General features: G+C 47.0%; 4 protein-coding genes across 18 annotated transcripts; all 4 read right to left on the reverse strand.

Annotated features, from left to right (window-relative positions):
- Nucleotides 1-2,444: 2,444 nt before the first annotated feature.
- HSF5 (heat shock transcription factor 5) lies at nucleotides 2,445-53,394 on the reverse strand. The gene is made up of 6 exons (XM_004590984.3): nucleotides 52,693-53,394; nucleotides 44,493-44,867; nucleotides 27,061-27,158; nucleotides 23,328-23,849; nucleotides 20,706-20,883; nucleotides 2,445-4,051 (listed from the first exon to the last, which is right to left on the reverse strand). The coding sequence occupies exons 1-6, from the start codon at nucleotides 53,273-53,275 to the stop codon at nucleotides 3,981-3,983; spliced, it is 1,827 nt and encodes a 608-aa protein (XP_004591041.2). The 5' UTR covers nucleotides 53,276-53,394; the 3' UTR covers nucleotides 2,445-3,980.
- A 2,363-nt stretch (nucleotides 53,395-55,757) lies between these two features.
- MTMR4 (myotubularin related protein 4) lies at nucleotides 55,758-78,374 on the reverse strand. Of its 5 annotated transcripts, none has more exons than XM_058675277.1 (19): nucleotides 78,344-78,374; nucleotides 76,938-76,975; nucleotides 73,175-73,264; nucleotides 72,783-72,899; nucleotides 72,164-72,246; nucleotides 70,280-70,440; nucleotides 70,068-70,164; nucleotides 69,799-69,912; nucleotides 68,253-68,449; nucleotides 67,869-67,997; nucleotides 66,638-66,749; nucleotides 65,952-66,147; nucleotides 65,529-65,714; nucleotides 65,280-65,450; nucleotides 64,981-65,135; nucleotides 58,842-60,207; nucleotides 57,156-57,266; nucleotides 56,843-56,931; nucleotides 55,758-56,668 (listed from the first exon to the last, which is right to left on the reverse strand). In XM_058675277.1, exons 1-19 carry the CDS (start codon nucleotides 78,357-78,359, stop codon nucleotides 56,491-56,493), a joined length of 3,606 nt encoding a protein of 1,201 aa, XP_058531260.1. In that variant the 5' UTR covers nucleotides 78,360-78,374; the 3' UTR covers nucleotides 55,758-56,490. The 5 variants fall into 5 exon arrangements, with proteins under 5 accessions (XP_058531260.1, XP_058531261.1, XP_058531262.1 ...); XM_058675278.1 differs by lacking the exon at nucleotides 78,344-78,374 and adding an exon at nucleotides 78,144-78,298; XM_058675279.1 differs by lacking the exon at nucleotides 78,344-78,374 and adding an exon at nucleotides 77,864-78,134.
- Nucleotides 78,375-82,929: 4,555 nt separating this feature from the next.
- Nucleotides 82,930-103,870, reverse strand: SEPTIN4 (septin-4). Of its 9 annotated transcripts, none has more exons than XM_058676080.1 (12): nucleotides 102,073-102,227; nucleotides 88,872-89,168; nucleotides 88,430-88,523; nucleotides 87,944-88,030; nucleotides 87,402-87,525; nucleotides 84,635-84,769; nucleotides 84,404-84,521; nucleotides 84,210-84,311; nucleotides 83,919-84,015; nucleotides 83,664-83,826; nucleotides 83,423-83,519; nucleotides 82,930-83,147 (listed from the first exon to the last, which is right to left on the reverse strand). In XM_058676080.1, exons 1-12 carry the CDS (start codon nucleotides 102,085-102,087, stop codon nucleotides 83,088-83,090), a joined length of 1,389 nt encoding a protein of 462 aa, XP_058532063.1. In that variant the 5' UTR covers nucleotides 102,088-102,227; the 3' UTR covers nucleotides 82,930-83,087. The 9 variants fall into 9 exon arrangements, with proteins under 9 accessions (XP_058532063.1, XP_004591039.2, XP_004591037.2 ...); XM_004590982.3 differs by lacking the exon at nucleotides 102,073-102,227 and adding an exon at nucleotides 93,895-94,023; XM_004590980.4 differs by lacking the exon at nucleotides 102,073-102,227 and adding an exon at nucleotides 91,148-91,222.
- Nucleotides 103,871-103,918: 48 nt separating this feature from the next.
- Nucleotides 103,919-106,509, reverse strand: LOC131482385 (serine/arginine repetitive matrix protein 1-like). Of its 3 annotated transcripts, none has more exons than XM_058676076.1 (3): nucleotides 104,952-106,509; nucleotides 104,589-104,698; nucleotides 103,919-103,968 (listed from the first exon to the last, which is right to left on the reverse strand). In XM_058676076.1, exons 1-2 carry the CDS (start codon nucleotides 106,115-106,117, stop codon nucleotides 104,638-104,640), a joined length of 1,227 nt encoding a protein of 408 aa, XP_058532059.1. In that variant the 5' UTR covers nucleotides 106,118-106,509; the 3' UTR covers nucleotides 103,919-103,968; nucleotides 104,589-104,637. The 3 variants fall into 3 exon arrangements, with proteins under 3 accessions (XP_058532059.1, XP_058532060.1, XP_058532058.1); XM_058676077.1 differs by having other exon boundaries at nucleotides 104,589-104,760; XM_058676075.1 differs by having other exon boundaries at nucleotides 104,589-106,504.
- Nucleotides 106,510-108,383: the final 1,874 nt, after the last annotated feature.

Genomic DNA, 108,383 nt, shown 5'->3' on the forward strand with positions numbered 1-108,383 from the left:
CCACAAGCAGGGAGTTGGATGGGAAGTGGAGCTGCTGGGATTAGAACCAGTGACCATATGGGATCCGGGCGTGTGCAAGGCGAGAACTTTAGCCATTAGGCTACTGTGCCAGGCCCAACAGTTTCAGAATTTTAATAGCTGCCATAAATACACTCTTAAATTTTCAGTTAGCACTTTAACTCTCATTTGGATTTGAAGAAAATAATGTAATAATTTATAGATTTTTATGGTTCCTTCTCTAAAGGGTAGCGAGAGTTCTAATTCTACTAGACAGAATTCTTTTATTGTTATTATTAACTTTTTTGTTATTATTAATTTTTATTGGAAAGACATATTTACAGAGAGGAGAGACAGAAAGATCTTCAAAAACCTGCTGGTTTACTGCCCAAATGGTCACAATGACCAGAGCTGATCCGAAACAAGGAGTTTCTTCGGAGTCTCATACATGGGTGCAGGGTGCCAAGGCCATCTTCCACTGCCTTTCCAGGCCACAAGCAGGAAGCTGGATGGGAAGTGGAGGAGCTGGACATGAACTGGCAGCCATATGGGATGCTAATGCTTGCGGTCTAAGAATTAGCCAGTTGAGAGATTGTGTCAGCACCCTAGAGAGAATTCTTAAAAATCTAATATGGTTTATGTTTTCATTTTATGTCTGTTATATGATTGTGCCAAATAATGGGGAAAAATATATATATATATAAGATTTATTTATTTTTATTGGAAGGGCAGATTTACTGAGAGAGGGAGAGACAGAGAGAAAGATCTTCCATCCGCTGGTTCACTCCCCAATGGCCTCAATGACTGACACTGAGCTGATCCAAAGCCAAGAGCCAGGAGCTTCATCAAGGTCTCCCATGTAGGTGCAGGGTCCCAAGGCTTTGGGTCATCCTGTACCGCTTTTCTAGGCCACAAGCAGCGAGCTGAAAGGGAAATGGAGCAGCTGGAATATGAACTGGAACCCATATCCTGGCATTTGTAAGGGGATGATTAGCTAATAGAGCCATCATACCAGGCCTGAAAATATATACATATACATATACTTTATGTAGCAGTAATAGATGTCCAGATTATTTTAACATTAAACTAATTATCTACAAACAGCTATCTCATTCATTCCTTATCAGAGCTTGCAGAAGAATTACGAGACCTAAACCTAATAGTTAAGACACTTAGTTGAAAGCAAAAAAAAAAAAAAAAAAAGTTAGAAATGTGGTTGCCTTTTCTGTGATTTGGGAGTAAGGATGTATATCATAAGCTTGAGACAGAACCAAGGTTAAGCAGTTCAGTGTAGCTGTAGCTTAGCTCCCTGTCAGGCTGTGTTTATTTAGCTTACTAGAATTGACAAGCAAAAGAAATTAGTCTCCAGCTTTAAAGTATTAAAATTATCCTTCAAATTTGCTATATCATCACAGTTCCCCCAGAGATTCAGAAAAATAGCATCTCACTACCATCCACGACCTAATGTTGCACATAAGTCATCCTTCAAGATCTACTTTCACACCTGGATTGACCAAATTTGCTGAAGACAACTCATCTTTTCCCAAAATCCTAAGTCTGTGTGAAACAAGTCTAAGAACTGTCCTTATCTTTAATGGCATTTTAGAAATTCAATCTTTATTAGGTGCACATGAAAAGAACAATCAGGGTAAGTTTTTTAAAAATCTGAATATTTGAAAAGCAAAGTACATTCTTCTGAATTTTGTAATGATTACAGTTCATAATGATTATTTTCTCTCTTGTAGACCAAACAGTAAAAACAAGCAAGACAACAAGTCTAGTTGGAACATTTACTTTATTGTTGACTGACTGAAATCTATTGATGCTTAAGGTGCTGGAGTACTGAGGTGCTAGTCAGGAAACTTGTTAGTATGGATCAGAGCCCCTGCTGAGGATTTTATTTTACCTTTTGCCATTTTTGCCTAAGTCTCCGATGACAGCTGTAGTTGATAGGTATCAGGCATGTGAGTACAGCAGGAGATTCACATATTAAAGAAAAAAAAAGAAGGAAAGAAAGAAAAAGAAAAAAAAGCTTGGAAAGTTTAGTAAGGCATTTCATTAGGTAAGCCTTAAAACTATCAAAACTAAATCAATGCCAAGGTTCCTGCTTGATACATGTTCCTCAAAAAGATATCATCACTTTCAACAAATACAAAACTAAGAAGGGTAGGTTGAAGGGTAAGATTATTACCTACACAGTTTACCAGCTCTTGAAAATGACAGTCAAAAAGTAAAGTTCCTTCATTAGGAAATTGGGTCTCCTCTTCACATATTTTGCCAAATTATAAAGCCCAGCTGAAAGAGAAATCGTGATAATCTGTTTATCCTTTAAGCTATTAAAGATGAATAAATGTCCATCCCATGAACATCAACTAGTCTAATCAGATTAGACGGGTCAATTTTCAGAACCGATTTTCCTATTTAAACTGAGTTGCTGCAGACCAACGCAGAGTTCACCTTTTTATTTAAAAAGAAAAAAATGAGAAAAAGAACCCTAGATCTCAACATTTTTAGGATTTAACATCATTGGGAAGGCACAATGCAATTTTGAAAAATGACCTGTAATACCACAATAGCTAACGAAGTATTTAAGTCATGTCACAAGTGCCTTTTCTTTCTCATTGCTTTCATATTCCTAGGCTTTCCTTTTGTTTCTGCAGTGCTTGTTTGGAAAACTGAGGCACAACCCAGTAACTCCATAACTCAGAACTCAATAAACTCTAGCCAATTTAAAAGATTTCAGATCAAAAAGTTTCTTGAGGCTACTGCATGTGCAACCACAGAAACTGGGCATCCAAGATGTGCACCTCTCCTAAGGAACAGTCCCACAAGCCTACCGCTCAGATTCAGAACCCTATAGCGAGAGGAAAGAAAAAAATGACAGTCTAGCACGCTACCCAAAAATCTCCCAGACGCTTAAACCAAATACAGATTACTAGAAAATATCCAAGGCACAGCTTCTGTCAAATGACTGCTAATCAGTTTTCCCCCAAACTGGCACACAAAACCTTATGTAGGTGAGGATTTTATACCTACTGAGTGCAAAAATACAAAATAAGAAAACACTATTAAATCTCTTAATGGTTTTGTTCACATATTGTATATTTCCCCTTCAAAATAAATTACATATGTATCCTTTATCCTTCAATTCTGAAATATTAATAAAAATATAAAGTTTTAGAACCATTAACACTATCAGCATTTATAAATACTGCTATATTAAACAAGTTAAATATTTTCTTTACAAGACATTTAAATAAGTGACATATCAACAAAACTTTATCATTATGGTAATGTTTCAATAAAATTAAAGCTAGGAAAATACAAGAATGCTCCCCGTAATATAAAAGAATCAGGAGCTGTTGAGTGTAATGCATAGTCCAAAAACTGGGCACCTTGCTCTTGAAACAGGATGCTGGGTTGGGAAGTAAGAGAATTTCCTGGTTAATCAGTCAGAAAATTAGCTCTCTCCCCAAGTTTCTTCCCTAGAATTTCTGACCCATTTAAACGTGTGATCTTGGTGACTTCATGTGTCTGTCTCTGAAAGGATCACACCATCGCTTGAACAGACAGACTGAGCTCCCTGACCCGGAAGCTGTGCTGACTGCTAGTTGAGAGTGGCAACACGACAGGTAGGCACACACACACAAACACGTTGCTCTCCAGTGCCACTGATGCCGCGGTTCTCAGATGCTTCTAGACTGTAACAGAAGGCCAGGACTTTTCATGTGGAAGGGATCTGAGCAGCAAAAAAGCACGGCTGCTAGATGTTTAGTATTTTGTCAAGGTAAATTATCTGAACTGAACAGCTGTAATAAATACCAAATTCCCAATTCTCAATGAAGAAAATTTCCAATGAACAAAACAAAAAATACTTTTTTTTTCCTTAACAGAACTGAAAAAATCCCAACAGTGTGTCATGTGCTAGGCTAGTCTGCCTCCAGCTACAGCTAGTGCACGACGTCACATTTGGCATCCACTCCTCACTCTTTTAATTCTTCTTCCTTTGGAAAGTGCTCCTGCTTGCAAGCCACGTCCACCAGCAGATGAAGATCTAGGAAGAAAGGATCGTTTACTCACTCAGCCTCTCAGACTATAGTGTTCTAAGACACGTTCTTAGGTGAGAAGAGTAAGTTGTCTGTCACAACTGTAGAATTTACTCAGATTTTATAGCCCTACAGATTCTCAATTTCAGGGCATTTGTATTTCCATTTAAAAAAAAAATATTTCATTTATTTAAAAGGTAAAGTTAGAAAGAGAGAGAATAATTTTCCACTAGCTAGTTCACTCCCCTAATTGCTGTAACAGCTAGGGCTAAACCAAGTTGAAGCCAGGATCCAGAAGCTTCATCTGGGTCCCCCACGTAGGTGTGGGGGGCTCGTCACTTGGGGCCATTCTCTCCTGCTTTCTCAAGTGCTTTAGCAAAGAGCTAGACTGAAAGTGGAGCAGTGCCTAAATGGAACGCAGGTTTGTAGGCAGAAGTTTAACCCATTAACACCATAATGTCAGCCCGCTGTATGATGTTTCTAAAGCACAAAGCAGCCCTGTTGTTAACCTGAAGACACCAACAAAATTTAAAAAATTTTCTCCTTTTCAATAGTGTGGCCAAGCCTTTTTCCATTTCAATTCTTTTATTCTACATGATAAGGGAAAAATGTCAAAGAGATCAAAGTGAAACACACTAAAATACACACACACACAAAGTCCTTTCTCCACGCTGTAAGGATACACAAGTGGGTTGTGAGAATATGAAAAGGTTAATGCTTTAAGAAAAGCAATGTTAGTAAGTAACCACTACTTTACCTAAAGTTGTCTGCCTCCATAAAATTCCCGCATATTTACCAATACAATGGGTTTTTAAAAGAAGGTATTTACTCAAGATTGAGACAATACTTTATTAACAGTGGAACTCAGGCAGCAGGTTCTATAATACAAAAGAGGTAAGATCATGGACAGAGCATAGCTAACAGGCTTGTATGAGGAAAGGATCTAAATGGCTTAGATGCCATCTAATTCATTTATAACTTCCAGAACAACATGACCAGAGAGCCTCTTTAGGTTGACTTTGAAGCTTGCTTCTGCCCTGTCATTTTGAAGTTAAACCTAAAGTATCCTTCCTTTCCTCTCTGAGTACATGTTTTCCCTCCTTCTTTCCTTCTTTTCTTTTTAAAAGATGTATTTATTTGAAAGAAAGAGTCTCAGGGAAAAAGATAGAGAGGGAGAGAATGAAAGAGAGATCTTTCACCCTCTGGTTCATTCCCCAAATGCCCACACTGGTCCCGTCTGGGCCAGGTTGCAGCCAGGAGCCAGAGCCCCACTCCCACCCCTTGGCCTTCCCAGATGCCTCAGCAGGAAGCTGTACCAGAAGCAGAGAAACTGGGATAAAAGCGGTGCTATAATATTGGATGCAGGTGTCACCAGCTACAGCTTCACTTGCTGTCCCACAATACTGGCCCTCCCCACTTTAAGGATTATCCCTTTTATTATAGAAATACAGGGGCCGTTGTGGCTATGTTTCTGGAACACAGCCCTCTGCAAGACCAAACCACAGCCTTGGCAGGATAGCTGTTTCAAATAAAATAGGATTCTGTTATTACCTTTGAGAAATCTAGAAAGCATCATAAAACTCCCTAATTTTTGTCATATTTTGTAAAAGCAGAACGGTCACTAGAGGCAAGTATTCACTCGTCTGGCAAAGCACAACCTTTACAATCCCTAGGGAACATTAATTATTTTATTGTGACACATGCTGCAATATAAATGAACCTCGAGAACATCATAAATCTTGAATACATATCACAAAAGGATAATCATTCCATGATTCCACTTATCTGGGGGATACCCAAGGGGTCCAGTTCACAAAGACAAAAAAGTGAAGCAGTGGCTTCTAGAGTGAATGGGGAGGTGGGTGGGACAGGGTGTTATTCAAGAGGTGTGGGGTTTCAGTTTGGGAAGATGAAAAAGTTTTGGTTTTGGGTAGCAGTAATAGTTATTAAAATATGAATATGCTTTAAAATCCTGAAGTGTACACTTAGAAATGGCCAAAATGGTAACATTTTATGTTATATAGTTTACCAGAAAAAACTGCTCAGTGTAACAAACAGCAATAATAGTAACAGCACTATACTTGCATAACATTTTTTTTTCAAGTAGTCAAAATCCATTACTACAAGGTCATCTAGTTGAGTCTATGGAATAAGTAGATAACTGAAAGGAAGAACCTTGAAGCCACAGGGCTATCAAATAAAACCGGTGATTTCCAAATTGAATCACCTGGGGAATCTTTCCCAAACTACACTGGCATCTGGGGCCACCTCCAGAGCTTGGGGTCTGATACCAAGGGTAACCTAGGCATATGGGTTTTTCTAAGCTGATTAAAACCAAACAGAAAACCAAACGAATAACATCTTACTATGATCAGTTTTGAAACACCTCAGCTCCATATAAAAAACAAGAAGGCCAGGTCACACTGTAGCAGAAAATAGTACAATAAGGAGTCAGTATTGTGGCTCAGTGGGTTAGACAACTGCATGCAACATGGATAGTCCATATCTGAGTGCCTACTCAAGTCCCAGCTGCTCTGCTTCTGCTCTGGCTTACTAACTTGCTTGGGAAGGCAAGCAAGTGAAAGATCAGATAGTGTTGTGGTTCCAGGCTTTGGCCTGATCCAGCCCTGGCTGTTACAGCCATCCTGTCTTTCTGAAAGGCAATGTCACAGAAAGCGTCCATCCACTATTTTATACTCTCCAAATGGCTACAACAGCTGGGGGTGAGCCAGGCCAAAGCCAGGAGCCCAGAACTCCATCCAGGTCTCCCAGATGGGAGGCAGGGGCCTGAATACATGGACCATCTTGCTTTGGTTTCCCAGAAAGCTGGATTGGAAATGAAGCAGCTGGGACTTGAATTTAAACTTATATGGGATGCCAGCATCACAGATGTCAGCTTAACACACTATACAACAACATAGGTCATGTGTTTTTTTTTTTTTTAAGAAAATATCACAATAATATTTTGGAATATAAATATACCTAACTATAACTTAATTTGTCAGCAGAGCAGAAAGTCTTGATAATGACAAAGACAGAGACTATTAAAGTAACTTCAGATTCAAAAGGGGAGGAAGACCAAAGAAGAGCAGCAACCAATTTCCTTATCTTTAATGACTGGGCTTTAAAAGTAGCATTTGACAATATCGTCTAATAATGAGCATCTAAATGCAATACTTTCATTCAGGTGAGCTTGTTTCATTAACAATGCTGCCAATAAAGGAGTCACAGGGCACAAAACCCAGAGAAGACATAAAACAAAAAAACACAGATGAAGTTGATGTCACAGGAGGTTTTATGTGGCATCATCATCAGAGGGACGAGTACTGGTGAATCAGCAGTAGTTGGCTGGAGAGGTAAAAGACTTCAAGGGACAAGAGCATTGCAAGGTAAATGAGGAGATACTCGCCAACAGATTCAGTCAACGCTGCAAGATGATAGGTTCTGGAGATGCACAGTGGTGGCGGCAGCCCAATAGTGTGAACACACTTAATGTCACTAAATTGTATATCCAAAAGGGTTAAGATAGCACATTTTATGTGTACTTAATACTTTTTCTAAGATTTGCTTTATTCTTTTATTTTTTTTAAAGATTTATTTATTTTCATTGGAAAGGCAGATATACAGAGAGGAGGAGAGACAGAGAGAAAGATCTTCCATCTGATGGTTCACTTCCCAAGCGGCTGCAATGGTTGGAACTGAGCCAATCAGAAGCCAGGAGCCAGGAGCCAGGAGCTCTTCCAGGTCTCCCATATAGGTGCAGGGTACCAAGACTTTGGGCAGTCCTCGACTACTTTCCCAGGCCACAAGCAGGGAGCTGAATAGGAAGCGGGGCTGCCGGGATTAGAACAGGTGCCCATATGGGATCCTGGTTAATGCAAGGTGAGGACTTTAACCACTACGCTATTGAGCCGGGCCCCTAAGATTTATTTTATTTTTAATTGGAATGTCAGATTTATTTTTTTTAAAGATTTATTTATTTTTATTAGAAAGTCAGATATACAGAGAGGAGGAGAGACAGAGAGGAGGAGAGACAGAGAGGAAGATCTTCCGTCCAATGATTCACTCCCCAAGTGAGTGCAACGGTTGGTGCTATGCCGATCCAAAGCCAGAAGCCAGGAACTTCCTCCAGGTCTCCCACACAGGTGCAGTGTCCCAAGGCTTTGGGCCATCCTCAATTGCTTTCCCAGGCCACAAGCAGGGAGCTGGATGGGAAGTGGAGCTGCTGGGATTAGAACCGGCACCCATATGGGATCCCAGCGCGTTCAAGGCGAGGACTTTAGGTGCTAGGCCACGCTGCCAGGCCCGGAACATCAGATTTACAGAGAGGAGAAGACACAGAGAGGAAGATCTTCTGTCTGATTCCCCAAGCAGTCGCAACAGCCAGAGCTGCACTGATCCAGAGCCCGGAGCTTCTTCTGGGTCTCCTGCACAGGCTCAGGGTTCCAAGGCTTTGCGCCATCCTCCACTGCTTTCCCAGGCCACAAGCAGGGAGCTGGATGGGAAACAGGGCTGCCTGGATTAGAACTGGCACACATATGGGATCTTAGCGCATACAAAGTGAGGACTTTAGCCGCTAGGATACTGTACTAGGCCTGCACTTAACACTTTTAAAAATTTATATTTTATTGGAAAGGCAGATCAGATTTACACAGAGAAAAAAAGGTGGAGAGAAAGGTCTTTGATCTGCTGGTTCACTCCCCAAGTGGTTGCAGTGGCCAGAGATTAGCTGATCCAAAGCCAGAAGCTTCTTCTGGGTCTTTCATATGGGTGCAGGGTACCCAGGCTTTGGGTCATCCTCCACTGCTTTCCCAGGCCACAACCAGGGAGCTGGATGGGAAGTGAAGCAGCCGGAACACAAACCAGTGCCCATATGGCATCCCAGCACTTGCAAGGTGAGGATTTAAACATTGAGCCCTCGTGCCATGCTCTTAACACACTTTTTTGTTTAAAGCACGATCTATGAATTTTTTTTAAGACTTATTTTATTTTTATCACAAAGTCAGATATACATAGAGGAGGAGAGATAGGAAGCGGAGCTGCCAGGATTAAAACCGGCGCCCACATGGGATCCCGGTGGGTTCAAGGCAAGGACCCCAGCCACCAGGCCACACCGCCAGGCCCATTAACACACTTTTATTTTAGAAGATTGCTTTCCCTCCAGTTTCATTTGCCAAATGCCTGCAACAGAAGAGCCAGTGATTATCACTTCTCAGCCTTTTGGTTAAGATCAAGTGTGGAATAGCCAGTGATGGCCAGACCAAAGCTGGGAGCTGGGAACGGAATCCAAGTCTCCTGTGAGCATAACAGGGTTCCAGCCACTGAAGCCCTTACTTGCTCCTCCCAGGACAGATAAGCAAGTGTGTCAGGAGTGGAGCCAGGATTCAAATGTAGGCACTTTAGTTTGAGATTTGGGCATCTCTGGAGGTATCTTGACCATTAAGCAAAACACCTTCTCTAAGAATAAATTTTTAGGGCTTGGCAGTGTGGCCTAGTGGTTAAGGTCCTCGCCTTGATCCCATATGGCCGCTGGTTCTAATCCCAGCAGCTCCACTTCCTCTCTATCTCTCCTCCTCTCAGTATATCTGACTTTGTAATAAAAAAAAAAAAGAATAAATTTTTAGTGTTTATTTTCACCATCTTGAAAAACAGAGTGAGTGACTGGGTGTGTGTGTATGAGACAGACAGATGGAGACATTGATATCTTTCATTTACCAGTTCATTTTGTAATAAATGCCCATAATAGCCAGGGCTGGGCCAGGTTGGAGCCAGGAGCCCAGTATTCTAGCCAGGTCTCCCACACAGGTGATAAGTAACTAAGTACGTGAGCCATCATACATTTCTTCTCAGGAAGCATCAATAGGAAATGATTGGAAATAGAGGAATCAGAATCCAAACCAGCACTCCAAGTTGGGATGCTGGCATCCCGGGCAGCAGCTTAACCTGTTGCACTCCAAAACACCTATCTCCAACAATATTAAAAGCACATAAATGTAAAATAAATGATGAAATACTGGAAGAAAACAAGCAATCTACACACTTATTCAGCAAACATGTTGTGTCACAGGTTAGGGTTAGGTCAATGTCTTGGGCATACAGCAGCAAACCAAGTAAAATCTTTGCCTTCACAGAACTAACATTTTAGAAGGGGATAAAAATAATAGAAAATACAAAACAGTGACAGACATTGAGGATAATAAAGAAATTGACCAAGACATGGGGTATAGGAGACTCCTTCAGACTCCTTCAGACTGCTTGGTCAGGAAAGTTTCTATGGTGAGCTGGTATTTTGGTAAAGAACTAAATGGGTGAAGGATATGTCATATGCATATCCAGGGGAAAATCATCTCAGATAGAAAAAATAGCAAATATAAAGGCAGAAGCACACTGGTGTACTCAGAGAACAATAATAAAGAGGCTGCTAGGGCTGCAAAAGATGAGGGAGACACAGGGTGACAGAAGATGAAGTCAGAATAGTCGACAAGACACATATTGGGCATCTTTTAAAGATTTTTAGATTTCATTTAAAATGTGATGACAATTTAAAGAGGGAAATTATCATTAAAAAATTATTGGAGGGGGCTCGACAGTGTGGCCTAATGGCTAAGGTCCTTGCCTTGATCCCATATGGCCGCTGGTTCTAATCCCGGCAACTCTACTTCTTCTCTATCTCTCCTCCTCTCAGTATATCTGACTTTGTAATAAAAATAAAAAAATAAATCTTTATAATACAATGTAATTACTGAAGTTAAATAATAAAAAAAAAAATTATTGGAGGGCTTGGCATGATGGCTCAATGGCTAAATCCTCACCTTGCAAGTGCTGGGATGCCATATGGGCACTGGTTTGTGTCCCGGCTGCTCCACTTCCCATCCAGCTCCCTGCTTGTGGCCTGGGAAAGCAGTGGAGGATGACCCAAAGCCTGGGGACCCTGTACCCATATGAAAGACCCAGAAGAAGTTTCTGGCTTTGGATCAGCTCATCTCTAGCCATTGCGACCACTTGGGGAGTGAACCAGCAGATAGCAGATCTGTCTGTCTCTCCTCTCCATAAACCTGATGTTCCTTCCAATAAAAAATAAATGTATCTTGGCCCGGCGCTAGAGCGTAGTTGTTAAAGTCCTCGCCTTGCACGCCTGGGATCCCGTATGGTCGCCGGTTCTAATCCTGGCACCCTGCTTCCCATCCAGCTCCCTGCTTGTGGCCTGGGAAAGCAGTCGAGGATGGCGCAAAGCCTTGGGACTCTGCACCCACGTGGGAGACCCAGAAGAGCTCTTGGCTCCTGGCTTCAGATCAGCTCAGCTCCATCCTCCGTTGAGGCCGTTTGGGGAGTGACTCATCAGACGGATGATCTTCCTCTCTGTCTCTCCTCCTCTCTGTATATCCACCTTTGCAGTAAAAATAAAGAAATCTTTAAATAAATAAATAAATCTTTAAAAAAGAAAAAAGAGCCCAACAATTGAGCTCTAGGGTTCCTGAGTTTTTTTGTTTGTTTTTAAAGATTTATTTATTTAAAAGGCAGTTACAGGGGGAAGGGGAGGGAAAGAGAATCATCTGTTTGAATCTTCTGTTTGCTAGATTACTCCTCAAACAGTGTCCACAGCCAGGACTGGGGCAGGCCAAAGCCAGGAACTCCATCAAAGTCTCCAATATAGGTGGCTGGGGCCCAAGAACTTGGGCCATCTTCTGCTGCTTTGCAGATGCATTAGCAGGGAGCTGGATCAGAAGTGGAGCAGCCAGGAACTTGAACCAGTGCTTACATAGTATGTCATGTCACATACTGTGCCACAATGTTGGCCCCATCATTTAGAAATCAGAGAAGCTCAAAACGATTCAGTACAGAAACTATAGAGTAGCCAGTAATTTTGAAGGAAATGGGGAAAGGGTGATATTTCCGGCAAGTTGAAGTAATCTGTGCGAATGTTGCTGAGGTGGAATAAAATAAGGACTGAGAATTGACTGCTGGATTTGGCCACATGGCAGTTATTGGAACCTTGACAAGCTTCACTTGAGCAGAAGGAGCAAAAATCTGATTGTAGCAGTTGAGGTAGGGATATATTTTAAGGAATGTTGCCGCAAATAAAACAGGAAATCTGAAGCAGTAACTGGATGGAAATATAAATGGATGGAGGATGGAAATATAAATGAAAGGAAGATGAAAATAAATTTTTAAGATCTATTTATTTTTTATTGTATAAGCAGATTTACAGAGAGGAGGAGAGACAGAGAGGAAGATCTTCCATCCACTGATTCCCTCCCCAAATGGCCACAATGCCTACAGCTGATAATCCGAAGTCAGGAGCAGGAGTTTCTTCTGGGTCTCTTACATGGCAGCAGGGGTCCAAGGACTTGAGCCATCCTCTGCTGCTTTTCCAGGCCATAAGTAGGGAGCCAGTTGGGAAATGGAGCAGCCAGGACACGAACTGGCACCCATATGGGATGCCAGTGCTTGCAGGTAGAGAGTTAGCTTGTTGAGCCACCATGCCTGCCCCAAAAGATAAAACATAGGAACAATGATGCCATATTTGCATGCATACTGATGGGAATTATCTAACATAAAAGATAAGATGTAGTTATTCAATAAAGAGGATATAGTAGAGACTAGGTCTATGAATACACAAAAGGAATGGAATTCTGTACGCAAATGGAAGGGCTGGCTTTCTTCCAGCGTAACGAGAGCAGAGAAGAATGTAGGATTACAATTGTAGGCAGACTGATAGGTACATTAGTGAAAGGATATTGAAGGTCTCTTCTTGTTCTGTTTTCTCAGTGAAGTAAGAAACATCATCATAGTTATGAGTGAAGAAAGAGGAAACTGCAGCGGGGAGGAGAAAACACAGCATAGTTTTGAAGACTGGACAATGTGTTGACCAAGCAACATTATAGGAGACTGAGAATTCATATGAATGTAATACGAGACCAATCGTCCGAAAAGGAATTAGCTGTCACAAACTGTAAGACGCTGCATTCCACGCCAGAGTGCCCGGGCTCAGGTTCCAGCTCCCTGTCGCACACCCTGAGCAGCAGCACAGGACGGCTCAAGCACCTGGGTCTTTGCCGCCCATGTGGGAGACCTAGATCACGTTCAGGGCTTCTGGTGTCTGCCCGGCCCAGCCTTGGCTGCTGTAGGCATTTAGGAAATTGAACCAACGAGTGTCAAGATCTTTCTTTCACCTTCCCTCTTTTCTCCTTCCCCCATCCCTCTGCCTTTCAAATACGATTCTATAAGAGAATAAGCATTGAAATATAATGATACTTATTGCTAAAATCCTATTAATACTATTTTCAGACTATTTACTATGTAATCAGGTTCCACACTAAGCCAGTTACATGTTTTATATCATTATTATCTCCATTTCTCAGATGAGAAAACTCAGGTTCAGTAAACATGTCTAGTTCACACAGTAAAGAACTCAGATTTTAATTTAAGGTTTTCTAACATTCAAAGCTTTCCTCCTACCCATTATCTTGTATTGCTTCTAATAGGTAGTACATAAATCTTAAACTGGCCTTGGTTATGGTGTTTTAATATCATAGGGCCTTATACGCACATAGCTTTTTTTGTTTCCCTAGACCAACTATCACTCTAAGTTCTGTCACAGAAAATTTATTTACAACCTTATGAAGTGTATATCTGCTTACATTTTAATTATGATAGTTAACTTTGTTACCACAATTCCTCTGTTATCTGCCTACAAAATGCATGCGTGATTAGGAGTTACAAGGATACCATTATTTCGTAACTCTTCTATTCTACAACAGGAAGCCAAAGTCAATTAGGACCCATCTATCAACACCACTGACCAAGGATACGGTTTTACTCAGAAAAAAACAGGAATACTGAATAAGGAAAATTAATGTGCTAATTAATTTATCATTTGCAATTATAACACACAACAGAAAGAGGAAAATTATTTTTTAAAGATTTATTTATTTTTACTGAAAAGACAGATCTACAGAGAAGAGAGACAGAAAGCTCTTCTAGCTACTGGTTCACTCTCCAATGGCCAGAGCTATGCTGACAGAATCTTCCTCAGATCTCCCACATGGGTTCAGGGTCCCAAGCCTTGGGACCATACTCCACTGCTTTCCCAGGTCATAGCAGGGAACTGAATGGGAAGCAAAGAATCCAGGAATGAACTGGTGCCCATACGGGATGCTGGTGCTTGGAGGCTGAGGATTAAACAGTAGAACAATTCTGCTGACCCTGAGGAAATTATTATTTTAAATATTCATTTATTTTTATTGTAAAGGCAGATTAGATTTACAGAAAGAAGGAGAAACAGAGAGAAAGATCTTCCATCCAGTGGTTCAATCCCCAAGTGGCTACAACAGCAGGAGCTGAGCCCATCTGAAGCCAGGAATCAGGAGCTTCTTCCAGGTTTCCTATATGGGTGCAGGGTCCCAAAGCTTTGGGCCATCCTCCACGGCTTTCCTAGGCCAAAAGCAGGGTGCTGGAAGGAAAGTGGTTCAGCCAGTACACGAACTGGCCCCCATAGGAGATCCAGTAGGTGCAAGGCAAGGATTTAGCTATTGAGCCATCATGCCAAGCCCAAAATCTACTCTTTTGACAAATGATCCCTAATAATCTCCATGTCGTACATTAGTTCTCTAAATTAATTTATTCTATATTACATCATTTGACCTCCATCCCTTCATGTCCTCTTCCCCTACCCATGGTAGCCACTGTTCGATTATCAAACTCTGTGTATATGCACTTTTTGCTGTTGTTCATTTCACATACAACAGAACTTTCAAAAGTTCTTGGAAGGTGGAGTTAAAACTTAAGTTTATTTTGGTGCAAAATATTTTGAAACCCATGCAAATGAGAGGTCTCAAAAAAGTTCATGGAAGTATGCATTATGAACAAATTATACATGGATTTAAAAATGTTTTGTACCAAAAACAGATCATTCTTTTCCCACAGACTTTTCCAAGTACCCTCATATGAATGACAGACACAGTACTTTTCTTTCTTTTTCCAGCATATTTCTCTGTTATGCCTACTCAGTTTGTGGTAAATGGCAAGATCTTACTTCCTAAGACTGAATGATACTCATATTCCAACATGTCTACATGTATTCGGGCGCCATATTTTCTTTTTTCTTTTTTTGAAGATTTAGTTTTTTATTGGAAGGCAGATTTTTTTTTTAAAAGATTTTTTTATTTTCATTACAAAGTCAGATATACAGAGAGGAGAGACAGAGAGGAAGATCCTCCGTCCGATGATTCACTCCCCAAGTGACCTCAACGACTGGTGCTGTGCCAATCCAAAGCCAGGAACCAGGAACCCCTTCCGGGTCTCCCACACGGGCGCAGGGTCCCAAAGCTTTGGGCTGTCCTCGACTGCTTTCCCAGGCCACAGACAGGGAGCTGGATGGGAAGAGGAGCAGCCGGGATTAGAACTGGCGCCCATATAGGATCCTGGCGCGTTCAAGGTGAGGACTTTAGCCGCTAGGCCATGCGGCCGGGCCCTGGAAGGCAGATTTACAGAGAGAAGGAAAGATAGAGAAAGATCTTCTATCTGCTGGTTCATTCCCCAAGTGGCCTCAAAGACCAGAGTTGAGCTGATTTGAAGCCAGGAGCCAGGAGCCTCTTCCAGGTCTCCTACATGGGTGCAAGCTCCCAAGGCTTTGGACCGTCCTCGACTGCTTTCTCAGGCCATAAGCAGGGAGCTGGATGGAAAGTGGAGCAGCTGGACATGAACAGGTGCCCATATGGGATCCTGACGTTTACAAAGCAAGGATTCAGCAACTGAGCCATTGCGCCAGACCCACATTTTCTTTTTAGTTTATTTGAAATAATGGTAAAACAGAGAGACAATAGTGAGGACTGGGTCAGGTGCAAGTCAGGTGTCTGGTCAATCAAGGATCTGATTGCTTCAATCATAATCTACTGCCTCCCAGCAGCACCTTAGCAGAAAGCTAGATCAGAAGCTGAGAGCCAGGATGCAGACAGGATGCAGGCATTCCAAGCCATGTGTTCACTGCTTGCCAACACCTGCCCTGTTTTATACCACATTTCCTTTACTCAACCCTTGATGGATATTAAGGTTATTTCCCTATCTTGACTATTATGAATAAAGCTATAGTGAACACTGAGTGCAGACATCTTTAGGAAAGAATAATTAGGATCTTATTTTTTCATACACTTGGGCAATCATTGCCTTTTAATTAAGAACTTTTAGACTATTTGCATATAATAATTGAATTAGTATCAATTACTTTTCCTTGTCTTATTTCTCATTCCTTTCCTTCTGCTTCATATATATGTGTGTGTATATATGTGTGTGTGTATATATATTTATTTATTTTCATTGAAAGGCAGATTTACAGACAGAAAAAGAGACAGAGAGAAAGATCTTCCATCTGCTGGTTCACTCCCCAGATGGCCACAACAGCTGTAGCTGAGCTGATCCAAAGCCAGGAGACAGGAGCTTTTTCCGGGTCTCCCACACGGGTACAGGGTCCCAAGGCTTGAGCCATCCTCCACTGCTTTCCCAGGCTACAAGCAGGATGCTGAATATGGTATGAGGACTGTGTCTGTGGAAGGTTGGTTGGGCTGGGCCACAGCACCTGTGTGAGATATGGGGCTGGGCAGAACTGAAGAGGTAGCTGTATCCACCATTATGTGCACTGGCTGATGCAGGTGACAGAATGAATCTGACCCTCCACTAGTTGGTGCACACAAGAATCAAATCTGAGGTCACCCTAGGCAAGGTTTCTTGAGTGAATCCCCAACTAGATTGCTAGACTCAAACCCTGACCACAGGGAAAATCATGAGATATCTAGTCCAACCTTAAAATACATGTATCAGATCTAGGCCGCCTCAGTTGCTGATGCCTATGCAGTGGACAGCATGCCCAGATCCACACAGGGGACATAAGAGCCAGCTCATCTGGGTCAGCAGGGAATGTCAACTGCCTTGTTAGAGGATGGAAAGCACAACATGGTAGACAACTCTCCTGGCCAAGCTTTGCAGCGTTTTCCTGGGTCTGTGGATGCACTAAGGTGGACTTGGTCAGCCAATAGACCTTGCAAAGATTTTCTCAACCATGGTGCAGACAAAGTCTCAGAACTATCAAAACCACTCAAGTAACACCCTCGGAACATTCTTCCCTATGTCACAGTCTCTGAGGTGTCATCAAATGACTGCCCCCATATGTAGATGTAGCTTGACAGCAAGGAGTGGTCCCCTCACCCTCTTCCACAGTGGATATAGGAGGGAAAAAAATTTGAAGCATTTCACTCCCTCCAAAAAAAGAACCAGGCATTAAATAGTTACTAGGAGGCAGGGTGGGGGATGGGTATTGGGCCTAGTGGTTAAGACGCCATTGTCCTGGGGGCCCAGTGCAGTTGCCTAGCAGCTAAAGTCCTCTCCTTGAACACGTCAGGATCCCATATGGGTGCCGGTTCTAATCCCAGCAGCTCCACTTCCCATCCAGCTCCCTGCTTGTGGCCTGGGAAAGCAGTCAAAGACAGCCCAAAGCCTTGGGTCTCTGTACCTGCGTGGGAGACCTGGAAGTTCCTGGCTCCCGGCTTCGGATCGGCGCAGCACCAGCCATTGCGCTCACTTGGGGAATGACTCATCGGACAGAAGAGCTTCCTTTCTGTCTCTCCTCTCTGTATACCTGCCTTTCCAATAAAAATAAAATCTTAAAAAAAAAAAAAAAAAAGACACCATTGTCCTGATCAGATGCCTAGATTCCCTGGTTTCAACTCCCACTTTCAGCTTCCTTCCATACGGCCTTGAGAAGCAGCAGCAGAGGACTCAAGTGACTGATTCCCTGCCACCCACTTGGAAGGTCTGAATCCAGTTCCCAACTATGGCTCAGTCCCCTTCTGGCTACTCCAAGCATCTGGGGAGTAAATCAATGGATGAGACTTGTCAGTCCCCCTCCCTCTCTGTATCTCTGTTTCTGGGGGTGGGGGAGCTTAATGTAAGCTCTATTGATAAGACTTGTCAACTGGTGGGCTAAATTTAACAGTGATCAAATGCTAACACACAAAGGGCCCCTTAGTTTTCTGAAGGAAAAATCTCTAATTTTCCTGAGCCACTGCTCTACACAAAGGGTGGACGAAAAGAGCTGAACTTTTAGATAGTCTGTCCATTTTTGGCTCCCCAACCTGCCCACTGGTGAAATAGGTACTTCTAAGTCAGATACCTCTGCTTTTCTGTTTCTTTAAACAAACCTCCATTTCTAGCTTTCAGCATTCCTGGGGAGGAAGGCAAGGAATCATCGATGTGTCATGTGCTCTCTATCTGTTTCTCAACTTTTTGCTTTCAAGCCCTCTGCCTCACCATGACATGGACACTATCCTCATCCCCCAGTCTCAGTTCTCTTTTCCTTTACATACAGTCATGGAATCCTCTTAATTTGTCTTTGTATACTTGAATATACTGTAGTTAAATCACAATCAGAAGTTTCTTCTTTTGTTTCTTTTTCAGCTTCTTTTGTTATATTACTTCAATTGTCTACTATGTATAGGTTTAGCCATCAAGTATTGACAATTTTTTTTATTATTTGTTTTGATTTTTATCTGAAAGCCAGAGAGATGAAGACAGAGAGAGAGGTCTTCCATCTGCTGTTAAATGTTCCAAAATATCTTCAGAAGCCAGGAGCTGGAATTCAACCCAGGTCTCTCATGCTGGGCAGAGACCCTAGTTTTTGAGCCATCATCTGCTCCCTCCCAGTGTACACATCAACAGGAAGTTGGGTTGAAAATGGAATGGCCATGACTCAAATTTGAAAGCAAGCAACAAAAAAGAAGTTGAGTAACAAGTCATCTACAGAACAGCTAACACGTCCAATAAGAGAAGTGGGTGTCTTGAGCGGGAACTTAACTACTGCACCACACACCCGTCCCATAATGACTTTAGAACAATTATATTCAGACTGATATAATAAGAACATTCCCCTTTAAAATACGTAACTCTGTCCTTGTTAAAATTCTGATACAGAATAAACACACGGCAACTTTTGCGAAGGACACAGGGATGCACTATAAGAAGGTCAAATGGAGTTCTGGCTTTACTAGTTGTTTTTACAAAGAATAAGTACTTGTGAAATTAAAAATTAAAAGAAGGAGGGTTTGGGGAGGGGGGGGAGAACCCAAGTATCTATGTAATTGTGTCACATAATACAATGTAATTACTGAAGTTAAACAATATATAATTAAAAAAAAAAATTAAAAGAAAAGGTTCCATTATAATACATCAAAAAATTAAATGATTGGAAAGAAACCTAATCAAGGAGATGAATATTAAAAAACTAGAAAAATTGATGAAAGAAATAAAAGGGTACACAAATAAATGGAGAGATATCTTAGCTTCACGGACTGAAAGAAACAATTATTAAGTTACCTAAACCACACAAAGCAACCTACAGGTTCAATGTCATCCCTGTTGAAATTCAAATTTAATTTCTTTAAGATTTATTTAATTTTATTTACAAGGGAGATTTAAAGAGAGGAAAGAGAAAGAGAGAGGCAGAGACATAATTCTACCTGCTGGTTCAGCCTCCCAAAACAGCCACAAAGGCCATAGGTGGATTGGTCCGAAGCCAGCAGCCTACAGCTTCTGCTGGGTCTCCCACATGGCTGCAGGGACCCATCTTTCTCAGGCACATTAGCAGGGAGCTGGACCAGAAGTGGAGTAGCCAGGACTCAAATCAGCGTCCATATGGGATGTTAGAACCACAGGCAAAGGCTTAAGCTACTATGCCCTGACACTGGCCCCAAAATTAATTTTTTTATGAAATAGAAAATTTCTGTTCATTCTAAAATTCATTTGGAATCTCAAGAGATCCTAAATGCAAATTGCAGTTTTGATTTGCATTTCCCTGATGACGAGTGGTGTTGAGTATTTTTTCACGTATCTGTTGGATGTCTATTTAGATCTATTGCCTGATCTTTTAAAAAGATTTTATTTATTATAGAGATGAGGAGAGAGAAAGATTTTCTGTCTGCTGGTTCACTCCCCAAGTGGTTGCAATAGCCGGAGCTGAACTGAGCTGATCTGAAGCCAGGAACTTCTTCTGGGTATCCAGAATGGAGGGTCCCAAGGCTTTGGGCCATTCTCTACTACTTTCCCAGGCCACAAGCAGGGAGCTGGATGGAAGGCAGAGCAGCCAGGATACAAATCTGTGCTCATATGGGATCCAAGAGCGTGCAAGCAAGGATCTAGCCACTAGGCTATTGCACTGGGCCCTCTATTGCCCATTTAAAAAAAATTTTTTTTGCTATTTTGTTGATTTCATTGCAAATTCTGATTTAAACAGAGAATCTTTAACATGCACCAAGTTTCCATTAATTTAAACATATATCCTCTTGGTTTTGTCTTCTAATAACAGAACATCTGTCATTACAAAATTTTAAATATTTGGAGATGATTAATGAATCATCATTCTACAAGCTAACCTAACTACCCTTATTTTCATTAATATGGCCAATAGTTTTCAAAGCTTAAATTCTTATATCGTAACATTAGGAAAATATTACATACTCTATAAGATAAGTAAGGAAGAATGTGGCAGTTAATATTATGTTAATAGCAATATGATGGGTACAGTGCAATTATAGATAATGACCCAGAAAAACTGTCATGCACACATGAATTCTGCACCACGGTCCTACTTCTAGCATGGCACAGCATCATCCTTACCAGGGGACTTCCCTTGCTGTGAGTTACTTCTTCGTTCTCTGTGTCTGGCTGGAGTGGATAAACCTGTGTCTTTGCTGGCTTTGCTGGCAGGCCCCATTTCTGAAATGAGGAATCCCATTTGTTCCGAAGGCAGGATACTCTCAGGTGGACTGGTCTGGCATTTTATACTGGCATCCACCTAAAATATTAAATCCACATAGTATTCTTAATATTTTCCTCCAAATTTCTACTAGAACTTCATAAATGTTATCAGATGTCTTATATTATGAAATTATGATCCAATAAACATGTAAAATGTTCCAGCCTTATGATACTGCCTTTGATTTTGTTCTGTAAACATTAGTAAGATGCACACTTCTTCATACTCAAACCACTAAAATAAACCTGGATTTAAAACATTGACATATGATCAGAGGAATATTTATAATGAACTTGATTCATTTTAATTTACAAAAGTATGGTATTTGTTTTTGTTTTATCTGAGGGGTGGTGAAGAGGGAAAGAGGGAGCTGGTTTGCTCCCTAAATGCCTTCAACAGCCCAAAGCCAGGAGCTCAAAACTCAATCAAGATTTCCTATGTGGCTGATGGGGACTGGTCCTTATGCCATCACCCACTCCCTTGCAATGTGCACATTACCAAGGAAGCTGGAATTGGAAGTAGAGCCAAGACCTGAACCTGGGAACTCCCACTTAAGATACAGGCATGCGGGCTCGGCAGCGTGGCCTAGTGGCTAAGGTCCTTGCCTTGATCCCATATGGCCGCTGGTTCTAATCCCGGCAGCTGTACTTCCTCTCTGTCTCTCCTCCTCTCAGTATATCTGACTTTGTAATAAAAATAAAAAAAATAAATCTTAAAAAAAAAAAAAAGATACAGGCATGCAAGGGGGTGGTTGAACCTCTGTGCCAAACACCTTCCCCCAAAATAAGATGTTTTCATCATGCTTGGTTCAGATCACCATATGTTACCCCTCTAACACATACTTCATCAAACATTTTCTGTAGGTGATATTGGAACAGTCATAGGCATTGCTGGAAGGTATCGATTGGACAGACACTTCATTAATTTTGTGCTCTTCATTTTAAAGAGATACTCAGTTACATAAGCTTCAACATTTATAAAAAAAAATTGGGGGCCGGTGATATGGAAGGGCAGGTAAAGCCACCATCCTACATCCTATATGGGCATCAATTCAAGAGACCTAGCTGCTCCACTTTCAACCAAATTCCCTGCTAATGCGTCTGGAAAAGCCGTAGGCAATGTCCCAAGTGCTTGGGCCCCTACACCCATGTGGGAGATGTAGGAAAAGCTACTGATTCCTGTTTGGGGCTTGGCACAGCCACGGTCATTGCAGAAATCTGGGGAGTGAACCGGCAGATAGATCTCTCTCTCTTGCTCTCTCTCATTCTCTCTCTCTAACTCTGTGTTTCTAAAATATTTTAAAAATAAATCTTACACAGAAAAAGACATGAAATCTAATATTCCATCTGTAAACAAACATAAAGTTTGTGGTTCTTCCACAGACATATTTAAATTATAATGGCCCAGGCATGGCAAGGTGGCCTAGCAGCTAAAGTCCTTGCCCTGAACACACTGGGGTCCCATATGGGTGCCAATTCTAATCCCAGCAGCTCCATTTCCCATCCAGTTCCATGCTTGTGGCCTGGGAAAGCAGTCAAGGATGGCCCAAAGCCTTGGGACCCTGCACGTGGGAGACCTGGAAGAGGTTCCTGGCTCCTGGCTTCAGATTGGTTGCAGCATCAGCCATTGCGGTCACTTGGAGAGTGACTCATTGGACAGAAGATCTTCCTAACTGTCTCTCCTCCTCTATGTGTATCTGACTTTCCAATAAAAATGAAATAAATCTTTTAAAAATAAATAAATAAATAAATAAATAAATAAATGAATAAATAAATAAATTATAATGGCCCAAGTAGGCGTTAAGTTGCTACCTGGGATGCCCATATCCCATATTATAACATCTGATTCAAGTCCTGACTTCTCCACACTTCTGCTCCAGCTTCCTGCTAATGTGCATGGGAGGCACCAGATGATCACCCACAGTGAGAGACCCAGAGGAAGTTCCTGGATCCCAACTTTGTCTTGGCCCACTTTAGCTGCTTCCATGTATGGCAGGCATTTAGGGAAATGAGCCTGTGGATGGAAGATCACTTTTTGCCACTCTTTCAAGAGTTATCTATATAAGTTATATAGAGAGAGTGGCCTATACTTTGATATTCTACTGAATTTACAGTGTTGTCTTAATATACTGAGGTCTCAATAGGTTCATCATGTACAAGGAATTAACAGAAACTTTAAGACATTTGGATTTAAAGTTAGAGCTTTAAAAGGCTGTAAAAAAACAAGCAAACAACCAAAAAATTGCCTAGTGAGAGTTTGATTTCAGATAAAAGAAAGTAAGAGGAGGTTCAGAAGTTAAGAGAGTTTCTGATTTGTGTGTGTGTGTGTGTGTGCAGAACCTCTGGGATATGATCCTTCTGGAAAGCATACTGAATTGGTACTAAACCCAAATAAAATCTGGATAAACTCTCAACTAAATTAATCTTTAGCAAGAAGTACAAGGTACTTAGAGTAAATTAGAATTTTGCTATGTGCCCACTTACCTGGTGTGTGCTGAATGGTAGCCCTTCCTGTACAAACACTACAGAAGATGGAGATGGATTCTGACTCAGTTGCTCCTTCAGTTTGACATGGGCTTGTTGAATGGCTGTAGATTCTTGCACTGTGCTATTTTCAACAGGCTGAGCCGTGTGGATGGTATAGATGTACTCAGGTGACTGTGGCAGAGGGCAGGTAATGGCTTGTTCTGTTCCCACCACAAAAGAGGTAATATCTGAGCCGACAGGAGTAAGTGGCTCCAGCTGGCTAGCCTGACTGGCAGAAGACGAGTTGCTGTTGTTTGAATTAGCTAGGATATGCTGGCCTCTGTTGGGCTGAGATGTCGAACACTGGCTTTCAACAGGCTCCACTTTTACCATCTCCAATTTAGGGGAGGAATGCAACTCATCCACTATCTGAAAGACAGCCTCTAGGTTTACTTCTGTCTTTTTGTTTTCATCAGTAGCATTGCAAGACCAATTAGAAGGCAGAAATTCAACTGGATAGGAGGACTGCATTGGAGGATTCTGGGAAAAGAGAAAACAGTTTTGTTTGGATAGAAACATCAAGTATGAGGTTGAACAGAAAAGCAATAACATTTAGGCTGATGAATACCAAACATAAGTCAACTAACAGTTCACCATGGAAACCTAAAAACTAATCTATTTTTCAGCGATATTAGCATCAAATTTACTGCTAACATTTACTCAGCATCTACTATATGTCAATCATTATGCTAGGTTTAATACTGGAATAGACCAATACATTCTCAGGGTTAAAATATACAAAATCAGGGGTTGACATTGTAGCTTAACAAGCTAATTACTCACCCTGTAGGTACCAGTATCCATTTAAGTGAGGTTTGTATCCCAGCTGCTTCACTTCCCATCCAGCTCTCTGCTTATGGCCTGGAAAAGCAATGGAGGATGGCCCAGGTATTTGAGGCCCTACACCCACCTGGGAAACCCAGAAGAAGCTCCTGGCTCCTGGCTCCTGGCTTCAGATCAATTCAGCAATGGCTGTTGCTGCCATTTGGGCAGTAAATCAGCAAATGAAAGTTCTCTATTTCTCTCTCTGTCTCTCTAACTCTGCCTTTAAATAAATAAAAACAAATCTTTAAAAAAAGTAATGGTCTCCAAATACTTCTGATAATATGTCTATATATTAATTCTAAATCGGTTCTATCTACATATACTGTTTTAAGAATACAGTAAAGAAATAACAGACACAGGATGCTCACAAAGCCATCAATCCTGTTATAGATTTGGGGGAAGTAATGATATTCTGTTCCAAATGATCTGGGAAAGCATAGATGTAATAGCTATCACCCTTGGATTTCTGACACTGTTATTTTTAATAATAAAGCCACAGGATAAAACACCTATTGCTTTCAAGTTTGTATCTTTAAGATAAACTTTTTTCCTAAAGGTTTTAAAATTTTATGGAACTGTATCATAAAATAATATGGAATAATAATAAAAAAAAGAAAAAAGATTTAAAAAAAATTTTTGAAAGGCAAATTTGCCGAGAGCAGGATAGAGAGAGACAGAGAAATCGTCCATCTGTTGGTTCACTCCCCAAATGGCTACCATGGCTGGGATTGGGCTACTCTAAAGCCTGCTTCCTGGTCTTTCACTTTGGTGCAGGGTCTCAAGGATTTGGCCATACTCTGCTGCTTCTCAGGAACATTAGCAGAGAATAGGAACAGCAGTGGCACATTCAGGACTCGAAATGGCACCCGTACAGGATGCCAGTACCATAGAGGCCCCACCTAATATACGATGTTCCTGGCCTCTTAGTTGACTTTTTTTCCCCCTTTCATTTCATTTTTTAAAAAAGAAAAGATTTATTTTTACTAAAAAGGTAAGTTTACAGAGAAAAGGGAAGACAGAGAAAGAACTTCCACCTACTGGTTCACTCCCCAAGTGGCCACAGTCTGGAGCTGAGCTGATCTGTAGCCAGGAGCCAGGGGCCTTCTCTGGATCTCCCACATGGGTATAGGCCCAAATCTTGGGCCATCCTCTGCTGCTTTCCCAGGCCATAGCAAGGAACAGGATCAGAAGTGGAGCAGTTGGGACATGAACTGGGACCCATATGGGATGCAAACCTAGATCTGAAACTTCAGTCCCTGGTATTTCATTGTGATTTTAGGTAAATTGTGAAGTTTCTCTGAACCATGCTTTTGTCATCCAGAAATGGAGATTGTCACTTATCAAAGGGCTCTTGTGAGGATTCAATGAAGTCACACATAAGGCATACACAATGCTAGGCACAGAGTAAGAACTCCGTAAATGGTATTCTTGGCTAACTGACACAACACCTGAATTTATATTTCATATTTGGCATTAATATGCTAAGGCACACCCTGGAGGCTTCAAGTAACCACTCAAGTACTTTGATCCCTGTCACCTACCACAGGGAGACTCGGAATAAGCTCAGGCTTGTGGTTTTGGTCCGGCTAGCCTGGCTCTTGTTGGCATTTGGGGTGTGAGACAGTAGATATCTCTCTTTGTCTATCTCTATTTCTCTGCATTTCAGATTTTTAAAAGGAAATAATGCTGAAACTCACTTTTTAAAAATTAAGTAATTTTAAAAATTCATTTCTCAGTCACACTAACCACATCTAAACTGAAGCCAGGGGCTGGAAAACTCAATCCAGGTCTCCCATGTAGGTGGCAGGGACCCAAGTGTTTTGAGTTGTCAACTGCTGCTTCCAAGGGTACATATCAGCAAAAAGTTAGAAAAAAAAATTAAGTTCTGTGCTGTGGAGTGTGGGCAACCAAACAACATCTTTTTTTTTTTAAAGATTTATTCATTTTTTATTACAGCCAGATACACACAGAGGAGGAGAGACAGAGAGGAAGATCTTGCGTCCAATGATTCACTCCCCAAGTGAGCCGCAACGGGCCAATGTGCGCCTATCCGAAGCCGGGAACCTGGAACCTCTTCCGGGTCTCCCAAGCGGGTGCAGTGTCCCAATGCATTGGGCCGTCCTCAACTGCTTTCCCAGGCCACAAGCAGGAAGCTGGATGGGAAGTGGAGCTGCCGGGACCAGAACCAGCGCCCATATGGGATCCTGGGGCTTTCAAGGCAAGGACTTTAGGCGCTAGGCCACGCCGCCGGGCCCAACATCTTTTTTTTAAAGATTTTTTTTATTAGACAGATATACAGAGAGGAGAGACAGAGAGGAAGATCTTCCGTCCGATGAGTCACTCCCCAAATGGCCACAATGGCCAGAGCTCAGCTGATCTGAAGCCAGGAACCCAGAGTCTCTTCCGGGTTTCCCATGTGGGTGCAGGGTCCCAAGGCTTTGGGCCATCCTTGACTGCTTTCCCAGGCCACAAGCAGGGAGCTGGATGGGAAGCTGGGCTGCCGGGATGAGAACTGGCACCCATGTGGGATCCTGGTGCGTGTGAGGCGAGGACTTTAACCACTAGGTTATCATGCCAGGCCCCAAACAACATCTTCACAGCTGTACCACATGTAGGCCACTCACTTAATTTTACATAATTTAAATGGGCACATGTGTCTGTTGGCCACCATTCTAGACAGGGCTGGCCTAGAAGGAGCATAAGACATCTTTATTGGTATCCTCTGTTTTGGAATCAAGAAAACTGAGCCCATACTCCATAATTTACACCAGTCTACTCATTAATAGAATATTACATTTTGAAATTCCGTCAGGTCAGTAATAGGACATATGGAGCACAGATGTATCCATTGTCCCAGGGCTTTTACCTGGAAGTAGTTACAGTGGGCATAGGAAGAGGCAGTGGGCGTGGCACAGCTACTGAGGGCATCCATGTGGGTGGAAGGAGAACAGCACTGGAGCACAGCTGGAACAAACACAAACACAGGGCTGTCAGCCAGAAGAACCCAACAGCATGCAACCTGGAAAGCCCGCCAAAGAAAAATGTCCTTTGAGTATCTAACAAAATTATACTTAGTGCTATTATTTGTTGAAAATAACCTGATAACTCAAACTTTATAACAAAATTTAAAAGGGTCATGTTTACTCTTTTAAGTAGTTTCTTTAGCACCCAAACATATTGCTATTTTTCTGACTCTACATTTATTCTGATAGCAATTTCTTTTTTTATTCGTTTCTTATTTTTGGGGTCTTTCTTTGTGAAAGTAATTTATTTGACTGAAAATATGAGAATGTATTTGAAATTCCTAAATAACTGTTACAATCATTTAAGCAGTAACAATCATTTAGAGGAGGATTGCTTTAAATAAGAATAAAATATTCTGCAAATGTACTTATCATTAAAGAATGGATCTAGTGGAAATATATACAAAGAATGCTTTAATTATTTCAACTAGTTAGGGATGCAAATCTTAGAGTCACACAACCCGACTTTGGGGCCCTGCTGCACATGAACAGATATATAATCTTTGGCATAGTTAATTTCTTTGTGTCTTATCTTCTGTATCCTATTAAAATAGGCGTCACAATAGAACCTGCCTTAATATGATTGTTATGAGTTAACATGCACAAATCATTTAGAACAGTATGAGAAATCAATCACTGTTAGCTGATATTATTTTATCTAAAGAAATGCATTTTATAAAATTTTTATTTATAGGTAAGATATGAAAAGACTGAACTCTGTACCGGGAAAATTATATTTAATACATCAAGTCTCCTCTTTTCCAGATACAGGATTCCTAGTACCAATGAACATCAGTTATAGCATCCTACTTACAGAGGATGATTTAAGAGTGAACTATGGGGCTAAGCACAATGGCCTAGTGGCTAAATCCTCACCTTGCACATGCTGGGGTCCCACATGGGCACCAGTTCATGTCCCAGCAGCTCCACTTCCCATCCAACTCCCTGCTTGTGGTCTGGAAATGCAGTCGAGGACAGCCCAAAGAGTAGGACCCTGTACCCATGTTGGAGACCTGGAAGAAGCTCCTGGCTCCTGGCTTTGTATTGGCTCAGCTCCGGCTGTTGCAGCCACTTGGGGAGTGAACCAAGGGACAGAAGATCTTTCTCTGTCTCGCCTTCTCTCTGTAAATCTGCCTTTCAATAAAAAAAAAAAATCTTAAAAAAAAAAAAGAGTGAACTATGACTATGTTCCTGGCATGTAGTGGTTGCTTCATAGATACTGCCTATAAAAACAGTTAGGGGAGGTACTCAACACTACTTTAACAAGTGAGCTAAAGTTCACAGAAATTCAATAAATTGTCCAGAAGTAACTGATGGTGACAGAGCCAGTAATCAAATTGTCAAGCACCTACTTGCTAATACATCAAATAGTTACACTTCCCTAAGACCTATTTTTCTATTTAAAGATTTATGTGAAAAAAAATTTTTATTTGAAAGAACAGAGTGACAGAGAAAGAAGAGACAGAGATCTTCCACCTGCTAGTTTATTCCTCCAATGTGTGCAACAGCTGGGGCTAGACTAAGCCAAAGACAGGAGCCAGCAACTGTTTTGGTCCTGTGTGCATGGCAGGGGCCCTGGCAGTTGGGCCATCTCCCCTTACTTCCCCAGATTTACTGGAAGGAGGCTGGATCTGGAGAGGAGAGCCACAGCTTGAACCCACACTCCAGCACGGTATGCTGGCATCACAAGCCTCAGTCACTGTGGCCATTCGGAGGTGAACCAGTGAATGAAAATCTCCTTTTCTCTCCCTCTCTGCCACTCTTTCAAAAAACAATTTTTAAATATTGAATAGTTTATAAAGGCAATCTAGACAAACATTTTCTCATTATGTGATATACAATTTAAGATATTAAATTTTGCATGCAGAAAAACTTAAAACAGAATTCTACTTCAAATATAAATGCATTTTCTGAACGATGTTTTTAACACATTATTACAAAACACCATATTTCTAAAATTGTTACATAAAATCCAAGTTGTCATTTCTTTTTTTTTTTTAAAGATTTATTCATTTTATTACAGCCAGATATACACAGAGGAGGAGAGACAGAGAGGAAGATCTTCCATCCGATGTTTCACTCCCCAAGTGAGCCGCAACGGCCAATGCGCGCCGATCAGAAGCCGGGAACCTGGAACCTCTTCCGGGTCTCCCACGCGGGTGCAGGGTCCCAATGCGTTGGGCCGTCCTCAACTGCTTTCCCAAGCCACAAGCAGGGAGCTGGATGGGAAGTGGAGCTGCCGGGATTAGAACCGGTGCCCATATGGGATCCTGGGGCTTTCAAGGCGAGGACTTTAGCCGCTAGGCCACGCCGCCGGGCCCCAAGTTCTCATTTCCAATATCTGGCACACAACTTCTTTGTCTTGATTCTTTGGAGGTTAAATGTTAATTTTGGATGCTAAATTAAAATGTTTTGGATATGACTTTGGCCTAAAGTATCCAAAAGTATAGACATCTGGAGAAATAAATTGAATCCAAATAGCTAAACACTAAACAATGGCAACAAGGTTTATTAAAACCCTGGAGAAAAAAAATAAAAACACGCCAAAACATTGTTTTTTCTAGTTACAACTAAGGAAAACCTGGCCCCCTAGTGGCAGAGAAACACTTAGAGGCTTCAGGTTTTCATTTTAACAGGGAATCAAACAGTCCTGCTTCACTACAAATTAATGAAAAGTGTTGGCTTTATTTTTGTGGCATTTCCATGTTCTCAACCACAGGTTACATCTTTTGAATGTTCAATTTTACTTTAAATTTCTTGGGGGAGGGTACAGGGGAAATCCCTGGGCCCACGGAACCATATCATGGAAAATAAATTTTTTAAAAAATTTATTGGCAAAGTAAATAATCTACAATACAACAGAGGACATGTTAATATGTATTTGATAGCTGACTTGTTATCTAAGGAGACAAAATAGTAAAATGTCCTCTAAAGTGGACAGGAACAAATGGAAAATGGAAAGGAACCTGTATGAAGAAAAGGAGATCTTTAACACTATAATCCACAAAAGATATCTCAGTCATCATTTCCTTACCAGTGTAGTCTTATTTTGTGTAGGTAGCGAAACATGACTAAGCAAAGTGTTAGTAAGTTTACTGAACATGAAAATGTACACAGAAATGCAACTGTGTGTGCAATCTATACCAAGTTAATCTACCATGTATTATGAAAGCACTAACACTTATAAACCTACATTTATCACATATCTTAAAACTCATGTATCTACAGAAATATCTTTAGTGACTTTCAGAAGGCAATAGTTACTTACAGCATTATGTTACATTGCATAATTTTTAAAAGGAAAAACTGTAACAAACAGAATTCCATTTCTGTTATAAATATGAACTTATGACTTTTCGTTTTTGTCTAACTAATCAAACAGCCAGAATTGCTAAAAGTTATCAAAGGTGAGGCACATATGTACATATATTTTATATTATGGAAAGAATTCAAATATATAACTAAAATGTTTTACAGGCCAGTGTAGTGATACAGCAAGCTAATCCTCTGACTGCTGTGTTGGTGTCCAATTTGGGTGCAAGTTCAAGTCCTGACTGCTCCAGTTATGATCTACCTGCCTGAGAGAGTAGCAGAGAATGGCCCAAGTCCTTGGGCACCTGCATCCATGTGGGAGATCCAGAAGAAACTCCTGGCTCCCAGCTTCAGACCAGCCCAGCTCTGGACATTGCAGCCATTTGGGGGAATGAACCAGCGGATAGATGATCTCTGCCTGTCCTTGCTCTGTAACTCAGCCTTTCCAATAAAAATTAAAAACCCCAGCATATTTATGGAGAGGTAGATAAAATGTGTGTATGTATAGATAATCTCCAACTTATACCAGTTCAATTTACAATTTTTTTGACCTTGTAATATGAAAGCCATATGCATTCATTACAAATTACCCTTTAAGGGCTGGTGTTGTAGCATAGAGGGTTAAGTCAGTTCTTGAGATGAGGGTACCCCATATGAGTGTCAGTTCAAGGCCTGTCTGCTCTGCTTCTGACCCAGCTCCTTGCTAGTGTCCTTGGGAAAGCAGAAGATGGTCCACCTATGTGGAAAACCCAGATGTCATTTTGAGCTCCCAGCTTAACCCTGGTCCAGCACTGGCCATTGTAGCAATTTAGTGGTGGGCCAACAGACAGAAGATACTCTTTCTCTGTCATTCTGCCTTTCAAGTGAACATATTTATTTGTAAATTCATAGTAACAGACAATATAGTAAGCATAATAAGTATATCTATTCCTAAGTCTTTTAAGAGATATTTCTCATTTTGGATTTGTGTCTTTCCCTAGGATAATGATATTCAATAAGACACTTCCACAATACTTGGTGGCTGCAGTGACGATGGCATCCAGTCAGCCCTGCGTTCAGGAGAGGAAATAAGCAGTGCTTCACAGCGCACTATGTGGCTCAGTTGGCTTGTTCAATAAGTTAGGTGTATTGAATACATTTTCCACTTGTGACATTTTCAACTTATAATGGGTTTATTGATACAAAATGTCACCATAAAATGAGGAGCATTTATATGCCCAAAAGAAATGAAAACACACACTTGAAAAGATATTTGTGTGTCCACGGCCATGGCAGCTATATTCACAACATCCCAAATGTGGAAACAGTGTCCACCAGCAGGTTAGTGGATTAAAAGAGTGTTATGTACATATGATGAAATATTACTCAGTCTTTAAAAGGAAGGAATTTTTGATGCACAGTACAACATGGGAGAGTCAAAGACATTATGCCAATCCAATCACTAATGGATGAGTATCATATGATTTATCTTTTTTGGGGGTTCCTGAAGTAGCCAAATTCACAGAGATGACACAGAGGTTACCAGGGGTTAAGAGAATAGAAGGATGGGAAGCTATTGGCTAATGAAAAAAATCTCAGTTAGATGACGAAAACTTTGGAAATCGTGATGTTGGTTGCACAGTACTATGAATGCATTTAGCACCAATGAAGAATACATTTAAATGTTGAGTTTACATAGTAACTATTGCATGATTCCATCTATATGAGCTATTCTAGAGTAGTCACATTCACAGAGACAAAGTAGAATGGTAGTTTTCAGGAGCCAGGAGAAGAGAGAGTGCAGGGTTAGTGTTTAATAGATTCAGTATTTCAGTTGAGGAGGACGAAAAGTTCCGGAGACAAGTGGTGATGATTAATGAATCTAATGCCACAGGACAGTCAGAAAGATTTAAATGGTATGCTTCTACCACAAGGAAAAAAGAGGCAGATGTGATTGTGCTTTTGCTTAGTTTCTTCTAACAGGGAGAGTGAGCTTTCTGGTGCCAGGTGCCTCTTTTACCTAAGCACAAAATCAGGTCTTCAGAGAAACTAACAACACAGCTTACTTGAGCACAAGAGTAACAGTACCCTAAAACTCTTAGAAGTCCATTTCCTTCTTGGGGGACTCAAACCCTGACCACAGGGAAAATCATGAGATATCTAGTCCAACCTTAAAATACATGTATCAGATCTAGGCCGCCTCAGTTGCTGATGCCTATGCAGTGGACAGCATGCCCAGATGCACACAGGGGACATAAGAGCCAGCTCATCTGGGTCAGCAGGGAATGTCAACTGCCTTGTTAGAGGATGGAAAGCACAACATGGTAGACAACTCTCCTGGCCAAGCTTTGCAGCGTTTTCCTGGGTCTGTGGATGCACTAAGGTGGACTTGGTCAGCCAATAGACCTTGCAAAGATTTTCTCAACCATGGTGCAAACAAAGTCTCAGAACTATCAAAACCACTCAAGTAACACCCTCGGAACATTCTTCCCTATGTCACAGTCTCTGAGGTGTCATCAAATGACTGCCCCCACACGTAGATGTAGCTTGACAGCAAGGAGTGGTCCCCTCCCATACCCACTTTAAGGACACAGAAGAAGAATAAAAGAACATTTGTCCCATCTACCTTCCTCCATATCTCAACACTCCCCACCCTAATCAGAGGCTCACATGGACATGTAGCTCTCTCAACAATGTAAACAATATTAAAAAGAAAATAAAAAGTGAGAAAAAAAGAAACCCTTTCCTATATTTGCTTACGTATATTATATAGAATTAGAAGCATAAACATCAAACTCTTAGAATCTAGATGTGCTTTAAAATAATAATAGCAAATCTTTTTGTCAAGAGCAAAAAAAAATCTTCAAATGAGATGATACACACTTTTCAACAAATATAAAATATTACATATTCCTGGGGGGGAGTATGTATTGTTATAATTGAGCACTAACCTACTAACATCAAGGCTCATATGAGACATTTTTATTTGTTATTTTATTTGAAAGGCAGAGAGACAGACAGACAGACATAGATCTTCCATGTTCTGGTTCACTCCCTAAATGCCTGCAATGGCTACAGCTAGGTCAGGCTGAAGCCCGGAGCCAGGAAATCAATCCAGGTCTGTCACGTGGGGGGCAGGAACCCAACTACTTGTGCCATCACCAGGTGCCTTCCAGGGTGTGCATTAGAAAAAGCTAGAATTGGGCCCGGTGCCATGGCCTAGCAGCTAAAGTCCTCGCCTTGAAAGCACCAGGATCTCATATGGGTGCCAGTTCTAATCCCGGCAGCTCCACTTCCCATCCAGCTCCCTGCTTGTGGCCTGGAAAAGCAGTCGAGGACGGCCCAACGCCCTGGGATCCTGAACCCATGTGGGAGAACTGGAAGAGGATTATTTGGGCTCCTGGCTCCGGATCAGTGCAGCACCGGCAGTTGCGTTCACTTGGGAAGTGAATCATCAGACGGAAGATCTTCCTCTCTGTCTCTCCTCCTCTCTGTATATCTGACTTTGTAATAAAAAACAAATAAATCTTTTTTAAAAAGAAAAAAAAAGAAAGAAAAAGCTAGAATTGAGAGTGGTACTAAGCCAAAACTCAAACTCTGATCTTGGATGGAGACATAGCAAGCAACACCTTCATGACTAAATGCCTGCCCCATCCTCCCTGGTTCATTTAAATAAAGTTAAATAAATACCTTATCCTTTACAGGTAAATATAAATAGCCTATCTTTATATTTAATAGTATTCACATGTAAATAGCATATATAAATACCTTATCCTTTACATGTAAGTTTGCAAAGTTTAATTAATGCATGAATTCACCTGACACCAGACTATCATGGCCATTTTATGGAACGGTAGTGATGTAAAATCATTTACTGAAGTTCACATCAGATGATTAACTGACAAGCTGGAATTAAAACTAGTTCATTCTTTTCAATAGCTACCTACTAAGGGCCTATAATAGCCAATAATTATGCTGAATATAGGGGGACAGAGAAATGGACTTGAGTCACCCCCCAGCCTAGGGCCCCCACACTGGACTTTGTACTCTAACAGTTGGAATGTATTTCCATCACCTGGATACAGTGAATCAATACGCTAGACAAATCCCAGTGCTCCCAGCAGCACAGATGGGTAGATCCCACCACCATTCACTGTTGTATATGTTTCTAAGAGTAGCCAACTCTGGAGAAAAGATACACCAAAAACTTTTTTCCTTTATAAAAAAAGGCCAAAATTAAAGATCCTCTGTATGAGCAACAAAGAGTAGAGCACCAAATCAAATAACATTGCTTGGATTTGTTTCCCAGGTTGTTTCTTAGCACTATGCCTTAATTTCCTTATAAAACAAGGATAATTCCTATTTTGCAAGGTTATTGTAATGACTAAATAACCAAATATTTGAAAACTTCTCAGAACAATTCCTGATTGTAGTGATTCCTACATAAAATATTTGTTAAATAAAATATGAATTAAAGTTTACTAGTCACTGTTTTGAACTTAAAATTTAATTTTGTTTAGCATAATGTCCCAAGAAATCAATTCCCCAAATCAAGACTTTGTATAAAAATACGAATGTATGAATATTCTTAGGTATGTTCAAATGCATAGCAGAGAGGCAGGTGTTTGGCACAGTGGTTGAGATGTCACTTGAGTGTCTGGATTCATATCTTGACTCTACTTCTGACCCAGTTTTCTACTAATGTGCACTCTGAAAGGCAGCAGGTGATGCTTCAAATACTTGGATCCCTAGCACTCATGTGGGAGTCTGAGTTTGGGTTCCTGGCTTCAGCCTAGCCCAGCCCAACTGCTGCAGACATTGAGGGAATGAACCAGCAGATGGGAGGTCTCCGTGCTTGTCACTCTCATTCTTTGTCTTTCAAGTAAGAAACAATTTTTTAAAATCCTTATAATGGAGAATAAATAAATTTTAAAAAGACTTAAAATGGAGCCTTTTATACAGGGGGGAACTAAAAAAATTATTGTAAAGACCTACCACGTTTTATCTCTGAAGGAGTACTAAGAATGAAAACAATGCATACAATACTTGGAATCCCAGCTCGGCTTCTAATTCCAGCTTCATGCTAATGTGTACCCCAGGAGGCAACAGGTGATAGCATAAGTAGCCAGGTGTCTGCCACTCACACTGGAGACCTGCACTGATTTCTGGGCTCCTGGCTTTGATCTGGCTCAACACCAGCTCATACAGATATTTGGGTAGTCATCTGGTGGATGGAAGACCTCTCTATGTTTCTCTCTCAAACAAAAATGTTTAAAGGTTTTTATTTTTTTTTATTTTTTATTTATTTATTTATTTATTTATTTATTTATTTATTTATTTTAAAGATTTTATTATTATTGGAAAGCCGGATATACAGAGAGGAGGAGAGACAGAGAGGAAGATCTTCCATCCGATGTTTCACTCCCCAAGTGAGCCGCAACGGGCCGGTACGCGCCAATCCGATGCCGGGACCAGGAACCTCTTCCGGGTCTCCCACGCGGGTGCAGGGTCCCAAAGCCTTGGGCCGTCCTCTCCTGCTTCCCCAGGCCACAGGCAGGGAGCTGGATGGGAAGTGGAGCTGCCGGGATCAGAACCGGCGCCCATATGGGATCCCGGGGCTTTCAAGGCGAGGAATTTAGGTGCTAGGCCACGCCGCCGGGCCCTATTTATTTATTTTTTTAAAAGATTTTATTATTATTGGAAAGCCAGATATACAGAGAGGAGGAGAGACAGAGAGGAAGATCTTCCATCCGATGTTTCACTCCCCAAGTGAGCCGCAACGGGCTGGTGCGCCTATCCGATGCCAGGAACCAGGAACCCCTTCCGGGTCTCCCACGCGGGTGCAGGGTCCCAATGCATTGGGCCATCCTTGACTGCCCTCCCAGGCCACAAGCAGGGAGCTGGATGGGAAGTGGAGCTGCCGGGATTAGAACCTGCGCCCATATGGGATCCCGGGGCGTTCAAGGCGAGGACTTTAGCCGCTAGGCCGCCACGCCGCCGGGCCCTAAATGTTTTTATTTACTTGAAAGGCAGAGTTACAGACAGGGAGAAGCAGAAGCAGAGCTACAAAGAGAGGAGGCTGAAGCAGAAGGTGAGAGAGAGGGAGAGAGAGGGAGAGAGGGAGAGAGAGAAGTACCTTCCCTCTCCTGTTTTACTCCTCAAATGGCCACAAATGCCAGGCCAAAGCCAGGATCCTGAAGCTGCATTCGAGTCTACTGCATGGGTACAGAGACCCTAATACCTGGCCATTTATCAGGCACATTAGCAGGGAGCTGGGATCAGAAATGGAATAACCAGAATTGAAACCAGTGTCCACGCGGGACGTTGACAGTGCAGCTGGCAGCTTTATGTGCTAGGCCACAATGCTGGCCCCTCAAATTAATTTTCACAAAATTATTCTGATGATTCAATTTATGAGCCAGTCTGATGGCAAACTTTAAGTCTCAGTGTTTGGATTTACTACAGAAATTATTAATTTATGAAATTTATTATTGACCATCAAGTCTCTTTTTTAACACAACTGATTTCTGAAGGAAAGTTGGATATTGTTTATTAAAATATAATGCACAAAATTTTTGATTCAAGCCTATCATTCATTTTGAAAAATTCAAGAGTGACCATTATTTCAAAATTATTCTCTGTTGTTTTGACTTAACTGAATCTGGAAATGATTATCTTGCCTCTGAGAACAATATTCTGTTTAACTTTGGGAATGAATGTCGTTTGTAGTGCTCTTCATAAATTGGTACTTATTAAATATCAGCCACAATTTGCAAGAATGAAGTACTTGGATAGTATTTTATGGCAGTCATTTGCTCTTTCAACAGGCTTTTTATTTATATAGCTCAGAATGCTCAAAGGAGTTTTACCTACAATAGATCGAAACTTAATCTTTTCAATACAAGTTTCATGACATAATGAGATTTCTTAGTCTCTCTTTTTTTTTTTTAAAGATTTATTCATTTTATTACAGCCAGATATACACAAAGGAGAGACAGAGAGGAAGATCGTCCGTCCAATGATTCACTCCCCAGGTGAGCCGCAACGGGCCAATGTGCGCCTATCCGAAGCCGGGAACCTGGAACCTCTTCCGGGTCTCCCACGCGGGTGCAGTGTCCCAATGCATTGGGCCGTCCTCAACTGCTTTCCCAGGCCACAAGCAGGAAGCTGGATGGGAAGTGGAGCTGCCGGGACCAGAACCGGCGCCCATATGGGATCCCGGGGCTTTCAAGGCGAGGACTTTAGCCGCTAGGCCACACCACAGGGCCCGATTTCTTAGTCTCTTAAGAAAAATTCAGACATGGAACTGGTTGTGGTGGTGTTCAGGCTAATCCTCTGCCTTTAACATCAGCATCCACATGAGCATCAGTTGCAACCTCCAGCTGCCCACTTCCCATCCAGCTTCCTGATAAGGAACTGGGAAAGCAGAAGATGATCCAAGGCCTTGGGCCCCTGCACCCACATGGGAGATCTGGAAGAAGCTGTCTAGTTCTTGCTGATGCAGGCATTGGGGGAGTGAATCAGCAGATGGAAGATATTTCTCTCCCTTTTTCTCCTTTTCTCTGTAAATCTACCTTTCCAATAAAAACAAATTCTTTTTAAAAAGTTGAAGGAAGAAAAAAATTCAAATAATATAAGATTCTATTCCATGTGTTACAAACTATCAAAGCAGAAGCAGTACTTTTTTTCTGAGAAGCAGAGAGGCAGAGGGAGAGTATATGCTCTCATCCACTGGTTCACTTCCCAAATGCCTGCAATGGCTCGCAATGGAGTGCCAGGAACTCAATCTGGAGCTCTTACAAGGGTGGCAGGAATCCAATCACTGGAATCATGCATCATTTGCTGCCTCTGAGGGTCTTTTCAGGAGAAAACTGGTCAGGAGCAGAGCCAGAAATCAAACCCATTTTAATGAGACACAGTTGGCTATCTACCGGCCCCCCATTTGCTCCTTTTGAATGTCTTCATTCTAGTCTTTACTTGAAACGCTTGCAGTCAGTTTCCAATTTCTAAATTTACATCCAAGCAAATAAAATATTTTAAATAACATATCCTAAATAATAATTTAATAGACAAAATTTATATAAATCACATTCTTGGACCTGGCGGTGTGGCCTAGCAGCTAAAGTCCTCGCCTTGAAAGCCCCGGGATCCCATGTGGGCGCCAGTTCTAATCCCAGCAGTTCCTCTTCCCATCCAGCTCCCTGCTTGTGGCCTGGGAAAGCAGTTGAGGACGGCCCAATGCATTGGGACACTGCACCCGTGTGGGAGACCCGGAAGAGGTTCCAGGTTCCCGGCTTCGGATAGGCGCACATTGGCCCATTGCAGCTCACTTGGGGAGTGAATCATCGGACGGAAGATCTTCCTCTCTGTCTCTCTTCCTCTCTGTATATCTGACTTTGTAATAAAAAATAAATAAATCTTTAAAAAAAATCATTCTTTTTTTGCAATGTTTCCTCTTGAATATAAATGGTTCTCATAAAATTCATAAACAGAAGTCTCTATGAGAATTGCTTGGAACTGAGAATACATTTTTGCATAGAAACTACAGCATCATATGGAGTCAGCACTGTGGTGTTAACAGGTTAGTTTGCTGCCTGCAATGCCACAGGCATCCTTTATGGGCTCCAGTTTATGTTCCAGATGCCCAACTTCTCATCCAGTAACCATCTAATGTGCCTGGAAAAGTGCCAGAAGATGGCCCAAGTGTCTGGGCCCCTGCACCTACATGGGAGACCAGGATAAGGCTCCTTGCTCTTGGCTTTGGGGCAGCCATTGAAAGAGTAAACAAGCATATAAAAGATCTCTCTTGTGCTTTTACTCTCTTTCTGTGTATATGTGTATTAAAATTTGACCCAAACCTCAAGTCTATAATTCCTTCTAAAACAATTCAAATTCATATGTTTCCCTCTCTCTGTAACTCTTTCAAATAAATGATAAAAAGTAAATTTTTTTTAAAAAGACACTACATCACCTAGTTTGGTTTAGTTATCTAATCACAAGATTAATAACAATATAGAGGTGGTTACCATATCTAAAATTTTCATAGGGAAGAGCCTTCCACACTCCAGATTGGAAGATCAAAGCAGGTGTCTTTATCTACATCTCCTTGCTACAGGCTCCTTTCAAATATCACCCTGCGGAAGCTCTGAGTCCTTCCTTAATAGTTTGTGGAAAGTAATGGTAAAAGGAAGGAAATCAGAGGAATTATCGAGGGGAGCTTATGGGATGTAAATCAAGAATAAAGGGGGCTCGGCATATGCTTGCAAAGAGGGAATCTCAAATGAACTTGAACTATGATTAAGCAACAAGGTGGAGGAACCCACCATGTGGGGAGGGTGTGGGGAGGGGTGGGGAGAATCCCAGTTCCTACAAAATTACAACACAATGTAATTAATGAATAAACTTAGTAATAATTAAAAAAAAGAGTAAAGGGGGCCCGGCATGGCGGCCTAGCAGCTAAAGTCCTCGCCTTGAATGCGCCAGGATCCCATATGGGCGCCAGTTCTAATCATGGCAGCTCCACTACCCACTCAGCTCCCTGCTTGTGGCCTGGGAAGGCAGTCGAAGACAGCCCAATGCTTTGGGATCCTGTACCCATGTGGGTGACCTGGAAGAAGTTCCTGGCTCCTGGCTCCAGATCAGCATAGCACCAGCCCGTTGCACTCACTTGGGGAGTGAATCATTGGGCAGAAGATCTTCCTCTCTGTCTCTCCTCCTCTCTACATATCTGACTTTGTAATTAAAAAAAAATAAATCTTTAAAAAAAAAGAGTAAGGGGGAGAATTAAAGAAAGAAAAAAAAAAGTAAGGGGGAGAGAGACTGCCTTTAGACAGTATGTGCCAAGTAATTACAGAAAGAAGCCAGAATCAAGAGCTAGCACAATGGCTCAAATGGTTAATACTCAGCCTGCAAATGCTGGCATCCCATATGGGTGCCAGTTTGTGTTCCAGGTGCTCCACTTCTGATCCAGCTCCCTGCCTGCGGCCTGGGAAGGCAGCAGAGAATGACCCAAAGCATGGGGACCCTGTACCAGCATGGGAGACCCAGATGAAGCTCCTGGCTCCTGACTTTGTATCAGTTAAGCTCAGCTCCAGCCACTGTGGTCATTTAAGGAGTGAATCAGCAAATGAAAAAGCTCTCTCTCTCTTTTCTCTCCTGCTCTCTCTATATCTGCCATTCCATAAAAATAAATACAACATTTTTAAAAAGATGTATCTATTTTATTGGAAAGTTAGATTTAAAGAGAAAGATTTAGGAGAGACAAAGAGAAACATCCATCTGCTGGTTACTTCCCAAGTGGTCGCAATGGCTAGAGCTTAGCTGATCAGAAGCCAGAAGCCAGAAGTTTCTTCTGGATCTCCCATGTGGATGCAAGGTCCCAAGGTTTGGGGCCAGTCTTTGCTGCCTTCCCAGACCACAAGCAGGGAACTGGATGGGAAATGGATGGGACATGAATCAGCGCCAATATGGGATCCTGGCTATTGCAGGGCAAGGTTTTAGCCACTAAACTACAGCGCTGGGCCCCAAATAAATGAATCTTAAAGAAAAAAAAAAAAGAAAGAAGCCTAAATCATAATTTAAATAGCAGTGCCCAAATTGTTTATTAAAATATTGCATAAATCTCCCCAGGGAGCAAAAATCTTCTATTTGTTGCTACACATAAGATATGCAAGTTATAAAAATAAAATTAGTCATTTTCTATTTTTAAAGATAACATAGATAATTTTACCCTTACAGTAGCTCAAATTTGGAAAAATATTAGGCCTCAATCATTTTTCTACATAAGATGGCAAGAAAAATTTTGAACTCTCAAACAGGGGAAAGAACTGAAAGTGCCAAGTCATCACTATCCCACTCTAACCTCTTCCTTCCAAACTCCACCCACCACAGAGACAGCAACTCTAAAAATTCACAGAACTCAATCTAATTTAAACTCTGGCTTTAGTCTTTTAATATCATTCAAATGCTGCCTGCTGCCGTGGGCAGAACACCATGAGCTAATCACAGATAGACGCTGGCCGCTAGAAAACAGTGAGGCCTGTTACAGACAGAACTGTCACTGCATTTACAGCTTTGAAGTGACAACAAATTATTTCTTTTCCTAAATGATATCCCTTCCTCTCACTCTGATGACCTAAGGAAACACCTCTAGGACTGCCTCGCCATCCACCTAACAGACAACCGGTGCTCTTGAAGTTGAGTTCACAGGGCCAGGGAATGCCTTCCCTGAGAACGTTGAGCCTTGCTTGTTTTCATGGCCCCGTTTCATCACTCTGTGTAAAGCATGTCAGATGATGAAACGCACACCGCTGCTGTGGTGTTTCTGCAAAACACAAAATACTTTTGGACAAAATGATAGGTCCTTGCAAAAAAGCCATCAAAAAAAGATAATTTTTTTGCATGAAGCAGAACAGATGGTCACTATCGAAAAGATTCCCAGTTGCAGTTAGTGGCTTGGGATACACCAGCATGTCCACAATGTCCTTGCTTGACCCTGCCTGGTCAGGATCTCCTCCCACCTGCTCCCCAGTTTACAGGTAGCTGGGATTCACAGTAAAAAGGACTCCACTGCTTATGCTCGTCTTGTTTGGTTTTTGTTTATATGAGAGATAGGCAGAGAGTTCCCACCCACTGATTCAACCCCAAAATGCCAGACCAGAGCTGGGGGGCAGAGCTGGAAACTCAATCTAGTTCTCTCTCATGTTGGCAGCAGGAACCCAATGACTAGAGCGACCCCTGCTGCCTCCCATGCCTCACTGATAAGAAGCTGGACTCAGCAGTCCAGCCGAGTACCAGACCCAGGCACTCCGCTGCAACAGCTGGAGCTGAGCCCATCCGAAGCCAGGAGCCAGGAGCTTCTTCTGGGTATCCCACGTAGGGGCAGGTCCCAAGGCTTTGGACCATCCTCCACTGCTTTCCCAGGCTACATGCTGGTCACTAAATGGGAAGTAGGGCCGCTGGGACAAGAAATGGTGTCCATATGGGATCCGGGCAGACACAAGGCGAGGACTTTAGCCACTAGACCAACTGCGTCTTCAGCAGTCTTAACCCCTATGACAAATGCTCACCCCACATTCACCATGTTTATATTAAAAAGAAAAAAAAAAGGATGTTTCCTTATTAAACATCATTTCTGAGACAACTTGAATATTTCATTATCAGGTAATCCCATCTGTCAAATTAAAACTATAAGCTATATAGTATATATAAATATTTTCGAAAAAAATGAAACACTGCTCTAAAAAGGCAGAGTCAGAGTGAGGTTCCAGGCCACTAAGTCATGTTTTCAAAACCAGAACACGAGGCCTGGCATGATAGCATAGTGGTTAAAGTCCTTGCCTTGCACGCACCGGGATCCCATATGGGTGCCAGTTCAAATCCAGGCAGCCCCGTTTCCCATCCAACTCCCTGCTTGTGACCTGAGACAGGAATCCAGAACGGCCCAAAGCCTTGGGACCCTGCACCCACGTGGGAGACCTGGAAGAGCTCCTGGCTCCTGATTGGCTCAGCTCCAGCCATTGCGCTCACTTGGGGAGTGAACCATCAGACAGAGGATCCTCCTGTCTCTCCTCCTCTCTGTATACTGTATATCTGGCTTTCCAATAAAAATAAATAAATCTTAAAAGAAAAAAAATAATTTTGAGGATACAGAACTTTGAATAACAATATACACATTCATGCACTGAAATAATTTTCAGAATCCTTAAGCATATACAATATATGGGCTCAGCACAGTAGCCTGGTAACTAATGTCTTTGCCTTGAACGCACTGGGATCCCATTCAGGTGCTCCACTGAATGGAGCACTCTGTACTCCATCAGCTCCACTTCCCTTCCAGCTACCTGCTTGTGGCCTGGGAAAACAATCGAGGATGGTCCAAAGCCTTGGGACCCTGCACCCTCATGGGAGACCTAGAAGAGGCTCCTGACCCTGATCAGCTCAGCTACAGCCATTGTGGTCACTTAGGAATTAAACCAGCAGATGGAAGATCTTTCTCTCTGTCTCTCCTCTCTCTTTGAATTTGACTTTCCAATAAAATAAATAAATGATTAAAAAGAAGGAATATAGGGCCCAGCACGATAGCGTAATGGTTAAGGCCCTCGCCTTGAACGTGCAGGGATCCCTTATGGGCGTTGGTTCTAATCCCAGCAGCTCCACTTCCCATCCAGCCCCCTGCTTGTGGCCTGGGAAAGCAGTGGAGGACGGCCCAAAGCTTTGGAGCCCTGCACCCGCGTGGCAGACCCGGAAAGAAGTTCCTGGCTCCTGGCTTCAGATGGGCACAGCACCGGCTGTTGCAGCCACTTGGGGAGTGACTCGTCGGACGGAAGATCTTCCTCTCTGTCTCCCCTCCTCTCTCTACGTCTGCCTTTCCAATAAAAATAAATCTTTAAAAATATATATATATATATAAAGAAAGAATATATAATGAATATAGAAAAAGAAACAAAAGAAAAAGACAAAAAAAGAAAAAAATATACAATATACAAGGAACCTGCATACTCTTTAAAAACATATCTTTCTAAAAATATTTGATATTTCTTAGGAGCATATTTCCATTGTTTAAAAATATCTAAGATTTTTTGGGCCCGGCGGCGTGGCCTAGCAGCTAAAGTCCTCGCCTTGAAAGCCCCGGGATCCCATATGGGCACCGGTTCTGATCCCGGCAGCTCCACTTCCCATCCAGCTCCCTGCTTGTGGCCTGGGAGGGCAGTTGAGGACGGCCCAATGCATTGGGACCCTGCACCCGCGTGGGAGACCCGGAAGAGGTTCCAGGCTCCTGGCTTTGGATTGGCTCATCTCCAGCCCCTGCGGCCACTTGGGGAGCGAATCAGTGGATGGATCTTGCTCCCTGTATATCTACCTTTCCAATTAAAATAAATCTTTAAAACACAAAGAGAAATTTGATAATCTTTTTTTTTTTTAAGTGTAAGTGCTCATTATAAACTACCTTAACAGAAAGCCAGTGAACTCCAACGTCTCCTACCTGTTGGATAGTAGGCTTGGGAGTACTGCGCTGAGGGCGTGTAGTTACTGTATTTTTGGGAGGAGTTGACCATGGTTTGAGGACCTTGTTGAACATGTACAGATGTGTTGCTGGGGTGCAGTGTGTAGGTAACCTCAGTTGGAAACCTCTGCAGTACAGGAAATGGAACTCCTTTATCTGAAAAAGTGGGAGACGTCTCCACTTGTCCAGGGTGCATTCCAAGGGAGTTCTGCCATGTTCTAGAAGGAATCGGGGTCCGATCTAAACCTTTCAGAGGGAAAGTACTGTGGTTGTGGGATGATGTTGTTACATAGGAGTAAGGAGACAAACTATCTCGCCGGAATGACCGGTGAAATTGTCCAACAGCCACTGGTCCTGCATAAAAGAAGAAAAGCATATTTACTAATTTTATATTACACCACCAGGCATATCAAGCCACAGATTATTTAAAAAACACTTCTTATCAGTCATATTTTTTAAAGTTCACAATCCAGAATATTAAGTCACACATATAATGCTGAAATAAGAAACAAACTATGGTTTGGTTCTCAATATGGATGTCCAAAGAGTTAAAGTAAAGACGGGATGGGGTGGGCAGCACTGTGGCACAGTAATAATAGTAAGCCAATACCTGGGATGCCAGCACCTAATATGGTCACTGGTCCACGTCTTATTGCAACCATGGGAGTGACCTAGTAAATACAAGATTTTTCTTTCTTTCTCTGTCTCTCTGTAACTGTTACTTTTTAAAAAAAAAGATGTATTTATTTTTATTGGAAAGTCAGATATACAGAGAGGAGAGGTGGACAGAAAAGATCACTCCCCAACTGGCCACAATGGCAGGAGCTGAGCTGATATTGAAACCAGGAACCTGGAGCTTCCAACCCATTCTTGCCTCACTGGAATAAACCTCCTAAGATACCTCGTTGTGTCTGGTGTTTTCGCCCACGGTAAAGAACCAGGCTGCGGGAATTAGCTGCGCATAATACCATAATAATGTAAAAACTAGAACTCTGCCCAGCCAGCCCCCAGTCCCAGCCCTCATGTGAACTGGGTTGTGTTGTGACCCAATCCGGCCTTACCACACTCCATTCTGGTGCTCAGATTCACCAGCAGGTGATATGAAATAGCCCAGCCTGGTTCGCCCCTGGCCTGCACCAAATGTATGCCTGTGGATACCATTACCTGGCCTCTTCTGGGCTGCTCCCTATTGCGGTTCTTGCACTCACCGGCAGGGAGTGTGTCCTGACAGAGCAGTTTCTCAAGCTCCTCCATCAGAACCTTTCCCAATACCAGATCTCACACCCACTGGTGGCTCCATGAACTAGCCCTACTTAGTCTACCTCCTGTCCTAGCAGGAACAGTGGCCTTTCCTGTCTGGCCCTCACCCGTTCCAGTTTCTACTGTTGGGTGTTACAGCCCAGCCAAGCCTGGTTCATACCCAGACACAGCTCACACATGGCTCAGTAGGGGCAGTGACCTAACCTAGCCTGTCCTACACATACTCTGGTATTCAAGAGCACCAGTGGGTGCTGGAGTCTAGCCCAGTCTGACGCACCCCAGACCCAGTTCACACTTGTGGCAAGGGACACTGCAACCATACCCAGACCAGATAGCAGCGCCCACTCTCACCTTTATACTCACCAGTGGGAACTACAACCCAGACAAGGTATCCTCTTAACTCCCCAACCAGGTCTGTTCCCAGCCACAGATCTTGCATGTGCCAGTGGTTGCTTTGACCAAGCTTGGCATATTCCCTCACCTGTCTTGGTCTTTGCCTTTGGATGCTGTAGCCTGGCCTTACCTGGCCTGCCCCCAGTGTTAGTTATTTAAGAAGGTTAAGTTCTAGTTCATATGATATTATGATATTATTACGCGCAGCTAATTCCCACAACCTGGTTCTTTACCGTGAGCTGAAAACACCAGACGCAACGAGGTATCTTGGGAAGTTTATTCCAGTGGGGCAGGAATGGGGTGGAGGTGGTGGAGAGAAAAAGGGGAAGGGGAGGGCGGGAAGGGAGGCCAGAAGGAGAAGAGAGAGAAGAGAGACAGAGCAGCACCTGGGGGCCTTTTTGTCTGCAAGGTGTGGGGGGGGCGAGGATTGGGAGGGATTGAGGGCAGGCCCCAGGGGATTGGTGCCTGCAGGTTAATGCCTAAGGATGATTGGTGAGTGGTTGGGGTTGCGGAAGGGGTTGGAAGACTGGGGTGGAATTCTCAGGTGAAATGCTGGGTTACATCTGATTGGTGGATGGCTGGATTGGCGTGAAGTTCTTGAGCTGTGAGGAAGAAGAAATGGTGCTGGGTCCAGGGTGGGATATTCAAATAACTCCTTACACCCAGTCCCACCTCTCGCTGGCGGGGGCTAGAACCTGGCCCTGCTCAATCTGCTCCCATCCCTGGCTCATGCAATTCAGTAGGTGTGCCAGCCTAGCCCAGCAGGAGCTGTACTCCAACCTGGTTTCTGCACTTGCCAGTGAGCTAAGATTTGCTCAGCCCTGTCCAGTCTACCCCTTCCAAAACCAACCCACACATTTGCCAACAGCTGGGGCTACCTTGCCTAACTTGCCTTACCTCCAGGCCTGGACCACATACTCATCAATGGGAGCTATGATCCACTAGGGGAGTTTCCCACATTCTTCTTCCTGGTCTCCCCATGCAGGTGCAGGGTCCCAAGGCTTGTGCAGGCCACAAGCAGGGAGTTGGATGGGAAGCGGTACCCATATAGGATCCTGGTGCATGCCAGGCAAGGACTTTAGCCACTAGGCTACTGTGCCATGTCCTGTAACTCTCACTTTCAACATAAATAAAATAAATTTTGGGGAAAAAAAGTGGCCAAACCTTAATATTAAATCAGATGTAAAATCAAATATTCAGTTTTAACAGCCTTTCTCAGATGATTTACCCATCTTAGCTTTTACCTCAATTTAACTGACCCTGATTTTTCAATGTGTATACTACTTCTTAGTAATTTTCTATTCAGTCTTTTTTTTTTAACCATTTAATTGTTATTGGAAAGGAAGATCAGGTCGACGGGCAGAAGTGAAGACACAGAAAGAGATGTCCTAATTTTTGGTTTACTCCTCAAAAGGCTGTAATAGCTGAAGTTGGGCCAATTTGATACCTAGAGCCAGGAGCATCTCTTGGGTCTCCCAAAGGGGGTGCTTGTCCCAATGACTCAGGCCACCCTTTGATGCTTTCTCTCAGTTGGCCCACTCCAAGACCCAGATCTTATGCATGCCAGTGGGTGCTAGGCCATTGCCCAGTATGGCCTCCCCGTCCATCCCAGTCTTAGTATGAGCTGGTGAAAATTGTGGCCCAGCCCGCCTGACACACTGTTTTGAGATGCACATGTGGGTGCTGCAGCCTGGATCTGCCCAGACTATTCTCAGGCCCTGCACCCATGAGTGATGGCAGGTTCCATGGTGACACCAAGCTCAGCCCATCATCACCCAACTCTTGAGCTAATCAGCAGGATTTGTATTTCACAGGGTTTGGCCCAGACATCCTCCACAGAATCTACTCCTGGACCTGGTTCTCTCATGTGCTGGTTGGTGACACAATCTTGCCTAGTGTGACCCATCTCCTATTCCAACATTCAGTCCGGTACTAGGATATAACCCTGTTAGGTCCCAAGCCCCAGCTTTCGCGTGAATTGGCATTGAGTGGTCAGCAATGTTCCATGCTAACAAGCTCAACTCAGGACTCCTATGTGGGATGGTGTTATCAGTCTGACCCATACACATCTTCTGGATGTGGACCCCTTCAAACCACCAGGTCTCAGTCCCTTCGCTTACCTGCAAGTACAATAACCTTGCCATTGGGAGTCCCTCAGAAATCATTTCTGACGTACGTGTGCTGGGGTCTGAGCCTGCAGTGGGTGTGAATGTTCCATTGCAGGCAGGGCCACAAGGAATTTCCCATTGCATGGCAGGGCACAGTGGATGTCTCTACAAACCACCTGAAGGCAGTCCAACCTTCCTTTGCATGGACACTGGACCACCCTGCTGAAGAATTCTGTAATCTATTCAGGCATTGTTTGCTGCTGAGGAATTGGTTTTTTACTATCAAATCTGAGCTTGGAGGTTAATGTTGCTGATAACTGCAAAAGGGCCTTTTATTATTCATGCTGTCTCTGTCTCTGCTGCCCCCATTTGACCATCCTTGATCTTCAGATTCCCCCTTTTTTTGTCATGCATTTCCTCCCTTAACTGATTCAAGATTAACTTGTAGAATGAGGATTGCAGTAGGAATGTGTTATTGATTGATATGCACCATCTATTGAGAACTTCTATTGAGAGTTTTTAGGTGAAACAAAGGCAGAATTATTCTTGGATACACCCACTTGACCCTGACCTCAAAAGTCTGTGCCAGAGCTCCTGAGGGTTTCTGTATAAATAAAGCGGACAGCTTTCTTGCATTTGTCCATTATGATCCTGAAATTGTAGTGGTCCTTTTCCTTCCTCTTTATGCCTACTCCCTGCACCCTTCTCAAGTTCCTAACTCTGCTGGAGCTGCACTCCAGCAATACATATACAGTGGCCTTAATCATGGATGTCCCTAGGCAGTAATTCCACACCCTCAAGAGCCTAGAGCTCGCTGCCAAGTGGCCATCAGGTAAAGCCCAGCACCAGTTGGTACTGTGGCCTCCCACAAACCGTGAATCCACCCACTGCTTGACAGCAGTGGCTGGTGCTATGGCCCCAAGCACTGAGTCCGATCTGGCTTAGATGCCCCCAGCTGCCGTCACACTGCCCTGAGGTCCATCAGTCCAAGCCCTAGGGACAAACTTATCTGGCCCCTCCCCTGCCAGTATTCTTGAAGTGACAAAAGAACACATTCCACTTGAGCCAGTAACATAATTACCTAGTGAACCACACAACTGACACACCTCTGCATACACAAACACACGGAATAACAGGGGAATATATGTATACCAAAAAGGCATAAATTGATACTTTCATCAACATTGCTTAAAATTCTGACCATCTTAACTGTAAGTGAATTCAGATTCTAGACAGCACCTAAAGAGCCCTATCCTGAGAATACAACTGGGTTGAGGGCCTGGTGTGGTAACCTAGTGATTAAAGTCCTCACCTCACATACACCGGGATCTCATATGGGTGCCAGTTCTAATCCTGGCAGCCCAGCTTCCCATCCAGCTCCCTGCTTGTGACCTGGGAAAACAGTAGAGGACGGCCCAAAGCTTTGGGACCCTACATCTGCATAGGAGAATGAGAAGAAGCTCCAGGTTCTAGCTTCAGATCAGCTCAGCTCCAACTGATGCAACCACTTGAGGAGTGAATCATAGGACAGACGATCTTCCTCTGTCTCTCCTTCTCTCTGTATATCTGACTTTCCAATAAAAATAAATAAATCGTAAAAAAGAAAGAATGCTGGGCCCGGTGGCATGGCCTAGCAGCTAAAGTCCTCGCTTTGAAAGTCCCGGGATCCCACATGGGCACCGGTTCTAATCCCGGCAGCTCCACTTCCCATCCAGCTCCCTGCTTGTGGCCTGGGAAGGCAGTTGAGGACGGCCCAATGCTTTGGGACCCTGCACCCGCGTGGGAGACCCGGAAGAGGTTCCAGGTTCCCAGCTTCGGATCGGCACGCATTGGCCCATTGCGGCTCACTTGGGGAGTGAATCATCAGACGAAGATCTTCCTCTCTGTCTCTCCTCCTCTGTGTATATCTGGCTGTAATAAAATGAATAAATCTTTAAAAAAAAAAAAAGAAAGAAAGAAAGAATGCAATTGAGTTTAAGAGAGGTGAAGGGTGTAAATTGGTTTGGGAGAAAAGCAGGGAGGAGAGGAGTGTGAGTGCCATGGTCTAGTACGCTAAGCCTCTGCCTGTGGTGCCAGGATCCCACATAGGTGCCAGTTTAAATCCTGGCTACTCCATGTTGAGGCAGCTCCCTGCTTGTGGCCTGGGAAAGCAGCAGACTCTTGGGTTCTTGCACTCACAAGGGAAACTGGAAAGAAACTCTTAGCTTCTCGTTCAGATCAGCCCAACTCTAGCAGCCATTTGGAGAGTGAACCGGCAAATGGTGTCTCTCTTCCTCTCTTTCTCTCAGAAGTCTTGTCTTTCAAATAGAAAAAAAAAAAAAAAATCTTTGAAGAAAATTACAAAAATTAGAGCCTGGCACAGTTAGCCTAGTGGCTGAAGTCCTCACCTCACATGTGCTGGGATCTCATATGGATGCTGGTTCTAATCTTGGCTACTCTACTTCCCATCCAGCTCCCTGCCTGTGGCCTAGGAAAGCAGTTGAGGATGCCCAAAGTCTTGGGACCCTGCACCCATGTGGGAGACCGAAAGAGGCTCCTGGCTCCTGGCTTTGAATCGGCTCAGCGCTGGCCATTGCGGCCACTTGAGGAGTGAACAAGCTGACCTAAGATCTTTTTCTCTGTATCTCTTTTTCTCTGTATATCTGCCTTTCCAATAAAAATAAATAATTTTTTAAAAAATCAGTGAAGAGAAAAAAGTGAGCAAGAATTGGTTTGTGTGTGTATGTAGGCAAGTTTCTTTGTTTTCAGTGGTTATTCTGCGGGCTGGCACTGAGGTATAGCCAGTAAAACTGCTGCCTGAGATGCTGGCCTCCTATATAGGCCCTGGCTTGTATTCTAGCTGCTCCACTTCTGATCCAGCTCCTATTAAGGGCCTGGGAAAAGCAATGTGTCTGAAACTCTGCCACACATGTGGGAGACCTGGAGGAAGTTTCTGGCTCCCTCCTTGCCCAGCTTGGACTATTCCAGCCATCTGAGGAGAGAATCAGCAGAGAGAAGTTCTCTCTCTCTCTCTGTCTCAACCTGTGAGACTGATTTTTTTTTTCTCCCAATAACACATTTTCCCATCTTTTCTCCATATATATGTAGATATATATATAAGCTGAATATATAAAAATCAGAAAAAAAAAACGGGGGGTGCCAGATTCTGCCTAATGCCTCCCATCAAACTGCCTCCACTGCATTTCGCCATAAAATTTCCCACCAGACAATGACCATTACATGGAAGCACTTTAATATTCCTTTAGAATCCCTTTAGAACATTACTGCTATGTTTCCAACTTGTTGCTAGAACTCTAACTCCTTATCTTCCAAATGCCACAGACACACAGCCTAGTCCTTATCTTCTAAGTTCCCCAAATAAGCAAAGGACAGTGTCATTCCCAATCCCAGGTCTAGGTTAAGTTGAACACTGTGTTATTTTACTAGTATATTTACATTTTTCCCTGTAACTCAAAACCAACCCAGACTTCTTTATATTAAACCCAAGTTAACACGCTGGAAATGCGTCTGCTACTCTCCTACCTGAAGGTGAAGAGTGAACTGTCCTTATAATGTCCGGTCATTTCCTTCACTGACCACGCCCTACTAGTCACCCTTCAGAGAAAGGGGACATCATCCCCTCACTCCATTGGTACAGGGGAAATGACTCAAGTCCCCAAGATGATTCACACTATCACAGAGTTTCTTAAGTTACTAAGCTTTTTCTCTTTCTTTCTTTCTTTCTTATACTAAAAGGTTGTAGCCAACAATGAAAACTCTAAAGGCTTACTGTAAATGTGAACTTGCAAAAATTCTTATTAAACTAAAATCGGACAGTTGTGAGGAAAACTTTTGTCTTAGCTGCCACTAACACCTTAGGTAAAGCTCCAACTAGTTGCAACAAAGAAATTGTTTTGCTGTGAATGTGATAAACCCGTATTTTTGCGCTTGGAATCTTCAAACTGACCACTGCCATATATCTTCCTCAGGCCACTGAGCTGTGGCAACAGCTGGAGGGAGGCAGGTCTCTTTGAGGGTCCTGGTTGGAATAATGTCGGCATAATGTCCTACGTTCCTCACCGCCTCGTCCCACTGTGTGGTGACTTCCCGAGGGATCAAAGGAGACCCTTGTGGGCTTCTCTCAGAATCAGGGCTCTAACACAAGCAACATATTCCACACATTCCCGGATGGGTAGAAAGCAGACTTTGAGCAGGGGAGAAATGCTTAAAGAGGGAGGTCTTAGTGGCCCTCGCTGGTGACAAAGTGGGAGCTGAGGATGCCCCAATTCTCGGGCACAAGGTGGAAAAGGATTCCCTGGTGCCTTCGAACACCTCAGGAGCGGCGAGGACGTGCGCGGCAAGGCCCCCTGCCGTGGCGGTTGCTCCCGGGCGCCCTTGTGCCCCCACCCCCACCCCCACCCGGGGCGGCCCAGACTCACCGTGAGGCTCGGGCCGGGGCCCCGCGGCCGGTGGCGGCGGCTCCTGCTGCTGCAGCGGGGAGGTGGAGGCAGAGGCCGAGGTGATAAGGAGCCTCTGGAAGCGGTTGGGTGGGCGGCAGGGCACCTCCAGGCCGGCCGCCAGCTTGGCCTTGTTGGCGCTGGTGAGCCTCTTGAGGTGCACCAGCAGCTGCGGCTGGTCGCGGCGGAAGTGCGGGCTGTGGAAATGGTGGAGCGGCCCGTCGCCAGCCGGCCCGCCGCCCCCAGGCCCAGGCCCCGCCGTGCCCGGGCCACCCAGCACCACCTTGCGGAAGCCGTAGAGGTTGAGCTGCCGGATGAAGCTGGTGAAGTTGGTGGTTTTGAAGAGCTCAGGTTCAGTCCCGGCAGCCCCGGCACTGCCACCGGCCCCGGCCCCTGGCCCGGGAGGGCTGAGGAGTTCGGCCTCGAAGAGCGGCTGGTCGATGAGCAGCCCCTCGCCGCGGCCGTCCCAGCGGATCGAGCGGTACCGGGGGCTGTTCACCAACCGCCACAGCTTGGCTGGGAAGTTGTTGGGGTTGATGGGGGTGGAGAGCAGCGCCTCCTCCATTGCCCCCGCCCGGGCCTGGGCCTGGGCCTCACCCCGCCGAGCCTGGCTCTCCCACCCCGTTCTCGATCCCCCCGGCCTTCGCTTCGCCCTGCCCCCTCCTGCCAGACCCCCGGTTGCCGCGACCCGGGACCGTTGGCGCACGAGTCCCTACTGCGCCTTCCAGGGCGGCCAATGGGGCCTCGAGTTCCCGCCGCGCGAGGCCAGCGGGGCGCGAGCCTGCCCGCCCCCTGGGGGACCGCGTGGGACCAGGCCACGCGCCTGCCTGCCTCCTGCCTCGGGGGTCCCCATGGCCGGGCAGCGCTGGCCACCAGCGAGTTCTAAACCATGCAAAGAAAGCAGTCCAGTTATCCACCGTGGAATACGAAGCAGGGGCTTTGGAATGCATAAAGTATGTGCTGGTTGGGACACTGCCCGTCATTCTGGGGAACAAGGGGCCTTAACCCCGTCTTCCTCACCTGCATCGCGTTCCCCCGGCTTTCCCAACTAAACGGTGGTGGTAGAACTGCAGTGTTCCGGGGTCAACAAATTGGTCTCTTAGACAGGCTTTATGTCCTCTTTTTTTCCAATATCTCCTTTGTTCTTGAGGACTGTTTAAACTGAGGTGTCTGTTAGAATGGAATCAAGGTAGTCTGTGGGCTTGCTCCACCCACTAGAACAAACTGGCCTGGCCTAGGGGGAGAACACTACAGAATCCATAGGTATAAATTCCTATCCAATGAATACATAAGAATCTAACAGGGGCCCAGCATGGTAGTCTAGCAGCTGAAGGCCTCACCTCGGACATAGCAGAATCCCATATGGGCGCCAGTTCTAGTCCCAACAGCCCCGCTTCCCATCCAGCTTCTTCCTTGCAGCCTGGGAAAGCAGTCGAGGACAGTTCAAAGCCTTGGGACCCTGCACCCATATGGGAGACCCGGAAGAGGTTGTGGGTTCCTGGCTTCGGACTGACTCAGCTCCCGTCTCTCCTCTGTATAAAGTAAATCTTTGAAAAAAAAAAAAAAAGAATCTAACAGAAGCTATGCTGAAAAAAAAGTTGGGAAAACTGGATAACAGGGCCTGATGTACTAGCGTTTTCTCATGGTCACAAGAACAGTAAGGATCAAGTTTTCCTGGAAATTAAAATGAGTAAGACAACCCAACAAAGCAGCACTAATATAGAGATTTTATTTAAACTGTATTGAGTTTTTACAGCACATTGCATGTTTGTCACAACGCAACTGCACAGTTTGGATTTTTGGCCACATCAAGTCACTTACACCCACAATAGCTCTGAAAGGAGTATTTGATGAACGACTCAGAGCCAAAAGCCTGGAGTCTCGCTCCAAGGCCATGCAGTTCATTCACTGATGCAACAGACCCTCAAAACAGCCACCCAAAGTAGACAGATACAGCTTCCCCACTCGTTACCACACCTACTCCCCTGAAAACAGGCAGAGTGAGGTGCAATGAAAGTCAAGTTAATTAAAAAGCCATTCACAACTGGCAGTACATTTTAATGATTGGAAAAAATTTCTGTTTCAGAGACAAGGAATAGATTACTTTTACAATGATCTCAAGAATTTCCCAGACATAAAATCTCCATTTAAATGAAGGAAAAAAAAAAAACAAACACGTTCTCCCGGGTGACCTAAATACGCCACAACTTTTTCGGTTACATCCATGGCAAGTATGAAAACAGCACAGATGCTTCTCTGTAGGGCTGAGGAAAAGATCAGGACAAGTAATGATTCTTGCTCTAAATGCAGATCCTAGTTATTTTAGAACTAAAAAAAATTTTTTTCCAGAATGCAACATGAAAATAGCGGTGAGAAAGCTTACTACCATAGTTTCAAAACAGGGTTAAGTTTAAATATAATTTATCTTTTATACACGAATGAATTAAGGAAAATGTATAAAGGATGTGCTAGTGGTTTCATTAGAGGCCAAGAAGACTGTATCTGTCCCAACCACGGTGCATGGCTATATCACTGTGTCTTTTGGTTAAGAGCCACTGGTACATAGTAAGATGAAAAAGAAAAAAATATATAATATGTATCAAAACAAAAAAAAAGTTTGGTCCAAATGGACACATTTTCTCTTCCAATTTTGGTATCGAGGCTTCATTCTCTTCTATTTGGGTTCCATTGTTAAGTGCACAGAAATAGCAGCATTTGGACTGAAACCCTCACATGCCAAAGAGCATATTCTAGGAGGTAAAAACCAAACACTAAATTCTACCCTCAAGGTGTCAAGTGTTCAGGATAAGAAGCAGTGTGACCCAGAGGCGGCAGCAGCCAAGGGAAAGACAACATGGGGGATTTGGGCCATGAGACAGGAACAACAAAAACCTTAGTTTTAGTTTCATGCCAGGAGAGGATCATGGTGTAGTTCCTGTGTTAGCACCAGGACAACCAGGAAAAGTCAGGCGTGGTGGGAAGGGCACAATCAGCAGATATTTCACACAAGGATAACTTTTGTTTTTCCCTTCTCATTCTTCAGCTGCGCCTGGGCAACAGAGATGGCTGCCTTCACAGCTCACAGTAATCGTCCTTTGCCGAGGCTGAACACCAGCAGAGTTTTCTCCTTAGATCTCACTCCCCAACACTGTCCCCCTCCACCACAGTCATGGATGCCAGCTGATGGACCAAGTGAAAAATACATCAAATCCTCCACTTGCTGAACCAGTCTTGAAACCAAACTCCATGGAAAGACAGTACAAATGCAGCTAGACGTTGTGCCTCTAAAGACCGAGCCTTCATGCACAGACATGGAGGGATGGGACAGAGTTCATCTCAGAGGATAGCAGTTCCTGTCTGGGACACTAGGATCTGCCTTTCTCAAGGTAAAGGAGCAGTGGGTCTGGTTATCACTTGGAGTTTGGTTATACATTTGCCTTTCTATTGCTGTTTGGGGCACTTTGCACCAGGCAGTATCTATGAGATCATCATCTTATGACTCTTGGGACAGAGAAGCTGAAGTCCCCAACTCAACGTTAAGCTTCCAGACTGCTGGTCTGGGTCAGGACCATTACCCCAAAGTGAGGGTCTCAGCAGTACAGGGCCTCCTATCAAACTGGAATTCTTCTGTCCCGGCTCATGGTACCAAGGAAGATAGCTCAAGACACTATCTCTGAGCTCTGATTTCAAGAGCCACATCAGGGGACCCCTTCCAAACTATGCCTGAGGCAATCCTCCCTTCAAACCTGCTAAAATTGAACAGGTCTTCTTCTCTGGCATTCAACTGGAAGCTGTAGCAATGGGTTTCTTCAGATGTTGGCTCATGAGTTCCCTGGCACGAGATGCTTGAATGTGCTCGTGACATGAGTTACAGACGAGAACTGGGTCATAGAGTTGTTGATCAGGAATGGGCAGCTTCAGGTGGCAACATTCACCACAAAATACATTCCCACAATTTCTGCCAAAGCATAGAGGGGAGGGTTCATTAGAAATGCTAATCTAATTAGCATTCACTGAATAAATGAAGAGTTGGGAGCAAACAAAAATAGTTCATATGAAGAGGTCTCTATTTTCAGATCAACACACTTCATTTAGGTCAATGACTTATATTAAACCATACAAAATATCTCACCTGCAATGGTGTCTTCGTTTGGCCAACCAGAACTCACAGTCACAATTATAGCAATGGGATGCCATGTGGTCCGGAACCCAGCGAGTCACCTAATGGAAGGCATAAGGGAAAATGCCAGGTCTTTGTCAACAAAGGGAAAAATCAACACCACAACTAGTAACACACCTTCGGGGGAAATGACAAGACTGCTTTGGCAAACTGGCCATTGCGTGCCTATAAGAACGACACTCATCTGAGAGACAGCTCAGTCTACAGCCTGTATTTCATCTCTGGAGCTCACCTCAGTTCCCATCACACATCGACCTGTGCATACCTCGGTCTCCTTCTTATCAACAGGCTCCCAGCTTGCTTCAGAAAGGCAGTCTTCACTGTGATCAGAACCAAAATCTTCTGCATCGCTGCTGTCTGACTCCTTCAGACATGTCTGGAGAAAAGCCAAAGATGTGGCTGTGAACTTCACTGCTGCTGACACTGCCTCCTGTGTGTCCTACACTGTTCCAAGGGCAGTACAAGCATGAACACATTTAACTTCTCCCATTTTCCAAATGAAGAAATTAAGCCACAGAAAAAGTTAAGGGCTGGTGAGTGCTAAAACTCGACTATAAAGCAAATACCTGGCTTCAACTCCACGCTGTTAATCAGTATGTTACAATGCAGGGTAGACAGTCTCTCTCTTTCTAAAGTCTCTAAACCAGAGGCTGGCAAACTATTACCCCTAGGCCAAATCTAGCCCATGACCTCTTCCTGTAATTCAAGTTTTGCTGGAACACAGTTGCACCCATTCATCTGTATATCGTTTATGGCTGCTTTTTGTGCTACAACAGCAGCACCAAGTAGCCATGACATATACTGTATGGCCCAGAAACCTAAAATATTTATGATTTGCTCCTTTGCAGTGCATCACCCCAAACATAAGAAGTTGCTAGCACTTTTCATTCCATCAGCACGGAAGTGGAGAAGGTGCAAGCAAGAATATCTTAACAGAAGGCTACCTGGAATTCTTGCTACATAAACAGCTAGACACTATGGGGAGCAGAGGACTCTGAGAAGCTGTCCCAGGACTACAGTGCCAGAACTCAAGGCTGCCCGACACAGCAAAGTCTAGATGACCCTTGTCACTTCTCATTTAGTTTATCACAAAATATCATAAGCAGCCTCCCAATCTGGTTCTCAACTGCCTCATCCAGTTTTCTTAAAATATAAATCTGGAGCCGATTTGCGGCAGAGAGGCGGAAAGCACTCCTTGTGACCCCATATCCCATAGCAGAGCACTGGTTTGCGTACTGATTTTGCTTCAAATCCAGCTCCCTGCTTACCTGGGAAGCAGCAGATAATAACCGCTCAACTATTTAAGCTCCTGCCACTCATGTGAGAAATCCAAATAGAGTTGCCAGGTCTTGGCTTCAGTCTAGCCTAGCCCCAGCCTTTGTGGCCATCTGGTAAGAAAACTAGAGAATGGAGGGTCGCTCTTGCTACGTCTCTGTCACTGCATTACAAATTAATCTTTTTAAAAAGTACAAATCTGATCATGTTAGTTACTGGTATAAAATGTTGTTGCTTTAAGTATAAAACCCAAACAAAAGGGACCGTTGAGCTGACACTTCCAAACCCCATCAACTTCTCTGATGTCACCTCTCCTCACACTACCTAACTCTCCCCACTAGTCCCAGCACAACTGTGTATACCCACAGACACACATATATCCCACAACATCGCAGTACCTATCACCTTCCTGCTTCCTTTCACTATCTCAACTCAAGCATCACCTCAGAAAACTCTTCCTTGACCTTTCACTCTACACCAGCCCTCAAATGTGTGATGCCTCCTTCAGTTAGAACCTTAAGAACTCCATTCCAATGGTTTACTTGTCTTTCACACTGTAGCCAAAGCCACCTAACTCAGTGGCATGCAGAAAAGTTCCTAATGAATGAATGCCGAATGGATGGAAGATGGGATAAAAGAATAGTGAAGGCAGGAATGGTAGCTGGTGACTACTTACAAAATCATCCTCATAATCCACAGGAGGCTCTGCTGGAGGGACACAGCAGTGACGGATATCTAGCCTCATCTGAAGCTCGCGCACCTGTCGTCGTAACTGTTCCACCTCTTGCTTGTACCCTGCTTCGATTTGCCGTAACCTGTGCTGGATTACATCAGTGGGAAATGGGAGTCCGTCATCATCCAAGTAGAGGGGAGGCACTGGAGAAGGGCAGCTCAATGGAACAGGCTTTGTGTTGGGGACTTGCTTTGGGTGACCAGACCACCACATTCGGTTGTGTCTTCCTCCAGGGCCAGTACAGTGTCCATTGGAATGACCAGAACACACTGGTGACTTCACACCTTCTCTCTGGGCCCACTGGCCACCGAAGCAGGGCCCCACTGCCCGCAGCTGCTTACTGCTTGACCTCTTGCTGCAACAGCCATAGGAAAGCAGCCGCCGAGGGGTGGACTCTCCACTTGGAAATGAAGTCACCATCCCTTGGAAACTGTCCCAGTTGGACCCCAGAAAAGAGAACTCGCTGATCTGGCTCTGAGATATTGGCTTTCGGGCCAATTCAAATGGCATTTTCCCAAAGCGAGGATTTTCCAATAACTGTACATTCCTATTACTTCCTCTTTTGCCAGTGTCTTCCTCTGCATGGAGCAGATCCGGCACAGAGATAGGCTGTTTCTGTTGGGAGATACTTGCACCAGAATCAGTGCTTAGGGCTACAGGAGTTTGGCAGGCAGCACTTGCTGGGTTGCAAAGGGTGCCTGGATCACATTTGGGGTTCATGCTTGGCCCAGAATCTGGTGGGATCTGTTTAGGGTCATCTGTGAGGGAGTCCCGTGAAGACTTAGGAGAATCACAAATTCCATCATACTTGTTAGAAATGACCTTTGAGAGTACACTGACAGTTTCTGCCTTCCGGCAAAGTTCAGGTGGCTCTCCAGGGTCATCTAAAGTCCTCCCCAGCCCAGCCCTGGCAGGAGGGTCCTTAGCAGTTGCCTTTGTCTCTTCCAGGGACTTGGTCTCAGGATCAGAGGTGTTGCTCTTCGTTTCCCAGGGCAGGTTGGTAGTAAGCAGTTTATAGTTTAGAGAACAACTTTTTTGACTCTTAAAGGGTTTACTGTTCAAGTAGTCTTTCTGGCTGCTGGCCAGAGGGGGATGAAGGCTCCCATCTCCTCCAGTCTGGCGAGGACCTCCAGCTGCAGACTCTACACAAGTTGTCTCTGTTCCTTCAGGACTGCCATGCCAGGGCTCAAGGCCTGCTCGGCCCTCCTGACAATGGTTATTCAGGTTAGGGTCACTGGATGTGCGGGTCAGGGGGCTGCTTGTATCACATGCAGAAAGAAGATCATCCATGGATCTGGTTTTAGGTAATCTGTAACGACAGACACAACACCTCTAGGTCAGGAAACAGGGCGATTTCTAACACCTAGAAACAGGTCATGAGAGCAAAATCCAGATATAATGGCAAAATCACACTTAAGATTACAAATATCAATGCTGACAGAAAATCTGCAAGAATACACCATAGTATGTCCTCAGCTTTTGCCAGTGTATAGTCTTTATGGCCTCCCCGGCAAGGTCAACTGCTCCTGTGGTTTCAACTGCCCCGTATGCTGATGTGTCTGTCATCAGCCTACACGTGAACCTCACAGGTAACATCCTATCTCTCACAGTGAGACAGATGAAGGCCTTTGGAGCTAGAATACACTGCCTACAGCACTGATGAGCTGAATGGCTGACTGCAAGGAAGTCATATAACCTCTCAGAAATTTGGTTTCTTCCTCTATGCAAACTAAGTCCTACCTTTCACAGGTGCTATGAGGATAAAAAAATGTAGGCAACCAATCACAAACCTATTAACCACAAATGTGTGATGACTACACTCAGGGCTGTGCCTTGCAGCTTTTCAGTCACTCAGCGGCAGTTTATTGTGCCTCTGCAACTCTTCAGAAGTCCTGACCCCAAAGAAACGCTCCCTGGTACAGGACAGATGAAGAGCTGCAGGGGTATTCTCCACACCCAGTGGGTAACAGATTATTTTTGAGAACAGCTGCCCTGATTAGCAACTCAGTTTATATTTTCTAATGCACAGACTATTTCAGAGAAAATCAACAGGAAATAGTTGAGACTTCACTGGCCTCCTATTTTCAGGTGACTTCCCATTCAACCCATATAGAAAACTCCCCTGTTGGGGTGGGCGGGAAACCGGGTGGGCTTCTCCCTCAATATCCCCCTTTACCTCAGATACATGATGGAAACAATATGGACATAATAGTATTACCCACTTCCCTATACCCCCTGAACCTTTTTTTTTTGACCGTAATTAACTATGTAAAGATTGTCAACAACAATACAATAAAAAAAAAAACCCAAACTCCCCCCAAAAAAACTCCCCTGAAAGTCAGTTACAATTATAGATCATTTGGGTTACTCTTTGAAACTTTATTCTAAGAAGTGTATGAAATATATTCTATTTTTGATTTCACCTTTGTGATCACTGTTGACTATAGTGGCAGCATATTAGCTGTGTGACCTTCACTTCTTCAAGCCTTAGTTAAAGAGCTCAAGAACCTACTTCCTAGAGCCATCAGGAAGAATAAAATATCATCTGCACCAACACTCACTGTCCAGTGTTTCCTAGCACACTGGTGTTGTTTCTTTTTCCTACAGCATCCCCTGTAGCACTCAATGTCTTGTTTGAACCCCGAGTGCCTAGCGCCGCCTTAAGCAAAGGTCAGAAAGAATGAGTGAGCTTAATCTCTTAATACCAAGTGTCACTACTAGGTGCCAAGTGAATAAAACAAATCTCTGGGCTGTGATATTTGGTGGGCACTGGGAGCTTCTGTGGATCTTCCAGGGCCCATCATGACCTAGAGAATGGAAACGGCCAGAAGTGAAACCCAGGAATCTTTTTTAAGGACCACCACAATTTGTTTTCTTTTTTTTTTTTCAACTTTACATTATGGAAACTTTCAAACACATAAAAATAGTAAAAAGAGTGTGATGCCTATGCACTCTTCATTCGGATTCAAACAGCAAAAACTACATATGACAAGGGTTGGATCAGCTCATCCTGTGAGTGGGACAGGGAAGGTTACACAGGGCAGGATTCAAGCTGGGTATAGAAGAATGTGCTAGAATTTAACGGAAGCAGAGGAAAGAGAGCAGGGTATTTTTGACCTAGGAAAAGGTACAACCAAAAGTGAGCCAGATGTTATAGAAACTGATTCCTTGAAAATTTGTTTCTCTAAATCCAACTCGCCATCTTGAGCTGAATATAACATACCTCCTCTCTGCTGGTCAGTTAATAATGCTTTGTTGTTGTTGTTGTTTGCTTTGTTTTTTTTTTTTAAAGACATAGTAGTTGATTTTTTTTTTTTTTTTAAACTGGAAAGGCAGGTTTTAGAGAGGCAGACAGACAGAGAGAAAAGATTTCCCATTTATTGGTTCACTCCACAAGTAGTCTCAAGAGTCAGAGTTGAGCTGATCTGAAGCCAGCAGTTTCTTTTGGGTCTCTCATATGGATGCAGGGTCCCAAGGCTTTAAGCCATTGTCCTCTGCTTTCCCAGCCCACAAGCAGGGAGTTGGTTGGGAAGTAGAGTAGCCAGGACATGAACCACTGCCCATATGGGATCCCAGCACCTGAAGGTAGTGGTTTAGCCATTTAAGCCAATGCACCAAGCCTAGTTAATAATTCAATCTTGTATCTCTTCCATTCTCACCCAAAATGCTTATCATAGCTTTTTAGTGTCTACTAGTGCTACCAATACTCTGCTAGTTTCTAAGTCTGAACACTAAGACTTTTAAAAGAAACCTAGTGCCCCTTTGCCCCACAACTTTTAATCAACAGGTGGCCTGTGGAAGCATTTTCTACATTGTGTCTGCATCTCCTCTCCCCTCCAGGCTCTATTCCAAAGAATATTGATTGGGCTCTGAACAGCCAACAACCATGTTCACATGACAGCTCTCCAAAAATCTCCCTGGGGAGTGAACCAATGAATGGAAGACCTTTCTGTCTCTCCTTCTCTCTGGAATTGCCTTGTCAATAAAAAAATAATAAATCTTTAAAATATACATATATATTTTTTCTTAAGATTTGAATCACACATAATCCTAGATTTAAATGCTGACTTAGTATTGTTCTTAGTATTATAGTTTGTTTGTTTGTGTAAGATTTATTTTGTTTATTATTGGAAAGTCAGATATACAGAAAGGAGAGACAGAGGAAGATCTTCCATCTGTGCTAGGGTCCATGCAATGGATGTGGGGGACCAGAAGGTGTGAAGAGTATTGTTCCATTGCAGGCAGGGCCACAAGGAATTTCCCGCTGCAGCAGGGCACAGTGGATGTCTGTATAAAGCACCTGAAGGCAGTTCCTCCTTCCTTTGCATGGACACTGGACCACCCTGCTGAAGAATTCTGTAATCTATTCAGGCATTGTTTGCTACTGAGTAATTGGTTTTTTACTATCAAACCTGAGTTTGGAGGTTAATATCGATAATAAAAGGGCCTTTCATTATTCATGCTGCACCCATTGACCTTATCCTAATCAAAGGATCTATGTTTAGGGTTTTATTCTTTCCTTGATCTTTAGGTTCTTTGTGATACATTTCTTCTCTCAACTGATTTAAAATTAAGTTGTAGAATAAGATTGCAGCAGGAATGTGTTGCTGATTGATATGATAGATTGATATTGAGAACTTCTAGTGCAACAAAGGGCAGAATTATTCTTGGATACACCCACTTGACCCTGACCTCAAAAGTCTGTGCCAGAGCTCCTGAAGGTTTCTGTATAAATAAAGCGGACAGCTTTCTTGCATTTGTCCATTATGATCCTGAAATTGTAGTGGTCCATTTCTTTGCTCTTTATGCCTACTCCCTGCACTCGGCTGGAGCTGGACTCCCGCACATCCGATGATTCACTCCCCAAGTGGCTGCAAAAGCTAGAGCTAAGCAAATCCGAAGCCAGAAGCCAGGAAGTTCATCCGGGTCTCCCATGCGGGTGCAGGATACCAAGGCTTTGGGTCATCCTCAATTGCTTTCCCAGGCCACAATCAGGGAGCTGGATGGGAAGTGGAACTGCCAGGATTAGAACCAGTGCCCATATGAGGTCCCAGTGCATTCAAGGCGAGGACTTTAGCTACTAGGATACTGTGGGGTCCTGTTCTCTAATTTTTTTTTTTTTTTTGTATCAAACACCTTAAAAGTGTCTTGGTAGGGCCTGCACTGTAGCACAGTAAGTAAAGCTGCCACTTGTATATAAGTATATACATGTAGGTATAAATAGGTAATAGTTTGGTTGCCCCACTTCTGATCCAGCTCCTGCTAAAGCACCTGGAAAAGAAGCAAAAGATGGCCCAAGTGTTTTGGCCCCTGCACCCACTTGGGAGACCAGATGAAGCTGCTGGCTTTAGCCCAGCCCATCTGTGAACATTACAGCCATCTGAGAATGAACAAGCAGATGGAAGATATCTCTCTCTCTCTCTCTCTTTCACTTTCTATTTTTTTTTTTTTTAAAGATTTTATTTTTATTGGAAAGCCGGATATACAGAGAGGAGGAGAGACAGAGAGGAAGATCTTCCATCCGATGATTCACTCCCCAAGTGAGCTGCAACTGGCCGGTGCGCGCCGATCCGAAGCCAGGAACAAGGAACCTCTTCCAGGTCTCCCACGCGGGTGCAGGGTCCCAAAGCCTTGGGCCGTCCTCTCCTGCTTTCCCAGACCACAAGCAGGGAGCTGGATGGGAAGTGGAGCTGCCAGGATTAGAACCGGTGCCCATATGGGATCCCGGGGCTTTCAAGGAGAGAACTTTAGCCGCTAGGCCGCGCCGCCGGGCCCTCTAACTTTCACTTTCAAGCAAAATAAAAACTTAATCTTTCAGTGAATAAAGAAACAACACCATTCTCGTAAACTTTCTTGAAACAGTTCTTTCTTCTCTGTTCTACTCTCCCCTGCTTCAGTCTGTAACACAAGGTGAACAATCTTATCTAAAGAGAGGACCTTGCAAACACAGAGTACACCACAGGCTGGCAAAGTCTTGAGTCTAGTTTTTCTTTCAACTGACTCAAGAAGCTGCTTCTAAGTACCTCGTAAAGAAAGCCAGCATTTAGCTGTTACAGCCTCCTAGAAAGCAAGAAAGCCTTACCTGTCCAGAGAGCGGCCAGAGAACTCTTGGCTTTGGGCCACTGGGGAAAGGTAAAGATCCATGTTTTCCTCCCCGAGTGTGCATGGAGATGATGCTGGAAGGTAAACAGCTGTCCAGAGGTGCAGGGCCCGGACGTGACAAACAGGATGCAAGACCTAGGGGAAGCAGCCGTGGCTGAGGGTTCTGCCACACATCCCTGGACCCTTTTCCTTCCCTCAGCCTTTGACTACCATCTCCCCACCAACCGAGCCTCTTCTCCCGCAGGTTTCTGGCAGTACATACAGCAAAAACGCACTCACCACGTCTGAGCCCGGCGTGTAGAGGAAGTTATGGAAGTTCTTGTTCCCGGCTCGCAGAAGAGCCCACACAGAGCAGGTGCGATTGTAGATGTTACGCTTTTCTCGCTCACAAGGGTTGTTGGCCAGGAAGGTGCCATACAGGCAAGAGTATGTGTGCTGCACCAGCTTTACCTAGAGGGCGAACATGGCTGGCACCTGAGGGTGTCTGGCTCCACCTGACAATCACCCTGGCCAGACTTTAGGACTTACCAGGAATGCTTCATTAAACTCAAACAGGCAGGGGAACTGCTTCAGCAACTGGTGAACAGAATCGAGCCACTGTAGGAACACAGGGCATTGTTCATTTTGGTCCTCTGCATTTTCCTGGTGGCCGCAGCGATCTCCAAACTTGTGCCCAAAATCCAGCCAGTCAGACTCCACCAACACCTGAAAGCCCTACAGAAAGGAAAGGATCCAACCTTAGGTCATCCAGAAAGATTGGTGTGCCAGACTTCAGGGGGCTGACAAAGCAGGGAGCCGGTTGCTTCAAAGAACAGGAGGACTGAACCTAAGGATAAGACCCACAGCCACCAACAGCCTCTACTGAGGGAGTTCCACAACATATCCAAAGGGCTCAGCAGCTCTCCCAAGCCCCATTCCCTCTGTTCTCCCGCAAGCAATTCTTCTCCATACCTCCAAAGTCCTATAATACGGGTCCAGGAGTATTTTGGCCAGCGCTACTATCTGGGGCGTGCGGTCCCAGCCATCTGAGCAGTGTACCAGCACGGGTCGACCTTCCCGGTCTACCGTATTCGCCACCAGCACAGCTGCCTTGAGCATCACCGACAAGTGCTGCAGCCATTTGGTACTCTCCAGTGCCGAAAGCCAACTACACAAAAGGAAAAATCACGTCTGTCATTGAGGGTGTTGAGGCACAAGTCTCTCCAGCACCCACAACCATACGCACCCAACAAAGTCTGCAGTGAGGACTGAAACCAGGAGGTTCACTATGGCCTTTCTGTCAAGAACTGTCTAAGCAAGGAGGCAGGGGAGATGGGCCCAAGCCAGATAAGTGCTTCTCAGGTTCAAAAGATGGCTGCGAAGCATCTTGGGCACATTCATCCACTTGCTCTCCCCAGTTCTCTGTGTTCTGAGTAGCACAACAGATCCAAATGAGAGGAATCCAATGTTCTATGACTGTGCCAGAATGTTGGCTGAGAAATGGAAGGAGTGTTCTTGGAACTGGCCCACTGTACCCAGTGCTGCCCAGGCTCTCGGGTCTCCTTGTGCCTCCACGGACCCACAGCTCCCTGTGCAATCTTCCAAGTACAGGAAGTACTACAGAAAGGATGAGACTGGAGGGACAATGGAACACCTACTTGCTGGGATCTGGCATCTGGCTGCACACAGCCCGGAGGTACTGGAAGCTGTTGCGGATAGCATGGATGTTGGCCATTCCCATGAACACAACCTCACAATTGGGGTAGTACTCTGTAGACAGGAGAAGAGGAATGAAGCATAAAAGCCTGTCCAGTGAACAGACATTCAGGACAACAGCTGTCCTAATAGACAGATCTTCCCTGACTGGGCAAAAACCTCTAGGACGAGAACTTAAATGCACTCAGAAATCATAATCTCTGGATATCCAAGTGCTTAACACAGGCAGTAAGAACAACATTCATGACTGATGATGATAATATTGCTGCTAAGAATGATAATATTGCTGCTAAAACAAATTCTCAATACAGTAATCCCATCCTTACTTACGGTTTTGCTTGTCACAGTTTCAATTACCCATGATCAACCCTAGCCCAAAAAAAACTAAATGGAGGGCCCGGTGGCGTGGCCTGGCAGCTAAAGTCCTCGCCTTGGACGCACTGGGATCCCATATGGGCGCCGGTTCTGATCCCGGAAGCTCCACTTCCCATCCAGCTCCCTGCTTGTGGCCTGGGAAAGCAGTCGAAGACGGCCTAATTCTTTGGGACCCTGCGCCAGGTTCCTGGCTTCGGATTGGCGCAGCACCAGCCGTTGCGCTCACTTGGGGAGTGAAACATTGGACGGAAGTTCTTCCTCTCTGTGTCTCTCCTCCTCTCTATATATCTGACTTTGTAATACAAATAAATAAATCTTAAAAAAAAAAAAAAAAACTAAATGGAAAATTCTAGACATGAGCCATGCATAAGTTAAAAAAAATGAGGGTACATTTGCTATAACAGCTGTTAATCTCTTGCTGTATCTGAATAACTTTATTACAGGTTGTAAGCACAGGTAAAAGAAACTAGTGCATATGTATGCTATAGTAAACCCTGCAGTGCTAGGCATCCACTGGGCATCTTGAATAAGCAGGCACTGTGAAAATAGTGGCTTGTCTATGCCAATGATTTTACCTATGCAACCTCTAATCAAGCTAACAATCATGCAAGGTATGCATCACCCCCTTTCCACAGATGGGAAGATAAAGCTGACAGCACAGTCATAGCTAATAGGTGTGGAATCCTAATTCCAAGGCAAGTCTGCCTGACTTTCTGTAACATACACTTCCCCCCCAGACCTGTCACCAAAGCCACCAGAGCTCAGGCCAGCCACAGACACTTGGGCTAAGAGCAATACCTTCACACTCACAACCTCCACCCTTGGCCCGGTTAGCCACTGCCGCTGTGTAGGATCGCGCATCCAGGATCAACAGCTTCTGAGGAGCCGCTGTGCTCTCCACCCCAGAGCACGCAGTCAGGGAGGAATCTACATGCACAGCAGGAAGAAGACCTGGGTCAGCCACCCAGCCTCATCCCAGTCCTGTGGCACTCACTGTCATTTGCAAGTGATCTCCTTGCAGGCAGTGAGAGACCACCACTACCCCACCACCCTGAGTCCCAAATCCACCAGCCTTCTTCTCAAGCTCTCTTGTAGACTCCCTGGGAGCCAATGAGACCAAGGATGGGGAAAGGCTGCTCCCTGGGAATGGGGTGGTAGTTGTGGGAAATCACCCAGACTTACCAAAGTCAGTGTCACACGCCTCACTGGCATCATTATTCCCAGTGCCAGGGGAGCCCCCAGGAGCCCTTGTCCCCGGGTCCAGGGCACAGGCTTTAGCAATGGATGTCACCAGGTATTCATCATCAGCATTACGCCAACCCCACCAGCTGATCTCAGGTTGGCTGCAGCGGGCAATGGCAGCCCCATTGCGCAGGTGTCTGACAAAACAGAAGAAACCACAATGTCCTTGGCATTCAAAGTCTCCAGAGGCCTGTCACGGAGCGCTCAGGAGGCCAGAGTAAGGTCTTCAGGCCCAGCAGTCCCAATCAAAGTCCTAACCTCTCTAAAGGGTTGAGTTTACAAAGCGCCACTGCGCCATCATGCACACTGTCAGATGGCCACTGTATTCCCAAGGTGATCTTGACTCATCAAATCTGCACAGCACCTGTTCGAGGTACAGACAGCCAGCAGGAGAAAAAGGCCTGAGCCAAGATCACCGACAACTCCAAATCTGACGATTATGACCGATTATGACCTTCCTCACCCTGCTTCAGCTACAATGTTCATAAGAAGAGGTCAGTAAACTTTTTTCAGTCAGGAATCAGACCATAAATTGTCAGCTCTGAAGTCACAACCGGTCTCTGTCATGTAATCTTTATGTTTGTCTATTGTTTTTAAAATGACCCTTTAAAAATGCAGAAGCTAGGACTGGCACTGTAACCACTGTAGCACAGGAGGCTACCTGCAATGCCAGCCTCGAAATTGGACTGCTGGCTTGAGTACCAGCTGCTCCTTTTCCACCCAGCTCCCCACTAATGTAGTGGGAAAGCAGTAGATGCTGGTCCAAATACTTGGGTCCCTATCACACATGTGAGAGTGCATACTGGAGTTCCCGGCTCCCAGTTGCAGCCTGGTTCAGACCTAGCTATTGTGGGCATTTGGGGTATGAACCAGCATGTGGAAGACTGATTCTCTCTCCAGTGACTGGAAGTTGTATCGCTTTCTCTTTCTTTGTCTCTCCCTCTATTATTTCTTTCAAAATAAATACATACATAAATCTTTTAAGAACACAAGAAGTATTTATAGCTTACATGCTATATATAAAACAGGCTGTAAAAAAAGGGGGAGTTTAGGTTGGATATAGTCTAGAAACCAGTTTACCAATTCCTTTATTAATGTTCTTAGAAGAAAAAACTGAGACAATGCTCGTTTTAAAATTTCAGGGGTGAAAAAATAAAATTTCAGGGGTAGTCTTTGTGGTGCAGCATGTTAAGCCGCAGTTTGGGATGCCCACATCTCCTATCAAAGTCCCCGGTTCAAGTCCTGGCTCCTTTGTGTCTCTGATCCAGCCTCCTGTTAATGTGCCCACAAAGGTAGCAAATGATAGTCCTGGGTCCTGCCACCCACATTGCAGCCTCAACCACAGCAGGCTCCTGGCTTTAGCTTGGTGTAGCCCTGGCTGCTGCTGGTACTTCATAGTCACTTTCCAATGGGATGTTAACTCATTTTTAACTTTCCTCATTTAATAAAAACAGCCTCCCTATTTCCAGCCCCCACACTCCCTCACCTATACACAACCACAGGGATCCGTTTCCAGGAGCGAAAGGAAGCCACATTCTCCAGCTCTTTATCAGTGATCCACACAGGAACCAGCAGCGTCTGGGGGTAACTAGGGCATAATCTGAGAAGAAACCAGATGGGGGTCACCAAACCCAGCGTCTGGCTTCATGGTAAAGGGGCTGGGATCCCTCCCCGCCTCAAGCCTGAGAGCTGTGCCCACAGAGCTTCAGTTCGGTTCTGCACTGCTATGCGGGGCCCCAGCCTCTGCTCTCTCACTTGTAGTTGCTGTTGATATGCGAGACCCTCCAGACGTTCTGCAGGTCAAAGCCCATCCTGTCCAGCTCCAACTCCTGCCGGCATCGGATGTGCATTCCTGCAACACAGTCCCCAGCCAGTGAGCTTGCCATGGCACCAGGGGGTGGAGGTGTAGGTGGCATAAGAAATAAGCAGTAAGAGCAGACTCAAGAAGCGAAACAGCCTGGCCTCACCTGGCTGACACAGGTGGGTATGTTGGTCCTCCTCCGTCAGCCCCAGGCACCAGGCGTGGTAGGCAAAGGCAAAGAGGTCCTCAGGCTTGGCGGGTCTTGCTGTGGCCCGGCTTAACCTTGAGAGCCACTCTTGGCACTGCTTGAAAGTGGAGAAGTGGCACCTGCCAGGCAAGAAACCACAGGTCTGCATGAGACAAGGGACGAGTATGCCACAGGGTCATAGCATCAACACCACAGCCATGGGGCAGCTGTGAGGCAGGAGGCAAGGCCATGGGGAGCGTGGGAGGACCAGGCACATGGGCCAACACCCAAGACTCCACACTTCTCTTGCTAAGCACCGCTGGGCTTGAGGCATGCTTCTCATGGCACCCAAGGGAGCCTCCTGCTTCCTATGCCAAATCTGAATACCGCCCTTGGCCCCAAGAGTCTCAACTCCTATCTCTGCCCTACCAGGCCAGTGCTGTCACCCGAGACATCCCAACACGAGCCTTCTGCTGCACCAGCAGTGGTCCCGCTCCTGTCGTTCCTTTTTCCTTGTTTCTTCTTCTCTGTGTGATTAATATCTCTCTGCTGCCAAGTCTCAGCTCCAGGCCCACCTCCTCCTTGGAGTCCCCCAGACCTACTCCATTCCTCAGATCCCTTCCTCTTTTGCTTCCTAACAAGCTTGGAAAGTTAAACAAGAGGTTTCTGTAGAGCAGAGTGCCACACAGTAGTAAGTCTTCCTTTAGTAACTGAACTTCAGCCTCCTCCATAGGAAGGGCTGTGTCAGGGTTCCTTCTGAACTCCCGCACCCTCTCACCAAGGATCCCCTTTTAATAATCCTTGCTGTCACCTCAGACTCCTTTTTCTCTTGGGTCCAGTCTGGCAGCAAGTCTTGCCATCTCTACCCCCCGAACCTGATTGTGTTTTCCCAATTGCTGCCTCCTTGGCAGCCCTTCACACCTCTCACTGGGCAGGGCAACATGCTTCTGCCTAGTCTCCCGGCTGCTGCCTGTGCTTTGGGCCCCATTCTCGCTCAACTGGTCTCAATACAGCAGCCAGAGTGATCTGATAAAACATTAATCAGATCATGTCACTCCTTTACTTGAAACCCCCAGTGATTTCTCAATTCCTTCACAGTAACAGTCGGTCACTCTGACAGCCTGACACCTCCTGTTGGCTCTCAGACCTTGGTCCCACTACCCTCTCTACCCTGAGCTCTTCCCTCCAGCTTCTTTCCACTCCCTCTACTGTGCAGGCACAGGTAGTACCACCCCAGGGCCTTTGTACTGGATAGTTGGCCTGACATGCTCTCCCATGCCCAAACACCAACATGGTTACTCTCTTCAGGTTTTAACGCAAACCCCACCTTTCAGTGCAGCCTCCTGATCCCCCTTTGTTTAAATCTGCAACCTTCCCCCCTAGTGCCCCATGTCCTTTTCCCCATCTTTATTTGCTCCCTTGATATTCACTGCCATTCCTAACTTATTGACTTAGTTGCTGCTGGTATTGCCTTGCAAGGTTATAACCTCCAAGGAGGTGCCTGTCTGTTCCCTGCTGCCTCCCTAGGACTCAACAACCACCTGGCTGAAAGCAAAGTGCTCAATAAATGCACGTGAAATGGCTGACTGAAAGATTCCCTGACAGTGCCACATGCATTGCCCTGGGTGCTGTCACTCCCTGTCCCCTGTGGGGGACACAGGAGCTAAGCCTTATCTCTATCCCTTTCATCTCCACACACTGTGGACCTGTGAGCTGATCTCCACACCCAAAACAGTTTTCCCCCTTTTCCTCCAAACTGACAGCCATTAGCTTTCATTTCTTCTGGCAAAGCAGTCCCATGAGGCATGAAGCTCTGAACAAAATGGGGATCAGGGGACAGGCAGGCAGTGCCATGATCCGCACCTCACCACTTTGGAGTCCTTGCAGGCAATGTGCAACTGGAACATATCACGGCTCTCCACACTGTCAATCATCCGGAGGGGGACCTTCAGAGAAAAGGCAAACTCAACTTTCAGCTCCTCCACTCTGGGCACTGCCCCTGTCCCCTTCCGTTGGCTGCTGAAGTCTCAGTGACAAAGTGGTAATGAATGTTCCTGGAGAATCTCTCCCAGTGCCTGATCCCTGGCCTTGTTCTGCGACACTGGGAACTCCTTAGCTTGCAAGGCAGGGGCTTTCATTCCTCATTATTTAGAAGAAAAACCAGGCTTCGGATTAGATGATATGACCAAGCACCCAGAGCTGGTCAGTGACAGTGCATGGCAAGAGCCCAGGGATGCTGGACACCAGAGCCAGCCTCTTCCAACAGCGCCACTGTGCCCCTTAGAAGGCACAGCAATCAAGCAAGGGAATGAAAGGCGGGATGGCAAGGAGGGAGCCACAGACCTGCAGCTGGGAGAAAGAGGCAAGAAAGCAAGAGACCGGGGGAAACAGAAGGAAATGTGTGCATGAGCGGGGGGCATGGGAACCATTCCATTTCACAGGGCTTCCAGCTTCTGTGTGGGAGGGAAAAACAGGAACTCACGTTGATGACAGAGTCCTTGAACTTGATATGCAGCCGGTAGTTGGAGATGGCAATGAGAGCATCAGCAGCACGGCCCAGGAACTCGACTCCCTCACCCTGCAGTACTGTGAAGGGTACCTGCCAGGAGGTAAAGGCGCCCTTATTCCTCTGGGTAAGCAGCCCCTGTTCCACCGGATTCCCTCAGGACCAGCAAGACGGAAGCAGGAAAGGCCCTGGCCCAGGGCCCTACACCGGAAAGCTGCCTTCCGGCCTTGGGGCCAAGCAAGGCCCCACCACACACAGGCAGGTCCCCTCCCTCCTCAACTGGGCCTGGAGGAGAATCTTTCTCAGATGAGGAGGGTGTTTCGAACTGGGAGGGCGCCCACCTACCAGGTTTCTCACATCCTCCTTACCTGCAGGTTCTCTTCCTCCTTCACTAGTTCCTTGGGGGGGAACAGATCCTTGGCTTGGATGTACTCCAGGCTGGGAGGCCCCTCCTCACCCTGCAGGGAGGCCACAGCCCCAGGTCACCATTTGCACCTCCCCTCCCCAAGCTTGGGTGGAGATGGGGAAGTGAAACACAGGGGCTACTCAAGCTGGGGAGGCTGAGAGGAAGAGTGAAGCCCAAGGGGGAACTGGAAATCAGGGCATTTTAAAAGGGACTCTCCTACAGAAGGTCAAAACGGGAGAGGGGCAGAGACCACAGAAAGAACGACTGGTGACCGGCGGGAGTGTGAAGGGATGCCAGCCTGAGGGACCAGCGCCGCGTATAGCCAGCTACAAGCAGAAGAGGGCCATGAGCACCCACGGCCACCAAAGCTACATTCTGGAGGGTGAGGAGACAAAGAGTAGCATGGGGGGAGGGGGACGAAATTCAGTCCCAAGCCTCTAGAGGGCCTTCACAGATGCTTTCAAAAGGATGTGTTTTGGAGTGGAGCGGCTCTTCCGGTTAGGATACTGACAAGTCCCTTGACCACCTGCTAAACAGTCTGCTCTGCTTGCTGATAAGAGGGAAATTCCTAAGGAATACCCATGGCAAGCAGAAGCAACTCCCTTCCCGGCCACCAGGGAGGGAAGGGCCAGGGATCTACGCACCTGGGAGGAAGCAGGAGACCCAAGGACAGCCAGGGCAGAGCCAGTGGAGGCCCAGCAGGCACCCGCGGGTGGGGGAAGAAGGCAGATGGGGGAAGCTGGGGAGGAGCAATGGCTAGAGGGGGAGGAGGAGGAAAGGCTCAGGAATGATGCAGAGCCCTGGAGCCCTGCAGAGGCGGGGAAGGTGGAGCAGAGACGCTGTCTGGCGGACACTCAAGGAGAAAAGACGGGCTCATCAGGTGAGGGACGCAGAGCCAGCAGCTCACACACAGCCCTTTAACACCCTCTACAACCTAGGACCCCCGCTCACATCCCCACGCCAAGATGCAGCGGGTGGGATCAAGATGGAGAGCCAGAGGTAAAGGAATTCACCCCCGCAGGGCGGGGCCTGGAGATCTGCAGTCCGCGGCAGTGGCCGCAGGGCCAAGGCCGGGCACTAGATTTTCATCTCCAGGCTTCGACAAGCCCCAGCACCCACACTATAGAGTCCAAGAAAGACACAGCTAAATTTCCTTCCCGCCCTCCACCTACACCGCCTTCCGGTTCCCAAACCTTTGGCTACCTGGACGTAGGGAAGGGGGGGATGGGTCGAAATTTGGTATCTCCAGGGTGGCTCCTGGGTGGGGCTGCTGGCCACAACAGGGAGTCCCGTCCCCCCAACCCCTGCCCCACCCCCCTGCAAACCGGGCTGGCACTTACAAAGCAGCTAAGCATGGAGCAGGAGACACGGGCGGTCAGGCTCATGGTCGCGGCCGATCTGGGCCAGCGCACATGTCCTGGGAGCCGCTGCGCTGCCCACTGGTCCCTGGCGCCCGCCGCATCCCGGCTGCGGGGCCTGCCAGGTGCAGCCGTGGCGGCCTGGAGGCGAGCGCGCTGGTGGCCCAGCCTCACCAAGACTCCCGCGCGCCTCTCCCCTCCTTTCCCCTCCTCTCCACAATGGAGCGGGTCCAGCTCCGCCCTCCGGCAGGAGCGTGAGGGAGGGCAGTGAAGCGCCGCCAGCGCAGGCAGAGCCCTGGGAGGCGCGGACCAGGCGGAGGCAGGGGTGGGGCGTGGGCCGGCTCCACGGGGCTCCGCCCACAGGCCCGGACTCCTCCTCCCTGCGGTCCCGGGTGGTGTAGGTGGGCAACCCACAGAACCTCCAGGGCCTTTTAGGGCTGTGGACTGCGGGGCTGCAACTGAACAGCATGACAGGGGGAAGCCATCCCACCAACACTTTCTCACTTCCCATGCTCTCAGGTGAGCCACTCTACACTCCTCTTGTCATACAACTGTGTCCAAGTCTCCCCTGTTTCTGAGTCCTGCCCTAAAACCCTCTCTGGATCCCAAGATGGAGTTCTCCCCAAATGACTATGCATGGCCAGGTCTAGTTTCCAGGCCTCCTCCATCCCCATAAAGCCAACATCCACTAGAGAACCTTGTATCTGTGTCCTCCTACCACCAACAGCACTAAACTCCTCTTGCCCCCTTGGAATGGATGCAGGTTGAGTGCCGGAGGAGTCATTTTACAAGCCCTCATCACAGGGAAATCCTCCGAGTTTTTCAATCCAGAGCCCCTTGCCAGCCCTCCTCTTTCGGCTCCGTCTCCCCTTATCTTTCACAGCCTCGATTTCTGGGAGAGAAAATTCTTCTTAGAGAAAATTTTAGTCTGAGAAAGAGGGCCTGTGGAAGCTGCATGTGCATGTGCACACACATACAACCTGTAAAACTTGAAGCCTAAGGGCAGGGGATGAAGGAAGCTGGAGAGACGACCAAGGAATAAGGGCTCAGAAAGTCAGAAGGAGCTGTCTGGAACCCTAAACTTCTGAAACTGGGGCTTCTGCTTGATTTGGGGAGGGGCACGTGGAACAGAGAAAACCTGACATTTTATCAAGCTTATTGCCTATGAGCCAAACACTTCAATCCTTCAAGCCCCTAAGATGCAAGCCTTACCCTATCTTAACAGGAGAGACTTCCAGCTTACAATGTGAGTGGCACTGCTAGATTTGCAATTAGACAAGGCCGACTCTGAAACCCTTCCTTGTTCTGGTGTACCACCAAAGAGCAGGAAAGGAGTTCTCCATCAGTGGGGGGGCCAGGCCAGCAGACTAAGAAAGCAGACGTGTGTGCACACACTACAGGGGAGGGTGACCCTGGCCAACCTGTTTCTAAGCATGATGACAGCTCAAAGATGTAGCCAGGTGAAGGGGCCAGCCTGGGTACGACCTGCAACCCTATTCTTTTCTCCTCTGACCACTTCCTCCTCCCAGGAACAAGGAGTTAAGAAATCCCTGAACTAGAGATGAGAAGGGCATCGAGAAAGTTTACTGGATCATGCCAAACCACCACAGTAGTATTGTGGGAACCGTGAGGACGTTAACCTACTAGGCATTCATTCAGCTGCTGCCGGCACTGATGCTACAGACAGCAAGCCGCAGCTGGAGAGGCAACCTGGCTTTTGTGCAGTCGCTCCTGAACCAGCACCCACAGGGCATCAAGGGGCCTAGCAGAAGTCCACGGATCTTCAGGTAAAGAAGCTGGCTTCTCAGATCACAACATACTGCCACACTGTGGCACAGCACATTAAGCTACCACTTTCAAGGCCAACATACCCCACTGGTATGCCAACTACTCTGCTTCTAACCCAGTTAATGTCCCTGGGAAAGCAGTGTAAAGAGTACTTGGACCCCTACCACCCATGTGGGAAACCTGGTGCCGTTTCTGGTTCTTAGTTTGGCCCTGCTGCAGCCATTTGGGATGAAACAAGCAGAAACACGAGCTCAATCTCTCTTGCCTTTTAAACAAATAAATAAATCTTGATTTTAAAACCAAACAAACAAAAAAAAGCACAGATTTTACCAGAGACCCATGGAAAGCAAAGGGTCGGGGGGTGGGGGGGGAGCTGTTACAAAGGGCTAAGAGTCCAGGCAAGCAGTGAGGGGAAGATGTGGCATAGCACCTGCCAAGGTTTGTGGTCCTGGTGCTATAGGAACCTGTTTAGGGGCTGAACTGAATAATTCAGGGTCCAGGCAGGGTCAGGAAGCTTCACCACAACAGACACAAGGAGCAGGGACGACATGATGGTCGGGGAAAAGCAAGAGTACTCACCATTCTACCGTGGCGAGGGTCCTGACTGCCGGTTCTCACTAGGAGATGGAGGGGCAGGTGATTAAAAGGCATCCCAACACCAGCACCCCATCCACACACGCCACACCTGCGCCCCTCAACGCCTCTACAGCTCTCATCCCCCTCCCTCACGGGAGCATCCAGCTGCCCCGCAGGTCCGGAGGGCCCTGGCAATGGCGCAGGGAGACGGTCTCCCCTGCAATCCTGCAGGGTGTAAGTCAGTCAGAGAGTTGTGCAGCAGAAACACGTTTCGGTCAAGATTGTGCGCTGGGACTCAAGCCCCCAGAGGAGAAGCAGAACACTCCAGAACCTGTTTTCTGTGGGGAAACGGCAAGTCCTGAATGAAAAGTGAGGCTGCCAAGCTAGGATCTGGCGAAGGCAGGGATCCACTGGACTGCCCTGCACGTGTCGGAGTCTGGGCGCAGCATCTACTTAGACCTGTTTACTGGGGGCAGAGTCCGGAGCAGAGGACAAGAGGGAGGGGACCCCAACCTATGATAAGAGAGCAGTAGGGCCGGACGGGACCTGCGGAGCGCACCTGACAAAAAGTGGGGTGGAGTTTATGGAGAGGAGGCCCCACGTCGGTGACAGAAGCTGGCCAGCCCAAGAGGCGTCAGCATGGGGCGTTTGCCAAATAGGCCCCAGGAACAAACCATTTCCAAACCGGCCTCAGGCCCCCACTGGGGAGTCAGACCCATGTTACACTGACACTTTTGGCGTCCTGTCTGCTACGGTCACCCAGGGACAAGCGCTTTAGAGCCCCCTCCCCGCTCCGCTGCGGGAGGCTGCGGAAATAAAAAGCCTCCATCTGTGGTCCTGCCCACCTCCTCGGTCACAGTTCCCTTTTTCCCAGCCCACCCTCCCACACGGGGGAGCCCGCAAGCTGCAAGCCGGGGGTGCTGCCTCACCGCCCACTGGCGCGCAGCCGCGGGGCCAGAGAGGGATGCGCTCCAGGCCTGGGTGGCCAAGGGCTGCCAGCCCCTGCTTTGCTGGGCCCAGGGGGATGGGCCGGGCAGGCCCGGTGGCCCAGGTGCCCAGGTTACAGGGGCGGAGCCTAAGGCCTCGGAGGCGGGGCCCCGAATGACAGAAGGCGGGACTCGAGAGAGCCGGTGGGGGCAGAGGCGGGGCCGAGAGAGGCCGGGGCGCTGCGGTGCCCAGGTTGGCAGAGCACGGGGTACGGTGACTCACCCAGGCGGCGTCCGCCCGACCCTCCGAGGCCGCGCTCACACCACTTCCGTCTCCTGCAGCTGCCGAGACCGCGCAGCTCGGAGCCCCCTCCCCACGGCGCCCCTCGCTCTAGCCAATCGTCTTTCCGGCTTGTACCGGTCCTGGCCAATAGCCACGCCAAGTCCCGCCCCGCCCCCACCACCTCGCAAGGCTGCCCTTACAATCCACGTCGCTCATTGGCCGAGTGGGGCAGACGCCCTCCCAGCTTTCAGCCTATCGGGTGCAGAAAGACAAGACGAAACCCGAAGGGCGCCGGAGAGGGGACGCGACCAATGAGAAATCACAGCGCGTCCCTGCGGCAGCCAATGGGAGAGCAGCAGATAGGGAGGGGCTGCAGGCTGCGGCTCCGGAAGTGGGGGCGGTCTGTCGCCTACTGTCGGTGTAATCGGAGGCGGGGCGTCGTGGGGACGCGGGCCATGCCGTCGTTTCCGGAGACAGCCCCACCCCAGGGCACCCCTTAGGTCTCCCCAGGGGAGCGGCCCCTCAGCCTTGGTTTTGTCTGCCGCGTTGCTCCTCCTGTCTCTCGGAATGAGCTGGGTTTTCTCGGTCTGGCGGCGCTGGGGTTTTTCCATCCCTGTGTCCTGACGGGCTCCTGCAAACCTCCCTTGTTATCAGTTGACGACCCCGGCCTTCATGAGCCGTCGCCCCATTTCTGGTCCTTTTGCCGAGAAGAGACCGCCGCCCACTGAGCCGCAGTCCCTGGTTTATAAAGTGAGGGACAGGGCTTTCCCCGCTCCGCGAGAACCCAGGTCGTCGACCCTCCCCCGGTCTCCTGCTTGGGATTCAGTGCGGGGCTCCGGGGAGCAGCGGGTGGCCGCTGGAGGTCGCCATGGCCTCGCGACGCCACCAACCCTACAGAAACCGAGTGCTTGAGCCCCGGAGTGGGTCCTAGCGCTTTCACTGCAGATCTGGGCAGATCTGGGGCTCCAGTGAACTCACGTGTCTCCGTGTAGAGAGCTCTGGAATCTTCACTGCAGTTAGTTCAGTTCCCGAAAGACTTGAACGGGGCCTGGGTCCAATCCTTTTCACCCCAGGGTCTAGAACAAATGCAGCCTGAGCAATGCGGAATATTCCAATGCACGATGACCCCCAGAACACTGAGTGCTTCTCGACTCATGGCCAGCATCCATGATAGTGTTCAGTGATTGCAAAGTCGTAGGCATTGATTCAGCTGTGTATCACTGGATTCCGAACAGGAGGAATTCAATTCTACACACCCCCTTTTCCCTGATAAGAGGAAATAGGAAGTCAGCGGGTGTCATCTGGCTAGTACCTGCTTTCTCAAGCACAGGTGTCAGCTCCAAAGCGGCAGTATAACTGAAGCTGAAGCTACTGTATGTAGGAGAGGAGAAAACCAGAAGTCTTTTTTTTTTTTCTTTTCAGTTATGCCATGGATTCATAGGTTCAGGTTTGTTTGCATTGGTTCTGACAAGGTGGGCTTTTCTGGGTGGATGGAGCAGGCTGGTGTGGTGCGTCCGTTGAGCTTCTGCTTAATATGCTCCATACATACGTTGGTAAGAATCTTACCCTTGTTTGCAGCAGTGCAGAAAGCCTGCTGGATAGCACTGCAGACTCTGCCCTATTGGCCAGAGTCACACATTGATGGGCAATCCTTGTTGAGCAGGTCCTATTGGTGTCTGTATACTGCAGACCCTGGGTATCTGCAGTATCACGGGTCTTGTAAATGGGTGCACCTGTGTGGCCACAAGATCATATATGGGGTGTCTCCCTTTGTGTTTCATCTTGAGGAATACTGGAAGATGGTGGTTCTGGCAGAAAAGAAAGCTGTTTTAACTGTATTTTCACTTTATTTGAAAATGAGAAATGAGGTTTTGGGGGGAAAGGACAAATTTTCCATCTTGATACTGTCTCCAAAGGCCTGAAATAGCCAGGCCAGAGCCAGGATCCGGGCACTCCATCTCGGTCTCCACGTAGCTGGTAGGAGCCTGCAGTGGGTGTGAATGTTCCATTGCAGGCAGGGCCACAAGGAATTTCCCACTGCATGGCAGGGCACAGTGGATGTCTACAAACCACCTGAAGGCAGTCCAACCTTCCTTTGCATGGACACTGGACCACCCTGCTGAAGAATTCTGTAATCTATTCAGGCATTGTTTGCTGCTGAGGAATTGGTTTTTTACTATCAAATCTGAGCTTGGAGGTTAATGTTGCTGATAACTGCAAAAGGGCCTTTTATTATTCATGCTGTCTCTGTCTCTGCTGCCCCCATTTGACCATCCTTGATCTTCAGATTCCCCCTTTTTTTGTCATGCATTTCCTCCCTTAACTGATTCAAGATTAACTTGTAGAATGAGGATTGCAGTAGGAATGTGTTACTACTGATTGATATGCACCATCTATTGAGAACTTCTATTGAGAGTTTTTAGGTGAAACAAAGGCAGAATTATTCTTGGATACACCCACTTGACCCTGACCTCAAAAGTCTGTGCCAGAGCTCCTGAGGGTTTCTGTATAAATAAAGCGGACAGCTTTCTTGCATTTATCCATTATGATCCTGAAATTGTAGTGGTCCGTTTCCTTCCTCTTTATGCCTACTCCCTGCACCCTTCTCAAGTTCCTAACTCTGCTGGAGCTGGACTCCGGCAGGAGTTCAGACACTCGGGCCAGCGTTATCTACTGCCCCTTGGGCTGCAGTGGTGTTAAGCTATGCGTTCCAGTATGGGATGCAGACATCCTAGTGGCCCCTTAGCCCACTGCCCCATAGTGCCTGTGTTATGGGGTGCAGCCGGTGATAGCCAGCACCCACTGACAGTGGGCAAATGAAATATGGCTGTGTCCCCTACCCTCTGTCCTGAAGGTGGGTTCTAACAGCAATGGAATGTTAATTCCATCCTCAGCCACTCTTCCCCGCCCCCCCACTACCCCGATCTAGATGTTCGCTGCTGCCCACCTGTGACTCACCTATCATCTGAGGGGGGACAGTATTGCATTTTGTGTAACCACTCCCCTCACAAGCCCCTTTAAAAGTCCCGAGAAGCAGGGGCTCACTCTGGTCAGGTGATTCTATTGCTCTGGCACCTTGACTCTTGGCTGACCCAGGACAGGTAATCCCCTGAGCATGGTCCCTGTGTACTGCTTAGATGGGACAATGAATATAGCAGTGTTATTTCTGGGTTGTGTACTATCAGGAGTTCCAGGAGAAATGAAGCCTAGCAGTAGTGTAATGTGGGCGGAGAAGCCGGGGAAAGGTGAGTGTCTGCAGCTTCGTAAGTGTGTCCAGGTTATTCGTTGCATGTCTCTTAGGATAGCTTATACTGCTGGGGAAGCTGGGACATAGGTCTTCAGCTTAACGGATGGACTTGGAGGGTAATGACCATTTGTTCCTCTTGGAATTTTGTTTGGTTGGATTGCCGTATGGACTTGTGACTTGCTATTTCTAGTGTGCTCTATTTTCACCAAGCTTTGTTAATAAAGACTCCTTAATAAACCTTAAACATGTCTGGTGTGATCTCGCATCCCGTAACACCTGCTCCCAGGCAGTTTCTGAGGAAGTTTTGCACCTGATGGTGGTCTGCAAACTTCCTTATCCACTAGAAGCCAGAAACCCATATCTCCATCTACTGAAGAACCTGAATGCATTCTGCTTTTGTGATTCTGCCTTAATTGCTTGGCTTGGGTGTGTGTGAACTCCAAGCCTGACAGACCACTCCTCAGGAAGGAGGTCCCTAGTGTTTGATAAGATTCACTGCCCTATAGCCCATCAATTTTTACCTTTTGAAAGTTGACAGTTAAAACTGGGGCCCGGCAGCCTGGCCTAGCAGCTAAAGTCCTCGCCTTGAACGCGCCAGAATCCCATATGAGTGCCAGTTCTGGTCCCGGTAGCTCCACTTCCCATCCAGCTCCCTGCTTGTGGCCTGGGAAAGCAGTCGATGATGGCCCAAAGCCTTGGGACTCTGCACCCGTGTGGGAGACCTGGAGGAGAAGTTCCTGGTTCCTAGCTTCGGATCAGCCAGTGCATAGCACTGGCCGTTGCGCTAACTTGGGGAGTGAATCATCGGACAGAAGATCTTCCTCTCTGTATATCTGACTTTCCAATAAAAAATAAATAAATCTTTTAAAAAAAAAAGAACAGTTAAAACTGACCAATCATGACTGTATAATTATATGGAATTGTCCTGAAATGGATAAAAACCCTGTGCTGTTCAACCTCGATCCTTCTCTTTTTTCCCACTCTGCTAATCCAGCAGCAACCTCGGCTGCAGCTGTTTCCACCACCCCCCCCCCCAGCCATGCTGGGCTGGGGGAGGTGGCTGGGAGACCTAGGCTAACCCGAATAAACCACCTTTATACATTAGCACCGACTTCAGACTCGATGATTCTTCTGGGGATATCAAAATCAGGCACAACGCTACGTTTCAAAACAGTTCCAGGATGTTGGTACTTGGAGGTAGTAAATACACAGTTGGGGGAGGGGAGGGAGAAGGAGCCTACATTATGACTTAACTGGTTATGCTGCCACTGGCTGCTCCATTTATGACCCAGCTCCCTGATATCGTGCCTAGGAAAGCAGCAGAAAGTGACCCAAGTCCTTGGACCTCTGCACCCAGGCAGCAGGTGGAAGTTCCTGGCTTTGTCCTGGCACTGTTGCAGCCACTGCGGCTGTCATGGGAGTGAGCCAGTGGGTAGAAGATCTTTCTCTCCACCTCTCTGCAACTCTGCCTTTCACATAAATAAAACGAAGTATGGGGGGGAGGGGTGGAGAAAAGATACAGAGACACCAGAAGCCACCTAGAGAGTTACTAACTTTATTTCCTCTGAGTCTCTGGAAAGTCAGCAGGGATGTAAGGCGAAGTGGCAGTAGCTGCGAGGGGCCTGAGCAGAGCTTGTGTTAGGAGGGGCTGGCATGGGCTGGAGGAGGAGATTTAAATATCCAGGGTTGAAAGCCAGTTAATGTGTCTCCTTCATCTGCCTTTGGATTTTGTGTAGCATCTCCTGCATCCGCCGCAGCTGCAACAGGCACAGGCACCAACATGGCATAGGGCCTTTCAGGGAGGCCTTAGTGTTTGGGAATTGCCCCCACATTCGCTCCCAGGAACCAAGGCCTTGGTGGCCCTAGGGAGTGATGAAGACTCCAGGTAGGCTATCAGTTGACCAATGTAGGGCCCAAATATGCACCAGAGCCAGAGATCTCTGTCTGCCCAAACCAGGAGAGATGGAGCTTTATGGTCGCGGAGGCGAGGGCTTCCCAGCTCTCCATCCCTATGGCTCCCTATTGCTCTCACCTCCTCATCTTTCTCTCGGATCAGCTTCTCAGTTTCTGGATCTGTCTGTGGGATAGCAGGGATGGGGAAGTCGGTACCACTCTCTCGAGTCAGCTTGCTGAGGGAGAGGGGAAAAGAGTGTTGGTAAGCACCTGCTTGGATTGAGCCCAGGGCCTGCGGAAGAGCAAGGGTAGGGCTGGGTCTCCCCCAAGGCTGCCCTTGGGATGCCCCCTGCCAGCTCTGTCCTGGCTTTTGGTCATACTTGCGATTCCTTTCCTTCACCACCAGGCGGGTCATGCTCTGGATGCACTGGGCCCGGTAGTTCTCATAGTGGGTTTCCCGCGTCACGTCCTTCAGGTCTTGCATGTGCGTGCGCACCAGCATTGTCCTCAGCTTCACGAAGTCGCAGTGCCCTGGGTTCTCCACTGCACAGCAAGGCTGCAGGTCAACCAGGGGCATGGGGAGGGGACAGCCACTGAGGGCAAGGATACACCCTTGCCCCAAGGCCCAGCTTTACCTTCCACAATGCCCCAGGGGTAGAGCCGCCCTCGAACTCGACGCCCTCTGGCTTCTACCACAGTGTTGCTGCCGATGACTGCAAATGGGATACTTTCCTGGAAGGATTTAGGGGTGCCTGTCAGCAACTTCCCATTCTCCCACTTATTTCTGTTATCTTTATCTTCTCTGCTTCACTGTAGGAAAATAGGGTCCTCTCCTACCCCAATATCCTGCCTGTAGCTAGAATCCTGCTCCCCTCCTCTTCCGGGAAGAAACAAGATAGGAGGGGAATTCCTGGGGGTGGCCCCACCTTTAGGGCTTGGTCCTGTAATTTGAAGTCTTCATCCTCATCAGAGTCACAGTCTGGAAACTGATAAATCTTGATTCCAAAGTGCTCAATCTCCTCCCGGATCTGGCAAATAGATGAGGGCCCACAGTTCTGGGGACCCTATTCATTCTAGAAACCCACCTACTCTCCCCTCCCCCACCACCAGCTTCCCTCACTTTGCGTTTCTTGCGATCCACTTCAGGAGGTGTCAGTGTGTCCGCCTTAGCCAAGATAGGCACGATGTTGACCCGCTGATGCAGGGCCTTCATGAATTCAACATCTAATGGTCGGAGCCTGGGAAACAGGAATCTATGACCATCTGCTAGTGGCCACCCTGCCCCCGGTGCTCATGGCCTGTTCCCTTGGCAGTGCCCGCTGGTACCAGGAGCCTCAGGCTCAGACCATACCCGTGGCCGAAGGGTGAGATGAAATACAGGCAGCAGTGCACCCTGTTGTCTTGGATGTTCTTGCGGTTCAGGCCACTCTCGTCTCGGAAATACTGCTCAAACTGCTGGTCGATGTATTCTGCCACAGGCTTCCAGCTGGGGCAGGGACAGACAAGTAGAGACACCGTGGGAGTAGGGAGAGCTTCCTAGGGAGCGCTGGGACTTGCAGGGCAGCAGCCCTGGCCCCGGGCAGGGTGTTAGGCCCTGGCTGGCTTTCCTGCATCTTCAAGGGGACACCAGGTGGGACGGGGCTGCATCTCACGTGTCCTGAGGAAGCACACAGGCCAAGTTCAGTAAGCACCAGTGTGATGAGATGGGAAGGGATCAGATCACCAAAAGAAGCAGTAAGAATAGCCAGGTGGCTGCAGGTAAACACCACTTGGAAATCACAAAAGCTCTGAGTCAGGTTCACAACCTTGCCTCACGGTCCCACCCTCTACTGCACCACTCCAAACTCACTGGAGTTTTCCAGGCCCTAACCAATAACCACTTCTTCTGGGAAGGTTACAACAATTCTCACTTTGTTTCCCTTCTATTCACCACCCAGTGAAATGAAGACATTATTTCCTCCCCCACCAAGAATTTCAATTTTCAAGTGTCCTGCTCTGTAGTTCTCTAGTGAGTTTTTCTGTTTGTTTTTTGTTTTTTGATTTTTTTTTAGTTCTTTATTTAGTTCTCTAGTTTTAATCCTCACTTTCCTGGCAGGGAGATATGGTGGCATGTTATGAATGTCATCCACTCACTTGGTAGGTGAAGAAATGAAAGCCAGAGATGCCGAGAGACTTGATCCGGATTGGGTGGCTGCTACAATCTTTAGCCACTCGAGTCCTTGGCCTCTGGTTGACCCGATTACTAATTTGTCATCCGATTGACACGCATGTTGGACCACTGCTCCCCTTGCCCCACCTCCACTGGTACTACACTGCAAGTGTCTGAGGACAGGGATCATTCACTCTTATTCCACATCCTTGAACAGATCCCATGCGGGCTGGACACCTCACATGTGCTTAGGAAACGTTATTGTTTGACTAAAGGAGCAGACTCGGCAGTACCCTGGAAAGGGTGAGATTAGATTATTGCCGACATTGAAACTCTTATTACAGAAATCAAGAGGGGGCAGGCAGATTGACTGAAGAAGAGAGCAGTACTTGCTAACACAAGATCAGGTGCCAGCTCAGACTAGAACAGATAGGGGCAGGAAGGAGGCTGAGGATAGAGTGCTCACTTTGCTCCATCAGGGATACTGAAGGAGGCCAAGTACTGTGTGGGGACCAGTTAGCTGAGCTAAAAGTCATCTGTTGTTGTAATCAAGCATGTGATAGGGTCTTAGGAAGTCTCAGAAAGATCTGATGGGTGTGAGGCAGTGGGTTAATCTGCCAATTGGGATGCTGGCATCCCATATCAGAGCACTGGTTCAAGTTCCAGCTACTCCACTTGCTATCCAGCCTCCTGCTAATGTGTCTGGGAGGGCAGTAGAAAATGCGTCGAGCTTGTGGGAGACCCAGGTGCAATTCCAGACTCCTAGCTTCAGCTTGGCCCAGACTTGTCTGTTGTAGCCATTTGGGGAGTGAGCCAGCAGACGGAAGATCTCTTTGAGGATCTCCCTCTCTGTCCGTTGCTCTGCCTTTCAAACATATTTTTAAACTGTAACTCAAATAAATAAAAATAAACCTTTTAAAAAATAAAACCTGTATGAGATAATTATTCAGGGTCAGCTTCTTAGACACACGACCAAGGCAGTCATACAGTGACCTGCACTCACAGACGTCTATGCTTAATTTGACGTTCTGAGAATTTCAGCTTGAAATCTGTAATAATTTTGAACAAGGAGCCCCACCTTTTTATTTTGCACTGGGCTGCACAAATGAGGCTGCAGGTCCTGCCATTATCTTTGTTAAAATCTGTGGATGCAAACAAACATCCCTTTACAGTTTTCCAGTGCTCCAGAACATATCAGTTCTGGGTGATTTTCAAACCAACATGGTGAGATGATAAGGGTATTTTTCAATGGAAGAAACAGAAATGCAGTCAACTATTCAAGATCAGAGTTACTAAATGTGATCAGTTAAGATGTCAGTTCCCACCTAGGGCTCTGAGTACTTCCTGCCCAACCTCATCAAAGCACCACCTCTCTGCCTGTCTTTCTCATCCACTCTCCTCCTCATCCTCTCACTCAGGTCTGACTACCTGACCTGCGCGTGGCCTAGCCATCCTGCCAGCCAGTAATGATGAGGTATGTCGTAATGTCACTTCAGGCAGAGAGCCTGACAGGTGCCTGAAATTGAATGTGTTACCTGTTTTTTTCCTTTGCCTCTTCTTTCTCCTCTGCACCTCTCTCTTCCATGTCTCCCCATTCTTTCTACAAGCCTTGTCTGTCAGAGTCATCCAACGAGGAAGGAAGCTGATGCTTAATGAGTACCTACCGTGTGTCAGGCACTGTGCTACAGATTTTCACATTTGCATTTTTGAAAATTTTGTTACCTAGTATGCCCACCCCCACTGTGGAATTATAGGTCAGCACTGGAGGGGACACTAGATATTGTATTCCAGTCGTGTCCCTCTCGCTTCACTGAGGAGAAGCTGGCTGTCCAGCCAGAGGGGGTGACTTGTACAAGGTCATCAATTTCTCCTGACAAGTGCAGGTGGGTCTGTGCCACTGTGTGCACCTGTGTGTGTGTATGTGTATGTGGTGGGCAGGGGCAGGTGGGGTGGGCTTGTTCAGACCTACCATTCTGTATTGTTGACTGCATCGCCAAAGCCTGGTGTGTCCACAATGGTGAGCCGCAGCCTCACACCCTTTTCCTCTATGTCCACTGCGTGCTTAGTAATCTCCACGGTTTGCATGATCCGCTCTGGAGAAGGGGCAAACTGAGGCCAGGGCAAGGACAGGGACCTACCCAGTCAGAACAAACCGCCTGCCACAGTTAGCTTCATGCTGTCCCCCCAACCCCACTCCCAAGCTGCCTGGGACCTTTTCTCTGGGAACCAGCAAGGAGCACATTTCCCAACACAGGAAATGCCGCTGGCTGTTGGCTCTGGCCCCAGCCTCTCCTCCTTGGATTCCTGGAATCCTCTAGGGGTCAGAGACTCATTTAGAGAGCAGGACTCTGCACCCAAATCATTAGGGAGTTGGCTGGGGGGCTGCCAGGCTAGAAAGCCCTCTAGAGAGAGGTCATCAGTCTCTCCAGCAAGCCAGTCTCCTGCATGCTGCTGTGGGGCTCCCTAGCCCCCCAGGCTCTGCCTCGTCCCTCTTCATGTTCCTCTCCTTACCTTCAGCACTGAGGAGCTTCCGGTCCCGGTATAGGTCTGTGAGGAAGAGGCTGTTGACCAGGGTGGATTTCCCCAGGCCAGACTCTCCTGCCAGGGGAAAGGACAGAGGCACCAGGTCAGAAGGTACAAGCTGTGGTGGGGAGGCAGCTCCACTGGACCAAGGTGTGAAGCGGACTGCTCCTATAGCCAGGGGGACTAGACAAATTAAACCATATAATATTTTAGGGTCAGACTGAGGAACACAGATTGGCTTGCCCAGCCTTCTAATTTGAAGCGAGGCCAAGAGAGGACAATTAATTGCCCAAGGTCACACAAAAAGGAACAAACACTAGAAAACTGTTGATCAAGGGCCCTGTACCCAGCACATACACCCTCTCAGTAATGGGGGGGGGTCCTAGCTCTTCCCTACCCCACATCACACACACACACACACACACACACCCCTCATCCCGCACCCTGCCCAACCCAGCCCTGGCTCTTTCCTACCTGCCACCATGAGGGTGAAGTCAAAGCCTTTTTTCACTGACTTGCGGTGCACCTGATTGGGCAGGGTCGCAAAGCCCACATACTCCTTGTCATCCTAGGGGATGGAAAAAGCACATGCCATCAGGGCAGGAGGCAGGAGCATCACCAGCACCCATCTTCTCTCTCCCCTCTAGGAGTTCACCCCTTCCTTGAAGCAGTAGGGCCAGAGTTCACAACAGAGGCCACCAGCTGAGCCTTCTGCCTGCCCCTCCTGACACTGTCAGTTCCCAGTGTTCCTAAAGGCACAGAGCTGGTGTTGACGTAAGACAGAGAAAGCCTACACACACACACACACACACACACACACACACACACACACACACTGAAGCTCTCCTGCTCCCGCCCTGGGTCTTCCTGCACCAGCCAGCCCACTGGAAAGCAGAGGCAGGGTTGGAGGCTCTACCTCAGAGGAGTCATAGGGATCGAGCTTGCCCCAAGGGCTGCGGGGCCGGGTAGAGGGGCTGAGAGGGGCTGGGGCACAGAAGTACTGCTGGCTGTCAGAGGCCTGGGGCCATGACGGGGGTCTGAACTCCAGGTCATCCTCATAGAGCTCCGGGGTTTGGGGCCTCGGCTCCGGGATCTGGGGCCTGGACCCCCAGGTCTTGGCCTCCGGTGGGTGGCAGCTCTCGCTTCCTGGGAAATCCTTCACGAACTTGTTCAGTTCTGCATCATCGGTGGTGTCCTCCAGGAAACGCTTGATCTGGGGTGGGTGAGGGGGTCATGGGTGGGGTGAAATAGGTGGGAAGTTGGCAGGGAAGGAGCCAGAAGGGAAGAATGAGGAGGGATGTGAAAGAACAGAGAAGGCAAGGAGAGAGGGGAAAGCACTTGTGGTTAGAAGAGAAAGGAAGTGCAGCCAAGCTGGAAGAAGTGCTTGCTGGGCCTCCCTCACCTGCTCCCAAACCTCCCCCGGCCCCGCCCTGATCCAGGGGGTGGGTTCAGGAGGAGCCCCCAAAGCCCTGGCAACTGCTTCTGGAGACCTGAGGAACTCCAGTCCTTATCCTGTTTGCTGAAGCTGCCCTGCCTGGGGGTCAGTGCGAGTCAGGGGCTAGAGAGGGCCTCAAGGTCAAGAAGTCACACTTGAGTAAGCGAGTAAGAGTAAGGGGACAGAAGCATGACCAACCTGAGACTGTGGCTTAGGACTTCAGAGAGAGTGCAGAGTCAGACAGAGCAGGGACAAGGGGCAGGAAGAGTGGGAGAGAAGTCAAGGAGGGGAGAAGGGGGCTGCTGGCCCCACTTAGTCAAGGCCCAGCAAGGGGGAAGGAGCTGTGCCTCCTGTCCCTGGTGGTAAGCGAGCTCAAGACTGAGCTCTGGGTGCTGCCTCTCCCGAGCTCTGTGCTGCTTTCCCTACCCCAGCTCCAGACATGGCCATTCCAGGTACTACCTTTGGCCCCACACAAGAAGCATGAAGCTGCCAGTGAATGCTGAATGGGAGTGAAGAGGAGCTGGGAGGAGAGAGATGAAGGAAGAGACCAGAACTCTGTGAGTGCTTGCGGGGTGGAATACACTGGGACTCCAGAGCAGCAGACAGTCCCCCAGGTGTGAGGGACATCCTGGGAAGCACCCGAGAGCCAGAGGTGCAGGAGGAAGTCTGGCCTTCAGCTGTGAACTGGAGGAAAAGGGGAGAAGCCTGCCACATCCATCTCCAGCTCTGGACCCTAAACCTTTCCCTCTCCTTCGGGGGTCAGCTCCTTTGTGGGGTGCCTGGTAGTGCTGGGCTCAGCTCTGCCTCCCAATACCCACGTGCCACCCCTGGACAATGCACAAGGGCCGGCTGCAGAGGCTGACTCAACTGCTGGGGGTGGGCCAAGCCATGGGGTAGAGTTGGCTATCCCAGACCACTGTAGAGTCCCCATCAGGATGGGGTTTCTGCACATCCTGACTTTGCAAAGAGAAGAACTAAGTGAGACAGATATGCACATTGCTGATTTTACACTAGAGACGAATCAAGACACAGGGAGGCTAGAGGGAAAGTCCCCTATGAGATCCTACTAAGTCCTAACACCTGCTTACAGCCATTGTCTCCTGGGCTCACCTGGACAAAGGGGAGAAAGAAGTTAGGAACCGTCAAGGGGGAGAGGATGCAGTTCAGGACCAGAAGAGGTGGTCCTGAAGCAAGCCTGACTTAACTGTCTTTTCTTGCCCGTGTTTGTGAGGTCCAGTGGGTGTCCTAGCACCATGATGAGTCATGCTCCCTATCACTCTCCGAAGTGCCCCCTTTTGGATGATAACTGCAAACAGCATGCAGCAGGGTGGGGTGAGGGCACAGCAGGTCTCATCATCTAGCCACCCCATCTGGGGGACTCCAACAACTCCTGTACATGTTGACCCAGCACTTGGTCTGGGAGAGAGAGGACTGTGTCCCACCCGGCTGCCCCCAGGGTTTGGAGTGGAGGGGCAAACAGACAAGGGCAAAGGGGAAACACGGAGGGACACCTTGGGGCTCCCAGGGACTTCCAACAGAGCTATAGGAAACCCAGCAGCAGCCTCTTCTCTGCCAACCCAGCTGCTCGGCAGCATGGAAGGGGGCCATGGAGTGCTGGACAAGGAACAGGACACCAGGGCCCTCTCGTCCTGCACATCCAGCCTACTCTCCGGCTCCGTGACATTTCCCAGCGTTGAGGCCCTGTCCTAGCCCAGAAGAAAAGTCAGGTCCACCCGGCTCCCGGAGCAGCACCTTACCCCAGCTTCAGTCCCGGCCTCAGGGACAGAATCCCCTTGCCATCGCGGGGATGGTTCCATGGCCTTCCTTCAGACTCGCTTTCAGTAAGCTTTGGGTCTAATTTTATCTCCAGGCAAAGCTCCTCACACACAGACACTGCCTTGTCTTGATGCTCTTGTTGTCATCTGGCTTCCTGGCTTGCTCCCTTTCCTTTCTCTTTGACTCCCCTCTGTTTCTGGCAGGGGCCAAAAGAGCTTGTGGAATGCTCTCTCTCCTTCCCGTCCCCGGGCTCCCACCCTCCAAGAACAAGCCCGGTGGCCCATTGGCAACAGCTCACTCTGCACTCCCTTCTTCCCCTGATTGGCTGCCCCAATGACACCTGTCTGATGCCTACCCCGTGGTAGACACGGCAGCCCAGGCTCTGGATGCACTTGGCCTTCTCTTTTTAACCCCCGAGGGCACTGAGGCCTGCTGGAGGATTGGGAGCTGTCCCCAAGGTGACCTGGTCCATCATCAGTTCATAGGGGCCACCATCCAGGAGATGCATTCCCAAAGGATTCCAAGACCCCACTCTCCCTTAATTTTGAGCCCCACTAAAACAGAATGGACTGTCTTGGAACCCCACAGCCCGCCCCGCCCCATACTGCCCCACCCAGGGTATAGGTTCTCTTGAAACTTCTCAAGTGTCTTTTAGTATTCTAGTGGAGCAGATGTCTTCAGAAATCTGCTTCTAGACTTTGCTACTGGGAACTCCTGCTGCCGAAAGGGCTTTGCTCCTGGCGGGGGAGAGAGGATGAGGGGGGTGGTTCTTCAAGCCTCAGATGCCTGCCCTCTGACTCATGGGGGGCCTGGATCGGCTAGATCCCTGCTTCTAAAGAGTCAATAACCAGGAGCCGCTAGTGCTTGATCTCCACTCCCCCCCCCCGGGGGGGGGGGCGGTGGACAAGGCTGCAGGCCAGAGAGAAGCCAGTGGTCCCTGGAGGTTTCCAAACTGCAATTAGGTGGGAAACAAATCGAGGGGCCTGGCTGGGAGTGTGCGGATAGAGCACTCTGCGGAGTCAGGAGGCCAAATGTTTCCATTTGGGCTGGAAAGATCCAGTGTGGATCTGCACAGAGCCTTCCTGTCAGGGTCTTGATGGGCCTTATGGGCTGCCCAGAGAGGCTTGGGCTTTGAACCCGCACAGTGTCAACAGTGTTATTGGTGTTGGTCTATCATTGTTTTCACATGCAAATTTAAACTCCCTGGGGGACTCCTGGGCTGCTGAGGTCTCTGCAGATTTTGAGGGCAACCGAGGACACTGACCTCCAGTGAAGAGGAGACCCTACACAAGGGCCAGCCAGGAACTAAGCCCAAGATCTTGGCTGCCCTAAAGGCAGGGCCCTCCAGCGAGGGACTTGGGTGGTGATGCTGTATCTTTAATTAGAGAAAAACAGGCTGGCCTTAGCCAAGCTGAAAGCACCAGGACCTCAGCCCAGCGGAACTCAGTGTGTGGCAGAAAAAGCCCCTCTGGCCCCCGCTAGGTTTGGCACTAGGGATAATCTGGGCTTCCCAAAGATTCCATCCCTGGAACAATGGGTCTGTGCATCCCCCAAGTGGGGAGCAAGGACACAGACAGGCACCCCTTGACTTCTCCCAAAACTCCCTCTTAGAGGAAGGTCACCAGGCCCCCAAGACTTCCTGGCGGAGAACTTGGGCCTCCACTTGGACACAGATTGAATCAAGAACCCACAAAGGTTGACTTCACCAGATCTGGAAGCTTCTGACTCCACCATGCCCAGGGAATTCTCTTCTGGAGGCTACCTACAGCCAACATCCTGCTCCTCAGGCCGGCAAGGATCCCTTCCTGCTGCAAACAGCTTGTGTTTTCCACAGCACTCGTGGGTTTCCAGACTGGGTAGAGAGGGAGACCTGTGCCTGGGGACCCCAACACTCACACACTAACTGTAGCAGGGTCTGGCAACGTCAGCAGGTGAGGAGCTAGCGACCTCTCAGGCAAGCAGCAAAACTTGCTACCTGAGGGCCTCCAGGAAGGTTGGCGAGGGCTACTGTTTCTCTTCCCACTGCAGGCAGGTGGCAGGAATGAGTCCCCCCCAGCTCCCACGCACTGCAGAGGGACCTGTTTGGTGGTGGTTGGGGATTGGGGAAGCTGTGCAGATGCAGTAGGCGCAAGCTTGCCCCCACGGTGCCTGTCCGGGAGGCAGAGGGATACAGCTGAACCCACCGGGCAGGATGGTGAGCTGGGCCTCTTTCTCTCCCACGTCTCTTTGGGAAAAGCCCGGGAGCGGCCCCCTGCGCGGTGGGAAGGAAGGACCAAGGGTCTCATCATCCCTCCCGGGAAGGCAGGTGTGTCTACAGGCCTTCTCTGCCTTTTCCACAGGAAGTTGGTGCTGGCCCCTGTGCCCAGGATAAGTGAGTGAGAGGACACGGGATTAACAGCTGACCCGGGCAAGGACGGAGACCCTCACCTCCGCTCTCCCAGCCCAACATGCGCGTCTCAGTCAGCGGGTACCTCCCTTAGCATGTACCCACCCCTTTGTCCAAGCCCGGTAGCATCTCCGGGCTCAGGGCCCACTCTTCTCCAATCAGAGGAACAAACTTAAAGAGCGACGACGCAGCTTTGCCAGCCAGGAGCGCCTGCCTGTACCCGGGGCCGGCGACAGTGCCTCCCGCCCCGCACAGTCGGGGCTGCAGTGCTGTGGGTCTCTTGGAATCGCCGGGAGCCGCGGGCCCTCCGCGCCCCGGCCCTGCCCCGCGCCCGCGTCTTACCATGGCTGCAGCCCAGGCCGGGCCGGCTCCGCCTGGACAGCGCCCGAGCGACTCGCCGCGGGAGCTGCGCACCGACCTCGCCGCACCGCCAGCCCCCACCCGCCTCCCCGAGTGCGGACCGCTGGGGGACCGGGCCCGGCGGCAGGGGCGGAGCGAGCGGGCCACGGGGCGGGGCCTCGGCTCGGCTGGGCGCAGGGGGCGGGTGGGGGGCAACCTGGGGACCCGGCTTGCAGCCCGCCAACGCCGCCCCCGACTTCCCCAAGGTGCCGAGAAGGGAGAAGGTCAGGACAAGGTGAGGGGCCTCAGGTCCTCGTCCCAGCGCTGCACTGGACACCTGGCGCTTCCTTTTCCAGCCCCGCAAGGTCTTGAGCCAGTTCACAGAGAAGGGCAGTGACTTTCGAAGGAGAGGGGTAAGTTGAACCACGAGTTAGGGAGAAAACCTTCGTTACCTGGAGATTCAGCAAGCTTTTCAGAAAGTGACACCGACTGATGTCCAAATGACTGCCTGTCCATACCCTCCCCCAATACTTCCTTAAAAAAATAATAAAAGTCATATTCTCCACCTGCATTCATGCTGTGAAGAGACAGGTTGGCAGCTGGTTCCCTTCGTGCAGTACCCCACATTAAAGAGGACTCGCTGCATACATTATCCAGGAACCATCTGCAGGAGGCATTGGAACAGCTGAGTGACTCTCTCAAGAAGGTGGAGCCTTGTCTGGAGCTGAGGAAAGTGGGGAGGGTCTTGGGCGAGGTCCAGCTGGGCCACTCTTTCTGTGACCAGCAGGTGAGAGGCTGGGCCAGATGCCCCAGCAGCTTTAGTGGCATTAGAGGCTCAGAAGGGTCATGGCAGCAGCAGCTGGGGGAAGATGCTTGGGGGGATGGGGGAGTGGGTGAGGGATTTCCTGAGCTAAGTAGGATGTGAGCTGGTCAGGCTCCTGTGGAAGTTTCCAGAAACATGTCCCTGCTTGACCTCCAAGACCCACCTCCTCCAGAGAACAGGCTGACTGACCAGTGCCTGACTACCATGGACAAAACAGACCCACCTTCACAGCCCTGTCTATGAGTAGAAGGCCAGAGGCCTGGCTACCCTGTTTGGGGGTGATGTGTGAGCCATTGGGCAGGGCAAGAACCTGTAGGAGCTCAGCTATGAGAGGGAAGAGCGCCTGGAGACATCAAGTGAAGTCAGAATCAGAACAGCGCTGAGCTGCTGTTGGAGTGCTGTATCTGGGGCTGGTGGGATGGAGGACGGATCGGGGATGTTGCTTCGGGGCATCCAGGTGAAGCCTGTCCGGCTGGGGGACTCTGGGTACCTCCTTCATTTCTCAGGGTCTCCGTTTCCCCGGGATTGATGTAGATGACTTTTAACATTTCTTACAGCTCTGATGTTCTAAAAGTAGATGCAGTGAGGGAAAAGGAGGGTGTGCTTGGTGCTGCTGTAGGCCTTGGCGGAAGTTCAGAAAGCTAGGCAGAAACAGGAGGTGGTAAAGAAATGCTGGACCCACAGAATTAGGAAAAAGCCCAGGAACACAGGGAAGGGGGAAGAGGCATAGGACAGGGCCAGCAGTGTGGCTCCAAGGAGAGGTCATCTCTGCAGGTAGAAAGGAAAAGGTCTGGGGTAGCTCGGGAGAGCTAAGCTGTGCTCAAGAAAACAGACAGGGCCAATGCTGTGGCATAGTTGGTTAAGCTGCTACCTGCAATGCCAACATGACACATGGGCACAAGTTCAAGTTCCACCTGCTCCAGTTCCAATCGAGCTCCCTGACAGTGCACCTGGGAGGCCAGCAGAGTCCTTGGGCCCCCACACCTGTGTGGGAGACCCAAATGAAACTCGTGGCTCCTAGCTTTTGCCTGGCCTAGTCTCCTGTTGTGGCCACTTGGGGAATAAATCAGCAAAATGGAAGATCCCTATCTTTTCCTCCCTCTAATTCTGTCTTTCAAATAAATAAAACTTGAAAAAAAAAAAAAAAACAAAGGCATGAAAGGAGGAACCGCTGACTGTTGATAGTCTGCAGCAGCAGTAGCCGTGGCTACTATCAGATCCTAATGCCAAGTTCGGCTACACAATGCCTCTCTGTTCAAAGGCCCAAGCAGAAAATACTCCTATGTGCCCATACAAGCTTGCTTCTTGGTGCTTCTAGTTAGCAGTGGTGGGGACTAGGGTAGGGAGAAAGCCTAGTCAGAGAAAGAGGGCTTCATTACAAAGCCGTGTTTTCCTCCGCTAGAACAACCCTCCCCCACTCAGCCCCAGCTGTGTTCCAAGCTTAGACACAGAAACATCTCAAAAGGCAGCTCAGCTAGCTCTCCTGCACAGCTGCGGTTGGAATCCCAGCTCTTCCCCGGCACATGTAACCCAGCTCCAGAGTGCCCTGTGTAGTGCTGGTTTGCCTTGAGGGAAGCAAACTTCCGGAGAAGCCTGAGACCCTGGAACTCAAGCCAACAATACTGGGAGCCTTGGTGGCCACAGTACCCTTCTAATCCCTATCCTAAAGGGCTCAATATGAGGCACGCTGGATGAAATAAAAACTGAAGACAGGCTGGCATCATGGCATGGTGGTAGCTCACAACACCAGCAGCCCATAGCATAATGTGGGTTTGGGTCCCGCCTGCTCTGCTTCTGAGCCTGCTCCATGTTGATGCACCTTAAGAAAGCAATTAATGATGGCTCAAGAACTTAGGTCACCTATGTGGGAGACCTGTGTAGAGTTCCTGGCTCCTGGCTTTGGCTTGGTTAGACCCACCTATTGCAACCCTTTGAGGAGAGAACCAGCAGATGGAAGATTCCTCTCACCTCTCAACGCATTGTGTGTGGATGTGTGCACAAGCATATATGGGTTCCTCTGTCACTATGCCTTTCAAACAAACAAACAAAAAACCTTTTAAAATCAAACAAAATAGTTAGAGACAGACTTTGTGAATCATTCTGCATGCATAAGTCCTACAGAAGACTGAGAAAACAGCCAGGGCTGACGTCCCCATGTCAGCTTTGGCTATTATCTCATTTCCTAAATGTTCCTGGACTTTCCTGGGCCTTTGTTTGACTTAATACAAGAGATGACAACATGTCCCCAACTCCAGCCCTACATTCTGCATTGATGGAAACAACAGCCCTTGTGTGAGTCAGTTACAGTGGGGTAAGACACTCCCCACCTCCAGCCAGTGACAGGTGGCCTGGTCAAACAGGCTACAGAACCATGTAGCTCTTGGAGCTCTGGCTCTTCCTTGAAGTTCAACATCACACCAGGCATTGATGTCCACGACTTGAGTACTATTTTCTGGGTACTGTTAGGGTGGAGTATTCAACCCAAGCCTCTGGGCAGCTGACAATTTGATATAGAGGATCACTCCTTTGGAAAATTCAGGTTAGCAACCACAGCTCAAACCTGCTATCCTGGGTTCCCTTGCTTAGATTGGACCAACATATTCTGGAAAATTTCCTGGTTGGCGGATGAAAGCTATGTGACATAGGAACTATGCAAGGAAGGTCCCAGGTTCAAAGCCAAGAATAAAGAATGCTGACCATAGGAAATCAGGATTTCTGATCTGCACGACTGACAAAAGCCACTTTTCCCTCTTAGTAGTTAATTGTCCCCTAAGTAGTGCAAGAACTAACTGTACCTCCTCCTTTCTGAGGTAGTTGAGTCACTGATGATACAAAGAATCCTGCAGGCCAAAGGGTTGCATCTTTCAAGGAAACCTCAGCCTATCTGTCCAGCAAGGTCAGTGCAGAGGCAAGCAGCTAAATTATCCTAAGTCCCAATTTCCTGCTAGAACCACCCCATGTCCCACGATCCTGGGACGGGGGTGAGGATGGATGGCCAGGTGTTTACTGGCACCTGTTGAATGACTACAAAGATGCAGGCTGCTAGAAGGCAGCCATGTTGAGGGGCAGATTGTCTTTCCAACACCTTCTCTGAGCAGGGCAGGATTGGAGGGGACGTCCACACCTCCTAATGTGACTACACATGCAATGTCTGACTGACTTCAAGAGCCCGTTTACCCAGCATCTGCTTGAATACTGTTCATGATGCCAAATACACTGACTCTAACAAATCTTTTTCAATTTTCAGGCAGCTGAGTTACCAAGCTCTTCATTATACTATGCCAAAGTCTGCCTCCCCTTGCATTTTAGCCTCCACGTGTCTCCATGCTAGAAGTTTTGCTGATTCATTCCAACTGGACTTTGTCCCTTTCAAATGACCGATCCATATATTTTTCTCTCCCAGATTAACCACAACCCCCGCAAGGGCAGGGAGTGTATCTTGTACTTTAATTTCTATTTTAACCTCTGTTCACTTCAACTCAGCAAACATGTGATACAGTGTGATGCTGGCCTGGGTGAACAGGCTGTGCCCCCAAGAGGTGGCTCATCAATCTGGATTCATTGATCAGCTTTTCCACTCTCATTTTAGCGCACAGACAAGCCTTGAGGCTTTGGGCTCCACTGACCCGTCACTTGCCCTTCATTCTATCTGCTTGCAGGTTCCTACCACCTCCCAGCCTCCCAGTTCACATGCACAGACACTTTCCCTTCTCAATTCTTGATATCTAAATGTGCTGCTGAACTACTGGGATGGGCTCTTCCAGGGAGATGTGGCCACAGAGGAGTGATTTTAGGCCATGAGGTTGAATCCCTGGGGCTGGATGCTTCTTAAAGTGCTCCCAACTTTGAGGAACACACTTGAGCCTCAGTTTTCTCATCTGTGAAAGAGGGAGAAAAATGCCCACCACTCGCGTTGCTGTGGATTCACTAATGCATTTAACATGCAATATCTAAGGGAAATAGCAGCCATCACCTCAGCTCACAGGAAAATCATCAACACGAACCAGCAACTGTCAAATGTGACTGTCTCAAATGCCTTCCCTCCAATGGATGAGAGGTATGCATGCCTAATGGGTGTCAAGGGCTGAAAGGAGAAAGAGTACCAGGGAATGCTTTAGTGTCATTGGAGTGACAACGTTGCCGCCCTGGAGTGAATTTCTCCCATTAGACATCACGAGATCTCTAGAAAGCAGACTTACTGACCCCCCAGTTCCTAACAACAGCCTCTGTGGAGACCCCTGGAGCTAGCTGACCTAGCAGAAATGCCTTTGCTTGGGCCTGTTCTCCCGGGCTCAGTGCCAGAGCCGGAGCTCCCTTCCCTCTGCTCCCCTCCTCCAGGCTTTGGGCAGGTGCAGCTGCCTCTTGCTTCTCTCGTGGCAGCTGGGCCGAGGCAGCTGAGTGGAAGACTGTCAGGGACAGGGCCGCTGCCACTGCCGAGGACAGCCTTCCTCTGGATGCGCAGCTGTCAGGGTGGCTTCTGGGTCACAGATGTGCTTCCTTAGCCAAACAGGCATCCTGCTTCTGAATCCCAGTCCCCTAACCACCCCCCCCCCCCCAGGCCTCCTGGCTCTCCTTTCACTTGAAAAAATCACATTTTCAAAGGCCACCAAACTATTGAGACAGAAAAGGGGCAGTGTGATGTGATGGGTATACCAATTAGCCTCATCTGGCCATTACACAGTGTATCTATCGCATGTGCTGAGGATTTCACACTGGACCTCACAAACATGGGCCATTAGTGGCAACGAAATCATTATTTTAAAAAAGGAGTGATGTTGGAGATATTCCTGTCAGGGAGCCAAGTAGCTTCTGATACGGTACAAAGTTCATAATGCATGGAGTGGATTCTTTGCTGTGGTGAGCTCATTCCACCCAAAATCAAAACCTTAGGGGAGGGGATCTGCACAGCCCAGAGGAAGACACCTGCTCCCATGTGGTAGGAAAAGTAGTAACCTGCCTGGGTGTCCCAAGGAAGCCTAACATAATCCTCCTGTGCTTTCAGGGCTGCTTGCTGATGCAGACAGCACCATGGCCTGTCCCAGGTCACCAACCCACCCCTGTGGTTCCTCAGCCAACAGGAAGGCTAACTGACCTGTCCCTCAGGAGTCAAATGACATGTTCCTCTGAAGACACTCAGGTCTTGTCGTAGGCACCACCGAGATAGGTTCTGATTCCTGGCCTATTTTCCAGAGTTGCTTTCCTGCATAATTGATTTGATATAGCAGGGAGTAAGCCACCCCTCCTCGCGTTCGAGGGCAAGTAGGTCAAGTGCCTTGAAGACACAGAATCTTTTGGGGTTGGCACAGCCCCTCCCGTCAAGAGTCGCTTTATTTCCAGGAATTCCTCAGCGTTATATTAATCCCAGGGATCCCATGGAGGCGCCTCCAGACTTTCCTGCACTTTTGCTAATTCTGATGGCAAAACACCCCCATCAAGAATACCTGTTGACCTGGCGCTGTGGCCTGGCAGCTAAAGTCCTCTCCTTGAACGCGCTGGGATCCCATTTAGGCGCTGGTTCTAATCCTGGCAGCCACACTTCCCATCCAGCTCCCTGCTTGTAGCCTGGGAAAGCAGTGGAGGATGGTCCAAAGCCTTGGGACCCTGCATGGGAGACCTGGAGGAAGCTCCTGGCTCCTGGCTATAGATTGACTCAACTCCAGCTGTTTTGGCCATTTGGACCAGCACAGCTCTGACCATTGCAGCCAGAATTTGAAACAGACTCTATGGTCAATCATTCACAGACTAGAGCAGTCAGAGGCCTGGGACATCAGCCCTGTCGTCTCCGGCCTGGGTCTGTCTAAAAGCCAAGTGGCTCAGAGGTCAGGCTGAGGAAAGCCTCACTCTCTGACCCTTTGCGAGGAGAGCACCTGACCCACTTGTAGGCACCCCACCTCCAGGGAGCCAGAGAAGACCAGCAGCCCAGCTGCCTGGGAGCCTCCTCCAGCTGCTGGGGACCAGCTCTGTGGCAGAACAGGGCTGGTGAGCTGTCATTATCCAGACAGGATAAAAGCTATTTTGGGAAGGAGCCATCCTGCTGCCAAGGCTTTTGACTTCCTAAACTAAAGCAAGATGTGCAAAAAAGGGGAATAAGGTTGGGGAACAGGGAGGAACCCTCAAATCCTGAACGAAGGGGGATAGGCGCTTTCCCAAAGGCACAGGTTGGTACTGAGGGGCGAGCACAAGGCTCACTTTTATCTCCCCTGGGCTTTGGGAAGGAGGGCATAACCTCACCTCCTGCCCATCTCTTGCTGACCTCTCCCCTAAGCTCCTCCAAGAGTACCTATTCAGTCAGTTCTGTTTATTTTGACAGTGGAGCACAGACTATTGCATACTGTTGTTTCCTGTCTGTCTTATCTCCCTAACCAGATGGTGAAGTTTCTCCCGGCCAAAGAATGTGCTGGAAGGCTTCAGGGCTGCTCCCTTTAGTGCCTAGCAAAGTGCTAGGCATCTGAATAAAAACTGTCTATGGACGGGAGGAAGAAGAAAGCAAGCAAGGAGGGAGGAAGGGAAAGAGGGAGAAATTTATTGTTTTGCATGGAGATAATCTCTAAAAATAACTGTTCCCACCTCCAGCTGAGCTCAGGGCCTGGGCCTAAGAAGAATCCATGGTCAAGGGGGCGGTGGCAGCACTTCTGGACACCTCCTTTTCAGCTGTTCCTGTCATCTGAGCCCAGGATACCCTTTGCTCATTTGTTTATCAAACAACTGCAGTCAACTGCTCTTCTTTGGCTAGCCCATTGAATGGGACCCAGGAAAGGCCATTGCTAGATCTGGGTTAAGAGAGAAATACAGCAAGAGAAACAAGCAGCAGAGCTTTGCCTATCTTATCAAACGCAGGCCAACAAGAGCCTAAGGACTTAGGGGGGCAATAAAGGCACAGTGAAACCAGGACACTGCCAAATTTAGGACACAAGGTCACTGCAAGCAATCTACCTTATGTCTTTCCAAGTTGAAGAGCCAAATAGTGTTAACCCAGAAACGTGACCCCTTTCTGGAGCACCCCAGGCTAGAGAGAGAACAAGTTTCAGTCTCTTCACAGAGCACTTGGCAAGACACATCATCTGCCAAAAGGCTTCTATTCCTGCCCTCCAGAGCTACAACCCATAGCCCTCAGATAGTGCTCCTCTGTAACCCCCTGGGCAGATGCAGCTCCACAGGTACAGAGCTTGGCACGTGACAGCCAGCCTAGATTTTAGTTTTCATTTATCCCTCTGCCAGATGCCCTTGTGCAGTGAACATCTTGCCCAGCCACAGGGAGAAGCTCTGTCTCCCTCTTACCCGGTTCCCTCAGAGGCTAGGAGTGGGACTACAATGGGGGAGGGGAGGGCACAGGAGCAATCTCCCAGGAGAATTCTTACCTCCTCATCTGTCATAACAAGAGATGCAAAAGCCAGGCATTCCCAGGGGACAGCAAATGGAATCCAGAAGGCCAACCGAAGAGGAAAAACAAAGTTTCACCAAAGATACCCAGTAGATTTGAGCATATCTGGCCCCCAAATCCCTACTGCATGTGGTCCAACTAACAGTTAGCATTTACTGTGTAGTCAGTGCTGCCAAGAATCACGCTAAATACTCTACAAATAACAGCTTGGTTAATATTCACAAGAACTCTAAAGAGGAACTCATGAGTCCTGTTCACAGAGGGAGAAACTGAGGTTTGAAAACATAAAACAATGTACCTAAGGGTACAGTCAGACCTCAGGTTCATGGTCACCAATGTCCCTACTTGATGGAGCTCTACTCTGTCCTCTATAGAAGGTAGGGCTGCCCTTCTCCTCTTGGTGCTATCACAAGGTTAATGCTGGCTGTGGGTAGATTGCATCCCAGAATGTCCTCATCCAGAAGCACTGCCTTCCATATTCGTGGAGCTAGAAACTCATTTGGGGCCTTGGTGCTCACACCAAAACTCCTGCTGTAAGATTCACTCCCCAGCCACCAGACAATCTGTGAGTACAGACAGACATTTAAGGATTAAAAGTTGGCCACACGACCCACTGATGGCTTCAAGGAGGACGTCCAGACAGACATCCCTGGAGATACTGTGTGGACAGCAGGCAGTAGTTGTCTCCTAGCTTGTAGGGTGGGGGCTTGAGCAGAGGCTTGAGGAACCAGAGAGACACAGAAGAGCCCTTAACATGAATTGATGTGGAGTCAGGCCTTAGCAAGACTATGAAACCAAGTCAGTTTGTTCTAGTGGTGTTTTTAGCAGGATGGTTCAGACCAGCTAAAGCTGCAAGATCATGGGGCTTAAATTAGTCTCCATTCTGGAAGTACTACTCACTAAAATGTGACTCTCAAAAGTGGAAAAGGCTCCAAATCCCAAAGGAAAACTCTAATGGTGGGATTAGAGATACAATTAGAAATTCCTGTTTTTCTCATCAAAGTTTTGATCAGCACACTTGAGACCAGTGCCCTGGAATAGAAGATGAAGCCTCTGCTTGTAGTGCTGGCATCCCATTTGGTTGATGGTTCAAGTCCTGGATGCTCCACTTCCAGTCCAGCTCCCTGCTAACGTGCCTGGAAAAGCACTGAAAGAGCACTGAATCTACGTAGGAGACCTGAAAGAAGCTTCAGGCTCCTGGTTTCATTATAGCTCAGCTGTGGCCATTGTGGCCATTTGGGGAGTGATCCAGCAAATGGGAGATCTTACCCTCTCTGTCTTTCCTTCTCTGTAAATTTGCCTTTCTTTTTTTTTTTTTTTAAAAAGATTTATTTATTTTTATTGCAAAGTCATAATATACAGATAGGAGAAGAGACAGAGAGGAAGATCTTCCATTCAATGATTCACTCCCCAAGTGACCACAATGACCGGTGCAGTGCCGATCCGAAGCCAGGAGCCAGGAACCTCCTCCAGGTCTCCCACAAGGGTGCAGGGTCCCAAAGCTTTGGGCCATCCTCAACTGCCTTCCCAGGCCACAAGTAAGGAGCTAGATGAGAAGTGGAGCTGTCGGGATTAGAACCAGCACCCATATGGGATCCTGGCGCATTCAAGGCGAGGACTTTAGCCACTAGGCCATTGCACTGGGCCCGTAAATCTGCCTTTCAAATAAAAAAATAAATCTAAAACACAAATAAATAAAACAATGTACTCTTCCCAAAGATCTAGCTCCATAAACACCTAGACACCCCTCTCTCACCTGTCTTCCCATTCCTAAACCCCCATAATGGGCTCATGGCAGGGGTGGGAGTAGGGGACAGGCAGCACAGACCTTTCAGCCACCAGATGACACGGTTGCACATTTCCTCAGAAACATCTGAAAGTAAGAGAAAGGTCGTTGCTTTTTTTCTCTCTGAGATGCACACCCCTCCCCCAGGGTGACTTAGATCTCTAGCTCCACATCTCTCCACACAAAGGTGCCCATACCCTTTGATGCTCTAAATCTCCTTCAGCTTAGGACTAATACGTCATTCCCACGCACCCTCTCTCTGTGCCACTGTCCCTCTGGGAAGCCCAGGACCCAGCTCATCTCACTCCATCTCCTATCCTTCAATGCCAGAATACTGACTTGAGACCCTCATTCTCTTTAGCAGCCCTTACCCCAGCTCAGTTCTTCTTCATTCTCAGGAATTGGCTTCCGACCCTACAAATTACTCTCTACCACCTTCCATTGAAAAGTTAAGCAGCATTGCTTTGAAGAGTCAATGCCTTGCTACTGGGCCCAAGCATTTTCATGTGCCGTTATTAGCTTGGCACTCAGAGAAGCTGGCAGGGAAAGAATAGAGCAGTGGGCCCAGAGATGGGACTACCTTAGGCATTGGCAGGAGGGCAGTCCTGAGGCCCAGAATAAAGAAGTGGTCTTTCCTGTCCACCCCAATATCCCATCTGACTAAACTGGGGCTGCTTCTTCACATACCCAGGAAGAAAGCACTAAACCTTTGAATTGGTTGTTTCCAGGTGTGCTTGGGGGTCTTTGGCACTTCCTTCATGGGTGTCTGGTCTGGAGGCTCCTTTGGTAATGGCAGTGATGGGCTTGCCTTTTCTCTCTGGAACATCAGATCCTCACATAAAGGGCTTGAGTCCATTTCCAAAAGGGACATGAACGGGTCTAGGGGAGGAGAGGTCTTGGGCTCAAAATCAGGTGTTATCGGTCGGCTTTGAGACGTTTCAACTTCAGGATTCAGTAAGGCCCACCATGAGGACTCGGGCCCATATCTGGGTAAGGATCGAGGGGGTAAAGGCCGAGGAGTCAGTTCCAGTTCTGCACTATGGGGAGACTTTTGGGATGGTTCTTGATACCTGGCTGTGGGTCCTGGGGACATGTGGTTCATTTCTGTGAGTCCCTGTGAAGGCTCTGCAGTGGCAAACAGAGGAGGTCTGGGTAAGCTTTCAGACATTGATCGAGCTTTCGCATAGTGAGTTGCTGGTACTGATTGTCCTGGGGAAATGGGAACCTTGACACTAACGTCAGTGTCTTCTTGGATTGGAGACTTCATATTGGACTCCACCTGTGATATCGTTGAGAGTTTTGAGGGCTTGATTTCAGTGTAGACAGAGTGCTTGCAGAGAGACTCCGGCTCAGCACATGAGGGAACTCCCTGTCTGCCATCCACATTTCTAAGGACAGAGAGTTTGAGGGACGAATCCAAGTTTATGTTCTTATGCAAGGACTTGGTTGCTGAAAGAACTGAACTGTAAAGATCCATTTCCGGCTCCCGGACAAGAGTTTTTTTCAGGGTGGCCCAACGTTCAGTAGTAAGGCGGCTGCTGCCATGGTCTAGCCTGGAGGGACTCTTGGTAGTCCTTTGGATGGGGTCGGTCTGTACTGCTTCATCCTTTGGTTGAATCGAAACTCTACGAGGCACTCGAACGCCTTGTGGGTTCTGTACCTTGGAAGGTGGATCCTCTTCTTGGAAGTTATGAGTACGAAAGTTATCCTTCTGATCTAAGAAGCTCAGTCGGCGAGAGGACTTGACATCTGGGGTTAATGAGCTCCGCTGGGTGATATCGCGCATGGGCTTGTTCTCACTGCCTCTCCGTGCTGCATCCTCTCTGGGTGGGCTCACATTCCGATGGGTGCTTACAGTGTGGGATGTTGCTGTCTGAACTTGCTGGGTCTTTCGATGAGGAGAGTAATGGCGGAATGCATCTGTTCTGGGCCGGGACTCGGTTCCCCGAGAAATGTGGGCTGAAGAGTAACCAGGGCCTGCCTCTGGGGAGAAAGAGCGAGGATAGCTTGGGGCCGCCTTGGGAGGGATGGGATGTGCAGCTTCTGGTCTTCGATGGGGCGGAGGGCTCGAGGAGATGGCAGTGCTTCGCTGGCTGTGGGTAGGAGGGTAGCCTTGCACCCGCTGAGGACTGCTGCTGTGGACCTCAGCCCCTTTATGTGTTGAAACCTCCACCTTGGACCCAAGTTTATTTGTCTTGACCATCTGAAAGACTGCACCCTTGTGGGTGGATGCCATGCTTCACTAGTTGGCTTGTATTTGGGATCCTAACGAAGTCTATTCACCCTCAGTTTTAAAAGCTGCTGTTCTTGGGCTCCCCTAAAAGTGGCTGCGGTTCTAAGAGTGGCTCGAGTAAAGTCCCCTTAGCTACCTCTCTGGTGATGTCATAAAGGAAGGAGCTTCCTATTAAACATGCTGGCATACAGCCACAATTCTTCAGAGAGGCAGGACCTGAAAGGAAATTGTGGATTTGTTCTTAAGGGTTTGCACTACCAAACCTTTGGTCAAGTTCTTAACAAAACCGGAATTTCCTTGTATATAAGGAAGGCTCCAGTCCCTCCTGTACTCTCCAGATTCTAAGAATTTTCGGGGACTTACCTAGAGGAGAAACAAGCCAGAAGATCCCATGAGGACAAGGCTACTCAGAGCAATCAAACATGCTGTGTTAGTCCTTCTAATAAGGTACAAGGTATTGTGCAAAGTTGTCCAAATTTTGTTTAAAATTGCATCGTACACAAGTTTAACAGAAAAAAAAAAGAGCTCTAACTTTTGCAGGTTTCATGAGTGATTTGGTTAGCCCTGGGGTAAAAATCCCATGTTTCCCAAATCATAAATTCTCAATACTCAAGGAGAATCCACACTGTAGAAGGGATTCAGATACCAGACCTTACCAAAATAGTTACTTTGCTCAAACCTTAGGAAACCACTGCCTACTGTATGGGTGCACGCAATGAAAGTGTCTTGTTTCAAAATCGTCTCAGGCCAGCCATCACTCTGCAGCAAGCGGATCCCCTCTGCACTTACGGTGGCTTTCCAATCTGGATGATCATTTTGGATAAGGAAGAGAATGCTACATTTTCTCCCTCTAGCACGTATTTTTCCCCATAGACCCTATCACATCCAACCTTCTGTGACTGACTTGAAAGGGTCAAGGTTATAGGATGACTGGCTCTACACTGACCATTCTTTTCTGATTAAGTTTGTCTTCCAAAGTAGTTATAATTAATTGACTAGGCTTATTAGTTAGGCTGTGGTTGACTGGGTTTATGGAAAATTATGACATTCTAGTTCTGCCTCCAATTTTTTTAATTTTCTCTAAATCCTTTCTATTATCCCAAATTTACTTCTTTGAAAGACACAGAAACAGAAAAAGAGAGAGAGAAAGAGAAAGTCAGAGAGGAGAGAGACAGAACTTCATCCACTGGCTTACTCCTCAAATGCCCTAAAACTGCTGTGACTGGGCAAGCCCTGGAACTTCAAGTCTCCACGTGGGTGACATGGACCCAGTTATTTGAGTCATCCATTACCTGTTGCCTCCCAGGGTATATAGTAGTAGGCAACCGAAATGGAAGCGCAGAGCCAGCACTCAAACCAAGTGCTCCTATATGATGTGGAAATCCTAAACAGCAGCTTAATCATTACGCTAAACACCCACTTATTACCCAAAATCAGACAGCTTTACAGAGAACTAGAAAACACCAGAATCATCTGAAATAACAATTTTACTATTTTAACAAGCATATTTGCAGATTCTTTATGTATTTACCACATATAGACATTTATTTATACATTCACATAAATAGGATCCTATATGCCTGCTAGCATACTGCTACTAGCGTTATTGCATGTATTACAGACATTTTACTGTGTCATTATAACTTCTAATTAATCCACTTAGTCATTCCATAAATTTTATTTTTATTTTTTTAAAATTATTATTACTCAATAATCATAATTTACTGAGAAGAAATAGAAAGATCCTCCATCTGCTGGTTCATTCCCCAAGTGGCTGCAAGAGCTGGAGCTGAGCTCACCTGGAATCAGGAACCAGGAGCGTCTTCTGAGTTTCCCATGTGGGTGCAGGGTCCCAAAGCGTTGGGCCATTCTCTACTACTTTCCCAGGCCACAAGCAGGGAGCTGGAAGTGGAGCAGCTGAGACATGAACCAGAGCCCATATGGGATCCTCGTGCATGCAAGGTGAGGATTTAGCCACGAGGCTACCACGCCTGGCCAATTTCATAAATTTTAAAAACCAGTCTTTCATTGTTGAACATCTGTGTTTCTTTCAATTATTCAATATTATAAATGATGTTGCAGTAAGCATCCTTTATGTAAATACATAGTCTTTGTATATAGCACAATTTTCTCCTAAACATAATAGTTCTCAATCTAAAGGAAAAAAAAATTTTTTTTGAAAAGCAGGTAGACACGGGCAGATCTTTTGCTGGCTCACTCCCTGAATGCCCACAACACCTGATAAGAGGCCAGTCAGGAGCCAGAAACT

The sequence above is a fragment of the Ochotona princeps genome, chromosome 17 (genome assembly GCF_030435755.1).
Source record: "Ochotona princeps isolate mOchPri1 chromosome 17, mOchPri1.hap1, whole genome shotgun sequence".
Taxonomy (NCBI): Eukaryota; Metazoa; Chordata; class Mammalia; order Lagomorpha; family Ochotonidae; genus Ochotona; species Ochotona princeps.

What these genes read in the sequence shown, in the direction of transcription:
- HSF5 (XM_004590984.3), bottom strand. Translation starts at nt 53,275, where the DNA reads ATGGAGGAGGCGCTGCTCTCCACCCCCATCAACCCCAACAACTTCCCA. An exon ending in CCAAGCCTACTATCCAACAG is followed by an intron (nt 27,159 to 44,492) that starts GTAGGAGACGTT and finishes TGTTTGTTCCAG; the next exon opens with CTGTGCTCCAGTGCTGTTCT. An exon ending in CCCACTGTAACTACTTCCAG is followed by an intron (nt 23,850 to 27,060) that starts GTAAAAGCCCTG and finishes CTCTTTTCCCAG; the next exon opens with AATCCTCCAATGCAGTCCTC.
- MTMR4 (XM_058675277.1), bottom strand. An exon ending in AGGAGGAAGAGAACCTGCAG is followed by an intron (nt 72,900 to 73,174) that starts GTAAGGAGGATG and finishes ACCTCCTGGCAG; the next exon opens with GTACCCTTCACAGTACTGCA. An exon ending in TTGATAAGAAGGAGACCGAG is followed by an intron (nt 56,932 to 57,155) that starts GTATGCACAGGT and finishes GCCTTCCATTAG; the next exon opens with GTGACTCGCTGGGTTCCGGA.
- SEPTIN4 (XM_058676078.1), bottom strand. An exon ending in GAAGCTCCTCAGTGCTGAAG is followed by an intron (nt 87,526 to 87,943) that starts GTAAGGAGAGGA and finishes CCCCTTCTCCAG; the next exon opens with AGCGGATCATGCAAACCGTG. An exon ending in CCCCTGGGGCATTGTGGAAG is followed by an intron (nt 83,827 to 83,918) that starts GTAAAGCTGGGC and finishes CTTGCTGTGCAG; the next exon opens with TGGAGAACCCAGGGCACTGC.
- LOC131482385 (XM_058676075.1), bottom strand. Translation starts at nt 106,117, where the DNA reads ATGGCATCCACCCACAAGGGTGCAGTCTTTCAGATGGTCAAGACAAAT.